The sequence below is a fragment of the Eptesicus fuscus genome, chromosome 16 (genome assembly GCF_027574615.1).
Source record: "Eptesicus fuscus isolate TK198812 chromosome 16, DD_ASM_mEF_20220401, whole genome shotgun sequence".
In the NCBI taxonomy this organism is placed as follows: Eukaryota; Metazoa; Chordata; class Mammalia; order Chiroptera; family Vespertilionidae; genus Eptesicus; species Eptesicus fuscus.
In genome coordinates this window covers 31,917,640-32,061,818 of record NC_072488.1, presented here as the reverse complement: position 1 = coordinate 32,061,818, position 144,179 = coordinate 31,917,640, and the positions used below count along the sequence as shown (strand labels likewise).

The following is a 144,179-nucleotide window of genomic DNA, read 5'->3' as shown; positions in this document are numbered from 1 at the left end:
GAAGCTTAATGATCCCACTTTGCTATTAATGCCTCTTGGTGTACTTACTATTGCTTTTAGGATTAAATTTAAATGCTTACTATATTCTACTGGAACTATATAAAAGCATTCATGCCTAAGGGTTATAGGCATAGCTTATGGAGCTAAATGGCCCAGATTAACATTTTACTTGTACCCTTTTCTAGCTGAATGAGTTGAGGAGTTACTTAAGTTATCTGAGTCTCAGATATTTCATCTGGAAATTAGGATAATAGTAGTAATATCTGCCTGTGGACTTGTTTTATGTTTTATTTTGGTTTGGATTTAATTTTGTTAAATATGTTTTTATTGATTTCAGAGAGGAAGGGAGAGGGAGAGAGAGAGATAGAAACATCAATGATGAGAGAGAATCATTGATCAGCTGCCTCCTGCAGACCCCTATTGGGGATGTGCCCTGACCTGGAATCAAACCCTGACCTCCTCGTTCATGGGTTAACACTTAACCACTGAGCCACACAAGCCAGGTTGGCCTTATTTAATTAAGTGAATCTATCTATCTATCTATCTATCTATCTATCTATCTATCTATCTAATCAATCTACAGATGAGAGAGAGAGATATGCATCCGCAATAATATTGCAAGAAAACTTGTTAGAACAGTACTTGGCACACATTAAGCATTCTATAAGTTTTAGTTCTATACTTTTAGTTGTTTACTAGAGTCCTAGTGCAAAAAATTCATGCGGGGGCGGGGGGTGTCCCTCAGCCCAGCCTGCACCCTCTCTAATCTGGGACCCCTTGAGGAATGTCTGACCACCGGGATTGGGCCTAAATGGGCAGTTAGACATCCCTGGCTCCTAACTACTCACCTGCCTGCCTGCCTGATCACCCCTAATTTCCCCCCTTTTGGGCCTGGTCACCCCCAACTGCCCCCCCTGCTGGTCTTGTCACCCCCAACAGCCCCCCACCCCCGCCGGCCTGGTCGCCCCTTACTGCTCCCCCCCCTGCCAGCCTGCTTGCTCCTCACTACCCCCCTCTGCCGGCCTGGTCGCCCCACACTGCCCCCCCTTGCTGGCCTGGTCACCCCTAACTCCTGACTGCCCGCCCCCCCCCCGCCACTCCCCTCCCCCGCCAGCCTGGTCGCCCCATGCAGCCTGCTGCTCAGTCGTTTGGTCATCCCTCACTAACCCCCTGCTGACCTGGTCGCCCCACACAGCCTGTTCAGTCGTCTGGTTGTTTCAGTTGCGACGGTCACTTAGGCTTTTATATATATAGACTAGCGTTCCTGTTGCAGGAAAAATCCTGCAATAGGATTTCCTGCTGCACTCTACCCCACCTCCGCTCCTCCCTTGTTGCCCGCCCCGCCTTCTCCGCCAGCCCACCTGCTTTTCCCTTCGCCCCCAGCCCCGCCTCCGCTCCGCCCTTGTCACCTGCCCTGCCTTCTCCGCCAGCCCGCCTGCTTTTCCCTTCGCCCCCGGCCCTGACTTCGCTCCTCCCTCCCCCCCCCCAACCCCGGCTTGCTTGCTTCTTCGAAGCTTTACTCCTTCTGCAGCTCTTGGCTTCTTTTGAGGCTGTCTTGATATGCAAATTAGCTGCCATCTTTGTTGGGGGTAATTTGCATACTCGTCCTGATTGGTTGGTGGGCATGGCTTGGCTGGTGGGCGTGGCGTGGGTGTAGCGAAGGTGCGGTCAATTTGCATATTTGGCTATTATTAGATAGGATATTATGTGTTATTAGTTTCTTTTTGCCTTTCTAATATTTTCTTTTTCTTTCTTTCTGTTTTTCTTCCTTTCTTTTTTGTTAACAGCACTGTGTAGTTTTAACCATTAAAGTACAGTAGCATCTGGTAAGATTGAGACAGAATTGGGATTTAAAAGTGAACTGATATTCAGCATCTAACAATTTAAAAGAAGCCACTACATACCCTTTCCAAAAACATGTTTTCACAGAGCCAGTACAGTGCTAACCATTGACCCAGCACACCAAGTGTACTGATGTAGAAAAGATACAAGAAAACTAGCTACATTAGAAAGACCTCAACACTTTAGGAAAAGAGTAAAACATTTTCAGTTTCTCCTTTTTGTCCCCTAAAACAACATCATACAGTCTGGATTTACCTATGGTGCTACATCAGCTTCTAGAATATTTGTCAGGAGGGCAAAAATAAAATGACACTGGCCAGTACAGTCTTTGGATATTTAGGAAGGGGAGGGAGAGAAAGTTAATTCTCAAAACAAATTAGTCAGTTTCAGTCTCATCAGCAGGATCTTTGGATTCTTTGTTCTTCCCCAGTGTTTCAATGCACTTCTCCATTCTCTTTGTTGGCTTCCATTCTATGGGTCAGTTTCTCTTCCGCCATTTTCCTGAAGTTCTCTTCTATTGCTTTCTGAAGCACTGCTTTCTCATGCTCTCGTTTCTCAGCAAGCTGCTTCAAGACCACAGCTTCATGGGACTTGTGTCTTTCTTCTGCAGGTTGTAATTTCTTCTGAATTTCCTCCAGGGAAAGATCCTTCTTCCTTGGTGGGGGAAGGGGAAAATCTGGGATGGATTATGTTGCTCGAGGGCTGAGAATCAGCTCAAAAGCATGGGCTGAAGCACATTTCTTTCACCTGGATAGCAGAAGAAGCCGTGGTGAACAGAAGATAAGAGCCTGGCAATATATTCTACACAATCCACTGGCAAGGGAAGCCCTGCCCAGCCCCAGCTGCCTGGCCGCACTGAGCACCAGCAGATCCCAGACCCCACAAAAGCGCCAAACAGCAGCACGTGACCTCTCTCCAGGGCTCTGCATGGGCTTGCTGATCTTTCCTCCTGCCATTCTTATCCCTTGCTATGCCCCAGTGACACAGCTTCTTTTTGCTCCTCAAATATACCATGGTTTTCCCTGTTTCCTTTGTCTGAGACACAGTCTCCCTCCTAGAGGCAGTTAACATCTCACCTTCCGTTTCATCTTCTATGATTCTTCCTCATGGAGCTTCCATGTTCTTTTCCTTCATAGAGTTTTTCAAAGTTATTATTATTCAACTACTTGTATGATTATCTTATTTCTGTCTGTCTTACTGGCTGGAGTGAAAACTCTCTTATGACTGGCACTGTAGTATCCCCCTGCTAAATGGATGAATGATTGCATGAAAGCCATCATATGGATATGTTTTGAATGAATGAATGAAATAAAAGAGACATTTGTAAAGACGTTTACTTTAAGGGAAAAAAGCAGAGGCGACAAGAAAGGTGGGATAAGCTTTTACATTAGCAAGCTTTGCCCATGGCATCATTTTAGTGACCTGCGAACATTCCTTGGACCCCCAAAGGTCATTCTTGCCTTGATCCTCCTAGGCTCTCATTCTACTCCCCTAGTCCTGGACTTCTCTGACCCAGCTCTTCCCATCTGCTTAATCCTTTACTTAATCATTTAGCACCAACTCTGATTTCTGCATCCTAGAATTATTTTTATCCTATTTCTCTGGTAAACCCTTCTGGACAGCATTTTTGCTCTAATACAGTCTAGCTGTTTACACCTTTGGCAATCTTGCACTTGGCTTCTGTTTGCACTTCCCATGTCTACATCTAATCTCTCTCTCTAGGGAAATCAGTGTTCCTGATGTACCAATACATATCCTGATAGCAAAAGGGACATGAGGATAATATCAGAGTTAGCGATCACAACCCAGCTACCAGGTCTAAGATAGGTGACATAATTATAAGCCCAGAGGGCCAGCTTTTATTGACATTGGGACAGAAATTGAATCTGAACATGGACTTCCAGTGGGACATATGAGGTAGACTGAGAAATTGTGGAGGGGCTCATGTAGGTCAGGCCATGCCCCAGCAAATGATACAAAAGCAAATGAAACAGAACCTTTTTCTCCCTTACAAGTTGGTCTATAGCTGATATATCAACTTCAAGCTGTATATTGAATTAGGAAAGCCATCTCTCTCGTTGTCTGAAGCATATCTCAAATTTGACAGAAAATATAACACATGCATACAATTGTGTTAAGGGATTATTCCTGAAATTTTCAATTTCTGGTTATTTCTCATACTCAAGTTGTCTGGAGAGTTTTGGGGCTCTATTCTCATAAACTAGCCTGCCAGGCTTTGTACAAATGATTTTACTTTTGGTTTTTAATATTAGAATTCTTGCCTAAGCCTTAGTAGCATGAAGTTCCTAATGTGAAATAAACCTGTTCAAAGCCCTTTCCCAGACACTTTGACTCTATTGTTATCAGTAGAGTGCCCTCTACCTGTTAGCAGTAGAAATGGAGTTCTCGGGGTACTGCTGGGAAAAGAATTTCCTAATCCCTCCCCGCCCCCCCCCCCGCCCCAAAAACACACACACACACACACACACAGGAAGAGGATATATTGTGGAAAGCTTTATTGATGACATAAAATTAAGGGGGTTCTCTTTCAAGGTCCCATCTCCCTCTGTCTCTCCATGGAAAATGTCTAATCTTGTCTTCAACAGGGTAAGAATTAAAGCCACTGCTCAGAGTTTCTGCTCCATATTAAAGTCCAGTCCAGTTGTGGGTCATGGAACAGGAAAGTGCAAGGCAGGAGGAGTGAAGCAAGAGAACAGGAGCAAGCAAGAGAGAGAGAATTCTTTGGGGATTATAACTGAGAGCTTAACCAATTAACACTTCAGGATTTCATAGGGTTGCTTTGGATCCATCCTTGCCAATGATCTTTGTTCCCCAGGCTGGACTGACAGGCAAGTACCTTCCCTAAGTCACCCTGACTTCACTGCATAAGTGCCCATCTCCCTATTTGTTGAACCCCTTCCCCCAGTCATTAGCAAAGAATGGACCTGTGGTTCCCTGGGGCGTGTGAAGGTGCAGCTGCCCAGATGACCATGTTTATAATGTCTGGCCTCCCCTTTTCTCTCTTCCCATTATTCATATTAATCACTAGCTAATTATGATGATAACACCATCACCTTGGCAAGTGACTTCATTTTTTCTGATTCTTGTTTTCTTTAAAAATAATAATAAAGTTAATTACCTTAAACTATCATTGTGATGATTTATGAAATTAATGAAATAACATACTTAAAATTCCTGATTCACAACCTTCAGTACTAATTATAGTGGTATAGTAAATGGTGTTAGGTATCTTCAAGTAAATATATATTTGAGATTTGAGCCCAGTCTAGACATATCATCTTGAGAGGATATAAGAATGGATTATAGAACTTTCAATATAATGAGAGATGTAAGACATACATAAAAACAATAGTAATATTAACAATAGTAGTTATACCTCAGAGTAGTATTGGACCTTCAAAAACTTAGGGACTACTTTTCCACCTAGGGTGGTTGAAAAAGATAGGATTTTGAACATAATTAAGGTAGAAAACAGCAAGTTATGGTAGGAAACAGCAAAACTACAAAAATAAAAAAATGCAAAATTAAACAACAGGTTAAATAGACATTGAGTAGAATAGTTGGTGTAGACTACCAATTTATCCAAAGAGGAAAATGAGAGTTATGGCTAGAAATCTTGGTTAAGGCCAGATTATGGAGGGTTTTGGAGGCCAGTTTAAGATATTTGGTTTTTATATACAAGTAATGGGTGTCAGTGATGGTTTTTGAGTAGTGAAGAGGCATGTTCAGAAGTAGTTTTAAAAGATTAGACTTCTTATTAAAAAGAATAGTTGGAGAAGGAAATCACAATGAGGGGTGTTGTTAGAAAGCCAAGAGGCATAAGTATCTGCATCATAATGGAAATAGCAGGAATAGTGACAGTAAAATTGCTTATTTTATTTTTTATCTGTATAACTCAAGATAGCAAAGCATTTGAGAAAGTTTACACTCTCTCCCAAAGAGCCCAAGTGTCAAATAATTAGGCTGAGAGCAAGAACCTCCATATCTACACTAGTAAAAGAGAAAGATGCAAATTGACTGTACCTTCGCAACACCCACCAGTCAATCAGGAGTGAGTATGCAAATTAACCCAACAAAGATGGCAGGTTAATTTGCATATGTAGATGCCAAGCAGCCGGGGGCGGGGCAGGACACTTGCATCATCGCCATGGTGACGATGCAGGCATTCTGCACCGCCACAGCAGCTCATTCTTGCATGAATCTTCGTGCATTGGGCCTCTTGTCAGTAATAAAGGAGGAGAGAGCTACTGCCACAAAATAACTCCTGTTTTGAATGACTTTATCTTCTAAGAGTGTTGTGCTGTTTACCTGTTATATTTTCAGAGACAACATCTTAGATATTTGTACTTATTGAGAATGAGGTAAATATTTCAACATATTTAGGTGTTTTCCTTTTCTTTCAACAAAAGAGCATAGGGACTTGACAACACATTACTAAAATCTTTTTTGCTAGTTGTGATACTGTCCCCAAGAATAACAAAAATTAACTTTTAAGTTGAGCACTGAAATTTAGGAAGAGAAAATAGCAGTATATGTTTGGGGTGTGTCTCTCTTAATGACTCAAAATACTTTGCAAAGATAATCTCAAATGTCCTTACAAGAAGGCAGATGGTAACTACCATCATTCTGTTTAGTGGATGTAGATGATCAGGTGTAGAGAAATGAAAGCCAAATCTTAGCTATTGCAAATTGTGCTGCTATTAACATAGGGGTGCATATATCCTTTCTGATTGGTGTTTCTAGTTTCTTGGGATATATTCCTAGAAGTGGGATTACTGGGTCAAATGGGAGTTCCATTTTAGTTTTTTGAGGAAATTGCATACTGTTTTCCACAGTGGCTGCACCAGTCTGCATTCCCACCAGCAGTGCACGAGGGTTCCTTTCTCTCCACATCCTCACCAGCACTTGTCCTTTGTTGATTTGTTGATGATAGCCATTCTGACAGGTGTGAGATGGTACCTCATTGTCATTTTGATTTGCATCTCTCAGATGATTAGTGACTTTGAGTATTTTTTCATATGTCCCTTGGCCTTCTATATGCCCACTTTTGAGACGTGTCTATGTGTGTGTATGTGTGTGTTTTCATTTTGTCAAGAACATCAGTGATGTCAGAACTATCACAATCTCAACTTTATGGATAATAAAACTAAGAATCAAAGAGGAGGCAGTCATATTACAATTATAAAATCAAATTGTCAAATAGAAATAATAATCCTATATAATAAAAGCCCAGTGACCAAACAGCAGAATGACCAGAATGACTGGTTCACCAGTTGCTATGATGCACACTGACCACCAGGGGAGCAGATGCTCAATGCAGGAGTTGCCCCCTGGTGATCAGTGTGCTCCCACAGTGGGAGCGCCACTCGGCTGACTGGGATAAGCAGTGCTCTCACAGCGGGAGCAGCTGCTCAGAGGGCAGGTCCACAGTTGCTGGGCTGACCGGAATGAGCAGTGCTCCCATAGTGGGTCAAATCCCCACAGGTCGCACCCCCCACCAGTGAATGAATCTCATGCACTGGGCCTGTAGTTTACATATAAAACAACTCAGTTAAAATAAGAATTTAATATGAATATTTAAGATATGGATTCCAAAACAAGTCTTTAAAATACATTTATGTTTCTATTCTATATTTGTTTCTTTATAGCCCAATCTCTAACTATTTCTTCATTTTTATATCCTGGCTACTTTCAATAAAATGCACAAAGTAAATATCCAACCAATTAATTACAAGATGGCATGCATTAAAATGCAGAGTGCAGATGTTGTAATGTTTTCTTTTCCTTTTTAGGGGGGAGGAAAAAATGGGGAGAAGGGAGCCGGCCCTCTGCCCCCCTGGGAAAGGGGCCACGTCTGCCACCACCCACCCCCACTTCCCCGTCCCAATCTGGGGCCCGGAGGCCATGGCGGGGTCGTGAGAGGAGGTGAAGGAGAGAGAGGCCGGGAGCGAGACAAACCCTTGTGTCCTGTGTGGAGGGCTGACTTTCAATAGATCACAGCGTACGTACGAAACCCTGACCCAGAAACAGGTCATCTATGAATGGTTTAGCACCAGGTTCCCCACGAATGTGCATTGCATGAAGGGCGTGGGGTCAGCCCTCTTTCCGGCTGCACCCTGTTTCACAGGACGAAGGGTTCTTCAGACCAAACAGATGTTGTGATTTTTATTTGCGTTTAAGTTCTCATCAGTTTTCTAGACTTGTAACACATGCTTCTTGAAGTAATCCAGCCACCAATTTGTTTTTAACAAACACAAAGCAATGACAATTCAACTGTTTAATTATGTAAATTGATTACAACATGACAACTATGTAAACTGTAATTTGATTTTAGGTCCTATGTGGTTCTGGTATGTGGGGAGATTCCAGACAGGGGACATCAAGGAGGCTAGAATAAAGCCACTTTAATTTCTCATTGGTTAAAACTTATTCTTCATTGAATGATGCTGGGAGAAAATGGAATCTCTCTCTGGAATTTTAAAAAGAGGTATAAAAAGTGAGGTTTGTTGGGCTATCTCTATATATTAAAGGAAAAATAAGGTATCTTTTCCACAAATATTTTAAATGAAAGGACCTAATAATGATATCTGACAATTCTGTAATTATATATTAATTATGTTCATTGTGAATCTGCACCAGATCAATGAGTTGACATTAAGCTATCTCTATCTCTGAGCCTTGTAATCCTCACATAATTAGATTTATAAGGATATTCTTCTAGGCAAAATTTTCAAAGTGAGGTGTGCATCATGCATCATACAATGAAAAAGAAATAGCAAGAGATGGAATTATGACTCCTTTGACTGATAACTAGCTATAGAGCCTTAGACCTTTACCTTCACATTTTGATTCTCACTTTTATCATTTGTGATACCAGGAGTTGAAATAAATTACTTTACATTATTGTAGCTCCTATGATGTTTAAACATGACTGCTATAGCTCAGAGAAATATATTTATTTTCATAAACTCATCCGATATTTGAAAAACACCTCTGCTTTTCCACTTCTGCAGTTTTGAGGCATATCTTATTGCTATTAAAGCTTCAGAATCTCAAATATTCCCAGTTGAGCATTTGATCTTTAAAAATACTATCGCTTCCTTCAAAGCATTCGATCAGCTAAAGAAACATACAATTGAGTAACAATGCACATACCCAGAGAGACGTTGGAACTAGCTGTTGTTTAAAATACATTTGATTAGAATTTCAAACCTCAGAGCTCACGAAGGAGACAACCTTAAAATGGGCTTGGAATTAAGAAGTTCTTTAGAACTCTGAGCACACATGATGACCCCAGCAGTGTGGCATAATGAATAGTCTTGATCTTGTTCAGGAGACTTAGGACCTAGTTCCTAGAAAGGGCTTAGTTTCCTCATCTGCAAAATAAATAAAATTTATTGGTCACCTACTATATGGTCACCATTGTACAAGGAGCATCACATGTCATTTCCTTTAACTCTTCAAAGCAGCATTAAAGGTCATGTTATTAGCCCCACTATGCAAATGAGGAAACTAAGGCATGGAGATGTTTGAATCTTCAACTTCAGAGGCAGAACAGGATTTAGAACCAGTTCTATCTGAAACCAAAGTTCATGCTTTTCACCAACACAGTATCCTAAGAAATAGTAAGAAATACCATGTATGAGAACAGATTGTGCATCACAACGTGTTATGCAACTATAAAGTTTAATGACATTAGCCCGTCCGATGTCTAGGCAGGACTGGGTGCTCACTGCAGTGAGTTCTCTATCCCCAGTAGGTGATTAGTTTGCAAGGAAGCCTGCATCTGACTTCCTATTTCTTTTGTATTGTACATCTCACAGAGTGAGAACTAAATTAGTGTTAATAACTAATTATGCTATGCTGTTCCCACTCTTTCACATTTAACCTCAGCATCTATTCTATATAATTAAAATCATCCAGTGTAAGTCCTATATAGAGTACAATCCTTGTAAAGTATAAAAATTTGGAAAAACATTAGGGTGTCTTTGCTAAAATAGCAATACTTTATCTACATCTCATTATTATTTTAAATTATCTTCTTTATATTGGAACTAAAATTTCCTATTATAGAGGTTTAATGTCATATGAAGCCAAGGGACTATTTAAAAAGAGGAAAATTAAGACATTGAGCTACTTTCCTGGTTTATTATACATTAAGGAGATATTCTATAGATCAAGGATTGTTAATTATTGTCATCCACATTAGACTTACTATGGTCTCTCTCTTCTAAAATATATTATTTTACTTAAATTTATAATACATTTTAGTTTTCAGAGATAGAGATAGCTTAAAGTCAACAATTCCAAGAAATCTCCAAAAACATACTCCAGTAACATGTTATATTTAAGAGATTTTTTTTTACTATCTCTTTAGGTGGAATTACTAAACAGGATATAAGAGATGAACATTGTAAAATTATTAGATTTTATGTATGGGGCCAAAGAGCTACTTTGTAAGATTTTTATAAGAGGTAAAAGAGAGGCACCATATTCAGAGAAAGAATGGGGATCTATGGATAGGGAAAAGAACTGAGTGTGAAGAAGGAAGGAATTCTGGTGCAGATATTAAAGATCTGAGATCTTATTTTCACAATTCTTCATTTCATAGCACTTATCAATATTAATATAACTTGGCTCTCTGGTTTGAAAAACTCTATAGATGTCATCTCACACATACATTGGAATGAATCAGGTAAACAGCAAAAACCTGATGATGATGATGATGATAATAATAATAATCTTACCTAATAATAGACAAACATATAAATTGACCATACCTCTGCACCCACAGCCAATCAGAGTGAGTATGCAAATTAGAAGGTAAAAAATGGCGGCCGCTCAGCTGCTCCAGGCCCTGAGTGGCCAGGCGGGGCAGAATGTGGGAAGGCGGGGGCAAAAGGAGCACCACAGCTAGACAAGACTGAAGACTCCGGAGTCTGCAGTGAAGACGGAGAAGGCAGACTCTGGCCAGAGCGAAGGCCTGGGTCCTGGGTGCTGGAGGAAAACTGGTGCTGGAAGCCAAGGGAAGGAAGGCCTATTGCACGAATCTCTTCATGCAACAGGCATCTAGTAATAATAATAATAATAATAATAATAATAATAATAATAAACCTGGAGGGAACACTGATGTAATGTTTCATTAATATTGCAGCCCATTGTTTTCAGAACATTCAACCTAGACGTCATTCCTTTTCCCCAAAAATGTGAAAGTGGGATCTGTAGCCTGGAAAGCCTGAATAGCACAGAACGATGATTACTTTCTAGGGCAGCTATAGCCTGTTTTGCTGAATGTGTACTGGAGGAGAGAAAATTCCTTCACTTCTAGCTTCTCACATACCTTTAAAACCAGAAAGTAAGGCAAAATTATAGATAGAACCTTAGAAATATAGGTGAGAAACGGCAGAAAGAAACTGAATATAATCTGCAATTGCTCTTCCAACCTAACATCTAACAGGGTGAAACTCAGAAAAGTTTCTTGAGATGATATCAAACGAGTACATTCTACAGTGAGACAAACAGAACCACAATGGAATCATGGGACCTGATTAGTAAAGAGTGATTGAAAATATTATGTAAACAAGTATGTTTACTATTTAATAAAGTTCTTATCTATCTATCCATACACACACTCATAAGTTGAATATTTAGCAAACTATGTATTAGTCATACCATGATATACGTTTAGTCATCAAGTAATTCATTTGTAGGTGTGATGATTCTAAATTAAAAGAATTCTTCCAAGGCTGCTGTCTGTACAAGCCCATATTTGTTGATTGCAACATGAATTACAGCCTCAATCAGTTTTAAAGATTCCAGAAAGGATTTGCAATACTATTTTTTCAGATCAAAAACAAATATTTGGGGTCTAAAAATATTATTTAAACTTGATATAAAGGATGAGAGTCACATGCCTTACGAATGGGTCAATATGTGTATAGCATTTCAAGTTAATAATTAAAGATTCACAAATCTTTCTTCTGAACAAGTAAACAAAATCCTAACCAAAACCAAAGTAGTAAACATTTCTACAAAGTTTTTATAATTTGATTTTGCTCATGTTACTATCTTAAGACATCAAAGCCAAAGCACAACTAGAAATTTTGAAATGCACTGCTACAAGAATCTTTATAAGGCCTGACGGCATAAGTCAAATGCTAAAAAAGAAATATTGGGCAAAGAATTTGCTATTGTTCTTCATGATTCTCTTCCTTGCCCACAATATACCCCCTCTCAATTTAATTACTTGGCAATCAGATGCAAGGGAAAGAGACCATACATTTATTTTTAAAATAAAGCACCTAATAAGCAAATAGTTATCTTTCTGAGGGACAGCTTGGCTTCTTCTGCTCTATGGTGAGAACTGATTCATTTGGGGATATATTCAACTTAAGGTAATGTAGAAATTTCAGATAATGATAATCAATAGGCAATAAAAAGATGCTTCTTTATTATACTAGTACTTCTTTTTAACTCTTTGTTGAGTTCTCCCTAAGTTCCTCTATTCCACTCTCAAGTTTCCTAAAGGTCCTTATGATCATTTCTTTGAATTGTTGACCAGGCAAATTACTTATCTTCATTTTCTTAGGGGCTTTTTGTTTGCTTTGTTTTTGGAGACTTTAATTGCTCATTTGAGATTCTTCAGCCTTTTTATTTTATTTGACATTCTTTGTTTGTTTATATGAATTAGATAAAATAGCTATCACTCCTAGTCTTTATAAAGTTTATTATGTTGAAGTGGCCTCGTGTAGGGATGTATGTTGTGTGGCCTCAACAGGCCAGTAGGAGCCAAGTCGATGCCTAAGACATCCACATCTGGGGCACTGGTTCACTGAGCTGGAGGGGCTCTAGGTCAAGAGATCAGGTGTGTGGAAGTAATGCCCTATTGATTCTGTTTGCTGCCTTTGTTCCTGGCAGAAATAAGCTCTAACTGTTGGGAATGTGCTGCAGTGACCTTGCCCCTGGATAGAGCCCCTGCCCACCCCCTGGAGGTGGAGGGGGACATAAACAGTGGGCTCCTCTGCAGTCCCTGGAGACTTAGCACAGCTCCCCAGTCTTCTCTCTCCTGCTTGTTGTACAGAAAGTGGTCTTGTGAGGTAGTGACTTCTGTGTAAGCTTTCTGTTCCTGGTAGTTTGGGAAAGCTGGTTGGGGCATGGAAGGCACTTAGGATGCCTGGGGTACTGGCCTGCCTGCCAGGTGCCTGTGATGATTCCTTGTTGTTCCTGAGAGGTCCCTTTGTTCAAAGTCTAAAGGTTCCAGGAAATGTAGGCAAATGCAGCTGGGATCTGGCAGGTAGGCCAAAGCTCCTGAACAGAGCTCCTGCAGGCCCTAAAGAAGATGGAGGGGACATAAACAATGGTGCTCACAGGCTCCTCTGGCCCACAGAGTTCCCGAATCTCCCTGCGGGCTCCTGCAGCTTCCCAAAGCTGTTCATCCAGCCCTCAGTTTTCTCATAAGAGTAATTGCTCTCTATATGTGAATATTTGAGTTTGTTCATGGGTAGCGGGCAAGTTCAGAGTCCTCTTATGACAATGCCATCTTAGGCTTTCCACTTACTCTACATCTTCATTTTGTTTGCATATTGTTTTCTGATGGATATTATTTTTCTTTTGCCTGAGGAAGTTCTTTTAACATTTCTTGCAGGACAGGTCTCCTGTCAGTAAATTCCTTCAGTTTGTGTTTGAAAGATAATTTCACTGGAAATATAATTCTAGGTTGGTGGGGCTTTTTATTTTTCTTTCAACACTCTTTTGTGCTTGCATATTTGCTGATGAGATCACCACTGTAATTGTTATCTCTGTTCTGCTATAAATTTGGTTCCCCCTTTGCTTCTTTCACAATTTGTTTGTCTCTTTTTTTTCCTGCAATTTTAATATAATACGCCCAGGTGACATTGTTTTTTATCCTGCTTTGAATTTTTTGAGCTTCTTGATCTCTAGTTTGGTGTCTGTCTTTAATTTTGGAAAACTCTCAGTCATTATTACTTCAAATATATTTCTGTTCACTTCTTTATTTATTCTCCTCCTGGCATTATAATTATGTATATGTTATACTTTTGATATCTCAGAATTTGTGAATACTTCATTCTGTTTTATTAAAATTATTTTTTCTCTGCACTTTAATCTGGGAAGTTTCTATTGACCAATCTCCAAGGTCACTGATTCTTTCCTTGTTTCTGTCAAACCTACTGGTGTTTCTATCAAAGGCATCTTCATATTTGTTATAGTAATTTTATGTCTAGCATTTTCTTTTGATTCTTTCTTAGAGTTTCCTTCTCTCTGCTTACATTACCCATCTGTTCTTGTATTTTGCTCATTTTTTCTATTCAATTCTTCAACACTTTATTAATAGTTATTCTAAATTCTCTTGATAATTCCCACATCAAAGTCACATCTGGATCTAGTTCTGATGATTGCTTTGTTTATTTAGACTTTTCTTTTCTTGCCTTTTGGCATGTCTTGTAATTGTTTTCCTTAGAACCTGAACATGTTTTTTTTCAGATAATAGAAGCTAGTGTAAATGGGCCTTTTGTGTGAGGTTTTATGTTAATCTGGGTAGGAGTTGGGCTATATAGCAGGTTCTAGAATAATGTCTTTGCATTCAAGGTCATTTCACTATATGTTGATAAGATGCCTTATGAATTTAGCTCTTGTTTATTTCAGTTAGCCTATGGTAAATTGGTTTTTTTATTTATCCTTTTACTTAAAGTCATAGAATGTATTAATATTAAATGAAAACTTATGGTATTTAATGAATGCAGTAGCTGCAGGTACTAGAGGCTTTAACTTATCTTATGCCCATGTTTTTATCTCTTCTTGACGGGTATTCCCCAAGTACTCATCTTCATCCCCAAGTAAACTCTTTCAGATGTAATCCACTGTTATTATACTGGATCTCTGATGATGGGTGTTTGGAAGAAAAAAATGTTCTATAATCTTCTTGTTACATCTCAGCGTTTTAGTGGGCTCAAGGGGCTCTGATCTTCACAAGTGTTTCTCAAGAAGTATAGTTTTCCTTTTCCCCTACTTCCTACTGCTTTCATTCGCAGCAACATTCTATTGGTTTGAATAGGAATAAAGTTATTTCCTTGAAGCCCTGACCCCTTTTGACTAATTTTTCCCCTTAGTTGAGACAAGAGGCTAGAGGGAGCTGAATCAGGAGGAATTCCCTCCTTCTATCTGAAATAAGGCTCTGGTCAAACCTTTTCACTTAGAGAGTAGGCTTTTGTTAGAGAGGAGGTTCTAGGCTCATTTCCTTCTCCCCTACCCTCCCAGAGCCACAAGAAAAACATATTTATTTTTTTTTTGGATTTTCACTGTGGGAATTTAGTAGGATTTATGGAGATAAAGCCCACGAAAGTTTGAGGCTCCTTTAAATTGCAGCACCAAGATTGTCACTCTAAAGCCGGTCCACACTCAGTCTCCAACAACAGTTCATCAAAATTACTATGTAAGTGTTGCTACCAAGTTATGGCTCCAGGGACTTCTCCTGGTAAGCAAATCTCAATCCTGACGCTTTCGATGCTCTTATTTCTCCACATTTAGGGGTGGCACTTTTTCCTGAGACCTTGGATCTCTGATGGGTCCAAGAAATGTCATTGATTTTCAGTTTTCTAGCTCTTTCTATTGTAATGTGAGTGATATGTTCCAAGCTCTTTACATGTTGGAGCTGAAACTTGATGTCCTGTCATGCCATTTCTACTGTGTCTCTAGATATATTTTTGACTCATCTTAGAATTCAGTTCCTAAATTATTCTTTAGAACTCACCTCAAATATCACCACCTCAATGAAATCTCCTCTATTTTCCTGCCCACCCTGCCCCCTTAAAGGGTTAGTTGTGCTTTCCTGTGGCTCCCCTAATATCCCAAATATTATAACATATTTACTATACTATTTACTTATTTTGTACTAATGTATATGTTTGCATATTTCATGGTGACCTATGTATTTAACTCATCTCTGTATCCCAAATGGTTAGGACACACTCTCAATAAATATTTGTTTAATAGATAATTTCATCATTATGGATTATAAGGCTTAAATCTATAAATCTCTCCATGGTTACAAAACCAGCCTCCCCATGACTTTTGATCTAATTAACCATAACCCAATATGGCTTAATGAAACTTCATTCACCTGGATTTTTATTCCTTTCAATTGAAAGGAATTTTTATTCCTTTTAACTATGTATATAGCTGTTTTTAGGTTATGCAAAATATTTGACATGAAGACAACTAAATTTATGTTCCTATTCTTTCTCCCACCTTAGGTGATAGTAAAAAAAAAAAAGATTATAAAATTAAAGGTTTGATCATAACACAAGTAGCTTTTCAAAAAGCTGTGCTGATATTTTTTAAATCTGGCATTTAATTATAATATAACTAGTGGCCCATTGCAGGAATATTCCTGCAAGAATAGGGCTTCCTGCAGCCTGAGCAAAGCTCCCACCCATCTCTGATGCCTCGCTCCTTCCCATCTCTGCTGCCTCGCTCACTCCCTTCTCCCCTGCCCCGCCTGCTTCCCTCTTTTCTCTGCCACCCCGCTTGCTTCTCTGCAGCTTTGCTCCCTTCTGCAGTGCTTGGCTTCCTTCTCCACTGTCTTCAGTCTTCGCTCTGAGCCTGGATATGCAAGTTAACCAATCTTAGTTGGGTTAATTTGTGTATCGCTCTTGATTGGCTGGTGGGTGTGGCTTGTGGGTGTAGCAGAGTGATGGTTAATTTGCATATTACTCTTTTATTAGATAGGATTTACAATGCAAGCTGCTATACATCATATGGTTTTATTTTGTATATTATACTTAAAATACTTTGTTTCACTTAAAACAAAGTATATCCATCTCTCTCTTTGTAGTGGGGCTTCTTTGTGGTTAGGACTGTGTTTTATCTCACCTTTCTCCTCTAAAGCACCAAGCAGAATAACAGGTGGATATTAGGCACTTGGTGAGTCCCTTTCATAAGTTGACATTAATCAACTAGCCTAATGTTCAAAATAAACCGTTTTCTCTTTTTTTAACAGAATCATAAAATTATTACTGTAAATGCCATCTTACATTTGAAACTCTATTAGATGTCTTTATGCTAAGTAAGGTGTCTCCTCTGACCTGCTAATGACTCTTAATAGAATGTCAGTTTCTGAGCCTGTCTGTTGGGACCATCATCTGGGAACATGAAAGCATGACAGGCTTTATTGTAAAACACTGTGGGTGTATTCCCACATACAAGTGCTTTTCTACATTCAGTTTCTCAATTGTTTCACAAATAAAAGCAGTGTTTTTCGTGAATCTGCCAGTAGTTTACAATTTGAATTATTTATGGATGATTTAGGTCCTGGGATAATTTCCTGCTTGAATATTTCATGTAATTGACTATAAATATGGAAGCAGAGAGAATTGTTGGGTTGATTTTTCTCATTCTGAAACAAATCTGTGCTTTCAGATTATATAACTTCCCCTAGGAATATCATGGAAATGAATGTGTTGAATTGCTACATCCAGCAACTGGAAGCTGCAGTTGGATAATGTCTTAAATGTTTTATTATTTTTTTATATTTTAATATCTGCTTCTGTTTATCTCAATTCCAGTCTCTATCACTCAGAAATGTCTGTCATTCATGTGTTTCCAGCAAGTTAGCAAGATTGATCTTGTAGGAAAGATTCATCAGAGTAGAGAGAACTTCATTTGAGCAACATTTATGATTGATTGGTATTTCAGAAACAAGATGACCTCAATATACAAGTAACTGTTAAAATTTTTCTAGCAAGGGAAAATCAAAATAATATAATGATAAAATAAAATAACATGAAGAGGAGGGAAAAGCTTATTTGAACATAGAAAACCAAAAGACTATTTTGAAAACTTCTAGCAATATTTCTAGTAGTATTTATTTCAACTGAATTCAGGTGGACTTCCAATTGCAATCCTAATTGTTTCTTAGTCATGGCTCAATCCAAGCCCACAACCTTTTTCACTTTTTGGAACCAGAACAGATGGCTCACCCTCCCTTTCCTTTCCCTTTCCCTTTTCTTTCTTTCTTTCTTTCTTTCTTTCTTTCTTTCTTTCTTTCTTTCTATCATTTTTTTGGATTGATTTAAATATTTATTTAAAGAACTAGTATTCTGAAGACGTATTTTATTGATAGGAAAAATACAAAGCGTGCATGTTTAAAGCTCATTTTGCATTCACATTATAATAAATAGATTTCTTAAAATAACATGATTGGTTTTATAGTGCTACTAGTGAGATGTATTCTGCATAAATGTGGTTTTACATTCAAACCTGAGCATATTACCCTAACATCAAAAAAAAAAAAGATAATAAAAAGTACAACTGTTAATGGCTTAAATTTTAATAGACCACATCTGATTTATTAAAGAGTAAGTTCTATTATTTACCTTTTCAAAGGAAGTGCTTGAGCAGGGTAGGAAAATAAATCAACATGTGTGTGAGTGTGCATGTGTCTGTGTATATATATAGTTTTTAACCTGGGTTCCAGGGACCTTCATGGGCCCCATAAATAGGTCAGTATTTTAATATAAGTGGCTTATGTTTTAATACCATTTTTGCATGTATTTAAAAACATTATCCTGGATGCAGTCCACAGCCTTCTCTAGACTGCAAAAAGAGAAAAAGAAGAAAAAAAAGGTTATTAGCACAAATTGGTGGCAAAATTAAAAATTCCTTTTTTACTGTCATGGAAGCAAATAACGGCTTATTTTCTAAATAGAATTAACTAATTCATTCTCTAACTTTACCCTGTAGATGCAGCATAATTATTATTGTTGATATTATTATTATTATTATTATTATTATTATTATTAAATGTGAGTATAGTCGGTAGACAATGTCATGTTAGTTTAGGTATTCAATATTGTAATTTGACATTTGTATACTTACAGTGTGATCACCACACTAAGTCTAGTAATCTTCTGGCATCACAATATTCTTGACTATATTCTTCTTCACCTTTTTCACCCAACCCCCACCCAATGGCAACTACCAGTTTGATCTTTGTTTCTTTTAGTCTATTTTTATTTTGTTTTGTTTGTTCATTTGTTTTTATGTATATTCACATATAAGTGAAACCATATGGTATTTATCTATCTCTGCCTTATTTCACTTAGCATAATACCCTGTATTATATTGTCACAAATGGCAATATTTCATTCTTTTTTATTGCTGAGTAATATATATATATTACTATTCTTCTATTGATGAATACTTAGGTTGCTTCCATATTGTGGCTGTTGTCAATAATGCTGCAAAGAACATAGGGATGCATATATCTTTTCAAATTAGTGTTTTTGTTTTCTCCAGATAAATACCCCAAAGTGGAATTGCTAGGTCATATGGTAGACCTATTTTTAGGTTTTTGGGAAATGTGCATATTGTTTTCCATAGTGGCTGCACCAATCTGCATTCCCATCAACAGTGCCCCAGAGCCCTTTCTCCACATCCGCACCCGTACTTGTTGGTTTTTTATTTATTGATTGATGATAGCCAATCTGACAGGTGTGCGGTGATATTTCATAGTGGTTTTTACTTGCATTTCCCTGTTGATGTGATGTTGAGCATTTTTTTCATTTCTATTGGCCATCTGAATGGAATACATTTAACATGAATTTAGGAAACAGATACAAAGCTGTTTTAGTGCAATGTGTCTCCTACTTTTCCTTAATTCCCACTCATTTGTTTTAGGTTAATTCATTTGCAGTCTCTGTTTGCAGGCACATCTGTTCTTGTAGGGTTAATTTGTTACTTAATTTTATTCTTTAATAATATAGCAGTTTGTCTGATTAGATACTGTCCTCTAGAAAATTATTTTTCAATCGTGTGCCATGATCTATTTCTAGGCTATGAAATCAATTTAATGGATCATGACTACCATTAATTTTTAGTCTAGACTAGATTAGACTAGACTAGGATAGAATAGGACATGTCAATTCTATCATATGAATTAAAGATTATTTGTAAAAAATTTTGTGTGAGAGAGAGGGAGGTCAGAAAAGAGCTATATGTATGTGTACTGCATTAAAATATAAAAATATTTGGAAATGTCTGATAAATTAGGATAGAGCTAAGGGAGAGTCAAGAAAATTTAGAAGCAAATAAATAACTTAGGATACGGGAAGACAGGGAGAATAGCAGCTAAGAATTGGCAAAAATAGTATCAAGTATTAATAACGATAAGTATTGCTATTATATCTGATGTTTCTTGAATGTTTACTATGTACCAGCCATTGTTAAAAGAAATGTACATGCTTCAACTCATTTAATGTTCCCAATGATACTTTAATTTATGTATATAGTATTACTATTATCATTTTACTATTGAGAGAACTAAGGTACAGATATACTTAGTAAGTTGGCCAACATTGTTAAGCTTGGTGAGTGGCAAATGTAGGCTCTCCAACCATAAAGTTTATGCCCTTAAACACTACAGTAAATTGATCCCCATGTTAAATGGGATTGAACCATAAAGAAAAACAAGAATTGCCTACATCAAATTTATTTTTAGAGAGAAATATATACAACACTATTCTCTAAAATAATTTTCACGCTGTGGACAGACATACAAGCTCAGAGCATTCAGTACTACAGTTACTATTGTAAGTGAGGTTTTTTGCAGAAGGCTTTAAAACTGTCTGCAGGTTAATGAGCTTGATACAACACAATTGCAGGCTTGTGAAATAACTGTGCTGGCTGACTAGAGAGTTGCAAATGTAGCTCCTCTAAAGTTGACATGTTGTACAACTCAGATTTCCCAATGTGTTGACTTTTAAAATGACAATGAGATTTAAGAACATTTATTCAAATTCTTTTAACTTTCTTCACAAAGGCACCAAGCTCTTTAGAAATAAAAACAAAACTAAAATCACTTTTTCAAACTTCAGGCAGCTGAAGAAGGCTGCTGCTGCTGTTACAGCAACCTGAAGTAAAGAGGAAATGGATCAGTGATCCTTCCCTTAACATATACACACGCTGGAAAAACTATGCTTGCACCAACTGTTATACATAGACTAGAGGCCCAGTGCACAAATTCGTGCATGGGTGGTGTCTGGTGGGCCTGCCCCAGTGGGGGCCCATTGGGCGGGGCCAGCCATGGGGTTTAATGTTGGAAGCTACAGCTTTCCCCTATCTGGATCTACTTAGACTTTATTGATGACCAAAAGAAATCCCACAACAGAACTGTTTTGCATTTCATGTGCCATGATATGAAGTTGTTTATGTGTTGTTTGCAAATGTATATCAAGATGGATGATGGACCTTTAATGATTTTTGCATTCTTCCCAGGGCTCTGCCCTCAGTTTCCCAATATGATCTTCATGTCTGTTTGTTTAAAAGTTTTTCTGTTTTTGAATTTGCTTTTCCTTTGCTGTTGCTCCTGACAGCCTGTGGGTCTTCTTCGCTGCCCCTTTTAAAGAGAGATTGAAGGCTTACCTAATCTGTAAGGCCCCACAATTTCACAAAACCCCACCCAGCCTCTCTACATTCCTCAGCAAAGGGCCACCATCCTGTTAATGCTTAGGTCGCCTTTTTGGCTAACTTGGAAGGTCTCCTGGGGCTGCGGGTCATGGAGGGAGAATTCCACACCTGGGCTGCAGAATTAGCAGAGCCCTCTGGAGACTCTGGTTGGGAACAGACTGATAATTATTTTGTGTGTGTGTATGTGTGTGCTTTTACTAAATGTACATGCACCAGGGAGCCAGACAGTGATTTAGGGGTGTTGGGGGCCAATTGGGGGTGGGACTGGCTGGGACAAGGGGCTGCGAGCAGTTTGCTGGCCTGCCACGCCCCCAATCAGGGTGGGGGGCCCTGCTTGGGATGGGAACGGCCAGGGCGAGGGGCCCTAGTCATTCTGATCATTTTGGTCATTCTGGTCATTCAGGTCGTTCCACTATTCAGTTGCTGGTCTTTTATTATATAGGATTCCTTGGAGATCACTAATAAGCAGTCAAAGCAAGCCAAGGTGAAGTGGCCAGAAGGTTTCAGAGCTGCTGACTTCAGCCTCATGGGAGCTGATTTTGTCCATCTCTCTGACATATGCTTTCTGTATATCAGAAAGTATTGTTGATCACATCAAAGTCTTCATGAATCTAGTGATTTTTTTTTCTTCATCAAATGTTCTAGTCTTTTTAGATCTTTGTCAGTGGTGTCACAGCTGAGTGAACAATTCCTAGTTTTTGAATTTCCCTGGAGGGCTAAACTGTCAACATCTATGTTCATCATGGAACCTTAAACTTGGGAAAATAATCTGATTTTATATGTAAAATGAAGTCCCTAGATCTTTTAGTTTTCTGAATTTGTCCCTTTGTGAATTTAGTCAGTGTAATGTTGCTACAATGATCATAAATCCACCAATAAAATTTTTCTTTTGTTTTTTCCCCCTTCCCTTTCTCTCTCATTCCTTCCTATTCTTCCTTCTTTTATTTTCTCTCTCTCTCTCTCTCTCTCTCTCTCTCTCCCTCTCTTCTCTCTCTCTCTCCCTCCTTCTCCCTTCCTCCCTTCCTTCTTCCCTCCCTCCCTCTCATATACTGCCTTCACACACTCATTCTTCCTTTTTTCCAGTCTTTCAAAATGTATTGAAATACTGCTATGTGCCAGACACCATGAGTATAACAGATGCAGATGTCCTTGCCTGTGTGGGATTCAAATTGACCTCTTGCTAGTCATTCTTAATCATGAAATAAGCAGCTCCCTTCATCCATTGCATTTTATGACATCACTTCTGCCCACCCTCTTTCTCCTGACCTTTCCACGTGCTTGGCTAATTTATGCTAGAGTGTTGCGTGTACCTGGTTGGGTTTATCCTGTTTTATATGCCCAGAAATGAGAATTAGCTAGATTATAACTTTGATTTTGCTTCAGAAGAATGAAAATTCATCTAAGCTTAATGGAAGATACAATGAAGAAGGAAGGAAGGATCTTGGAATTCAGTCCAGCAGGATGATACTGGGGAGGCAAAATTTCTAGTCTTTAACCTGCTGCGGTCCTTCATTACTGCCCGATTGCTTGAGGTCCTATGTGTCCTAGCAGGAATATAAGCTAGGATAAGCCATTCATATTTACTGGTTAGTACACTTTCCTTATGGAGACAAGGCTACATGAATTTGAAAATGATAATCTGACAGTAGCTTTAAAAGCATTACTGAATCAAGACAAGGAGAATGTGAATTTCTGCTTCACCCATTTCTCTACAGATAAAGCTGCTGTTAAGATGCAAGGTCACATTCCTGAATATTTGTCTAAATGATCACTCTAATGTTGATTTTTTTCTCTGCCATCATTTTTTTTAGTTTTTAAGGCGTATTTTTTAAAATTAAAATTCTCTGTATCAGTCAGGGCCCAGCCATGATATTAAAACCACTCTATGTTTTTAATAGAAGGAAATTTAAAACAGTTCATTGATTATATGAGTGATCATAGAAAGGAGAACCCTATGGAGGCATCACCAGGATTAGCACTAGAAGGAAGTAGCCACCATTGTAGGGGTAAGAGGATTCTGTTTCCAGAATCTGGAAGGGAGGGCCATCCTGTGAGAGCCAGAGGCTCCGCTGGAATGAGGTTTGACTGAAGGGAGATGAGTCACAGAAGAGTGGGACTGTGTTGAGGAACCATGAAAGTGATATAGTCATTGCTGAAAGATACACAGGAGGCAAAAAGAAAGCAGAAAAATACATTGACTTCTCCTTTATTCTCATCTCTGATTTTCCTCCAGTGCTTTGCAATGGTTGTAACTACTTGGGAGCCAGACAGCAGGGATGAAAATGAGGACAAATAAGCATTGGCCAAAAAGTCTTCTTTCTTTAGAAATGTTCAAACATTAAATTTCATTAGCAGGCAATTTGCATAATTAAATCTATTTAGGATTCTTTCAAGTTTGATCAGACTGATATATCTCTCATATTTTAGGGCCTCTATCAAATAAATTTTAAAGGCAATATACATAAGGTTTGGGGATGTACAATACTGTTTTCTTCCCTATGAATGCATCCTACCCAGACCTGGAAGAAATACTTTCTTTGTTGTTGTTGTTGTGTTTGTTTGTTTGTTTGTTTGTTTGAGTCTGCGCATATGTTTAGAACCAAGAAAAGATCTTGCTTTTGGAATTAACATTCTGTTATCCATTCACGCTAATGGATTCTGATTCCTTTATTCAAGTTCTAAGAAGGGATCAGAGGAATATTAGTGGGACGGCTGTTTATCAACTACTATCTATCCAGCCACTTCTGGTCAACCTCCCTGGCAGAGAGAAGTGGTCTAGCTATGCCCATGATAGCCTTAATCCTCACGGATTAGGGGTGGAAATTAAAGTTAATTTTTAAACAGGCCTACTGAATTCAAAGGAGCTGCCTATTCCTCAATATTTGAGAGAAATAAAAAAGGGCCCACTGTCCTAACAGTGGGCACTGTCCTACTGCTGATGACATGAATTGACATGCTTACACATTTCTTTCTTTGACAATCTTTTCTTCACTGATAGAGTGAAAAGACGTATATAGCATTATAATCATGCTTTTCTAATATTTTTTAGTGAGAAGGCAAAAGGATAGCATGTTTATATGGTATTTTCAAGAAAAAAATGTCAGTGTGCTTCTTTTGACACTTTATCATTGTAGTTGTGGAAAAGAAAATAGAATATTTAAAATTAGAACTGTTCATAATATCCTGGATGTATATAATAACTTTGCTTATGAGAGAAGGGTGAAAAGACTTTGAAGATTGTATACTTGCCCAGCTGGTGTGGCTCAGTGGTTGAGTGTCGACCCAGGAACCAAGAGATTACAGGTTTGATTCCAAGTCAGGGCACATGTCCAGGTTGCATGCTCAATCCCCAGTAGGATCATGCAGGAGGCAGCCAATTGATGATATTCCTCTCTCTCATCGATGTATCTATCTGTCTATCCCTCTCCCTAAAAAAATATCAATAAAAAGAAAAAGATTGCATACTTGAGCTTGTGGGTAGGGGGAAGGAAAGGAACATGGAATATTAGAACAAGACAAAAGTGTGGGCCACAAATCAGCTCCAATTTATTTTAGGCCCTCTATAAGATAGAGAGCTTTCACCGAAAATGTAAATGTCCTAGGTCACTAAGCACAAGGTTTTGTTCAGCTCTCATTGTGCATGATAAAGTAAAAACTTTAAGTAGCAAGACTTTCTCTATGAAGGAAGCAGCATGAGACTGTTTAGTGCAACCTCTTAGCTCATACCAGACATCACTTTGAATAGCATCACCTCAAACAAAGGGAGAGTCAAGAAAGAGCAATATCTGGGGAATCAAGGGAAAGCAGGGCCGCTGCCACTTTCAGCAAGCTCTAGTTGAACGTGTTTCTCCACTCAGCGTGTTAACTATGATCCCTAACCTTCATTTACAGGCTTTTATTCTGTCTTCTGTGAGACTTCCCTAAGTCTTTCCCCCACCCCATCCCAGGCTAAAATTCTCAATTCCTTTACCAACTCTTTTTTTTTTTTTTAATATTTTATTGATTTTTTACAGAGAGGAAGAGAGAGGGACAGAGAGCTAGAAACATCGATGATATCGATCAGCTGCCTCCTGCACACCCCCCACTGGGGATGTGTCCGCAACCCATGTACATGCCCTTGACCGGAATCGAACCCGGGACCTTTCAGTCTGCAGGCCGATGCTCTATCCACTGAGCCAAACCGGTTTTGGCCTTTTACCAACTCTTCATCATGTTTGGTTTTCAGACCTTCCATCATCAATGAGCTAGAAGAGTGATGGAGAGAGTGAAAAGAAGCAATCTTAAAGAGAACATGGCATTGTGTTCTTTCTGACAATAAAGCACTCCCAGTGGAAATATATGTCTGTATTATTAGAGACTACTCCTTTTTCTATTTCAGTAAATTAGGACTAGATTAGCATAGTGGCTACCCAGGAGAGACAGGGTCATGCATTTCCAATCTTTGTCTCTACCCTGGATAAGTAATTTATTTCTCAGTGAACACAGCTATTAGGGGAAATTGCCTCACAATTAGTGTGTAGTGGGAATTAGGAAAATCAGTTCAATTCAGAATAATGATAAAGATGTATTTGGAACATACAAGTTCTTTTTATAATTATTTGTGCCTTTATAATTGAATAATCAATAGCTAGATAAGATTAAAAAGTATAAATTGCACTTGTATTTGTTATAATTGAAGGTAACTAAATAATATGATTGATTCTCATTAAGCTTTGAGACAAGTAGAATATAGGTAAACTAAATAAGGGTGTAAATTGTGTTCTCTGGCTACTAGTAGTAAAATTTATAGAAACCACAAGAATATAAATGCAATATGCCAATAATTGTTTTTTGAATAGATTTTTCATTATATCTAAAACTTTAAAAAGAATAATACCTTTCATGTCCAATGTACTTTATAGCTTACAAATCATACCCTTGGATATTTTTACTTGATCCTGAGAACAATTCTGCCAGGAAGGCACATATTATTTTCCCGAACAGAGACTCTGAAGAGGTTGAATGAATTTCACAGCTATTTATCAAACTGGCAAGTAACAAATGAGAACTTGACACTGTGATTTCTTATTTCTGTGTGATGTTTGCACACCACACCACGCTACCTAAGTCATTATATTAGTCGGGATAGACTACATTTCAGTGGCTCAGAACAAACGATATCTATCTGTCTGTCTATCTGTCTCACACTATCCATCCAGGGCTGGCTGGAGCTCTGCTCTGTTTTCCTCAGTTCGGAAAATCATCCCAACAGAGAAGCCCTGGTCTGGCACATGGTCAGCATGACAGAGGGAAAGAGAACATGACAAAGCCTCTAGAGATTTTGAAAGCTTCTGCCTTGAATGACGTAGTACATGTATCTCCATACCATTGGTCAAAGTAAATCACACAAAGGCGGAGCTAGGAAAGAGAAAGCTGGAATATTTATAAAAATCCTAATTATTATTACAGTTGTTAAAAGTCAAAATTGCAAAAGTAATAAAAAATTAGGAAAAAACATGTTTTTTGTTGTTAAAACAACAACAACAACAGTAAGTTTGCCTTTTACTCAAAGCTTACATATGAAATATTTTCTTCTTGTACTTTTTAATGAATTTCTTGGCAACACAGTACAGGAGTTTTCAAAGTGAAAGCTGTTATAACTGGGCCTTTGAGATGCTCCATGATCCAAAGTTAAATAAGTTTTGAAATTCTACATACCATCAATTTCTTGGAGAAGCACTGTAACAGCATTGAAAGCCCAAGAAATCCTAATAAAGTCCAAACTCACTTGAAATCCTGATAAAGTCCAAACTGACTTCTTATGCCTGTGCGTGACCTGACATCCACACGGGCTCCTTGGAAAATGCTGCCCTGAATCCCTCTTTAATGTCCTCCTTCTCCTCAGTCCCCACATTCAATCCACCAGAAAGTTTCCTCAGACTTCTATTTTCCTGAGTTTTAGACCCCAAAGATTGCTAAAAGCCTATTGTAAAAATCATACTAAGTATGTGCCATAGCAAGTGACATGTAGAAAGTAACCTTTCCAAACCTCAGATTCCTGATTTTTAAGATGGGTTTAATAGTTGCTATGAGGATAAAAAATAATACATAACATATGCCAAGTACCTGACCCAATGGGCAGTTAATTTTGATTTTCCTTATAGCTCTTCCTTTCTCGTTTCATTTACATGTTAGGAAAATAAGAGAATGGAAGAGATTTGCCATTGGCTTTTCTTATTGAACTAAAATGTTTTATTCGGTTGTTTCTTAAAAACAGCCAGCAAAACAGTGATAGAATAAACTGCCACATGCTTTGACTGTGCTAATTTCTTGTGCAGAACATTAGAGACAGAGAGCACTGAGCCAACAGAATATGGAAGTCATGATTTCAGACATTAGCATGTGTCAAAGAGAGTGAAAGCTAAAGGACCTTTGTCAGCATGGCTGGCTGCCACTTTCCATAATGAAGGCATATTTCCAAAATGTACCCTGAGCCATTCCCCAGAGCAGGAAATCAGAAACATCCCATTTTAACACCGTATTTAGATTTGCTCAACTCTAGTCTATCTTTCTTGGTAACAAGAAGAGAGAACTATTTGTCAGGATAAGGATTGCTTGTTAAAACTCATTTTTTTAGTGGATTTACCTTTGGGGCAGATATAATGAAGAAGAGGCTGTTTATGGGAAAGGTGAGCAAGATAACAATCATAAGAGATAAAGGCAGCCACCACAATGGATGTAATGGAGCAAAGTCAAAGTAATAAAAATAAATATAAGATAATGAAAATGTTAGAAAGTGAAGCTTTTCTACTATACCACTTTTCAGGAGAGCCAGGCCACATAATTATTTTATTCTGGATCCCAAACCTGATTTTTCCTTTTATTTTTTTGGAGGGGGAAGGTGGGTCTCTGGCAAGTTATTTTTCATTCTATGCCTTAGTTTTCACATGTATAAAAGAAAAAAATAAATATTGTAGCATACTTTTTAGTAGATCAAGTGATAAACTTAAAACCATCTAGCAAACAGTGATTAATACAACACTTGATAATTCCCTTTGTTTTTTATCTGTCTTTCATTATCGTTCTGGAAATGATGCACATATGACAATATAGTTTCTGTCCTTGAGGAACTGACTAAAATGGATGCCAGCCAAAAGTATGGAAAACCTTTCAAATAGATTAGACCAGAGATACCTAGTATAAGAAGACAGAGGTTGTAACACACATGTGGGGAGTAGTCACCAAAGTTTATCACAGTTTCTGGCACTTATTGCTTTTCAGTGAATATTGAATGGATGATGAGCCTGAAAGAGATATAGATCAAATGCTAAGTCATTTCTAATGAGGGAACAATGATTTCTCTACATAAGGTTGGGCACCTAGGACATTGATTCAGAGACTGAGATCTATGTGCAGAAATATTATTAGAGAATGGTCTTGGGATTGACATGCTCAGGGGAAGGGAATGAAGCAGGATTGGGCAGAGAGAGAAATTGGGGAATCCACTGGGAGCTCAGAAGCTAGAATAGGTTTCCAGGGCACCCTCCATTGACCAGACATGCAGGCTATTCTTGGGAAGTGCATATAACATCTAGCTGAGGGAAATTCCTGGATAGGGCTGACTACTAAGGGCTCTCAGTAGTGCCCAGTATTCAGCAATAAAGAACATGGCCTTTAGTACTGAAGGGCGGGTCTATGGGTGTAGTACAGTGTCTACTTCTACAGTCCCCCCCTTGTTCTGATTAGAGCTCCTCCTTCCTGTGTATCTTGGAACAATTACTCCAGGATATTGGTGCACCTCTTTTCCTCTGGAAATTTATAATAGGAACATCAGGGAGATGAATACAGACTCTGTTACTGAAGCTTTTTTTTTAAGATCACAAATAATATTCATCATGTCTTTCTTCTTTACCCATTCAATCTTCTCCTCACCATCAACTGGAGACTCTGCTGTGCTCAATAATGGCATGCCTGCTGATGTGACCCAGAATCTCACTTCTGAGGCATCTGAGCTTCTGGTCACCAAGTTCTCCTCAGTCTGTGGCTGTTACATTTGTCTATTTAACATCAAAACTGGACGAATAAGTATCTAGAGAGTGCTAAGTGGATTGCCCGAGTGTCCAATAACATCCTTCCCTTCCCCCATTACATAAAACAATCTTTTCTTCTTCTTTTTTTAATTAATTTTTTTTTGTTGTTAATCCTCATCCAAGGATATTTTTTACATTGATTTTAGAGTGGAAGGGAAAGGGAGAAATAGAGGGAGAGAAACATTGATTCCAACCTAGTCAGGGATCAAACCTGCAACTGAGGTACGTGCCCTTGACTGGAATTGAACCCACAACCCTCAGTCTGTGGGCCAAAGCTCCAACCACTGAGCCAAACCGACTAGAGCATAGCCTTCTCTTTTTCTAATGATCAGCTCTGCCAGAATAGTGAGTTTTCTTGCCTGCAGGTCCTTGGACATAATATGGATCCTGAGATGCCCAGGTAGCAGCCATATTTTAAAATGTAACATTTGCTCCAAGCCAGCAGTAAACAGATTTGTAGGAAGGGAAGCAAAATTTTCCCCAGTGGCCTACCTTATTTTCCCTGGACCCACATATTCTACCTACTGAGGACATGGCATCATTCGATGGCAACTCTTTATAGTGTATAATGAACCCTGGAGAATGGCACCCCATTTCAACAGTTTGATCTTTGAGTTGGAGTCTCAGCTATGCCATCAACAGGCCCTTCTATTGCTATGTCAGGTTAGCAGCCTATGGTTGCTGAGATTTGTGATAGGGCCAGTGGATCTTACAGAGATGTGCCTCCTTCCTACCTCCTCTGCTGTAAAGTGGGTTCTTTGGTCTGACAGAGTATTATGTGGGATTCCGTCAGTGAGTCAGATACTTTGTAAGCCCTTTGCTGGTGGTGCAGGCAGAAGACCTGCTGGTAGCAACAGCAACATCCTATGTGGCATATGTGTCTGCTCCAGCCAAATGAATCACTGTCTCTTCCAGGATGGACGAAGTTTAGTGTGATTAACTTGCTCTCAAGTGGTCTGGTGCTATTAACCCAACAGACAAAAGAAATTGAGGGAGGGTGGTTTAGTGGGGGCGGGGGAGGTGAGGTGGCAGACAGAATGGTCAGGTTTCAGCACAATCAGAATGAGAGGATTTTAGGGACCAAAAAGATCCTGAAGATTACCTAATTCAATCCTTTCCTTTTATATACACTGGATCTAAAGCTCAAAATAAAAACCAAAGTCCAGGACTCTTGATTATCATCCCAATCTCCATTTTTAGCTCTTATCTTTTTTTTTTTTCTTTTTTTTTAAATATATTTTTATTGATTTTTTACAGAGAGGAAGGAAGAGGGATAGAGAGCTAGAAACATCGATGAGAGAGAAACATCGATCAGCTGCCTCCTGCACACCACCCCACTGGGGATGTGCCCGCAACCAAGGTACATGCCCTTGACCGGAATCGAACCTGGGACCCTTGAGTCCGCAGGCCGACGCTCTATCCACTGAGCCAAACCGGTTTCGGCTTTAGCTCTTATCTTAATGCCTCTGGTGCCTGTTTTGTGCGTGTGTGTATGTGTTTTGGGGATTTTTTGGTCTAACCTTGGTAGAGAGAGATGTGCTGAGTTCATTCTTGGCAGGTTGCTGGTGAAATTCATGCTACAACCAATTTAAGGTTTAGATATTTTTCCTGCATGCACATTACCATGAGACCACAAGAAACTGTGAGATATGATCTGCAATCATAAATCAAGCTAGAAATATTGGACAAAGATAGTTTGTGTAGTGAAAATGAAAGTATTGGTGGTGTTATGTACTGACAAAACAAAAACAAACAACAACAAAAAAAAACCACGTTTTTCCCTCCTCGTTCCCTGCTGAAGCTGAAGGCTGCTTGCCACATAATAAAAAGTGACCCTTTGAAGCCAGCGGTACTAGCCTTCCCAAACTTGATAAGAATATCCATTTGCTTTATCACCAGACTGGACTTAAAGGAAAGTAAAATTCAGACATAAAGAGATCAGCCAAATGATTCCCGGGCTCTTCCTGTTTCTGCCTTACCTGCCAGGATTTTTGGCATGGCATCAAAGAGCCCTGCATACCCCAGCCCAGATGCTTGTCTAGAGAATGGATGTTTTAAAGAGGTTGCCTTCTGTTCTAATTAGCTGAGTGATAAATGAAGACTATCTGGCAGTGCCATCCTCATGCTCACATTAAAATTACAGTGAATATATGAGCATGCAAGGACAGGTATAGGTAATGTACATTTGTATTTCTTTGTCCACCAAGATTCCATTCCTGCTGCTTCTGGCATTAGAACTGCAATTCCCTTTGGGGAAATTATGTCTTTCGAATTATGTGTAGTCTGGGTATTGCTCCCTATTGATATGTTCTGTGCAGTAGGTTGATGCATCACTTGGGCTCAGCCAAAGAAACTCTCTCCCAAATTGTAAATGAATGGAGTTGATTCATACAAGAGGCTCTTTCATTCTAGCACAGTGTTGTCCAATAGATATTTCTGCCATCAGGGAAGTATTACACATCTTACCTTATAATAGAGAAACATGCAAATTGACCGCACCTCCGCTATGCCCATGATTGGGCCTCCGAGAGGCTGGGGGCGGGACTCCGGGTGGCCTATCTGGCCATTGAGAAAACCAAGATGGCGGTGCCAAATCCTCTTAGTTGCGGGGATCCCGGGGAGCGATGGAAACCCTAGAGGGGCGTGGCCGGGCCAGCCAGCCGCTCCCGGGGGTCCCGGGGACTAAGGCCACCCGGGGGCCGGGGGCGGATCGCGACCCAGGGGGCGTGGCCGGGCCCAGGCAGGCGCCTCCCGGGGGTCCTGGGCTGGATCGCGACCGGGGGGGGCGTGGCCGGGCCCAGCCAGGCGCCTCCTGGGGGTCCCGGGCTGGATCGCGACCCGGGGGAGCGTGGCTGGGCCCAGCCAGGAGCCTCCCGGGGGTCCCGGGGCCCATCGCGACCCGGGGGGGCGTGGCCGGGCCCAGCCAGGCGCCTCCTGGGGGTCCCGGGCTGGATCGCGACCCGGGGGAGCGTGGCTGGGCCCAGCCAGGCACCTCCCTGGGGTCCCTGGGCAATCGCCACCCTGGCCTAAATGGCTGGTGCTGAGAGGGATCAATGGGGCCAGTGGAAGGAGCAGGTGGTAGTTGACCACCGAGGCCATCTGCAGCAGCCGGATGCAGAGCTGGGGTCCACGTTCTCCAGGTTGGCCTCCGTGGGGCCCGAGTCGCACCCATAGTAGCCGAGTGGGCATGCTGGCATAGTAGCCCCAGCATGAGGCCAGCTTCCCAAGCCAGGCTGCGGAGGGAGGGAGGGCCTCTGGGCTGGGAGCACTCCCCCACCCCAGCGGACAGGGCACAGCGAGTGAGCAGCAGAGAGCTACTAGCGGTGGTGGGTGTGGTGGCCTGGCTTCCAAGAGGCTGGCTTCAGCTGCTGTGGCCTGCGCTGAGGTGGCTGGTGGTGGGGACAACTGCGGGAGCGCATCCGAGGCTGGGGCACTGGGAGACGTGGGACTGCAGCCCAGAAAGCGAGGCTCCGGAGGACCTGGTCACCGACCCCGGCATTGAAGCCGCCTCCTACAAGATGTATCCTAGCCTAGGTGTGTGGGAAGCAGGTTCAGGAACCTCTCCCTTTGCGGCGCCAGAGCCCAGGCCTGCCAGCACCCCAGAGGAGACCCCCGCCAGGATCGGGGGCTTGACCAGTCTCTAAACCAGGGTGGCCATTAGCCCAGGCCTGCCAGCACCCCAGAGGAGACCCCCACCAGGATCGGGGGCGTGACCGGCCTCCAAACCGCCAGTGACCCTAACCCAGGCCTGCCAGCGCCCCAGAGGAGATCCCCACCAGGATCGGGGGCGTGACCAGCCTCTCAACCGTCCGCAGCCCTAGCCCAGGCCTGCCAGCACCCCAGAGGAGACCCCTGCCAGGATTGGGGTCATGGCCAGCCTTCAAACTGTGGCAGCCCCTAGCCCAAGGAGGCCTCCTGGCCGAGGACGCCTGAGTCTGTTCTTGACCTAGGGCTGGGCTCTCCCCGCAAGGGACTCAGAAGCTGCCAGAGTCTAACTGCCAGTCTCTGGGAGTGCATCCACTGTCCACCAAAAAGTAGGGCCATCAAACCATTCAGTCTCAGTGCAGGCACAGGTCCGTGGCTGACAGGGTGGAGGCCAGACCAAAACAAAAGAGCAGAAACACCCTGCCCACCTGGGCGGGTACTGCTGTAGTCCACGTGGCCTGGGCAGTGTAGAAAGCGCTACCTTCCCCCAGGTCCTGTGCTGGCACTGCCGCCTCGCCCTGAGTCCTGACAGCAAAGTGTGTGGGGCATTCTGCAGGAGTTGTGCCGTTCTGGGTGCTTTTGCCCAAAGACACACTTTGGGATGAATTCAGAGCCACATCTCATTTCCCATGAGACTGGAAGAACCATGTAAAAGGATTTTGACAAAAGCTTTCCACATCTCTGTTTATTCTTTTGAATCCATAAAACGACCTTAAAAAAAGCATCCGGGCCACCTAAGAAAGAATGCACTTTCTGGCCAGAGCACGCAGGATTCTTTTGCCCAACAGGTTAAAGGGAGCAGAGCTGGCACAGTGGGAATGGCCCTGGTGCCCTATGAGGAGACCGGGGGAATGGGGTTGCCGAAATTCCATAAGCCTCTTGCCACCTTCTCCTTTGCAAACCACACCATCCAGATCCACCAGGACTGGAGGCAACTGGGAATCACAGCCGTGATTTGGGACATGGTGAGCAAATCTTGAGGGGCCTCTGAAAACATCTGCAATTGATTATAAGACTGGTCTTTATTTAAAAAGAAATAAAAGAACAGCTTTGTTGAGATATAACCCGTATACTGTACATGTCACCTAAAGTGTACAATGAACTGGTTTTTTAAAGTAAATTCAGAGTGGTACAACCATCACCATGCTCAATTTTTAAATATCTTCATGACCCATCCCCTCCAAAAAAAACTTCTACCCACTGGAATCACTTTCCTGATCATCTTCCCCAAGATAGATTGCACTTTAAAGGTGGGTAAAGGAAATTTGAGGGAAGTTAAAACACTGCACAAAGGATATTGTAAGATGACAAAGCCCAAAGTGAAGATCATGTGTTTTCTTTAAAAAATATATATTTTTAAAATTTCAGAAAGGGAGAGGGAGAGAGAGATAGAAACATCAATGATAAGAATCACTGATCAGCCAAAACCGGTTTGGCTCAGTGGATGGAGCGTCGGTCTGCGGACTGGAAGGTCCCAGGTTCGATTCCGGTTAAGGGCATGTACATTGGTTGCTGGCACATATCCCAGTGGGGGGTGTGCAGGAAGCAGCTGGTCGATGTTTCTCTCTCATCGATGTTTCTAGCTCTCTATCCCTCTCCCTTCCTCTCTGTGAAAAATCAATAAAATATATTAAAAAAAAAAAAAAAAGAATCACTGATCAGCTGCCGCCCACAGGCCCCCTACTGGGGATTGAGCCCGAAACCCAGGCATGTGTGCCCCTGATCAGAATCAAACCTGGACTCTTCAGTCCACAGGCCGATGCTCTCTCCATTAAGCCAAACTGACCAGGGCCATGTGTTTTCTTCAAGTTCTGCGTGGTTGTAATGGTCCCCAAATCTATACTAATAAAAGGGTAATATGCTAATTAGAGTGGTTGTCTTCCGAACATCTTTCCAGACAAAGCCGCAGTGGCTACAAAGGCCAAGGTTCAGGCAGCCATAACCAGCTGCAGTGGCAGCAGCATTGGGGTTATGGGGGTGGTGCCTCCAGAGGGAGGCCAGACTGGGGGCCAAGGCACAGGCAGTTTGGGGTGATCAGGCTGATAGGGGAGGGCAAGGTAGGGGCAATCAGGCTGGCAGGAGATCAAGGTAGGGGCGAGCAGGCAGGCAGGCAGTGGGGTTAGGGACAATCAGGCAGGCAGGCAGGTGAGTGGTTAGGAGCCAGCAGTTCCGGATTGTGAGAGGGATGTCCGACTGCTGGAAGTTGGACATCCCCTGAGGGGTCCCAGATTGAAGAGGGTGCAGATTGGGCTGAGGGGCACTCCCCCCCCCACCCCCCCCAGTGCACGAATTTCATGCACCGGGCCTCTAATCTAATAGAATAGCCACTAGCCATGTGAGACCACTGAGCACTTGAAGTGTGGCTAGAAGAACTGAATAAGTGAATTTTTAGTTGCATTTACTTTTAATTACCTAAAATATAAATAGCTACATTTGCATAGTAGCTCCTATAAAAGACACCTAGAGGAGAGACATAAAGAGATGAGGGGAAGGCATTTGAAGATAGAAATTGGAGTTACACTGCCACAAGTCAAGGAATGCCTGGAGTAAGCAGAAGCTGGAAGAGGCAAGAATGGATTCTCCCCTACAAACTTCATAGGGAGCAGGGCCCTACCAGCACTTTACTTTCAGATTTCTGGCCTCCGGAATTGTGAGATAATATATTGAGGTTGTTTTAAGCCATCATATTTGTGGTAATTTATTGAGACTTTCCTGGGGGGGGTGGGGGGAGAAGAGAGAGAGAGAGAGAGAGAGAGAGAGAGAGAGAGAGAGAGAGAGAGAGTAAGATGTTCTAGTCCAGCTTTCCTATCGTATCAGAATCCTACCTTAATTAAACCCAGCCTTCTGGATTGTCACTTGGATGTCCATCATGGATTTCAGGGATGCTAAACCTTCTTCATTCTACCTCCAACTGCTAAGTAGGGTTCTCCTGCAATATAGAGGGGACATATCCATCTTATTTTGAGTACTGTCCTTTCAACTGTAAATTCCATGAGGGAAGGGATATTTGTCTAGTTTGTTCCCCACTATAATGACAACATCTAGAACAGTGCTCAGCACGCATTAAGTTTGAAATAAATATGTAGTTCAATTAATCAATTGATTAATTAGGATTCTTGTTGCTGGGTCCTTCCCCTGGACTTTGCCCAACTTTTCTCCTGCCACGTCCACTTTCAGTATGAGTGCTAATCTTGGTAAAGTTCAAGTTCACTGTTTTCTATGGGTGAATCATATTACCACTTACCCAGGAAGAGCACAACCATGGAATTGACTTGGTTACCCCCATCTCAATCCCAAATGGTTTCTAGAGTTTGCCACCACTTTATCAATTCAGAAATTTCTGAAAGGAGTAAGAATAAAATGTATCACTGGATGGTACTGAAATAATCACATCTTTGTGGAAACTTTGGGCTTTTCTCCTGCTATATTTAAACAGATTGCTTTGATCAAAATATTGTTGGACTATTGCCAAATTTATTTTTTTAGACATGCTACAACCTCAAGCATAATCTCAGATTTAAGTTACATCATGGTTTATCCTTCATGCCACACAATTTGTACATTTAATTCCCAGCACTATATTCTAGGAAGAAGTCTTCAGATTCTCATTAGATTTTATTGACTCCTTTCAACATTTGCTTTCAGAAAGTTTGATTGTCTTTTTTCTCAGCTCATAAGGCATTTAAGTAGCTAGTTGCAATGACTCATAGGGGTACACACTGACAAACCATAGCCTAATACAGAGAGAAAAGGCAGCTATAAAATAGATACAGACAAGCAATGTTCAACAGTCTGGAGCCATTTAATGCAGGGGCTAATCATTCTATATCCCTCAACAATCTGCAGTACTGTAATGAGTGCTTATTAAAATGATTTAATCATAAATAAAGACCTAGGTTATGCTCCATATATTGTATTTAAGAGACTAGAAAACATTTTTAAGAATGTCACAAACTCATCAATTTAAAAAATAGTATTTGAAAGGACAAGTCATACTTATGTGGATAATTCTCTTGAGTGTTCCTGCTGAGAAAGCCTGGGACTCTCCAAGAGTTCCAGGAACAATAGGCTTGCCAGGTGTGAACCTTGAGGTTCTCAAGACAAAGAAGTCAGGTTATTGCCCTGGCCAGTGTGGCTCATTGGCATCGTCCGTGTGCCAAAAGGTTGCTGGTTGATTCCTGGTCAGGGCACATACCCGGATTATGGGCTCAACCCCCAGCAGTGGGGTGTGCAGAAGGCAGCCAATCATGTATTGCTCTCACATTGATGCTTCTCTTTCTCCCTCTCCCTTCCCCTCTCTCTAAAAAAATAAAAAAAATTAGGTTATCATATCAAACTGGAATATATATTATGATTTGAGACATAAGTAGGAATTCACTGGTTGATGAGTCTCTCTCTCTCTTTCTCTCTCTCTTTATCTCTCTCTCTCTCTCTCTCTCTTTCTCTCTCTCTCTCTCACACACACACACACACACACACACACACACACACACACACACACACACACACACACACACACACGTGGAAATATCATTCAGGACCACATCTCTGGGGTGTGGAAGCCTTGAAGCAAAAGCAATCTTGTGTATATCTCCCTTTATCCTAACACAAAGACAGTCAGGCTAAGGTCTAAGGTTGCATCATGAAATCATTTGTTCTTGGTTTCAGCCACTGGGGCTTACATTGTACCTACAGGAACTATGCTGCCTCCTTTTCTCTCTCAAGGTCATTCCTCTCCTTTATTGACTCCAGGTGTTATTTACATTCTTTCAATCTTAACCCCCAGTAAAATAAAGGAAACTCTGAAAGAAAGCATCAATCTGAGTTTACCTGAAACATAAGGCAACATTATTATATTTACCTCTAATCACAGATTTGTCCCATTAAAGGAACTTCAGACAATAAATGAAGAAGTTGAACTTTTGAAAGAGTTGGGAGAGTTAAGTGTTAAGAAATTTCATATTACCCAACTGGCTGACAAGCAGCAAACAGCAGCTTGGGGGTAAAGACTGAGTCCTCTAGACTTTAACTGGATAAGTTGGAACATTGACTATTACCATTACTGTTATTACTGTACCTGTAATGCTGGTGAGGGTGGAGCGCTTATGTATCTGTGGTGTTGGGAAAATTGTGGATGCAGATCTGACAAGGCCATTTCTGCATTTGATGGTTTGGGGCTCATACTCCTTAAGAAGTTACATTTCTCTTCAACTATGAGAAAAATACATAAATATTAAATATCTTGAGAATTTTTATTCTCTTCAGTGTGTTCATAGTTTTAAAAGTCTTTGCTTATACAGCCATCTGTTACCATTCAGACTAGAATGTACCTGAGGTTTGCTTTCTTGTCATGACGCAGTGCTGTCCCCTGTGAGGCTGGTTTTCACTTCCGCCTGATCGTTTGTTCACCTCTCAGTTTTCACCTCAGAGGCATAACAGGGAAAACTGTTTGCTTCCCATAGAGTAGTTAAAAAATAGTTGTGATGTAGTCATTTATTTTTTGTTGTTTCAATTCCACCTATACGTGAAATTATTTATCTTACTCTGACTTATTTCACTTAGCATAATACCCTTGAGGTCCTGCCATAATAACAAAAAAACTTAAAAATATAATTTTTCCTGAATCATCAGAATAATTAAACCAGTGCATGGTTACCCAGTTTCTCTAAATATTATTTTCTTTTAATGGAACTAACTTACATGAATGAAGGAATATATTAAGTCAACTATTTATTCAATAAATATGTATCGATTGCCTAATACGTGCCAAATGCCCTGGTAGCAAGAGGAATACAAAAGGGAACAAAACAGACAGCAATCTCTGCCCTTATGGATCTTCTATTATAGTGAAGGCAAATACCCAATAAATAAACAAATATTTTATATACAAATTATTAAATATTTACTGAATATTTGCACATCCCCATATTTGCAAAGTGCTGTGATACTTAAAAGTTGATATATCAATGGTCATTTTCCTTAAAATTTGAGGTCTCTCTTAACTCAAAAGAGCTAAGTGTGAAAGAATTAGAAAATCAATAGAATTTATGACATTTATAACAAATATAAAAAGGATAAAGGGAATAGCATGTAGAAATACTATGCCCCTGAGAGGGGTAAAGCAACTGGCCTGTGTTTCATGATTGGTAATTAGTACCGGAGCTAGAAACAAGGTGTTGGGCCCCTACACAGTATTTCGGCAAGGTGACCAGAGGGAAGTGTGTGCCCAGAGGGCCGGCAGCCGCAAAGGCACAGAGCGGAAAGATAACAGGACATAAAAAGAGGTCTCAAGATCTCAGGTTTTTCATGTTTTGGATTTGAAGCAGATAAAACCAAGATCATTCTTAAAGACTCTTCTAACATCAAAATGTATTATTTCTTTTCAAAGAAATATCCTTCCCGTTACATACTCTTCAAGTTGGATGAAGCAGATTTTTCCACTCAATCAAAGCTTATTTTTGGAAGGCAATTTTCTATTTCTGCAACTCTGATCTCTCTTTGAAACTTCTGCTTCTCTTACTTTTGGGAGAAAAATGTCACCTGAAGTTTTTTTTTTTCCTTCAACATATAATGTCTAAAGCAAATTATTTTCCTTCTTAAATAAGTTTTTTAGGGTATATTTATAGACATCATTATTCTCCCAGATGCGAAGGCTGAACACTTTGAAGCCTTCCTTGCTGCTTTTATTTTTTATTCTCTCTTTTCTAGGAGTAGCAAGTCAATAGTATCTTATGCATCTGCAGTTTCATTCTACTGTTCCCAGACTAAGACAGAATCTCATTACTTCATGTTTGGATGACTTTAATAATCTCATAGTTAAGTTTCTACATCCCTTCCAGTTCATCGTAGAATCTTAGCAGAACCTCTCTCTCTCTCTCTCTCTCTCTCTCTCTCTCTCTCTCTCCATATATATAAAATTATTGTCAACCAAAAGTGATACAGGATAAGGAAAGGCTACCAAGGTATCAATGGCATTTTTGTTGTGTTTTATATTTGCCATAAGAGCAAGGATTTGTCTATCTTGTTCACTACTCTGTCTGCGGACCTGGAACAATGCTCTCCCAGACAGACTAAGATGGCTGTCCTGTCCCATAGCATTTTGATCCACTCTCCTTGATTGTGGACAAGACCTGTGACTTATGGCAAAGGTGATGAGTGTCATTTCCATGATGGAAGATTGTAACATCCATCTTGCTAGCAGACTCTGACAATGGACTCTTCCCATTGCTGGCTGGGATAAAGCATGCTGCCATATGGATAGACCCACACGGCAAGGAAATAAGGGCAGTCTTTATCTGGCAGCCACCAAGTTGCGAAGGCCTTTATCTGGCAGCTCATAAAGATCTGACTCCTGTTGATAATTACATGAGCTTCCCCAGTCAAGTCTCAGATGAGACCCCAGCCCTGGTCAATGCCTTGATTGTAGCCTAGTAAGAAATAATGAAGCAGAGAACCCAGAAAAACTATGTTGGAACACCTGACCTAAAGAAACTGTGAGATAATAAATGTGTGTGGTTTAAGGCTGTTGAATTCATGTTAATTTGCTATACATCGATAAATAATGCAAATGCCTTATAGCCATTCAATAATTAATAAATATATATATTAGTTGAATAAAATGAGTGAAATAACCTCTTTGTATCCTTATTCATTAATATTCTATATATACATTCAATAAACATTTCCTAAAAGTATTTCTTAACAGTTAAGAAAACTAAATTAATTTTGAAACTTGAACCTTCAGTCTCAAGGCATTTTCTCCAGTGTTGGGTAATAATGATGTGGTGAATGAGGTAGGTTCAGTTATTGCTTTTGAGTCTTGGTTGTTGTTTGATGGCTAAAATCTCTGCTGTCTTTGAACATGTTTAGTTAAAAGTGTAATCTACACTTTGGTACACTAGTTAATTAAACCTATGTCTATAGACAAAAGTTGAACTCTCCTTTTATTTCCTCAAAGAGACTTTGAAGTTCCAAAGTCATTTTTCCCATAATTCTTGAGGAGGATGCTTAATTAAATTTGTATTGTTTTCATATATCCTCATCACCAACAGTACATTGCACCATAGTGCTGGACATGCAGAAAGAAAATCAAATTATAAATGGAAATGTTGCAAATATACATTAAAAATTAAATTCTATAGAAGCTACTTTACTTGCAAAAGATTAATGTCAGAAGATATACCTTAATATTTCATATCTCCTATAAAATATTTAAGAAACACAGTTCTCTTCTCTTGGGAAGAAGAAAAAGTTTCAACATCCACCAAATATAGTGATATATGGGGAGTACATATTTTTATCATAAGCATTAAAGGTAAATATCAGGAGACAATATGTTTATTATCAGATTGAAAGTAGTAGTTATTGTATAGTGCTAAAAAAGTTTCCAAATGCTGATGTTTAAGTGAAAGAAATTAGAACTTGATGTATTAAATTTTTGCACAAGGCCAAATTTATTAAAGGATTGAACTATATTCTTCAATTATGTCCACCTCAAATTTTAGATGCTAAATTATCTATCCCATATGAGAAGGTAAATTAAAGAGCTTTTAAAAATGTTTTTACATAGCAAAAAGACAAAGATGGAAGTTCTAGGTCTGTCCAAAACAAAAATCTAGAAATTTTAGGACCTCAGCTCCATTAGTTCACTGGGTATATCCTAGGAATGTCTGTCTTGTCCTACATTTCTGGGATCTCTGTGATTGATGGGTGTGGTCTTTGGCAAGTTTATTAGCATGTAAAGTTCTGTATGCTTCTGCGGTCCACATTGCCCAGACTGATCATCATGAAGTTTCTAGTTTTTTTGTTCCCTAAACTGTTTCTACCAGGAGCCTTTCAATTCTTACCAGGTTTAATGACTTACTTCCTGGCCAGGGTATCTCAGTTCCTGGCCAGGATAAAATTCATAATTGTTTTCTTTAGTTTATTTTTTAACTCACATTTGTTTACTCAACCTTTTGCTCGTTTTCAGCTTGTATATAGTTCAGTGTATAATTTCAGGTGAAACATGACACTTCTTTAGAAAACCTACCCATCTAAACCCAATAAAAACATGTAGTTACTAGGTGTTTGTGTGCGTTGGGTGGGGGGAGGGAGCTTTATGTTACTATTACCTTTTATATAAAAAGATAAGGACATATACAATATTACTTTGAATTGCTTTTTTAGTGCTGGAGATTAGTTGAAAAATAACTATGAAGTTTTAGAACCAGAAAGGGCCTTAGAAATGACTCAATCCAATCTCTTTGTTTCTTAGCTGGGAAGGTTTTCAGTGGCCCAAATTCATTTAGTAAAAGATTCAGAATACCATAAACACCTGTTAGAACCTAAACCTCCTATACCCAGTCTCTACCTTTTTTCTGTATTCTAATATTCTTGGATCATTGCCATTTTAACTCCTCTTGACTTCATCTGTCCCTAGTCCATGGCCCCTCGTTTTATCCCACATTCTGTGGTAACTCACCTTGCATGATGGCACCTTGTCCCATGCCTGCCCTCTGCATCTCTTGCCTCTGCCCTTGAGGCTCCCTAGTTTACACAGAGGTGTGAACTGCCACAGGATATGCTTGGCACCTATGCATATGCAACCCTGAAATTGAACTTTTGACTGATGGAAATTGGGAGATAGTGAATGTATTCTTAATCCTTCTCCTCCTGGACAGACTTAAAATGCTATAGTAAATATGCCCCCTCAGAAGGCAGACCTATTAGACCAAGTAAGCAAGTCCTGCTGGATTTTAAGAAGTGACCAGCTCAGTAATACTTTGTTCTATTTACTCTCCTTCCTTCAATACCTCATTCTTTATTTCCTTCCTGTCTGCCTCCTTGGGATTTCTCTCACCAATAAAGAACTAACATAGAAATTTTTGCCTTAAGCTATACTTCTAGAAAAACTAAGCTAATATACTACCACATGTCTCAGACATACAGGGTGAGGCAAAAGTAGGTTTACAGCTGTGAGTACACAAAGCACAGTTTAATTTTGTATTATTATGTATTTATTATTGTATTATTTTTCATAGGAACAATTGTAAACCTACTTTTTCCCCATGCTGTATATATCTACTTCTTATGTTTGTGCTGATTTTTTTTTTCTTATCTGAGTGGGGAACTCCTGATCATTCTTCAAGTCCTAGTTCACTGTGTTCTGTAAAGTTTGATCCACTCAAGCAGAATTAATCATTTGGGTCTATCATTGCATTTACGTAATGTTTCACAATGCTATGTGTTACTGATTAAACATGAACTACTTAAGACCCATGTCCTATGCTTCTTTGGATTCCCTACACCATGAATGGACTCAATATTGTTTTATGGAATGAATGAGTTAATTAAAATTTACTATTAAGACCATGTCCTAATTTAGTGGTTTGTGTGAATGCAGAAAAATATCTGAGCTGAAGATTTATACTGCATAAATACTTTTTATGTAATTATATGTACCTGTTATGTATTTATATATCATAGTGAATATCCAAAAAATTGATTTACCTATACATTTTACCTGTTTAGCTATCTGTCTCCTACCTCCCTTTCTTTCTATTGTCTGTATATAATATCCTTTTGAAGATGAGAAAGAGAACAGATGAGTGCCATTGATAAAGAGATAGAACATGAGGTTGCTTGTTCAAAGTCAAAACACTGTAATCTTCAGAGAGGTGGTTTTTATTGCTTTAGTTAGGAAGTGAGCCTGCACTTCTCTTTTGTTTGGGTCCAGTGTGTTTTGGTTCTGACAGAGATTTTGTTGTTATAATGGTCTCACTGCAGTACTTAAACTAGAAATAGCAAGTCTGAGAAATGACATCATTTTCCCCAGAAACTGAGATGACAATAAAGAATTTTCATTTGTAGCTGGAATACTTGGAGTTTCAAGTTAATACTGGATTCCTGACCACATATTAATTTATTCTCAGATTCTTCTCTAACATACCCCTCTGTTCCAACCTCCATAACTACCTCGTGTAATTGTTACTGTTTTGATTGGTAGGTGTCACCTCTCATTTCTGTGCCACAAGCTACTTGCTAGTCCAAAGCCAGTCATTGCATAACTCCCATAGAATGAGAGACATGTCCACCCATATCCACTTTATTAATTAAAATCACCCAGGGCTTCATCAGTTACGAGCATATTATGCTTCTCATCACTCAGCTTTCTTTCAAATTTATCCCTCAGGCTTTTGCCTCCATAATCACACACACACACAAAAAAAGGCATCAAATCCTGAGTGCTTCACAAGTACAAGAACTTTGGTTTCTGCGTTCTAAAAAACAATAACCACTTATTATATTACTATAAATGCTCAGAAAATGTGCAATGATAATTTTGCATCCACTTGAAAATAAACTATCAGCATGTAATTATTCCCTACCGAGTTTATTTCTGATGTGAATGTCTTATTTATGGGTAAGAATAAATGGTAGAAAATCATTCCTTGGTTGTTCCATTTACCTCTTTATGATTTATTCAAATTAACTAATTTAGTGCTTTTTTCCAGTTCTGTACATTGAGATAATGCATCCTGGGAAATACCTACATTCTGTTTGTCCAAAACATTTATTTAGAATGAATTAAAGCTCTTGAAGACTTTATTATATTTGTTCTGTATTATGCCTTTAAGAGATTTCCCAGCTTCTGTCAAGGTGCCTAATATTTCCTGTTCTGAGTTTGATGTAAAATGCCATAAAACAACTCTAGAAGAGTGTAGGCAGTCTCCATACTGCCAAACATAAGTGATTAAATTATAGCTATTTATTTTAAGCTTATAAGTCCATGTGTCATTCAATTTTCTGTTCAATAATGGTACTTTAAGCAACTGATATATGAATAGATGGAGACAGAAAATTAATGAATATGATTATGTTCTTAATTAAAATAATTAAAAAGGAGCCACATAAGTTTAGGAAAACCAACCTTAAAGTTGTATAGTAAGTCCTGTAGATTTTTATCTGTATTTCCTATACTCTAAAATGCTAAAACCATACACACATGATGGCAGTGAACAAGACTTGTTTGTTAAAGTAATCTACCTGCCAAACATGACCTGTCCTGTTTTTTACTTTTTTTTTTTTTTTTAAGCATCAGGGGCACAGGCTTCTGTGGACTTCTCAGACAGGTTAGGTCCCAGCTAGGAAGTACCTGGGAAAGCAATGAAAAAACTCTGGAATTGGTTGGCTCGATGACTCTCAGGCTCAAATCTAGTACCAGTGGTACAACAGGACAATGAGGACATGGGCACTCAGCTGTTTAAATTCAATGGCAAAAGAGGAAGAGGAGTACACATACTTAAGGACAGCATGTTACTTCTGATCTTAGGTTGAGTATTGAACATGTCCCCCATTTCACAGATAAGGTGAAACCAATTTAAAAATGTCAGGATTTAACCAACCAGTGAAGCTCAGTGGTTGAGCATGGACCTATGGACCAGGAGGTCATGCCCTGGTGGTGGGATCGATCCGTGGTGGGGTCATGCAGGAGGCAGCTGATCAGTGATTATCTCTCATCATTGATGTTTCTATTGCTCTCTCTCTCTCTCTCTCCCTTCCTCCCTCAAGTCAATTAGGCTCAATCTCCAGCCCTGGTTGGGTATGTGTAGGAAGCAACAAATCAATGTGTCTCTCTCACATCAATGTTTCTCTCTTTCTGTCTCCCTCCCTCATACTATCTCTAAAAATCAATGGAAAAATATTCTTGTGTGAGGATTAAAAAAATAAATAAAAAACAAAACAAGCAAACCAAAAAAAAAAAATGTCAGGATTTAGTGTTCTCATTTATGGACATTTCCTTATCCTTTTCTCTGGTATACTCTCCTACACGCCGTATTCTACCCTATATTCCTGGTTAATTCTTTCCTCAGGGAATAGGGGCTGGAGGTCTTCTGCATCATAATCTGTTAAGCAGCATCCCTGATTTTTACTCATTTTATATTCCAGGAGCACAAGCCTCCTCCACCTCAGTTATGACAACCAAAAATGTCTCTGCACGTTACCAAATATCCCTTGAGGGGCAAAATTGCCTGTTGGTGGGAATCACTGTGATAAAAGAAAAAGTATAGAAACTGCCTCAAATATGGTGATGCTAGCTGTTCTCAAACCTCAGTGACTCAATGCAATAAACAATTATTATTATTATTTTTGCTCACTGTAGTTAGTTAAAAAAGCCTTCCTAATGTAATTATGATCTAAGGAACAAAGCCCCCTACATTTTACCAATCAACCTTCCTTGGGAATGGAAAAGGAGACCAAGGGAAAACCTGACTGTCCAGTTCTTACTGCTTTGGGTAAGAATTAATATGCACATTGTACCCCTTTCCATTCCACTGAGAAAAGTAGTCATTGGCATTGCCTAGATCCGTGGTCGGCAAACTGCGGCTCGCGAGCCACATGCGGCTCTTTGGCCCCTTGAGTGTGACTCTTCCACAAAATACCACAGCCTGGGCGAGTCTGTTTTGAAGAAGTGCATTAGAAGAAGTTTAAGTTTAAAAAATTTGGCTCTCAAAAGAAATTTCAATCGTTGTACTGTTGATATTTGGCTCTGTTGACTAATGAGTTTGCTGACCACTGGCCTAGATGAACATAAACTGGGAAATCTAGTCCCTAGATAGGCATCCATATAAAGGCAATGATTCTATCTTTTAAAAAAGGAATAAAACATAAGTATTTGGGGGCAAAGTGGGGAATAGTTTTTTTCTTCTCCATGTACCCCCTGTGTTTGGGCTGCTGACAGACTTGGGAGAGAAACTAAACTGAGGTGCCACTGAGCAGAAGATATTTTAAGGCATTAACCCTGAAAAGAAGGGGGGAGGAATCTCAGAAACCTACAGATATTATAGTTTCATAATTAGATTAATTATAAACATTATTTTGAGACACTTAAATTCTATGTTGCATATTTCTTTAAACTGAATTTATACGATAGTGTGGGTTTAGAAGAACAGAAGTCTAGATTTTTATTTTGACCGTCCTCACTGGCTAAACATTGAACTTCCCAGCATGCTTGTTCTGCATGTGTCAAATAGGCATGAAACCACGTCTCTTAACTTTCTTACAGGGGATTGAAATGAGATGGAGTTTATAACTATATTTGAAAAAAATTATTCTATCAAACTTCAAAATATCATATTTAGATCTCACTACTTATTATGGGTCACTGTGTGGGGCTGGTGATTAAGTCAGATATTGGTCCACTGTCAGGTAGCTATAGGGATTCTGAATTACCTGAAGAAAAGAAGGCTGAGAGTATGTATGGTAATCTTGTGAGCCCAGTGAACAGTTGGACATATTTGTGGAGATCCTAGTCAGTCTATATAAAAGGAACCACCTCTCTTATGTAAGGACTATAAAGGCCTCTGTGACAATAGTTGAAATATACAGAAGATAAACTTTTGTAAGCCAGAACATTCTCAGTAACCAACAGTTAGATTTTAATGTTTAATATTGGATACCTCAGTAATATCTTCATTACAAGGCTCTCAAGGGAGCTATCCATGGTTCTGATGATCTATTCCTGACTTTTCTGCATCCCAAGGCCAGTATTCCTATTCTTTTTAAAATATATTTTTTATTGATTTCAGAGAGGAAGGGAGAAGGAGAGAGAGATAGAAACATCAATGATGAGAGGGAATAATTGATCAGCTGCCTCCTGCATGTCCCCTACTGGGAATCGAACCTGAAACCCGGACTTGACTGGAATTGAATCTGGGACCCTTCAGTCTGCAGGTCTACAATCTATCCACTGAGCCAAACCATCTAGGGCCAGTATTCCTATTCTTGACCCAATATTTTCCTTGAACATTGTCCTCCTGATTGTAACTAACCTTAACGTTACTGTCCTTTAGACCAAAACTAATCTGGAAAAGCATTCTTACACCTTGAACAATTTCCAGTTTAATTTCCATTAAGCTTCATGAGTTAAGGAGTTAACTTGCTGCCTAAATTAATCAATATGTAGCCTAATATTCATATTCCCAAGATATGCCCCAGATCTACATTCTAGTTTCAAGCTGGACTAATTACACAATGAAAAATAAACATATTATGCATATAGTCAATGACTGGAGAAAATACCTTCATAAAGAATACCTTCATAAAGAATCAATAACTAAACTATAGTGCAAGGTCAAACTAATTTTTATGATTTTTGACATTTTAAAATATTTGAGAAGAATATGAATTTGGAACACAGAGAAATCTTTAGTGTAGTTAGATATATAGTGAGAAAAATAATTTAGTTGTAAATTAATACTTCTGCTGATAGTTCAATTTTCTTATCTCCACCAAACATCCCAGCAGACTCATATATATAGCAGGTGATTAAATCATATGGGCCGCTTTGATACTCATTATATTATCTCACATGATTTTATGTCATGTAAATGCCCTCCTCTGGTAATAAGGGAAAAAAAAAGATGAGAGTTCTGTTTTCTGCATCGTGGTTCAATCATTTTCTTCAATGACCCTTAAGAATCTGAGTATATTATTTATGCCAAGCACACAAAACACATCACCTGAACTAGGAAGAACTGTATTTTGTGGGTTTGATTCCTATTAAAGAGTGAGTTTTAAGAGCTGAGAGAATAAACCAGCTTGAGGCATATTGATCAGGGAGAATTGCAGCATTGGAGCTGACTGGAAAGTCCATTTTTTGCTACTGGAATCAGAATCAAATACAGCAGCAAGAAAACTAGAGATATTTTTTAAACTATAAAAAAAAAAAAAACATGTTTCAGGAGCAAATGGCCTAACTCTCATAAAAGTTAGGTTTAATCAGGTACTTTTAAGGAAAGGAAATATGGATAAACTGTCAGATGTATGATTTACCTGACACATGTATTATTTACATTGCATCTGGCTGAACTTTTCCCAGCCAATGATATAAAAATGTGTAGGCCCCTTGAGTGTGGTTCTTATCTGTATTTTATGGGCCACAAACAAGTCCCAGCTTGGAAGGCAGAGCCCTCCTAGCATAATTAAGCTTGACCTTCTGGTCCTCCCTAGTTTCTTCCTAGGTAGCTAATAGGCTGTGGGAGGTGCAGCAAGTGCTGCCAAAACAAGGTGAAACTCACAAGAACATTGTAAACATGTTGACCACTACCCTTGTTTGCTTTGTGTGCTCTGACTATAAAATAAAGCTTCGGCTTACAGGCTGGGTCACTGTTTCCTCATCCAGGCACAGTGATCCGACCTAGCCCCAGCTGTATTCTCTTGTCTGTCATCTTTAATCCTTCACCAACCCTCCTCAGGCTCACCAAACCTGGCCGTGCTGGCACGGCACAAAAATGCACTAGGTTTCTATATGTTTTCGTTAATATAAAATAAATATAGATATTTTAATCTGTTTCATTTTACTAATACTGTAGTATCGCTGCTAAACATTGCAACATTTAGAAACATGTGTATAGTTCCCCTTGCTAGATTTTCCACGGCACTTAAACAGAAAACCAATAAATATAGCAGACTTTCTATATGTAGCTAGGACCCATGATATTTGAATATGGGAGGGGAAGAAGACTACAAAAAACATATTAATTGGCAATTATTGCTTTTATTTTTATCTTTTCTATCCTGGGTGCTGTATGACTAGCATAAATAAATGTATTTAAAATTTGGCCTTATTTATTGATTTGAATATCAGATACAAGTTAAAGGGGAAAAATAACTCCCAGGCACTAGGATGACTAGTCTAGCTTGACAGTAGCCCTAAATTGTTGATTATATGCTTTGAGTTTTGCACACTACTTTCATTTTATTTATACACACACTTGGCTGTTCTATTGTTTATCCAGTATACAGTTAGGTTGAAAGCCCAAGGAAAAAAAATATTTTTGAAGAATGACATTGTTGCCCGGCTGGCATAACTCAGTTGTTAAGTGTCGACCTATAAACCAGTAGGTCACGGTTCAATACTGATTAGGACATATGCCCGGGTTGTGGGCTTGATCCCCAGTGTGGGTCATGTAGGAGGCAGCCAATCAATGATTCTCTCTCGTCATTGATGTTCCCCCCCACCACCTCTCTCTCTCTCTCTCTCTCTCTGAGATCAATAAAAAATATATATATTTTTTAAAAGAATGACATTGTTCACTTCTTAAAATAAGGTAATATGTGTCCATTGTCTTCCCTGCATGTCTCTGTTTTTTCTTAAATGTCCTTTAGGACAGCGCTTTCCAGACTATAATGTGCAAGTGAATCATGTATGCATCTTGTTAAAATGCAGAATTTAAAAGTAGGTCTGGGGATGGAGGCTGAGATGCTGCATTTCTAAAAGCACCCAGGTAGCGCTGATGCAGCTGGTCTGCAGACCATACTTCCAGTAGTGAGGCATTAGTCTATTGTGTAATAGCTATCATGTGAGCAGCTATTATAGTCAGCTATTTGACCTTACTTTTTCAGAACTCTTATCTTTACAATAGGAATGGGGAAGTGTAATGATTAAGATGGTGGGCTCTGGTGTCAGGTGACCTGAGTTTGACTTCTGGCTTTCACCTTTACTTAGCTGCGACTAAATTGTAAAGCCTTCCCGAGCCTTAGTTTCCCATTACATAAAAAGTTGATAATGTCTGGGCCTCCAATGTGGAATTCTTGTGTGGATTACATGAGATAACATAAAGTATGACAGCAAGCACTATCATTTATATCTGCATTTATATACAAGTGAAGGGGCTTTCAGAAATTACGTAGTATAGCTCTTGATTTTTAAAGCTTGGGATGTAGAAACATATTAGATCAACTAAATTTCTTTGGATCACTCAGCAAGTGTATATCCAGCAGGGTCTGAGAAAAAACTTGGAAGGATAAAGACAATTGAAACAAAATTTATTATTTATGCAGATGCATTAATTAAGAAATGAATACATATGATTCCATTCATGTGTGGAATCTAATAAATAAAATGAACTATCAAGCAAAATAGAGACAGACTCATAGACAGAGAGCAGGCTGACAACTGTTGAGGGGGGTGTTGGGGAGATGGGTGGAGTTATGTGGACGGATTGAGAAAAAAGAGAGAAAAAACTCGACTCATGGATATGGACAACAGAGTGGTGATTGCTGAGGGGAGCTTCTACCTATAAACTCCATTTACCTATTGAGGATGTCATCACTTCCACCTTCCCCATGTGCTTGGTGCAGTTGGAGCTTAAAGCTCCATTCTACCCCGTCATTTGTCCCTCTGTGGGTCACTCAGGAATATGAGGAACAACTGTTACTTTTATTTATAATGGAATAGTAAAGAATACCTAGAGAGAAAAATTTGCATTTGGAATAGAAATATCTTTTAGTGCAATAGTGCATTATCTTTCTTTGTCTATTCCTTAAAAAAATGCTGTCATTTTGAATTAACACTTTTATTCAAAGCAAAGAACTGAAAAATGACTTGACCTCCTTGATTAAGCTCTTTTCTTAAGTTAGACAGTTTTGATTTTTAAATATTTGGTCTAAAACATGTCAAGTAGATAATATACCAGGGTTTTGTGAGTTCATTTAAAAACCTTCACGAAAGGTTGTACAAGAGTCTTATTTGTTTAAAAATATTTCTCTAAGCACATCAGCCTTCTGCTTGGGCCCACGCTAACATTTTGAAAGATGCCTTAACCAAGCCTCAAACCACATAATCAATTAGGAAAATGTATTTTTTACAAGTAAAAATAGGCTTCCTTATTGATCAAAATGGAGAGTTCTCTGAGAAATATTTAGCAAAGCTACAAAGTAATAGCTCTGGCCAGTGTTTCTCAATGCTTAGAACATTGGCCTATGCACCCAAGTGTCACAGGTTCATTCCCAGTCAATGGCAAGTACATGGGTTGCAGGTTCGATCCCTGGCCTTAGTTGGGGCACATGTGGGAGGCAATCAATGGATGTGTCTTTCTTACATTGATCGCTCTCTCTCTCTCTCTCTCTCTCTCTCTCTCTCTCTCTCTTTCTCTTTCTCTTTCCTTCCGCCCTCCCTTCCTCCCTTCCACTCTCTCTAAAAATCAATGGAAAAAATATCCTCAGGTGAAGATTAACAACAACAACATATACACAAAGTAATATAAAGCCCTTTTCAAATGTATTAATTAAAATGAGATTTGCAATAAACATGAAATCTGTCTTCTTGCTTGGTACAGATATAGACCTTTTGATTTGTGTCACAGGGACAATGTGGGATGTGAGTGTACTAAGCAATCTCTCAGAGTACGTGCCTGAAATTTAAGAAACTCAGAAATAAAGGATCTCTACCGACAAATCACTTTTATTTGACACCTGAGCAGTGAACATAGAGATCTGACAGATTTGAAGTTAGCATGTGAATGTGAAAAATATCATTTTTGTAAGTGCATAGGGAAACATTGTTTTGTGACACGGTGATGATCTATTGAAGAAAGTAGCCACTGTACCGGAAAGACTTTCTTTCATGTATATATTCGCTGGGGGCAGAGCTTGACAGCTGTTTCATTTAGGAAAAAGCACACCATTAAAGCTGAAATTCTTAAACTTCAGCTGCAGCTGGCTTTTAGAGTCAAGCGTGGGCCCAGTTTGAGCTCATATTAGTACAAAGACCCCACAGCTCTCCTTGCCAGCCTGCTTCACAGAAGCCATAGAAGGTGTATAATCTGGCTTTATTCTGGAGCTGGCTTTGATCAGAGATAATTTATGTCACATAGAAAATAGTTTGATAAGCTTCCCATGTTCCATGATTGTACAGCCATGATAGCTCATCGCCGTGGCATGGACTGGGCCCTCAAGACCTGCTCAATTAGTGTTTTTTCGTACAAGGCACTCCATCCCCTGGAAAGCAGGAACATGTACTGCTCAAAGTATATCCTGAGACAAAGCCTGAGAAAACACACCTCACCACAAATGCTAATCCTAAGATGTCATTACCTCGTTCTTCAGGGGGCAATGTGTCAAAGATGTTTCCCCACACAGGCTTTGGTGTCCTTCGTAGCAAAGGGATGATGTCTTCCCTGTCCGGGCTCTGGTACCCTCCTGGTTGGGAACCGATGTGAAAAGTCCCATTGCTACCCTTGAGCAAGGGTGCCTGTGAGCACGGTCGACTTTACATTCTCCTGGCTTGTAGCTGTTAAAGTAAGGCCAGTTTTCCTGCTCTTCTTCTCACCGTTGGACTCCAACTTAAGATTCACAGAACAAACTGTAGGAGGCAACAGCAATCAGGTCTTGCATTTCTGTAGTGGCCTTTGCCTGAGGCACCCATTTTTGTCAATGTCTACCTTTCACCTCCTCTGAATATCCAGGAGGGAAAAAATACCGTTGATCCTAAATGAGTTCATCAAAATTCAAAAGGAGTTGTCAGGAAAAGTAATTTGTCTAAAAAAAAAAAAAAAAAAAGCAGGGGTGGGGGAAGTGGACTGGAGTAAGAGTTTATTTGCAAAATAAAAAAGTGCCCTGGCTTTCACTTTCCAGGGAAATGTGTGAAGTGCCGTTTTCTCTGACGGGCACACCAAACCTTAAACAAAAAGTGGAGAATTGAAACTATTTTCCAAATATTATAGGTAGTGGTATCAAATGGAGTTTCATATCACATACAAACTATTTTGTATGTGCGTATACATATGATTCTTATTCATTCCTTTGTTGTACTCCCTTTATGTATCAGGCTCAGAGGGATATATTCTTTAGCAAGCAACCAGAGCCACTCTGATTCCAGAAAAAAAAAAATACATTTCTGCTAAAAAATGAGAGACAAGAGTGCTGTTCTGAGAACCTGCAGCTCTCAGGGCAGACATTGGGAGACACTGGTGGCTCCACTTTCCCCTCAAACCTGCAAGTCTCCTGTCTGCCATGCCAGAGAGCAAGAGCAGAGCAAGGGGCAGGCAAAATGCAAATACCTAGACAGGTAAAGGGAGCATTCAGGGTCACAGTGGGGTAGCTATGCAATGGACACCAGTCCAGTGCTTCTCAGTGTTGCTCGAGGCCTGCCGGGCAGAATCACTGCTCCTCCCTCCTAAGTCAGCCTCGGTGGGGCTGTGGGCCCAGGGTCCAAGCACATCACGTGATTTTTGCATACACATGGAGGTTTGCCAATGACTGGCTCTAATCTAATATTTCTTCTAGTGATATTGACTTAACATCACTCTCAGCAGCATCACAACAGCTGGGTTTTATTGAGAATGTACTCTGTGGGATCCTGTGCTTTGCATGCTTTATCTTCTCTAACCTTCACACCAATTCCATGAATTAGGACCATATAAGGTAGTGTAAGTATAAGGACACCGGGCTAGAGAACTGAGGACCTTTCTCAAGGTCACAACAGTCAGGAAGCCATAGAGTCAGAATCCAGTCCCTCCAACTATGCAGCTCTCCCTCTTGATTGAGTACTTTGTAGATAAAAATCTTCACAAAGAATATTGCTTTCTGTGGAGACTCTAAAATAGTGCCAATGAATAGGAAATGTTTTAGAGGGAAAATGCAATTAACTCAAATACTTGACAGATAGTCTAAGTAGCTTAATCTCATCTAGTCTGTTGTATTAACAGAAATTCTGGAGTCAGTCACAAGTTAGAAGAAAGGTGCGAATGAAATGAGCATAAAGAAACTTGAAATCTGCATAGACCAATGTCTAGTAAAAAATAGTGAAGTGTCTTGTGGGTGATTAAGTAAAATAACTTTAGTTTGAAATTTTAAATTCTTCTCATTTCCTAATGATTCTTTCATTCTCATTCTTCTTAGGTTTCACCCCTTTTTCTGAAAGTATCTGGAATATTGCTACATCACAAGGTTAGTATTTTAAAAATATTTACATTAGATTATACACTAATCTTACTTCCCTGAGACAATCAGTGTACAGGAGATATAGCACAACATAGTTCAAAGGAGTCATGGATGAATATTAACATAGTTTTGATCTAGTTCTTTCTATAGAGCTGCCCTCTGTTTAAGGAACTTATGCTCTTTTATAATATACTAGAGGCCCAGTGCACAAAATTCATGCACTCAGTGGGGGTGGGGGGGTCCTTCAGCCCGGCCTACACCCTCTTGCAGTCTGGGAGCTCTCAGGGGATGTCCAACTGATGGTTTAGGCCTTCTCCCTGGGGAGTGGACCTAAGCCAGCAGTCAGACATCCTTAGCGCTGCCGCGGTGGGAGAGACTCCCACCACCACCGCGGCATTTGCCAGCTGTGAGCCCAGCTTCTGGCTGAGCGGCGCTCCCCCTGTGGGAGCCCACTGACCACTAGGGGGCAGTTCCTGCATTGAGCGTCTTCCCCCTGGTGGTCAATGCACATTATAGCAACTGGTTGTTCAGTCGACCGGTCATAATGGTCACTTAGGCTTTTATATACACAGATCTGACATCATGCATACAGGGTCATTACAGAACTTTGCTATAAGTCTTCCATGTTGTTCCACAGCTTCAGTAGCCAAAGCCTAAGTCTTGTTGAGTGCCAGGGAAAGTGATTGCAAAATTTAGTTGGCAGTTGTAGATGTTCCAGTTCTTTGAAAAAGTGCATTCTGTTGGCATGGGTCACACAGGATACTCCTTGAAAAGAAGGGTTTCATGATCACAAACATTTGGGAAATGTTACATAAGATACTCTGCCCCATGCAAATTTATAACACACACACACTTTAGCATACTAAAAGCTTTGGAAAATCCTTTGTTCAATTAACTTTAGGTTTGCCAAATCCAAGATTTCACAAACTTATTTTATATTGAGCTCTTTCTGAGCATATCTCTTACTATCACTTAGAATTAATATCCAAGAAATACCTGAAGGGAGATACTATGTTGGTATTTTGATATAACTGAGAAGTTTTTTTGTTGGGATTATAGTACTACCTCCCCCTCTCTCTTTCCTGTGTTGGCTTTTATTTGAGAGGCCATCCTGGTAGCTTTCAGATCTATCATCATATCTCGATGGAGAAGAGGCTCTTTACACCTATCATGTCAACAATAAGACTATATTTTAGGTGAAGATTTTATTCAGGGGATGTATGAATGAAGCATTTATAAATATTAAGGGGGATCATGGAGATTATCATGAGAAGATGCTAAGAGACTTTCAATGTGTGCTTTGATAATAATTGCTGTATTAAAAATTGATCTGTATTGAGATGAGCTGCAGTCATAAGCCCAAAATTAAGTATGATATAGATGTTAGCACCGTGGATGTGAAAGTCAGAAAGACGTAGCTTCAAATCATAGATCTCCATAGTCTTGTATGCCTCGGAACAACACACCTAACTTCATTTATAAAATGTGGATGAGAATGCCTAAATTATAGGGATGTATGGAGGATGTGGATGTCTCCTTTATATAATATCTCAATAGACAGAATTACAGAAGTAAAAACATAAAAAGTAAAATGGAACCGGCTGATATTTTACTACACACAAGCATATTTTTCTTTTGTGTGTGTATAAAACATGTTTTATTATATTAGAAATATAAATTGTTTTTGCATGATACTAAACACCCAGATGAAAAACTAAAACAAAATTAACCAATCATCGCTGATTAGATAAACATCCAGATGTTTGGCATTGAATAGATGAGACATCTGGCTCATGAATAGAATTTTTTACTTTTCATATGCAAGTCTGGATGATGCTACTTGGTGTATATTTCTACAGTTTTTTCCCCCGAAGTAATAGGCATATGAGTCATTTTAAAGAAAGATGTAGACTAGGGAATACATTTCAATTTTAGGTGAATTTTAATCTTGCCATGAATTATTATTCTCCAGTTTCACACTGTATTCAATTTATTCAATAATAATTTTCAATCTTTTATATAGCAAACATGCATTAGGCGATATGGATTTTAAAACAAACACACAACCTCTAGCTGGAGATAGGACACATTTGAAGGAAGAAGCAAATGTTTGAAATAATAAAAAATTAGCATCGACATTGAAGGAGCATAGGGATGCCAGAGGCACACAAGTGGGCCCCCTCCACCTCTCCCAGCTAGAGAAAGTAAAGAGGAAAAAAAATCTGGGAAGACTTCCAAGAGGAAGATGATATTGGAATAGAGGAATAAAAACAAATAGCTTTGTTCCAGGTGAATGAGGAGGTGAAGGTCATGGGTTTACCCCTGGAGCTTAGGATCTACAAGTAGGGTATTTTATAGATGAGACAGTGAGGATAGATTCTAAATGGCTTTCTTTTATAGTCAATGCGGTGACAAGGTGATGCAGAATGTGAGGGCAGTAGTGTGAAGGGTGGACTGTTGAATAATTAAATGATATATGGCTTTTTGCTTATAGTGTCAATTATTTTGTGATAGAAATATTTCTGGCTGGAATCCCAAACATTGGACTCATCCCTAACTGTCAACTCTGTTATACCTGACCTTGGGATTTCTGTACTAATATTGCTGTTATGTGGAACTAGAAGGTGATCCCCATCATCAGAATTCAGAGCCCAAGCCTCAGTGTCATTTCAATTGCTCTTTGGAGCAAAGGATATTTGAGTTTTGCCAAGAGCTTGGCAAGAGCCATTAACACACATTTTTTAATTAGAAGCAAAGCTAAACATTTTTTAAAAGAATATCTCAATTATAGTTGACATACAATTTTTTTCAGGTGTACAACATAGTGATTAGATGACATTTATATAACTTTTAGAGTGATCACCTCAATAAGTCTGGTGCCTATCTGACACCACACATAGTTATTACAAAACTATTAACTATTATCTCTATGTTGTACTTTATATACAGCCAATAATAGGCCAGGGCTTTGCAACCTTCCACAGCAAGATCTGAGCTATAATCTCAAATATGATTTCACCTCTTTAGTGACAGAATCTGATAGTCAAAATATCTTGGCTATTTTCCTGATAGGCAAGATATTCTGAATCCACTTTACACTAGCAATATATCTTATTAATCTCAAAAATCAACCTTACTCTATTTTATAGCTTAACCAACATGAAAAATTAAAATGAAAGTGTTTTGTTTATTGAAGGCTAATGGTAAATTTTAATATCTGGTAAGGCTTGTTAACTCTCATAACCCTTACGTTTTTCTTTCCATTGCTTTTCTTATAATTTCTATTACACTTAAAATTCATACTAAATGCTTTAGCATATACTTCTAAAAAGAGAAAATTTTTCATGTGTGCACAGTCATAATACCAACATTCCAGCTCTGCTGCCAGGCCCGCTGGGCAGACAGCGCGTCACCTGAACGTCTCCAAGGAGGGGCCTGGCCCCGCGCGCCCACGGGAATGTGTCGATGGGGAGCCGGGAAGGGGCTGGGGGAGCCCTCGGTGCCCCCGAGTGAGGAGGCGCTGGGAGACCTGCCAGCAGCCCCGCTGGTGATGCCGGCAGCGCTGGTGTTATGTCTGAGACAATTTCTACCTATTATCTAACATCTAGTTCATATTGAAATGTCCTGGGTTGTATCCCTAATGATACTAAGAGATTTCATACTTGATAGAAAGAAGACAAAAATAAATAAGGATATAGAAAACTTGAGCAACACTATGAACTTTACCAAATAGATATTTTTAGAACCCTCCACTCAATAATAGCAAGACACACATTCTTTTCAAATGCACAGAGAACTTTTACCAAGATAGACCATATCATGGGCATAATGCATGTCTCAAAAAGTATTCAGATCATTCAAGTCCATTATATAGCAAACATGGAGTTATATTATACTAGAGGCCCAGTGCATGAAAATTTGTGCACTTTGGGGGGGTCCCTCAGCCCAGCCTGTGCCCTCTTGCAGTCTGGGATCCCTCGGGGGATGTCCACCTGCTGGCTTAGGATCACTTTGGGGGATCAGGACTAAACTGGCAGTCAGACATCCCTCTGGCAGCCTGGGAGCCCTTGGGGGATGTCCGACTGATGGCTTAGGCCCACTCCCCTAGGAATGGGCCTAAGCCATCAGTCGGACATCCTTAGCACTGCCACAGAGGTGGGAGAGGCTACCGCCACCGCCACTATGCTCACAGCCGTCAGCCTGGCTTGTGGCTGAGCAGAGCTCCCCCTGTGGGAGTGCACTGACCACCAGGGGGCAGCTCCTGTGTTGAGTGTATGCCCCCTGGTGGTCAGTGTGCATCATAGTGACTGGTCATTCCCTGTTGTTCCACCAATTTGGGTCAATTTGCATATTGACCTTTTATTATATAGAATAAGAGAAAGAGATCTGGAAAAATCCCAAACAAAATAAAACAACACACTGTAAATAACACTTGTATCAAGGAACACATCAAAAGGAAAAATAGAAAGTATTGGGGACTGAATAAAATGGAAAACAAGACATACAAAATTCTTGGGATGCAACTAAGGTAGTGCTAGAGGAAATATACAGCTTTAAACACTTACATTAGTAAAAACCAATGATGAGTCTCAGATTAATTACCTAAGCTTCCTTCTTAAGACATTAGGAAAAATAGAGCAAAGTTAACCCAAAGTAAGCAGGAGAAAAGAAATGACAAAGATAAAAACAGAAATTTAAAACATAGAAAACTGAAAAACAAGGGAGAAAAAGCACGGACACTGAAAGCCTGTTCTTTGAGCAGATCAATAAACTTGATCAAGCCTTCAGCCATATTGATCAGGAAAAAGGAGAGATGTTACCAATACCAAGACGAGAAAGGGAGCAATGTCATAGATCCTACAGACCTGCAAAGGATAAAAAGGAAAATTTATAAGCAATATTTCACCAAACAATTTGAAAACTTAGATGAAATAGAAAAATTTCTTTAAAAATGCAAACTACCAAGTCTCAAGAAGAAACAACCTGAATTGAATTTGTAGTTAAAAAACATTTTCATTCAGAAAACTTCCAGCCAAATAACTTCACTGATAAATTCTATTAAACATTACAAAGAATAGGTAATACCAGTGATACCAACACCTAGAACATTTGGCACACAGTAATTATGTAATAAATGTTAATTGAATTAATAAATACATTTTTAATCTCTCTCTGTACAAACATCTACTTATATGTACAAACTTAGGTATGTGTGCTTCATCAAGTTGTTATTTAGGGGCTGATATTTGGTTAGAAATTTCTACAGATTCAAAAAGGATATTCCTTAGATTCAATACTGAAACATACACCTACCTTTTCAATTTCAAAGAAAGGAAAGATTACACACTGGGGATTGTACTTTGCTCTCTCTATATCATTAAATTTGCCTATATTCATCACTATACTATATATATATATATATATATATATATATATATATAGAGAGAGAGAGAGAGAGAGAGAGAGAGAGAGAGAGAGAGTGTGTGTGTGCATAAAACATCACTGTTTTATTCATTACAATAAGCGATATGACTTTGCAATATTCTTAACAAGTTGCAGAATCACATCTGACCCAAGTAGGAACACTGACCCAATAGCATGGCACATTTAACAAAACCAATTCTATCACGCTGGTATATTTTTGGACTCCAACAAAGGAGACATAATGATACACATATAAATAATTTGGGAGATTTTATTATTTTGCTTTTTACCCATCATGCTCTGCTTCAAAGTTTATCTATGTAATAGCAACTGACTTGGTGTGATAGTTCCTGAAAGTTTCTCTTCTTTTCTGTTACCTTTTCAAAGCAACTCTTGCTAAGGTCATTTAAACAGATGTCAATTTTAATAAACCACGAATGTGTTCCCAGAGTACAACTGAAGACATTAATTATAAATGTTCACTAAATTTTACAGTGAAGTAGCACTAATCAACCTCAATATAATAATATAAAGATTATTGTAAAAATATCCTATATAATAAAAAGCTAATATGTAAATAGACTGAACGGTGGAACAACTGGAACAACTGAACAGCCGGTCACTATGACATGCTCTGGCCACCAAGGAGCGTGTGTGGAACATGGCAGGTGTTGGCCGTGGTGGGATGGTGGATCAGGTGAGCCGGGGTGCCAGACCAAGGCGGAGCGCCAGTCGCTGTCATTGGGGCAACCCTCTGGTGGTTACTGAAAATTCTTTGCTCCCCCACGCCACGGTCCCGCCCAGTGCTCGCACCTGCTGCTGGCACCGGAGCCACCGCTTGCACCTGCTGCCAGTGCCCAGCACCAGTTCCGATCACTTGGTGCCATCAGAGGGTGCGAGTGGCGGCTCCCAGCCCTGATCACCCCTGAGGTCTTCTCCACCTCCCCCTGCTCCTGAGGGGCAATTGTGTCAGCAGCCGCCACTCGCATCCACTGCTGGTGCCGGCCCCAATCACTCCACACCATCAGTGGGTTTGAGCAGGGCTGGCGCCATCAGGGTGTGGGAGCAGTGGCAGCAGGAGCGGGGTTAGGGTTAGGGTTAGTGTCAGACAGGGGACCAGGGGCTGCAGCAGGAGGGGCCAGGTGGGGGCGTGGAGGATGGGCTAAGACCTGCTCCTGTGCCTACCGCAGCCTCGCGGCCCACAGTTCCTTTCAAGGTGCATGAATTCATGCACTCGGGGGGCGGGGCAGGGGGGATCCCCCAGCCTGGCCAGTGCCCCATCACAGTGCAGGAGCCCTGTGATCCATCACCCCAAAGAGGTAGGCCCCGCCCACCTATCCGGGGCTCCTCGATGGATTGCCCCAAAGATGTAGGCCAGAGCCGGGGAAGACCTGCAGACCCTGGGCCGGACCGTGGCGGAGGCCTTCCTCTGAGCACACCTGTCTAACCCCCACTGCGGCCCCGCCCCCACCCCTGTCCCCGATGCTGCAAGGCCTTGCCCACCCGCGCCTGCTGTGCGTGCCGCCTGCTGAGCAGTCATGACATTATGGCATCCCGGACAATTTACATATTCCTCTATTATTATATAGGATAATATATATAATAATAAAAAGTTTATTGGAAAAATTAGGTGCTTTTCTTTTTTTTAATCTTTATTGTTCAGATTATTACAGATGTTCCTCTTTTTTCCCCCCTTAGCTCCCTTCTACCCGGTTCCCACCCCACTCCAGGCCTCTCCCCCCTCTCGCTGACCTCACCCATAGGTGTAAACTCTTTGTCCAATCTCTTCCCACACCCCACACATCCCCTTCCCCCAGAGAATTGTCAGTCTGCTCCCTTTCCATGCCCCTGATTCGATTACATTCACCAGTTTGTTCTGTTCATCAGGTTTTATATTCATTTGATTTTTAGCTTCACTTGTTGATATGTATTTGTTGTAACTTTGTTGTTCATAATTTTTTTTAATCTTTACCTTTTTCTTCTTCCTCCTCTTCTTAGAGAATATAACCTTTAAAATATGAAATAAGGATTGGAATATTAGCACTGAATTTTTTTTTATTTGTGCTAGAGGATGAGATTGGAGTTGTAGTATTTAGATTATATGATATCATGTTATTATATAAAATTGAAGACATTGCTGATTCATATTTCATCAGCTTATAAGGAAGACTACAACAACATAACAACCTCCGTTATTTAAACTTCCCTGTATCCACACCCTTTGCCATGTGATGTTGTTATTCCTCTAAAATCAGAGACAGCACCAATTTTCCACCCCTTATAATGGGGCAAGCTTTGTACATTGATTTTGGCCCATAATTGTAATCCTAGCATCAAGACAAATTGTGTATTTTCAATTGCTCATTATTGACCTCTTCTGTGGCCATGATAATGGCCATGATTGTGAAAGACATGAAGGACAGTTCCCTGTCGCCCCTGTTGCCTCAGACAAAGCCATTGTCACTATGCCAATAGATAGTCGATCCCCACACAAGTGAAAGAGCCAAGCTCAAGTCAGCAGAGCTCTCTAGCTCCTGAGTGAGCCCGCCTGAGACAAGCTGGGCCTTGCACAGATGAGTAAACTTTGAGATAAAGAAAAGTTGTGTTGTATGCCACTGAGATTTTTATGATTGTTTGCCACACCGCTATAATTTTTAAACTTTCATTTTGAAACAAGTATAAATTTTAAATTTACATAAGAATTGTAAAGATTGTACAGAGTTACCCCTCAGTAAGCTTCTCCTAATGTTAACATCTCAAGTGACCATGTTGCATTTACCCAAACTAAAAATGTAACCTAGGCATAAGGCTTGATTCATATTGTACCAATTTTTCCACTGATGTTCTTTTTCTGTTCCATGTCAATCCAAGATATGTGATTGCATTCAGTCCTCATTTATTATTATTTAGCAGGTGACCTCTTGGATGTAGTTAATTGTACAGGGGATAAACATCTGCCTGTTCCCTCTTTGTAGTTAAAGTTAAGGCAGTGCTTCTCAAACTTTATGTGCATATGAATTACCTGAGGATCTTGTTAAAATGCAGATTCACATTCAGTAATTTTAGGGTAAGACCAGAGATTCTGCTTTTCTAACAAGCTCTCCAGTGATATTAATGCTATTGTTGATCCATGGACCATACATGGGATTGCAAGGACCTAAAACACTGTGATTAGGTAATCTGAGTGCTAACTTGGTAAGGAGTTAGTACCAGATTTAGCTTTCCAGCAGCCCAGTCTTGTGACTGTTGATTTGAGGAAATAGGAACTGGGAACTTGAAGAGCACTATGCTAAGAAAGAAGACACAGCCCATGTAAAGTCTCTAAGATCACACAGCTTGTGAGAGAAAAAGAGATGAAGAGTCCTAGATGATAACGAACATGCCAGGAATCCAGCTATTAGAAATGAGTCATTAAATCCCACTAACACTCTTACAGCTTTATATTTTCATTATAACCCCTCTTTTATTTATATTATCATTAATTGGGTTCTTTTTCTTCCTTCTAAACATCCTTATTTAGACCCATCCTATATAATAAAAGCCTAATATGCAAATCGACCAAACTGCAGAATGACAGGTCGCTATGATGCGCACTGACTACCAGTGGGCAGATACTCAACACAGGAGCTGCTCCCAGCCCACAGACCCCAGGCCAGCCAAGGCAGGTGCCAGCAGGGGGGGCCCCCAATCGCCCCACTGGTTGCCCCACAGATTGGCTCTGATCGCCGGCCAGGCCTAAGGACCCTACCCGTGCGTGAATTTCATGCACTGGGCCTCTAGTATAAGAATAATACACCCCAACTGTGACAAGAAAAAGAGGAAAGAAAAGATAAAATAAAATACCTCTGGGAATATATGGACCTAGAATTATAAATGGGTCTTTCTTTAAAACTTATTGTAATTTCTATTCATATAATTCCTTTCTCCAGAAGTTCAAAATACTTCAGACAAAAAAGAGATTCCTTCAAAATCAAATGGTATTTTATCATCTAAAATTTTATAAAATCATTACAATTTATAACACCAGTCTAGTGTGTTTTTTGTTAGCTCAGTATTCCTATTAAGATGACATGTGGCTGTGTAGTAGAACGGAAATCACAGCCACAGTTTGCCTCTAAGATAGAAGCATAGACCAGATAGTCCCTCAGAATTTTATCTCTTGTTACTATGATAAAAAAAAATAAATGGACAGACATTGTGACATGATAAGTAGGCTTTGATCATGTATTTTCTAAGTGAGAGCCATAAAACATGTGATCTAAGGTACCTGATATCTTTTCTAGGCTCTGCAATAATATTAGTGAGCCGAGAGATCACTATTTGGTCCCCTCCTACCTGGAAACTCCCTATCATTTATTATCTGTACCATTTGTTAAATTCCTTCCTTCCTTCCTTCCTTCCTTCCTTCCTTCCTTCCTTCCTTCCTTCCTTCCTTCCTTCCTTCCTTCCTTCCTTTCTCTTCCTCTCTCCCACCCTTCTTTCCTCCTTCCCCCCTCTCTCTCCCTTCCTCCTTCCTCCCTTTCTCTCTTTCAATAAGCATTTATTAAGAGCATATATACTTCTACAAAGTAAGTGAAGAATCAACACCACAAGCCCATTAAAAATTTGAAAAATATCACTTTCTCTCTAAGCAATTTGGACTATTTATGATTTCCTCTCTCCTAGGGTGATAAACAAAGTGAATGTGCTTATGGACTCTTCCAAACTAAGTAACCTCTTTCTGATTCTCTTTGAAGTAAGTTAATATTGCCAATTAGCTTATAGGTAGATTCTGGCATTTCTTGCTACTCTTATAGGAAATAGTCAATATTATTTATATCATATCATATGTAGTATAATATATGATTCATACAGATATACATTTATATCAAGTGTTTTTTATCTTTATTGTTGAAAGTATCATATATGTTCCTTTTTTTTCCCACCATTGACCCCTGCTGGCCCACCCCCACCACCCCCCAGGCCTTCACCACACTATTGTCTGTGTCTGTGGGTCATGCATATATGCATACAAATTCTTTGGTTAATCTTTTCCCACTCAGCCACCTCCACCTTCCCTCTGATATATAGTGTTTTTAATTATGTGTTTACTTTATAATTTAATCTGAGTTTGCAGGACTCTTATTTTCACATTTATTTACCCAAGCATTTGGGATTTGGACCTACAATCAGCATTGTTTTCTACCCTATTTCTTATTTTCTATTCTTATTTTCTATTCCACAGTACAAATCTGGCCTGAGGGCTCAGGTGACAATCTCACGTGAGCTCTAAATGTCCAGTTGGTCAATGATAGGTCTATTTTTATTTGTGTTTTTTTTTATTTATTATATTTCTCATTATGATTTGTAGAATACAGCTTTGAGCTCTTTTTCCCAATGTTACCCTGTATAAGCCTGGGGAATTTGAATAATACATTTATACATATTCATATTCCTCCAGGTACATTTCCTAAGTATACCTAGAATGAGTTGCATTTCTTATGAAGACTTGATCATGATTCAGTGTTGAACTCACTGTTAATATTGTGTCTGAGTATGCAAATGTTAAGTTGATGTGCCACATAAACTCATCTTTCAGCCACAGGGTCACAGTGACATAAATAAGTGTTAACAGCTGCATTGTTAGAAATCAGGGCTCCAACATGGAAAGATGATAATAGAAGCTGTTTGAAATGAGGTCATGAGATATCAATTTAAAATGCAGGCTGTCAGGTAGGTGACACTGCTTCTGCTTTCGGTCAGAGAGAAGATATTGATAATCTCCTCTATTTTCCATGTATGTTTTTCAAATCTGAGAGTTTGCATCAAAGTCTCCTAAGGCATTTTCCCCTGATTTAATAATCTCATTTCTCAGCCCTTTGAAAAATGACAACTTTCATTGTGATTGTTTATTCCAAAGCATATTTTATCAGACTGGATCATGTTTTTGAATAAATAAGGCATTTTATTTATTTATTCCATAAAGCACCCATTATTTTTTTCTTCAGTAGCATAAGGTCCTAGTTGAAGACTCCTTAAGATTTCCTTGAGAAATTGCTGGGGCCACGAAGCCAATTACTTTCTGAGAGCAGCCTGTTCATTGTTAGCTATTACGAAGTCAGCAAGCATGCTACTATCTCTTTAAAACAATGGGGCTCCTATATTTCTACATTTTGATACTCAGACTTTTTCTTCTTTTTAATTTCAGCTCTTTTGGAGCAATAACTGACAAACAGAATTGCATGATATTTAAAGTGTACACTGTGATGATTTGATATATGAATACATTGTGAAAGTATTCCCCCATCTAGTTAATTAACACATCCATCACCTCACCTAATTATCTTTCTTTTTTTTTTTTTTTTTTAGGACATTTAAGTTCTATCCTCTTAGCAAATTTCAATTATACAATACAACATTATCAACTATAGTCACCATGTTATACATTAGATCCTCAGACCTTATTCATCAAATAGCTGAAAGTTTGCACCCTTTTACCAACCTCTTCCTATTTTCCCCACCCCCAGCCCCTGGTATCACTTTTCTACTCTCTGTTTCTACGAGTTTGATTGTGTGTGTTTTTTATGATTCCACATGTGAGTGATACTGATACTCAAGCATGTTTTCAATCCTCAATGAATACTTTGATTGCCTACCTTTCCTGGCCAGTTGAAAGCGTATTTATTGGCAAGTCAGATTTAATCCAGTTATAAACAAATGTGGTTAGATGCATAATTCCACATCGTAACCTACATTTTAAAAAAAAAACACAAACACCATTATTGAGTGTCTATGGAAGGTCTGGTCTGGTCAGAAGAATTTGTTAGTAGTAAGCAAGTCACTCACTTCTCTGAATAAAGAAGCCTTCTTAAACATGGCCCAATGTAGTCTAGCTGGCTAATTCCTAAAGGGTCAAAGACCCAACCACGTGGTGAAAATAGTTGTATGAAGGGGAGCAGCTTTGTTTTGGTGACCAACAGCTTACTATGCCAGCTCTTTTTCCCTACTTGTCGGCTTCCTATTTTTTGTGCTCAGAAACCTTCCCTTTTGGTTGAAACCAGTATATCAATTTTGTGTTCAGAAAAATAAAGCATTGGAGAGGTTGTATGGAGCAGTGGTTAAGAATGTGGAGTTTGAAGAGAGACAGTTTGGGATTAAATCCTGACTCTATTACTTAGCAGCTAGGTAAATTCATTAACCTCTCTGTCTTAGTTTACTCTTCAGTTCCATAAACTGGCCAGCTCATTAGGTTTTGTAATGATTAAACAAATGAATCCATTTGAGGGCCTATCATATAATAAGTATTTGGTGAATGATAGCCATTATCATTATACTAGAGGCCGAGTGCACGAAATTCGTGCACGGGGTTGTGTATCCCTCAGCCCAGCCTGCACCCTCTCCAATCTGGGACATCCCTCTCACAATCCAAGACTGCTGGCTCCCAACCACTTGCCTGCCTGCCTGCCTGATTCCCCTAACCGCTTCTGCCTGCCAGCCTGATCAACCCCTACCGCTCCTCTGCCTGACTGATCAATGCCTTACTGCTCCCCTGCCAGCCAGATTGCCCCTAACTGTCCTCCCCTGCTGGCCCGGTCACCCCTAACTTCCCTCCCTTGCCAGCCTGGTCACCTCTAACTGCCCTCCCCTGCTGGCCTGGTCACCCCTAACTGTCTTCTCCTGCAGGCCTGGTGGCTCCCAACTGCCCTCCCCTGCAGGTCTGGTTGCCCCTAACTGTCCTCCCCTGCAGGGCCAGTCACCCCCAACTGCCCTCCCCTGTAGGCCTGGTCACTCCCAACAGCCCTCCCCTGCAGGCCTGGTTGCCCCTAACTGCCCTCCCTTGCCAACCTGGTCACCCTTAACTGCTCTCCCCTGCAGGCCTGGTCACTCCAAACTGCCCTCTCCTGCAGGCCTGGTCCCCCCCAAATGCCCTCCCCTGCAGGCCTGGTCCCCCCCAACTGCCCTCCCCTCAGGCCTGGTCCCCCCCAATTGTCCTCCCCTGCAGGCCTGGTTCCCCCCAACTGCCCTTCTCTGTTGGTCTGTTCACCCCTAACTGCCTTCCCCTGCAGGCCTGATTGCCCCCAACTGCCCTCCCTTGCAGGCCTGGTCCCTCCCAACTGCCCTCCCCTGCGAGCCTGATCAACCACAACTGCCCTCCCCTGCTGACCATCTTGTGGTGGCCATCTTTGACCACATGGGAGTGGCCATCTTGTGTGTTTGAGTGATGGTCAATTTGCATATTACCTCTTTATTAGATAGGATTTATCTTTTATAGATTACTATAATATTAACTTTTGTTAAATTTATGAGGGACATGTGGACATTAAATCTTATCTGTAATGAGGTCATGTGATATTTATTCAAGCATTAGGAAGTCAGATAGAGTATTTTAGAAAATTGTCAGGTTCCTGCTCTTTGACATATCTTTAATGAGGTGACATAACTATACATCTCATTTAATTCTCATAGGACCCAGAGGAATCACTAAAGTGATTTTTACATATATTCAAAGCAGACATTAACTCTATTAATTTTAGGCCATGGTCACTGGGGAAGACCATCAATATAAGGATTTGAATTGGTTAGCATTTATATTCCTCTAGGTTATTTTCACTGTAATTATTATCTATAGATTTTTAGAGCTACTCCCCTTAACCCTTCACTTTGTAAGTGACTTCCTGTTATTCTGGACTCAGGAGTGTTTAAGTCCCACATTTAAATGGTGAACCATTTATTTTTGACAAGTGCCATATGTCTAGAATTCTGTACCTGTTGAAGAGAGGCCTTGTAGGACCTGACAGGTGGCATGTCTGTATATGGGCTGTTCTGTCATGATCATTCATAATGATTCTCAAAGGGAGTATGAGTAATTTACCTATCAAAGGTCCTTCTTATTAGGGAAGAAGCTCACCAATATTAAATTTTGGATCAGGCAGTGTTTTCAGGGGCCATATCTCCATTTTAAATACAAACAACTTAAATATCTGTTTTGGTTGACAGTGTCACCTTTCATATTTGAAGATGATATTGCTGACTCAGGTTCATATCTCATTCAATTTAATTATATCACTGAGTCAATTATTAAGGTCCATATATTATTATGACTCATGTACTCTCCACCATGCCTCAATTCAGTGTCACATTATCCCACTTTGCCTCAAATATGACTCTCCTCTCAGATATTAATTTATAAAACACGAATTGTAAGAAAATATTTATATATATTTACATTTATATTCCTCTTGGTTACCTAAATATATATAGCATATATAATATAACATAGATATGTATATAATACTTACATATAAATATAATATAACATACATATACAAATATAATCCTATATAATAAAAGGCTAATATGCAAATTGACCGAACAGTGGAACAACTGATGGCTATGATGCGCACTGACCACCAGGGGGCAGATGCTCAATGCAGGAGCTGCGCCCTAGTGGTCAGTGCACTCCCACAGGGGGAGCACGGCTCAGCCAGAGGCAGGGAATGAGCCTAAGCAGTCAGTCAGACATCCCCCAAGGGCTCTCAAACTGCGAGAGGGTGCGGGCCGGGCTAATGGACCCTGTGCCCCGCCCCATGCCCAAGTGCACAAATTTTGTTCACTGGGCCTCTAGTCTATAATAATAAAAGCATAATATGCCAATTAGACCAGACATCCTTCCAGACAACCTTCTGGCTGAAAGCAGGGCTGCGAGGGAAACCCTGGTCCCAGGTGCCTGCTGGCAGCCGGAGGGAAGCCCAGGTGCCAGGTGCCAGATGCCAGGTGCCAGAGGGAAGCCAGTGCTGGCAGCCGGGGGAAGGAAGGCCTACTCTTGCATGAAAATCAAGTAAGAGGGAGACATATTGTTGTGGGGAAGTACTTGCCTGTGGCCCTGCATTGTCATAGAGTACCATGTATCTAGTCAAGTGAGGTTAGCTCCATAGACCAGCTTAGTTTAAGGGTCTAGCTCAGTATTTTCCAGAGTGTATTCTGGAAAACACAACTAGTTTTGTTGCTGTTGTTTTAACTGCCAGACTTCTCAGAATGTTTATTTTTACTAATATATATATTTGTGAGTCTACAGGGGAAAGACATAATTTTCATCATTGCCCAAATCTGTTTAATCACAGAATATCTTTTTTCACAAAAACACAAAATAACTTAGGAACTAAGGCTTTATACAATGCACTCCTCAAGAAAACTCCTATTAAATTATGAGGGAGGAAGATAGAACATCAGTGAGGCCTAAATATTATATTTCATTGATTATGAAAATGAGAATAAGCATCACTTCACCCACTGTAATTGCTTTGGTAAAATAATGGTAACTAGCAACACAGCTGTTTTTTAGTGTTTGAGTTTTGTTCACTTTTACCATGATGTTATGGAACCAAGGCCAGTTACTACCATGACTTGCTTTACTTCTGAATTGCTACTATTTCTAATTTGATCTTCCAATCCGTTTTCCTTCTTTTGTCCAACTTCTCACTTTGCTCCTGATCTGGCAAGATGGGGAAGGTTAGCTCTTATAGACACATCCCTGTATCAGCCATGCATTCTGGCTACTCCTGCTTACTCCCTTCCACAATGTCCCCAACCCCAATACACATCAAATTTCAGCACTTAGCTCTTTGGCTGTTTATCTCCAGTTCTATCACTTTAATCCACTCACCTTACTCCCAGCTCCTTCAGATCAAATGACCAAATATAGTAGTAAGTTATGTTTCTTTACAATGTAGAGAGATCTTTTATTGTTAGTGTTTAAAAATTCACCTTTAACTCTTTTTTTTTGTTTTCATGTAAACTTTGAGTTTCCCAGTTTTATTTAACTGCAGAGAATTAAATGTAGAGAAATAGTAGAAAAAGGCCTTTAAATAACTGTCTATGTTTTCTTGTTTAGCATATCTAAAGTCTGTCCTTCCCTAATAAAGTTCCAAAATGATAGATTAAGTTGAGGGACAGGAACACAGGGGTATTGTGAGGTAGGGGCAGTGAGAGTAAAATGAGAGGTGTGCCACAGGTGGCTCCTACTGGCTCATCAGAGCCGGTGGGTAGATTGCCATGGGTTGTGAAAACTAGTTGTTAAATAGTCTTATTAAAAATTGAATAATATAAATTAATGATTAAATAAATTATATTAAAAGCAAAGGTAATAAGTACTTAAAACTCACCACTTTCTAATTATTTTACTACATATTACTATTATCATATGCTTGAGGTTACTTATGACTGTTTTCTTGGTAGAAATATAGAATAATGCATTATTGTGCATATCCTCCCATTATCATGGTCAGTTTAGTGGCTTGAAATTAGCCATGTGGGAGTATTCATACCACAAAGACAAAAAATGTTACACATCAAGGCTCAATTTGTTGTTTTATTGATCATCTGAACCAGAAATTGGCAAACTTTTTCTGCACCTGTGTATCAAACTATTTACCAGTGTGGAGTCCTCCCAGATTTAGTCCAGGAACCCAAGTTTGCTGATATCTAGTCTAAAGTTATGGAAATAATGCTGAAATGTTTATAATGCATTTCAAAATTAAAAGTATGCTATACCTGCATCTATTGCTTTGTGAGTAGTACATACAATATTTCAGCATTCGAAAACTATTATCCCATTTGGCAAAATAAATTTAAAAAAAGCCACTCACATCACTGATGAGCAAGTGTCAGTGTCGTTCTTATACACATGCTTTGTTTCACTTTCATGTCACTCCTTAAAATGAAAATATCATCCAACATTTTGAGTCAGAACTACACTTGTTTGTCAATTACAATAACAGATTGGCTATGGACACCTGAATTTGGCAAAAATTGACCAGAACATTCTATGAGAAGCATCTGGTTATATGGAACTTTGTGTAATATTATTTTTATTATTTGTAAATTGGGCCCTAAACATTCTTTATCTTGATAAAGGATTTTATGTATCGAAAGGTATATATGCATATTTTTTCCTGAAAAGTTTTTGTTAAACATTTATCAGTTTACCATTGAGGGAAAAAGAAATCACGTGTGGGAGCAATGGGCAGTCGCCATGGAAAAGGAATAAGGTAGGCCAACCTCTAGAGCCCTCAAAAGGAAAAGGAAGAGGGTGCTTAGGAGAACATGGGTTTTTTTAAACAAGGACTCTGGATCCCCCTCTAGATTAAATAAAATATTCTGGATTTTAAATGATTTAAGCAAATTCTTATACACAGCATGCATTAGAGATTGCACTTTTTCCTTTGTGATGATTGTCTTCAATGCTGACTTCTTTTTCAGAACTCTACTTATTAGGACATCCATTTCTCTTCACAGCCTCAATTAAAATGCTGCATGGCCATTTATCAGCATTGCATTATTCAGCAGCTCTGGGATTTCTGCATGTTGATGACCCATGGTGCATAGTACCTGGATGCACAAATTTAATCCTAGGCCAACTTCCTTGTCTCTGACCAATTTTGCATAATGGTGTTCAGGATTGTGTGAGCTCAGGCAGTGCCAATATATCTTATCATTTAAAACCTGAATATAGAGAATTATTCTTATTGCTCCAAAAATATTATCTATCCTCAAATCAAATACCAATGATTTTTCATTTTTATTGGATTGATGTTTTGATTATTCATACTCCATCTTTTTATTTTCCTAATCTCACTCAAAGTTCCCCTCTCTTATAGATGATTCAGAATTGACTATGTTACGATTCAGCTAGCCATCACAATTGCTGGGAGCTTTCCCAGTACCTGGTTATCCACTATCACCTTGAAAAACAGAGCCTATCTATTTGCCCCTCTTTCCCTCCTGCATACTAGCACCTCCAGTTTCAGAAGGAACCATTTGATATTCTCTGTGCACAATTTTTCACCTAGAGTGCTGTTGCTCGGAGGTGGCAATGGCAGCATCTAGCTCCCTAGAGACTTGGTAAGAGCAGTTTAAAGAGTGTGAATGGTGTTTGCTTCAGGTAAATAAAATGAAGGGCACTTTCCGTAGTGATGTTTATAATGAAAATTAAAATGTTCTGTACTAACTAGCTAGTTCAGTAAAAAACAGTACATACAAATGAAACACTGAGCAATAAAATAAATTTAAATAAAACGTAAGAAAAAGGCAAAGATATATTTAGTGAAACATAATGGAGTAAATTATATAGACACACTGATATTATTTATTTATATATGAATAAAAATATTAAAAACACATTGAGTAATAATTTTTGCGTGGTAGGACTATGGGGGATTTTAATTTTTTCTTCAGTCTTTTCTATAGTTTTCAAATTTCTATAATGGTCATGTTTATTTTTGTAGTCAGAATTTAAAATGTCATTACTACAATAAAAAGAAATTGCCAAAACCAAATAACAGCCTGCTTCCTGACATACCCCTCATTCGCTGAAAAGAAGAGGAAGTCTGATTAAACTGATCAAATCTCTTTATGTGCTTTTATGGAACCATGGATTCTTTAAAGTACAGAAAGGCATTTGTTCTGAGTCTTAAGGAAACAGAAATAAAGAGGAAGGAGGCAAAGATCATAAAATGTTGACAAGGCAAATGCCATTGCATTGATTGAGCCGTAACTGCATTTCAGTAGTAAAATAGCAGAGAAAATGCGGGAACTTTTGTGATCAACATGAGCCATACTCATACAGTCTAACATTATGGTTAAAAACTTGAAAAGAAAAGGGCCCAGTCCATCACCAACGATAACCAAATCTGTCCAGTAGCTTCAGGAAAAGAACTGGCATCCAGAGTCGGGACTATGAGCCATGGTATTTTCTTTCTCTTGGACTTCCTGTTTCTTTTCCTATTTCTCCCCCATGAGTCCCGCTCTAGCCTCCACTTATTTGTGCTCAATCTGACAAATCGGTTTTATGCTGTGTCTACATCACCAAGTATAACCCCCCCTCATTGTTCACATTCTTCAACATAGTAAAAGCATAATTAAGCCATAAGAAAAGGAAATGTCTCTCTTACAGAGGAGATATCATCTCATAGCACAATCTGTGCTCACCATGATATTAGAAAACCTCTTCAGAATAGAGATGAGGGTGGAGAGGGATGAGGGGATAAAAGGAAGAGAGCTCCATTTTGCCTACTGATAGAAATGGGAAGGACACAGTGGGCCACACAGGAATGGACATCTCACTGTTTGGCAATTGAGAAAAGTGGAGATCTGAACCGTGGTAGGAGGATTACTTCATGAAAAGGGAGGTGTGCGTGGGTGACATTTGCTCTCCTTTGCTTCTGATCCCAGACTCCTCTAACCTTGACTTAACTCCTTATGGGGACCTGAAAAACATTCCTCCTGAGAAAATTTTTTTTCTAGTATTTGCTCATTCTTCTTTAAAAAAATATTTTGCCCTGCCCTGGCCAGGAGGTTCTGTTGGTTGGAGTGTTTTCCTGTGCACCAAAAGGTTGTGGTTCAATTCCCAGTCAGGGTTACTAGTATACATAGGTTGCAGGTTCAATCCCTGGTCAGGGTGCATATGATTGATGTTTCTCTCTCACATCAATGTTCCTCACTCTTTCTTTCCCTTCCTATCTCTCCAAAGTCAATAAAACCATATCCTTGATGAGGATTACATTTTCTTAAAAATGTATCTTGTCCTCTCTTGGTGAGCAAGATATGCATTTATTTCTCAAAGACCGTCTCTATAAGAAGCATTTGATATTATTAACAATTCATTGTTGGACTCCTGTATTTAGAAAGTTATTATTTTTTAATATATTTTATTGATTTTTTACAGAGAGGAAGAGAGAGGGATAGAGAGTCAGAAACATCGATGAGAGAGAAACATCGATCAGCTGCCTCCTGCACCCCCCACACTGGGGATGTGCCCGCAACCAAGGTACATGCCCTTGACCAGGAATCGAACCTGGGACTCTTGAGTCCACAGGCCGACGCTCTATCCACTGAGCCAAACCGGTTTCGGCGAAAGTTATTATTTTTATTGATTTTATTGCTGCACATGGATTGATTCTAATAATTAGAATGCCTTCTGGTTAATGCAAAGGCTAATGATGAGTAAATCTAATGGTGTTTTAGCAAATGGTCCTGTACACCTATTACATCTCTAAGTTTAAAGGTGAGTGATGTGATAGTAAATAGTAAAGGTGGACTGTCTGTCCTCTTCATCCACATCCCATTATTATATTTCAAAGGCCATATAAAAATAAAGACAATCTCTGAGAGAACATATAAGGAGACCATTCTCTCTGGTCTTAGATGCTGCTAATCTAAACCTAAAACTTTGCTTGCCTACAGTCCAGCAAAAAATAGTAATCTCATTTCCAGCCCAGATCACAATGAGTGTTGGGAAGTTGAACATTTCTCTCTTGCAACTCCCATCAGGATTTTGGGCCATCTTCTGCTTTAAAGGATGACGTGAACTCTGAGATTAGCATTGACCTTTACATAGTTTCATGAAGCACATGAACCATGGGCCAGGATGGTAAATTTTATACTTAAGGGGTCATAGAAATTTGAATGATGATTTATTTCAACAGAGATGGATAATAAAAAGCTATTCTCTTTTTGGTTAGTCACACTTCTTCCATTATTACCAACTTCCAGACTGAAATAATTTGTGATTTTCATCCAGTGTGCTGATTTTTATGTCATATATTATGCAACAGCATTTTTTAGGCTTAGCTATTGGTTTTTATTCTCATCCTCTATTCTTTTTTTTTTTTTTTGTCTAAAATCCAGCTTTTCTCTTTAAATTTTGTTTTTTAGCCTTCCTCTCTCTCTGAATTTTTGTTTTTGTTTTGTTATGCAGGGTTGACCACTTAGCTGTTTGTCTTTTTCCACAAAATGTCTAAGTAAATATTCTTAGACCTAGGCATCCTTATGTATATTTTTATTTTGTTCTCATACTTGTATACTAGTTTTAAATTGTTTTCTCAGACCCTTGAAAATAAGATTCCATAGTTATCTGGAGATTAGTGTCACTGATAAAAATTATCATGTCAATTTGTTCCTCATATACAGGGAGATAAGTTTTTATTTTTTTAGGGCAGCTGTTGACTTTTTCTCTTCTATTTAGATTTTTGAAACTTCACCAACATATGCCTTAGTGCAGGTTTGTTTTGCACTAATGCTATATACAAATTTCAGACTTAGGTTTTTCTTCATACATAAGATTTGACTTTATTGTTTATTATTCTCTCCATTCCATTTCCTCTGTATATTCATGCTGAAACTCATAATTGAAACCTCTGAACCAAACCTCTCTTTGTCTCAGTTTTTCGCTAATATTTATCCTCTTACAGGGACTTCCTCTATTTATCATGGGGAAGGATGTGGTGCGGGTTTCAGTGAGTCCTTGGGATTGATTTGTCATATACATATATATTGATTGATTTCAGTGAGGAAGGGAGACGGAGAGAGAGATAGAAACATCAATGATGAGAGAGAATCATTGATCAGCTGCCTCCTGAACACCCCACACTGGGAATCAAGCTCACAACCCAAGCATTTGCCCTGACTTGGAACCAAACCGTGACCTCCTTGTTCATGGGTCGATGCTCAACCACTGAGCAACACTGGCTGGGCTGATTTTTCTTCTTAGTGTGAGAGCTCTTGGTCCCTCCACAAGCTGTAAGCCACCTGGGATGACTGTGGTGCCTGGGTCTTCTCCCATGTCTGAACTGATATTTCACAGAACAGCCTTGGTTAGCAGGCCAAAGTCCTTTATGACTTTCTGTCTTGTAGAGACTGCTCTCCTCTCTCAGCTCTCCCCACCCCCAAAAACCCCATCATCTTAAGAGCTACAGGCTTTCAAGCCGCAATTCTCAGGGCATCCGTCGGGGGGCAGCAGACACTGCTCCCATCCACTGGGCTTGAAACTCGGCAGTTCTGAATGCAGTTCATCTTGTTATCATGCTTGCCTCATGCATTTGTGGACTCAGAGCTTGGAATTTCTCAAATGCTTCATTGAACGTCTGATGTTTAGGCCTATTTTTTCTCTCTGCTTGATTCCAGGGCCCATGCTCTAAACCAGGCACTGGCAAACTAAGGTCTGTGGGTTAAATTTGACCAGCTGCCTGTCTTTGTTTTTGCTTTTTTAACTGCCCATGAACTAAGAATAGATTTTAAATTTTTTAATTGATTACCTTTTAAATCATTATGTGAGTACCTACATAATATCCTCAATTTTGATTCTTGGCCCCACAAAGCCCAAAACATTTACTATCTAGCCCTTAAAAAAAAAAAAAAATGTGCCAACTCCACTGAGTCCAACCACCAGGCTGTAATTCACACACTTCTGCATTTTATTATAAGTTGCAATTAGTTGGGCATAGCTCTCTGTTAGCAGTTGAGACATGTAGTGGGAAATGCTGCATTAGGATACACCACTGAGTCTAGAGAACAAACACAGGCAATTTGTAACTTTTATTGCTTCTCCTTCCCATTTGTTCCTCCCTCATAAATAAGGTCTTAATAGGCTGTGTGGGTTTGTTTTTTTTTAACTACATGAATTGATGAAATGTCTCCTTCTCTCTTCACCTCTTTCTAAGTGTGCTCAGTTTTCCTAAGGAAACAGTGAAAGAATTGCACAGAGACAGAGGAAATCTGAAAACAAATCAAGAATTCTGCGTCAGGGTCTCAGCAATTCTCCTGGGGGCAGAGGCCCTGGACAGCAGGACATATCCAGCCCAGAGTGTAGAGCAGGCCTTCTCCCTGGGCATTACTTTACAGATAGGTATCGTATACCAACGCCCACATCACGGGCATAGGAGTGTTTGCTAAGCATGCAGTTAGGGCAGAGGAACTGGTTTATAAAGAATATTTTCAACTGTAATGTGTCATAGATCATACTTTCATGGAAAGCTAATAGCTATTTGATATTGGCAAGTCTGATTAAATAAGTTTGAAAAATTCTTGTTTAAACAAAATTCACTATTTTTTTTTTACTCAGAAATCTTCCTAGAGCTCATAATATGCTAATGTCTATCATCCATCCCCAAGTGGAGTATGCAGCACACCGTGTTTTCTAAAGTTAACTAGATGATGAACTTTTGTTTTTGTTTTTGTTTTTTTGTTTTGGTTTTTTGTGTGCATTTGGTTAAATGACTTGTGCTCCAGGGAACACAGTTTGGGAAACATTGGGGAACATAATCTATTGCGCTTTTCCACTAGAAACTTCTTCTGCCCAGTGGATCATAGTAGTTGATTAGAGTCAGCACATCATTTCTCCTGGATATTGTAGAACAGTATTTAAAAATCCCCATCTGCCATTCCTCTTTTCTATTTTTGATTCCATGCAAATGACCAGCCTTCTGTGTGTATTTAACATTCTGTCATTCTTGTCCATTCCAATATACTTTTATAATCACAAAATATTCAAGTTGACAAATCATTGCTCATTGCTTTTCTTCTCAGTTTAAATGTCTCATGAACACTCAGGAATTACCTTAATCGAGTCAGCCTGGTCTCACTAAATCACAATGTAATACAGTGTCAGCCCTTACCACGCTGATGAGTTTCTGCTAACTTAGATCTGAGAGGCATTCAATAAACTGGTTAGGTTGGGAGGTTTATACCACCTTGCAGGTAGGTGTAGAACCTTTTGGCAACTGACCACATTGTTCATCTACAACATTAAGTGTCACCCAGTATCAAATGACAGCTCTTATTTTTGAAGTTCTATTTTACATTCGGCCCAGGATTCTACTCATTGTCTGAAATGAATTTTGATGGGTTTGTGTTTTTTTTTTAAACAGCCTCCCGATACAGAGAGTTACTGAATTCTCTAAATAAAGACTAGTCTCATCTGTCCCGACGACCTTTAGCCACCTTGCCCCCTCCTCTGTGTGGAAGAAATCGGCATTCCCAGTTTACGGCAGGGCTTCAAAAACGATAGCAATTTCCTCGTGCACATCAATTTCTCCGTGCGGATGGGCAGCCTGTCTCTATAATCAGATCTGTCAGCTCTTTGCAAAAGAACTGGAAAGTGGTCTTACTCATGTGGAAATAGAATAGTGACTTGTCACTCCCCCTCGGCGGCACAGGCCCCGGCTGTCAGTGTGGTGTCCTGTGTCCCTGCGTCGCAGAGCTGCAGGGGGCTGGGTCCCTGCCTGAAGAGAAGCTGTGGCATTGGGCCACTTTGCCCACTCTTACAGAATTCATGTTCTACCAAGGGCTGTCCCTCTCCTGACCGACTTTCAGAAAATGCGGTTGCCAAGCCCTGGTTGTTTTAGTGTGTCAATAACTAGTGCAATTCTGGCATCAGAATTCACACAATGAAAACCAATTAATGAAGGCAATCCAAGATTGGTAATCTATCCATTAGGATTTTTCTTTTACCTTGAAAAAAAATGTGGTACCCTGTTTTACTGAATTGTATCCTAAGACTCTATCATTCTACTTAGAGATTGTACCAAATGACAAAACTAAGATATTTTTTTTTTTACAAGAAATTCAAAATGTATCCCAGGCAGTCATTCTCTCAAACATTAGATGCCAGATAATTGATTTTTAAGATTTTTACTTTTCAGCTTCATTACACTTTATATCTCAGTATATTTTTGTACCTTCTCACGTTTTGTAGAGACAAGATATCAGATTTCTAGCTTTTAGTAGAACTCTTCAGTATATCAATTCCTGTTAACACAGCTGTTAAATATTGAGATCATGCTGCATGTTAAATGGAATGGATTTTCAAAGTAAATTAAATCCCTGAATGAATGTGGGTGTATCTTTCCACATGAAGGAAGAAATGTTAAGAGAGTTGCACATATAAGCAGATCTTGTGGAAATAAACTGAATTGTCTATGGAGCAGTTGCAGTGCAATGTGGTAATCCTATCTTTCTCAAGTGCCTTAAAAAGTAAAATATATTTAGTTCAAGTTCAAACATGAAAGACAAAAATCTAGATTTTGAAAATATAATGGTTTTGTCTGACAGTCAGTTGTCTTTGCTTTAAAAGCGCATCTATGTTGGTCTAGACTCTAGAGTCAAATGCAGCCAGAGTCCTCATTCATTCTTCCAAACAGGAGAGAACAATTAGGTTGAAGTAAGTAATGTCTAAAAAATCAATTATTACACTTTAATTAACTGACTGTGGTTATCATTTATGGATTGACAGGATTCACATACAACTTTTACAATATGAATATAATATCCTTCTATTAAACCCATATTGTCTATTGCACTCCTAAAGAAAAGGTAGGTTTTAAACTCTTTATCTCCTAATTCTCCCCTGTTTACCCAATTTTCTTTTCTTTGAAGAGAAAACAGAATGTAAGAAAAAAACCTTAAGAAATGTGAAAGAATAGAATACCTCCCCAAATTTTCAATTTCAGTTTGGCAAGAAGTCTAATGATTATATATTAAATAGATTATGGAATATATGAAAAACACATACATAATTCATATTCTCATCAAATCATATTGCACCAAAAAAAGTTTATGAAGCATTTTCACATATTTCATAATACTATGAAAATATTTTGTTATGTGTGCTTGGGGCAGTATTTGATAATTCAGGGGAGTGAGACAGTGGAATAGAAGGCACAGGGAGCGTTATCTGGTATTTGAGATATAAAACTTACTAGGATAAAGATACTTGGAAAGCCTTCAATCCTTTCACAGGGAGAAACCTATAGGGAATATTATTTTGTGTGATTCCAAACACAAATGAATATAATTAAAGTTGAGGCAAGTTGAGGACTTGAGATGGAATGATCAGAGCCAGGGGAGGTAAGACCATTAAGGAGATAAATTTGCTGATAAAAAGAAAAATAGGAAGGTGGGTACATTGACTATTCCAGTGAGAGGAATGGCCTAGAGGAGGTGTTGACAAATTATTACTTGTGGGCTAAATCTGGCAAGTGGACAATATTTGTATGACCACAGTGAGGGATAGTTTTTACTTTTTAAAGCATTGTTCTAAAAATACAAAAAGGATATAAGATAGAGAACATATGGCCCAGAGTCTAAAATATATTATTTGTCCTTTTACAGAACAAGTGAGTTGACCCTTGGTCTAGAGTAACCGTCTTCAAACTTTCTGTGTCAATGAAAATGTTTCGTGTACTTATTTTATAAAATATATTTTTTATTTATTTCTGAGAGGAAGGAAGAGGGGGAGAGAGAGATAGAAACATCAATGATGAGAGAGAATCACCGATCAGCTGCCTCCTGCATGCCCCACACTGGGGATCAAGCCCACAAGCAGGGCACATGCCCTGACCTGGAATGAAACTGTGACCTCCTAGTTCATAGGTCGATGCTCATCCACTGAGCCATGCCAGCTGGGCAATTCTTGAGCACTTAAAATGTGGTTCATGTGACTGAGGAACTGAATTCTTAATTTTATTTAATTTAAAGTTAAATCACTACAAGTGGCTGGTGGCTACCATTTTGGACAGCACAGCTCTAGCCAACTGTGAAGGTATGGGCCATCCTACCTAATAATAGACAAATATGCAAATTGTCCATACCTCAAATTGACCACCCACAAGCCACGCCCACAAGCCACGCCTACCATCCAATCAGAGCGAGTATGCAAATTAACCCAAACCAAGATGGCTACAGCCACAGAGAGCAAGGTTTCCTAGGTAACAGAGGAAGCCAAGCTTTCCACCTGCCCTTGCCAGCCCTAAGCCTCCACTCAAGCTACAAAGTTTCAATTATAGAAGGTAAACAAATTCAAACAAATGGCGGCAGAATGGAGCTTGAGAGAGCAGGCCAGGGTTGCTGCCGGCAACAGGGGAAGCAAAGCTTTCCACACACCCTGGCCAGGCCCACCCGCTTAAGGCAACAAAGTTTCAATTATAACCCCAACAGAAATGGCTGCCGGCCTCAAAGGGAGCCCCAGGCTTGGCTCCGCTCCAGGCTACAAAGTTTCAATTGTAGAAGGAAAATAAATTCCAGATACCAGGGCCTCTGCTTGGGTTGCCAGGGGGCATGGCCAGCCTGCAAACCACCACAGGCCCCTTGCTCAGGCCACCCCATGCCCCAAGGGAACCCCCACCTGATCCGGGACACCCTTCAGGGCAAACCAGCTGGCCCCCACCCCTGTACCAGGCCTCTATCCTATCTAATAAAAGAGTAATGTGCAGATTGATCATCACTGCAACACACAATATAGCTGCCCCCGTGTGGTCAAAGATCCTGCCCCCATGTGGACACAAGATGGTCACCACAAGATGGCCAGCAGGAGAGAGCAGTTGGGAGGCACCCGGCCTGCAAGGGAGGGCAGTTGAGAGGGACCAGGCCTGCAAAGGAGGGAAGTTGGAGGTGATCAACCCTGGAGGAGAGGGTAGTTAGGGGTGACCAGGCCAGCAGAGGAGGGAAGTTGGGGGCAAACAGGCTGGCAGCAGAGTGGTTAGGGGGTGATCAGGCTGGCAGGCAGAAGCGGTTAGGGGCAATCAGGAAGGCAGGCAGGCAAGCAGTTGGGAGCTAGCAGTCCTGGATTGTGAGAGGGATGTCCGACTGCCCGTTTAGGCCCGATCCCGGTGGGACATCCCTTGAGGGGTCCCATATTGGCGAGGGTACAGGCTGAGCTGAGGGACAACCCCCCTCTGTGCACGAATTTCATTCACCAGGCCTCTAGTTTTACATAAAAGCAAAAGTTCCGGACTAATTCTTATTCCGTGCTCTAGTTTAGCTGTTCTATATGATGTTAGCTCTGAAGCAAGCTGGAAGTAACAGGATACCAAACTGAGAGTGAGGGGTATTATTTGGAAGCTTAAAAAGTCTTGGCTGGAGGAAGTGTCAGGAAGACAATTTCTGGAGAGTTTCTGTACCAGGAGTACAGTCTAAGTTATAACTGTGGTGGCCGGAATCCTTTTGTTTCCAAAACATATGCTAAGAGTCCAGAATTAAAGATATGATCTGGAGGAATGGAAAACAGGTCAGTGTTTAGACTATAGCATAGAGACAACTGCAGTGTCAGACAAAGGGTGAATCACAAGGAGGAATCTGGTGGTAATAGAAGAAGGCCACAAACATGATTCAAATGTTCGAAAATAGGACTGGCGGAAGAAGGGTGGACAAATAGACCTTCCAAGGCAGCAGTTCCCTAGAAAAGAGGGAACTGCTCCTTCTTTCTGGAGCACCAGCGTTCTGACGGGAGGAGATGTTTTGCAATGGATAAATGTTGGTACCCAAGAAACTCTGGCAAAGGATGCCCACATGGATTTTAGAAGTGGGTAGGAGCAGGGAGTACCTTGACCCTCTGTCTCATTCCTTCATGGAGCAAGGGTAGAGTGGCCAGATAAAATGCAATATACTGCCCTAGCCGGTTTGGCTCAGTGGATAGAGCGTTGGCCTGTGGACTGAAGGGTCCCAGGTTCGATTCTGGTCAAGGGCACATGCCTGAGTTGTGGGCTCGATCCCCAGCAGGGGGCGTGCAGGAGGCAGCTGATCAATGATTCTCGCTCATCACTGATGTTTCTATCTCTCTCTATCTCTCTCCCTTCCTCTCTAAAATCAATAAAAATATATTTTAAAAAATAAAAATAAAATAAAATGCAGTATACTCAGTTGAATTTGAACTTTACCTAAATAACAAATACCGTTAAAATGTAAGTATAGCTAATATATTATGTGGGGCATACTTATATTGAAGTAAAATTTGCTGCTTATCCCAAATTCAAATTTAACTAGGCATCCCATATTTTTATTTGCTAACTCTAGCAATGCTAGGTAAGGGCTATGGACACTGGCTGCTGACCTTCTTAATGGTTCCATGAAGGAGTGGGAGAGTTTATCAGAGGCTCCCTCCAAATGTCTAGAATCCGGCTGCGGTTGACACTTACTAGACATATGCTTTTAGCCACATTACTTAAACTCCCTTAGCCTTCTGTTCCTGTTAGTGTAGAGCAAAGAAATCCACCCAGTGAGAGTTATGTCTGTCCTTCCATGAATAACCAAATGTTCGAAGTACATGGGGCATTACTTATCTTCTATCTAATGCTCTCCTTTTTACAGAGGAGGAAGCAGACCTTAAAAGATAAGGTGACTTTTCCAAGAACCCAGATTTCTACCTGTGATGACATGACTGTTCCTAGAATCTGGGTATCTTGCCTCTCTGTTCAATGCTTTTATTCTCTATACTCTACTATCCTCTTTTATCTTCAAACAACACAGGAAATAATGTATATTAATGTGCTTTGTAAATTTTAATATGTGAAATATACTGTAAATGTGTAGTATGTTGTTCCTAGACTAATATCAGAGCTTAGAAATCACCTCCCTAATTATGCTAATTCGCAGTCCTCCTTCTGGCAAAATGTTTATGTATCAGCACATCAGGAGTCCAAAGTATTAATCTTCTTGGATTATTTTTTGAAAAGCACAACCATTAAATTAAGAACGAAGTTATCAAAACAAGTTACCAATTCTAGATCTTTTAAAATCGGGCCCCATGGGAAACCAGCCCAAACTAGTTGACAGAGGTAAATATCCTTAGGTGCATACAAAGCAGCTTTTTGCGTTCCGTTGTTGACAACTCAGGCTAGACGTACAACGTGTATATTGCTGTCTACCTTGCAGGAGACAGCTTGTTATTGCAAGGCATGTCACATCCCCACCAACGTTTATAGCTGCTCTGCCATGGCGGCAGTGACAGGCTGGCAAGATTGCTGCTCTTTTGTACCATCACAGTGGACTGTACCCTCTCTTTCCTATAATTGACTCATTTTGGCTCAATTAAGAATTTGAGAAATTTTAATCTTATATCCAGATGTATTACTACTGGGTGGTACAACTGGTTCATTATCCTTTGAATATGTTTGAGATTTCTTCTTCATTGGGGGTTGGTTTTATTTTTATATTGCTAAATGTTGTATTACACATGCAAATGAAATCTTGCCTGAGGAATTTAGAATGGAAATATTTTAAGATATGTAAAGCTTTTAATCCAACAAATTATTCTGGAAATAAAAGGATCTTCCCTCCTGCGTGCTTATTATTTGCTAAAAACTATAAATGCCTCACATAAATGCCATGAATATATTCACAGACTTAACAAAGTCCAAAAGATTCTTAATTTCTTATAAAATTTCTCTTAAGTTCAATTTCCTTGTGTTCTCTTGCATATAACAAAACATTTTATATTTTCACAGAAGTCTAGAATCTATTTCCATTTGTATTGCATTTTGACTGATAAGGGTTTATTTTTCCAAACCTAAGTATCTTGTTAAAAAGAGGTTCCTATAATTCTGAGCTGTACTGATGACATTTTGGATATACCCCTTGCTTCCTACTGGTGGCAGGGCAAAGTCTTTAAGCAGAACTGCCTTGTCTATTATTTTTTATTAATCTACTAGAGGCCTGGTGCACAAAATACATGCACTGGAGGGGGGGTCCCCTCAGCCCAGCCTGCACCCTCTCCAATCCGGGAACCCTCGGGGGATGTGGCCTTAACTGGCAGTCGGACATCCCTCACACAATCCAGGACCACTGGCTCCTAACTGCTCACCTGCCTGCCTTCCTGGTTGCCCCTTACTGCCCCCACCTGCTGGCCTGGTCGCCTCTAACTGCCCCCCCCCCCCACGGCCTGGTCAGTCCTCACTGGCCCCCTCTGCTGGCCTGGTCACTCATCACTGCCCCCCTCCTGCTGACCTGGTCACCCCCAACTGCCCCCCCTGCGGGCCTGGTTGCCCCATGCAGCCTGTTCAGTCATCCGTTCAGTTGCAATGGTCGCTTAGGCTTTTACACATATAGATTACAGTAAGTTTTCCTGTGGAGTGTGTTTTGTTCCATTCAGGGTCTATACCTGTAAAATCAATTAAGTACCCCTTCTCATGTCTCTGAATAAGGTAAGGGGTACGTGTCTTTATGACTGATTATTCCAAGTAATGATAAGCATTCATCCCAAACTTTTTTCAGAAGCAAATGAACTAAAAGTAGCTTATAATCAGAAAGCACTTGACAGAAACTCCTGGAGAATTCCTTGCTTTCATGGAGTACTGATTTTTACCTTATTTTCCACAAACTGCCACAGAAGGACTCTTTGAAAGCTGATATGACCGTGTTTGGTGTTTTATTCAAAGCTAGCTCTGTCCTCAGGAGGGACTGGGGTTCCATGGACAGAAAAGGAATCACTTCTAGTGCCAAGGTTGCAAGCTCTGCAGTAGATGATTGCAGTATTACAGACACTGTGCCTTTCTTTTGTAGATAAAGAAGCTAAGAATTAGTGTTATTTCATGTAAAGCTCTTAAGAGGAGTGGAAAATGCTGTTATATAATGATGACTAATGCAATGCAAAAGGAATTATTTTGGCATAATGATGATGTTTTTTCCTTGCAGTTTTGAAACAGTTTCCTAGCTATTAAATTACTATGTCAGCAAAGTTGTATTTGATTTGACTTTCAAAATAACTTAAAATAGTTCATTATTTTTGCTCCACTTTCAAAAGAAATCTGCAATTTCTGTGTCTTCAATAAAAGTGATTTCACCCACTGTTAATTATTTGCAATGTACCACAATCTACCCAGTCACCCAAGAGAATCCTGAAGTCAGACTCATCTCCTCCAACTTTCTCACTATCAAATTACTACCCAAATCCGCGGATCTCCTCTGGGATTTCCCTTGCATCCGTCCCCTTCCCTTTATCAACACTGCAGCCACACTCTGCAGGCCTCAGTCTTCTCTGGGCTGGGGAGCACAACAGACCCCACACTATCTTCTGGTCTTGGATCTTCCCACACTCCTATTTATTCTCTTCAGTTTCCTAGCTATTAAATTACTATGTCAGCAAAGTTGTATTTGATTTGACTTGCAACCATGGCATTGTTCCAAATGAAAATGTGAGCACTTCACTCCTCCCCATACAAACTTCCCTGTTGCCCTGTAGCCTTCAGTCTTAAACCTTCAGTCTTAATCCTCGGAATGCCATGCCAGGCTCCACAGCTTCTTCAGTAGCTCCCCTTTCCAGCTGCATCTTTCACTCTTTATTCCCTCATACTTTCAGACTGAGAATTTTTGAACAATTTATAGTTTCAAGATTCTCTCCTGTTTCTGTGCTTTATCTCAAGCTGTTTCCTCTTCCTAAAACATTTTCCCCCAGCTACTTGGTCTCATACCCCTTGACCTTGATAACTTCTTTTCATTTTTCAAAGCCCTCCCAAGCAAGAGATAAATCACTCCCCCGGGAAGAGATGAAAACTGCCCCCTTTTCTGTCTTGAGGCCTTTTACTTGGTGCTCTGGAGTCAGGTCACCTGGGATCAAATCCTAACATCATCTTTTAGTAGCTATATTACCTATTTTACCTTAGGTAAGTTATTTTCTTTCCCTGTGCCTTAGCCAAGTCCTCGTATTTAAAGTAAGAATGCTTTCATCATTGAGTATTATTAGGATACAATAAAAAATAAGATAGAGGAGTGATTATTCTACAGTAATGGCTCCATAAATATAACCACAATAATTATTATTAATTACTAACTTGTATATTCAGTTATTATCACATTTTATGCTAAATTACAATTATTTCTTTACACTCCAGGATCTGACACACTAACATTTAATGAGGACTTTGAGGGCAAACACAGCATTTTATTCATCTATCCTCAGAAGTTGCTATAAAACCAGGAACATAGTAGACAGTAGGTGTGAAGTCCTTTAAAAGAACAGAATGCTATGTACTAGTAAGTCTGTGGCAATATTATTCCACCATGAGAAAGAAAGCACAAGGGGAATTCAAAGTTAGAGATGACTCGAGGAGAGTTAACATCAGTATTGGTTTAGATTTTAAGATGGACCTTGTTTAGGCTAATATCAAACTATGATTCAACTTGGGACTTAAGTGCCCCTAATGTTAGAAAACAGTGTTCTGATGGGTAATAGTAAAAAAAAATAAAATCCATAATTTACATTTTCTATTGACTAACACACAAAGTTCATCAACTTTCACAAGGATATCCAACTGGTGAATATGGAGGCCCCTCTGCACCCCTAAGTGCCTGACCCCCTACATTCCTTTTGCCAGGGCCACACTCCAGCTGTCATTGGTACATTGGACCCATTGTCCCATCAGTCTGCATATATGAATCCATGGGATCATTTTCCAAAGGCCCATACACCCTTTACATCCCCGTCCTCCCATCAGAATATTCATACCTCCCAGAAGCACCAGGGCCTGGTAACGACCTCAGCCCCCAGTTTCTCTCTCTCCGGCCTTAAATTCAGGCTGTGTCTGAAGTGGGCTTGGTTGGTGGTAGGCACCACATCCAGAATTCCAAATGACCGAGTTCAAAATGACCTTTCTCAGGTGATTTGCTAGTTGAGCATAGTCTAGTTTCCTAAATCCACTTAAACTGAGAATTGAGAATAGACTGTACATTTCTTCAGACTGTACATTTTTACCTAAGCACATAAAAACCAGAAGAGTACAGCTGCTGCTTCAGATGCACTTTTGCAAACTTTCTGTATTTCCATGGAAAAACAAAACTATTTAAATGATGATTTAGCTAAAATTCTGTTTGACAAAACAGGAGGAAGAGACGTGGGATTAGGGATTAAATTTAAACTAAGACATTCACAAGTAGCAACTATGAGATGAGACTACAATAGTCTTGTTTGGCACTCTGAGCTGTTGTATACCTCAATTCGCATGTGTCAATGGGCTTTTCAAGACTGAAGATCGTCAGAGACTATGAGAGTAAGAATAAAGTCACACTCTACTTAAGATGAAGCTCCTTATCAATGCATTAAGGGAGGCAGGGAGAATGGCTATATGCAGCAGCTCTAAAAATAGTTCTTGAATCATTCACAAAACAGATTGAATTTGGTGGGATTATTTGATTTTTGTGAAAATCAAAGGCAATGACTTTTAAATAGTAAAGATAACATTGATAACGATAGCAATAAAAATAAGAAGAAAAACATCCTGACAGTGTTTTAATAACATATGCATTTTTTAACTCCAAGAAAATCTAATGATGTACCTGTAATTTTATATTAAATTGAAAAGAAAAAGAAAAACCTGAAAATCTGCTATTGGCCTCAGGCACATTCCTGCATTTCAAGCTGTTTTGGATTTTGCCCCAAGGAGAGAGATTATATAATTTAGGATGCGGAAGGTTGTCCAGTGCATTTGCTGTGACAGGATTGCACAGATGAGCACCAAACTGGCCAGTAGGAAATTTTGCAGACAGAGCGAACCTTGTTTTACAATCAATTGCTACAATTTTCTGGCTCGGCAATGCTATGAAGTTCCAATATTAATGTGAGGCAAATGATATGAGTAGATTAAAAAGAGAGAGAGAGAGAGACTCTTGTTGACAGTAAGTAAAGACAACATATGATATTGGGGGCTCACATACCACATGGCTGATTAATCTTCAAGCTCATTTCATGTCAAAAAACAGAGCCAAGTGGGAACAGTCCCTTCCAAATGCAGACAGTCACACAGAAGCCAACAATCCAATGCAATATTATCTCATTAAGCAAAGCTGTTTCCTCTGATCAATGTTCTGGAATAAAATAAAATGATGTTCAATTTTTTAAAAAAATATAAGCTGGTGAAATTCAAGAAAGCTGTTGGCATACATTCAGCCTACACCATACCATTGCTTTCTCAGCATGAGCTGTTTTCAGGAAAGATAGCAATGACACTAATTAATACTCATTACTCATTATGCTTTATTCTTTGAAATTTTTTGGCCTTACCAATATGTACTGTTCAAGTTAAATACTTGCTTGAGGACTAGAGAAATTTTTCAGCTCAGCCCTAACACATGCTATTTTCCTATCAGTGTAAGAAGGAAAAGGAAGGAAAAAATGGGATGTATTTTTAAGCCTCAGGGCATAAACTTCTTAAAGATTTAGTGTTTTGCTGTGGGATTTATTTCAACATTATTTTCTGTATTGTATAGTTATTACAAATAGGCAACACTGAAGTTATTATTATTGCTACTACTCTTATTATTGGTACTACCTGTGGTATTGTTCTATTGCTGTATTGGTTCTATTCATAGTATTTTTAATATATGGTACTCTCTGTGTTTAAAAACCATCAATGACTCTTCATTGCCCACTGTGTTAAGAATAAGGTTTTCAATTTAGGGAATTGAATTTTCACAAATAATTCAGTCCAGTCCTCCCTCACCAGCCTCTCCTTATATTATTCCTTTGTCAGATTCCCACTAACGACACCAATCAAACTATATTCTAGGTGTCTCAGTTTATGTGCCATTCTTTACTTATGCTTGGCCCTTCCATTTTTAGTTTCTTTGACCTGCCAAACTCCTTATGTATAAATAATTTCTTCCACTTTACAATCCATATAGAATTTTATACTTTTGTTAATAGTATGCTTTCATAAAAGATAGCTTCTATATACTTGTGTCTGCTTAGTGTCCAACACAACTTGTCATATTATACTTGAAATATTTGGCAAATCAAAGCATCTAATGGGTTAAAAATATTTTAGACCCTTTATAAGGAGTATTTATATCAATTAGTGCATTTTCTTGGTTTTAATATGTTTGTATAATGTAAATATTTACATATGGTTATAGCAGCCATATTTTTCTGGTATATACCTAAGAGCATTCTCCTGGAACCTGCATATTTAAAGTCTCTCTAAATTTTGTAACTGATATTCTGATTTACTTTAATATTTTATCATGGTTTTCAGCATACACCTAATAAGGACTGCTGAATCAAAATTGATCACCTGACAGCCATAGTGGGGGCTTGGTATTGGGTGGGAAATTTTGTCCCAGCAACTGCTAGTCAGTTATACAAGTGGCAGTTCCAACCTCTACCAGACTATAAACATGGCTTTTTCTCCATAACTGGTCTAGGTTGAAACTATGACAACTTTCATAGACAGAAATTTAATGGTAAACACTTGTAATTTTGTTGTCTTAGCATTTAGTGTTAGTTTCTTTTTCCCTCAGGTCTTTCCCTCAGATCTTCCTTGTGTTCTGTGAGATCCTCCTTAACTTAAACACTGTTCAACACCTAACTCTTAATTTTGCCTTCTACGTTAAGTGAATTCAATACGCTCTATTCCTTACACAATCAGTACAATTCTGTTTAAATAGAATTAGTCACTGTACCTTTGTTTACATAATGCAGAGTCCCTTTTGAAGTAAACTTTTGTGGCCCTACTGGTTTAGCCCAGTGGATAGAGCGTCAGCCCACGGACTGAAGGGTCCTAGGTTCAATTCTGGTCAAGGGCATGTACCTTGGTTGCAGGATCCTAGCCCAGGTTGAGGCACATGCGGGAGGCAGCCAATCAATGTGTCTCTCTCACATCGATGTTTCTCTCTCTCTCTCTGTCTGCCCCTCTCCCACTCACTCTCTAAAAATCATTGGAAAATATCCTCAAGTGAGGGTTAACAATAACAACAACAAAGTAAACCCCTTGTGTATCTAAGGGTGTATGACACTGAATTGCAAATACTGTATGTATGTTACAAATATTCATACACATAATATCCTGGCAGAAAAGTCTGATTCACATACCAGATTCTGTTGCGAGACTTCAATGGATGAAGAGAGTTAAGGGGCAGGAGTTTATAAATATTGATTCCTCCAGAGAGACACATAACAGTAATACACCTTGATTGATGGTATAGAAATAGGTATAACAGAAATTGTACTCTTTTCTTGTTATTCTTTTTTTCTCTCCAAACACTCAGAGAAATAAATAACCGTTATATTGAAAACTAGCAAACACAGCCTGTGTGCCTGAGGTAACATTGCCATTTTATGATTGAACTTGGGCTATTTCTCATGTAAATATTCCTAAAATGGAGCTCTATATGGAGTAACACCGCCAAGATGGCTGAGCAGCATTTAGTACATTTCCTCTCCGAGACACAGAAAGGACTTCTATTTGGAACCATTTATTTCCACATGACTGGTTTACGTATTTGAGCATTAGGACCTTATTGCTCTCTGAGAAAGAAATTACTCTGAATATAACTAAGATGAATCATTATGAGATGGTTTCAATGGAATAAGCAATGGAATAGCCTTTATTATTAGTATTTATTCAGAAAGTCATTTGGAGTTTATAGCCAACTTCTGCCATAACCTCCAAAAAAAAAAAAAAAAAAGGAAAAAAGAGGAATTATGGGATAGAGTACTTCCCTACAGAAAGACTGTCTATTCTTTTGGGAATTCTAACCCTCAAAATGAGTTCTCTCCAGTACAGTCCAACAGCTTCTAGGATATCTCTAACTAACAATTTTCTGATGGCTGTTTACATTTATCAACAATTGCTATGAGAACCCAAGATTGAGAAAAGCTTAAAACTAGAGATATAATAAATCTTGTGATTGCTAGATTAATCCATAACATGAGGGGTTATGTCTTCATGACTTTTCTTCTCAAACTCATGCATGTTTTAGGAGAAAAATTAATAAAACAAAAATCATGGGAGTTGGAAAAGTTCTTCATAATAGGAATCAATTCTGTTATGATTATGGAGGTAAAAAGGTGTAGGGGGTACTGAATTAACATACATGGAACCAGTTGTTATGTCCAAGCACATCCCAGTAAGTTAAGGGTTATATTAAGCAAAGTTTGGTCACTTTCTCTCAAGTAGTCTTTATTGGTGTTGAAAAGAGAGAAAGGATTGATACTAGGAGCAAACCAGCCCCTTGGCAGACCTCACAGTACGGCATTTGAGCACAGAAGAGAATCTTGTTCTCAGCTTTTCTGCCGCAGAATTATTTCTTCTTCCAGGACACACAGTTTGGCCATTTTTAGAGAAACTGATAGAGGCTAACCAAAGTTAGAGGGAACTAGCATGTAAAACTAGCCCAATCTAAGGATTCACAAAAGGCAGCAGTATTACTTTTCATAGAATTAATATTTCTGTTTGCTCTCTAATACGGTATCTATACATATTGAGGTATTTGGGAGGCAAACTCAATAGTCAGATATTGGTTGTGGAGAATATCATTAGAGGTCGTTTGTCTTAAGAGCTATTTCATTCATTTGATGAAAACAGTCATGACAACAAAATCTGATAAAAATGATTCCCATCTATATATATAAAAGGCTAAGTGACCAACCATATGTACGTCCGACCATACAGTACATATGATGCACACTGGCAATTTAAAAATAAACGTTGACTCGCTCATGTGTGATGCGTATAAAGCTCTCGCCGGTGCCAATCTAGACAGAGTAGGAATATTCCTACCTAAACCCATTTTGGGACATGGTCAGTTATATGTTGCTTTCTCTCAAGTTCGAAGAGCATGTGACATTAAAGTTAAAGTTGGAAATACTTCATCACAAGGGAAATTAGTGGAGTGTTCTGAAAGTGTTTTTACTCTTAATGCGGCATACAGGGAGATATTAGAATAAGTTTAATCAGTTTATCAGTCATTGTTTTTATCAATGTTTTTATATCATGTTTTTGTTGTTTTTTATATCATGTCTTTGTTATTGTTATATCATGTTGGTATTATTTATTTATTAATCAATTTATATATTATTTCATATACATTTTACTAATTTTCTTTCATCTCTGACACTTCTATTATAGAGAAAGGGTGACTAGTGATATTAAAATATTTCTTCTAATTAATTTCCTTTCAGTGTGCACGAATCTGTGCACCAGGCCACTAGTTCTTTTATAATTAACATCTCAAAGGACAGGCCTTTGAGTGTCTCTTGCTCCTCAATCAGTGTTGGATAAACAGTTGGATAAAAATCTTATTTTTTGCTCACAGGTTTCTAGGATTCTTGCATATATCCAAACTTTATTAATATTAATAGGATTGTTCAGCCTCCTTTCTTTTTTCCTTTTCTTCAAAATCTATATCCTATATAATAAAAGCCTAATATGCTAAGTGTCCAGTCATCCAGTCATCCATTCAACCAATCAAATTGTAATATGCTAATGATATGCTAAGGCCGCTCAACCATTCGCTATGACGTGCACTGACCACCAGGGAGCAGACATTCCAACCGGTAGGTTAGCTTGCTGCTGGGGTCTGGCTGATAGCGACTTAGTGAGATGGGCCGGACACACCCTGGAGCCCTCCCGCAGTCCCTCCCCAGCTGGCCAACCTCCTGTGTCCCTCCCCAGTCCTGATCATGCACCAGTAGGGTCCCTTGGCCTGGCCTGCACCCTCTCGCAATCTGGGACCCCTCAGGGGATGTCAGAGAGCCGGTTTTGGCCTGATCCCACACAACACAGGAACTGCCCCCTGGTGGTCAGTGGGCTCCCACAGCGGGAGCGCCGCTCAGCCAGAAGCCAGGCTTACAGCAGGTGAGTGCAGTGGTGGTGGTGGGAGCTTCTGGGAGAGGGCACAGGCCAGGCTAAGGGACCTCCCCCCTCAAGTGCACGAATTTCGTGCACTGGGCCTCTAGTTTAATTATAATTTTATGAAGAAAAAATTTAAGCATAAATAAAAATGTAGAAAATATAACAGATACCCATAATATATCAATCTTCCAACTGAAGAAATATAATATTTTGTGATATTTGACATAAAATGTGGATTTTGAGTAGATTTCTTCTGTCAAATTAAGGAAGTTTTTTACTATCTCTTGTTTGCTAACAATTTTTATCCTGAATGAACCAATCATTTTTCCATTTATGTATTCAAGAGGTTTGGCACTATGTATTCAAGAGGTTTTTTTGTTTTTGTTTTTACTATGATAAATTTGATTGGCTCCTAATTAGAAGGTTTACAGCTGATTTCAGTGTGTTTAAATGTATATCTTTTGCACAATTCTGATTCTGGATTACATATTCATTGTAGAGTAGGTTGGAAATCTTCCTTTTGTTTTGTAGTCTTCGTATTATATAAACTTCATCTGCTTCTTAGAAGTTGAGGTTTGGGAAATGTTTTCTTAAAGTTTTGTGGCCTCAGCCTTTTGGGAAGGTTATGTGTGCATATGTATGTGTGTGCACAACAGGTTGGATAGGTGGTTGTGGATGAACTATGAACTAGGGATGTGGAATTTTAGTAACTTATTAAATTTCATTATTGACTCATCTTTATTACTTAAAATTCTTCTAAAGTCAATTTAACAAATGCTTATGTATTTTAATTGTTTATTTATTTCATCTAAGTTGTCAAATTTATTGATATGAATCATTCACATCATTTTTGTATTTATTTATTTATTTATTTATTTATTTAGAGAGTGGAAGGAGTGAAAGCGAGGGAGACAGAGAGAGAAACATCAGTGTAAGAGAAATACATCTATTGGTTGCCTCCTGCATGGGGGCAACCCAACCAGGGCTGGGGATTCAGTATGCAACCGAGGTATGTGCCCTTCACTGGATTCGAACCCAGGACCCTTCAGTCCTCAGGCCTTGGCTCTATCCACTGAGCCAAAGTGGCTAGGGCTCATTTTTGTTTTTAATCTTTACTTTGTAGATACCTAAGTTCAAGTTTTTAAACCATACATTGATTATTTGTACCTTTTCTCATTTTACTAGAAATATCTATATTTTATAAGTATTAACAAAACTTTTGGTTTTATTAATTTTTTTAGTGTTTTTCTATGTTTTCAATTATTTCTTTTTTATGTAAAAATTTAGTATTTCATTTTCTCTAGGTTTATTGTTATTTTTCTAACTCTCTGAGTTGAATGTCTAACTTATTTTTAATATTTTTATTATATAATGGGCACATTTAAGATTGTACCTTACTTCTGATTAAGACTTTACCCATTTTTTATATTATACATTTGATTTTCTTAGGTCTTTAATTTCTAAGTATGTTACGATTTGTGTTGTAATTTCCTCATTTATATTTGTATTAGGAGTTTATTTTTATCTGTGTCTAAAAATTTTCTGAACATTTTAAGAATTGCCGATTTCTAATGTAATTTGATAATGCAAAGTTAAAAAACAGTGTGACATTTATTCTTCAACATTTGCTATTTGAATGATCTTGAAAACTGTGGACCAGAAGACAGATTTGAAGCTATATAAACAGTTAGGTACAAAGACAATTCTGCATTCTGAAGGTTAACATAATTTAGTTTCTGGTCCAATCCAGAATGAAACATTGAACGTTTCTCTTCTCTTTACAAAAAATAACATTTTTTTCCAGTAGTTTTTATTTACTATCAGGGTGGAGAAGTATAGTTGTGATGTAGATAAGTACTGTATAGAGTGGAAGAGAGTGAGCTTTAAGCACCAGGCGGTCTTGATTCAAATCCAACTTTGATAATAGGGCATTGGGCAAGTAACTTGAAATCTCAATATTTGCTCTTTAGTTTATCAATATGGAGCTTGCACAGTTTTAGTCATCATCTACTCTTGTGGAAATACATGCAGTGATTCATATATTGGTAGAACAACTGTGTGGAAAGATCATTTTACTAGGTGAGAAGGTGGGCCTTGTTCACGGCTTTGTGAACTTTCCCTGTGTGATAGTATGGTGACATCAGAATTTGAAATGGCTACTTTCCTAGACCAGGTACATACTTTCTAATAAAAGTTGCTAGGAGAAGACTTCAAAAGGCAATTTTATCTCTACTTTGATATTTAATAAAAAATGTACAGACTTCAACTTTTCTCTCTTTTTCTCTAATAAGGTGGTAAGAAATTAGTTTGGTGTGTTTTTTATTTTTTTTTATTTTGGTTCCCTAAAATACTGAAATCTGCAGTCCTTTAAGTGTCCCTTTGGGCAGCCATGAAATTAGCTATGTTTTTCTCACATACCAGCATGAGGCAGTATGGTTATGGTCCATTAAGCTTTGGTTTCATCAGCAGCCATTGCTATTTTGGGGATATGTCTCTCCCCAACCCCAGATGGGGCACAGGACTGTGAGTTCTGAGTCTCTGAGATGCTGGTGGTACTATGGAAACCTGGGAGGCTGACAGACATACCAGTTCTTGTAGGGCCTCTGCAGTGCACTCAGGTTCCTGTGAGACAGCCCATGCCATGATGGCCCTAGGCCTAGGAGCCCACAGCTGTGGCTAATTAGCTGGTGTGTTCTCTGAGACAATCCCAGAGACACGGAGGTGGGTGGAAGTGCGCATATTCAAAATGTGGGCACTTAAATGTTTCTCAGTGACCTCCCATGAAGGGTACAAGGGCAAAGTAAGGGAGCATTTTCTTCCCTTTTTCATGGGTATCCCCACCCTGGGCCTAAAGAGGGGAACAGATCTTAGTCTTTTCCTTGGTTTCAGAAAAAGAAATTTTCATGAGTTTGCCATATTTTTGTAGTTGCTTTAAATAGTTGTTTTTGAAGTTCTGTGGGGATTTGCCTATCTTGGCAGATTCCACATCAGAAAGCATATGTCACTCAAAAATAGTGAGACCAGAAATGCTTGAACTTTTTTCTAAGTGACTTATTTTAATGCATTGCATTTATAAATATAATACTAAGGTTTTTATAGTCTCAAGAATGCACTATTTTTTGTGGAATATGGAGAGCAGAAATCAAGCAGTTTTTCTGAGATGAAGATTTATCTATAGCTTTTTTTCTATAGCTTTTAAAGTAATTTTTTTATCCTCAAGGAAATGTATTAAGAACAGCAGGATTGTGGGACCCCAGGAGAGATCGTGTGTGAGCAAATACATCTTCATTAGTTGTTTACATGTTTATAACAAGCCTTGCTCTCAGCAGTGGGCAGAGAATTCCTGCTCAACCAAATGTTGCATTTGCACAATCATTCTTAGCTTCCAAGTGATCAAAAGGACATTGCATATTTATTTCAAATTTGTAATTTGGCTTACTGTGACTAGAGACATCCCCAACTATGAATTTTTTAATTCATGGATTATTTTTAAAATTTTTCCCAATCCTTTTAGGAAAAACAACAACTTGTGAAATGGAGAAAATATTGAGCTCTGAAAGATAGGATGGGGAAAGTAGAAGGGAAAAAGAAATGAGTGATTGTTCTCTGTAGTTGATGCATTTATCTTAGAAGAAATAATCCTGAAGGGGGAAAATGTGGCTTCCCTTAAGCCCATGAAAGGTGTCCAGATTTTATCTAATATTAAAACTCATCCCATGTGCCAGATGGCTGTCAGGATTCTGAGATAATATTAACTTTCATTTCATGGCAGTGCTCTGCCACGACTGGTTTACATTTAACAGAGTCTAGTTCTTCATCTCACCTTCGGAGCCACTGAATCCAAGGTTTATTGATCTGGTGTCAATCAAACATGCTTTATTACCTGAGCCCTTGCCTCACCTGTCTACTGTCCCTGAGAGAGGGCACTGTTAACCCTGAAGGCCAGGTGTAACTGGGCCAGTGTGGGTGGGGCCTTAGTGCTCATTGAGAGAGTTCTAGGTCGTGGAGCTTCGAGGTCCTGGTGCTCACCTGCAATGCCAGTAAGTGTGCCAGAGAGAGATCCTGTAAAGCGGCACAGGCATCGGGAGGGGATGGAAGTAGTGATTCCAATGCTGGGGAAGATGACAGAACTGCTTTTTTTTTTTTTCCAGTGATATTGCAATATTGGCATTTTATTTAAAAAGTGAACACAATTTATTTAACAAATTATCAAATTTCATTACTTAATGCTTCCCAAATGGTAACTTTAAATAAAATGTATGTAATTCAAGTTATAAGAAATGAGAGTCAAACAAACATGTCATTTAAATATAAATTACTAGACACTAAGTGGCATCTCTGGGCTCTGCTGATTATTTGGACTCCATGCCTCTCCATCCTGGCATGAATGAGATCACGCGGAGTGTGGTCAGTCCAGTTTGCCTCAAATATCTTCCAGTCGTTGAGTTCCCCCAGTGGACTTGTCACTACTATTGCATCTGGGTAACTTGTCTACTCTGGCCAAAGAGTCTGGTTTTAGCAGACTTGATTGTTTTGCTTGCTGTCTCCAAAGAAGTGAAGGTGAGGCATTTGCCTGTGCAGTGGACTCCTCCAGCCAGAGGAGTCCCTCCCAGGACTTTTGTGGGAGGCAGGATAACAGGTGACCAAGAGGAGCAGGAATGGCTTGCATTGATGGTGTCAGGAAGAGGGGCTGGGCAGGAAGCGGGAGAAGAGGTTTATTAGAGACAGAGATAAAAATAACCAAAAGTTGCTGACCAATGTCTCAAACGTTTGCATGACCACAATAAAAGTACCCATGTTTCAGTTTTTAAAAATAGCAACGTAAGAGGTTGTGGTTTTCAGTCATGGCTGCACATTAGGAAGCTTTCAAAATACTGAGGCGTGGGTGGCCCCTCTCCTCAGGGATACTGATTCAATTGTTTTGAGTTGTGTGGCTCTCTCGTCAAACATTTCAAAACCTTCCCAGGAGAGTCCATCATGCAGCCAGTGTTACGAACAGCCGTTATAAGTGACTATCAGGATTTTGAAAATCAGTATTACAATCATGAAATGGAAAGTGCAGCTCTTACCTTTATTTTAACCAAAGAAAAATAGGCTCATTTTTAAGGAGCATCTTCCAGGTGCCAGGCATGGTGCTGAGTGATTATATTACCTTTTCTCATTTTCATAGTAATACTCTAAAGTGAGGATGTGAATCCTAAGAGGTGAAGAAAGAGAAGCTTAGGAAGGAGAAATAATGTGCCCAAGATGACACTGTCTGGAGGTAAAGCTAGCAGCTAGGACTCAACCCCAGGTTTATGTGATTTGTCTTTTTTCTTACCTTTTTTATTTGTTTGTTTAATTGATTTCAGAGGGGAAGGGAGAGGGAGGGAGATAGAAACATCAATGATGAGAAAGAATCATTGATCGGCTGCCTCCTACATGGCACATACTAGGGATCGAGTCTGCAACCCAGGCATGTGCCCTGACCGGGAATCAAACCATGACCTCCTGGTTCATAGGTCAATGCTCAACGACTAAGCCATGCTGCCCGGGCTTTTCTTAACTTTTCTTTAAGATACAATTGTAAAGTGTAATTTATTGTGGATTGCTTGAAGACCTACATTCTTTGATGCCTTATATTTAGGGATAAGAAAAAAAATCTGTATGCTCTGATATAATCTGTAAGATTGCTCAAAATCAGGGGTCAGCAAATTATAACCTACTCTCTGTTTTTGCATGGCCTGTGAGGTAAGAATGGTCTTTACATTTTTATATGGTTGAAAAAAAAATAAAGAGGGATATCTCATGATCCATGAAAATGATATGAAATTCAATGTTTGCTGACCACAAACTAAGTTTTATTGAAAGATAGACATACTCATTTATGTATGGCCTCTGGCTGCTTTCACATGACAGCAGCAAGACTGAATAATGGTGGGACTAAAACTATTTGGGAAACATAACCTAAAATATCTACTATTTAGCTGTTTACACACAAAAATATTTTAACTTCTGCTCTATAGTAAAACCTGATAGAAAATCTTAATGTACAAAACTGACATATAGTGTAGAGAATGCTTATTCACCTTTAAAATTTTATAACAACATAAAACAATTTGCAAGGTTCTTTGAAGGCATGAGCTACCCAATGCATTTAAGCATTGGTTTAAAAGTCATTAGGTGACCCTGAGGGTTGGTGCTTAGATAAATGTAAAGTGAAAACACTATGAACCATTATTCCCAAAAGATGAGTCATAGAAAAAGGTAAAACTTTTGCAAATGATTTCACTAGAAATTCATGATTAAATATAATGACTCCATTCATTTTTAGCTTTACTTGTAAGTTAAGTAAAAAACTGAATTGTTTTTTTCCTGCTTTTGTTCTACATTTTTGGTTCCCAAATTTTTAAAAAATATTGGAAATTCATCAATGTTTTGAGAAATCTACCAATTCAGTAATGCATTATCTTTGTTGTAGCAGCTATACCAGAATTCAACATGTGTTCCTTGGATCACATGCATCTGAATCATCATGGATGCTTATTTTAAATACAGATTCCAGGGTCCCAGACCAGACCTATGGATTTAAAACCTCTGAGGGCAGGATTCTGCCTTTCAACAAGCTCCCAAGGTGAATCTCATGCACGCTGTAGAGTAATAATCCCATGCCATATCATGCAGGAAAATATTCGTGGTCCCTACTATGAACAAAGATTTAGAAGAACGGGCAAGCAAGGTGTAGAGGTTCCTGCACAGAAATAGAACAATATCATGTCTATATTCCCAGGGTATGTGATTGAAAGCAAATATGGAAACCATGTTGTTATGGGAAGCAGATTCATCCAAGTAGACTGAGGAATAATAGAAATGAGGAATCTCTAAAAGAATGGAAGTGGGGATGGATTGCTGGTAGGTTTTTTTTTTGTGTGTGTGTGTGTTGGTGGTGGTGGGTTTTTTTGTTGTTGTTGTTGTTGTTGTTTGTTTTGCTTCATCAGAATATGATGGATTCCTTCCTGACATCCTGTCTTCATCCTAGAAATGGCCAAGTGTGACAGGAAGTTTTCATGTTCTCCTTCAGATCCACTCTCCATCACCTTCCATTTAGTCTGTCTCTGTCTGAGGAGGCTGCACTATATGGAATGCATCAAGAGACTATGGGACCAACGCAGGCTAGCTGGGTCCTTGAACTCAAAGTCATTGCTCTGCTCAAGGTGGCCTTTTCTACACAATACTCACTACCAACTTCTGTCACATGCTTATGACTCATCCCTTTGGTCTGAGGCTAGTAAGAGTTCCATGGTTGCAAACCCCAGGTTAACTGCAAAATCCTTTATGTTCCCCTACAATCTGCCCATGTTTATATATTCTAAACTCTCTTTGAATTATTCTAATTTAACTATGACCTCTATATCTTGTTTGGACTCAACAGAAACTGCAGGCAAATGTGTATAGGTAGGATCCAAAGGAGAGGTACATCATCTCCTCGGTGAGCAAAAGTTGAGTTTATCAGAGCAACAACCCTTGCACATTCTGTTACCCCTGCCTAAGACACCTGTAAATTGACTACTCCTGGTCATTTTAGAAGTCTTACCTTTAATGTCAACTTCTAGATATGCCTTAAATGGCTTCCCAAAATTAAATTAGTTCCCCCTTTTTTAACTTCTTATAATATAGATGACTTTTCTTTAATTGAACTCATGCATGTTATAACAATTTATCTTTTAATATCTGTGTGTATCTCTCACACTGTGTGTGATCCCTAGAAGAGCTTTGACTATTTTGTGTTTAACACCTGCCCTTTGCAAGTGTTCATTCAATTTTTATTGAGTATGTGAATGAGTAAAATATAGTTATCCTAGGAAATTTCACGATTACCCTTTTCCCCTGGGAATACCTATGACATATATGAACCTGTTATTTTCTCTGTGTCCACACACTCACAGCCTTTCATGTGACCAGTTATGCCAATGCCCATAGGGATCTGTAAGTCTTGGGTGAATGGTTCTACTTGTCTTCCAGAAGCTGGTCTATTATTTGAAACATGTGATACAAGAAAGGAGACAGGAACCTATTATTATCAAACAAATTGTCAATAATTGAAAAGTAATAATAAATCATACAACATAAGAACAATTACATGGTGTATATAGGACTGGTGCTGGATTAAACTCAGTGGATGGGCATTTAAATTTTCCTAGCAAATGGGAAAAAAGAATCACTGGATTCCCCCATTCCCCTTTCCTTCTCTCCAAAGAATTTCTAACCAGAAACATTAGCAGGCATCTTATCTATAGTTAAAGGCTTCTCCCTAGAGAATTAGAGGGCCAGAAATCTTTTGGTGGTAAATTTAACAAAACTGCAAGTTTTCATTTGCTGGTGGAATTGTCTTTCTGGAAACTTAGTAGTGTTTCCTAAATGATTACCCTGGACTAAATGAAGAGGAAAAAAAATTAAGCAATCCAAATATTTAGAGATAGAGCAACTAATGAGAAAGTCTCTTGATAATGCTCTAAATCTTCATAATGTAAATTTGAAGAGGGACAGAAATGTGAATAAAGGTGCCCCTACAAATCCATAAGGGATATCAGTCTTTCTTCCATTTCCATTCTCCATTTCCTTCATTCTCAGTCCTTACCCCATTTCAGTTATCCCCTTCATGGAACCAAATGTCTGGCCCCAAGGACTCATCTCTTTCTCTTCTTGAAGGACTGCAGTTGGTGCAGTATTTCCTGCCAGCTGCCCCTTCACACTGAGGAATGCAGATAGCACCCTTCTCCAAGTCATCACAAGTCTAGAGACAATGTTTCTGCATCACACCAAATGAAACTGTGAAGAGTAGGAAATCAATCAGAACCTTCCTACATTTTTTTCAGTATGGGCTGGCTTTCCTCCTTTGTGAGTGATTTCAGGAATCAAAAAACTATTCAGGTTCTCTCTACCAATTTGCTAATACTTGAAATTCTTTTGTTAAAGACTTAAATTTAGTATTACAGGCTCTGTTCAAAAACAATTTCCCTGTGTGAGGTAATGCATAGCACATAGTTATCATTTAGATTTCAATGTGGCTAAGACTGTCAGGTGTATTTTGAAAGTACATATTTATAGATATCTACTGGGAGCAAAAAAGCATGAGGACCCTGTAATAAAATCTTGCTCTGAATGTAAGTATCATATACTTTTGCCTAGATACATCCCTTACTTTAGTCTCAATTTCAACTAACATTATTACATTTTGTCAAATATTAAAGGCCTTGCAAATAAGAAAATATGAAATGAATTTTTTCTGACTATGGTTAAGTTATAGAAGCATTTACCTCATTATTAACAGCCTATAATGTATGTTTATATTAAATAACTAATATAAAAAATGCATAATGTTTATACCTCTCTCCATCTTATATAATAAAAGGGTAATATGCAAATCAACCGAACAGAGGAACAACCAGTTGCTATGGTGCGCACTGACCACCACGGGGCAGATGCTCAATGCAGGAGCTGCCCCCTGGTGGTCAGTGCGCTCCCACAGAGGGAGCACTGCTCAGCCAGAAGCCCTGAGCTGGGCTCGCCTCTCCTGCCTCTGCAGCAGTACTAAGGATGTCCGACTGATGGCTTAGGCCCACTCCCCCGAGGGCTCCCGGACTGTGAGAGGGTGCAGACCAGGATGAGGGACCCCCCCTCCCAAGTGCATGAATTTTCGTGCACTGAGCCTCTATGTATGTGTAAATATATATTTCATGAGTTAAAACAGTACCTGAGTACCCTTAACATGAGTTAAAACAGTAAATGGATTCAGCATTATCCAAGGCAGTAGGATTTAGAGACAAGTTCTTACTTAGTAGTGTTCTTACTAGTAGTGTTAGTAGAACCCAATAGTATGTGTTACTTGATACCATTACCCTTCAGGAAATGCAAACTTGGAGCATGTATTAAGCACTTAAAAATTTGTGCTTCCATCTAGTGGTAACTGACAAAAATAATGTTTTTCAGTTGTTTGATTTCGTAGGCACTGGGAGAAGATAAATAGAAAAGTTCTTGGTCAGGCAGCATCCATGACCAATTCAATTATATTTTAATAAGGAATGGAAAGTACAAAGAAAAGTTAGATATGTGGTAGGCAAAGGGACACCAAGGAACTTAGCCCATGTACAGTAGAGTAGGCAAAAATTATTCAGGTTGGGACAGCTAAGGCTTCAAGCAGTATTTATATAGGGGAAATCTCATAGGACTAATGGATGGATGATTTATTTGAACATACTAAACAATACGTAGGGTCAGGGAATGACCCCCATTTACTCTTTTTGCTAAGAGTATCAGCTAATGCCCATCCTTCATCATGGCTTCCCAGAGTCAATTTTCTTGATGACAAAGAATGTTTCTGTGAGAAGTCATTTTGGGATATGAAAGAATTCCTTAATTTTTAAAGTGTCATTTGAAATCCTAGTGATTAGGAATCTCAATAAAACTTAATCTTAAAAATATATGAAGTAAAGGATACTATCTACTTCCAGACTCAGAAACTTTCAGGGAGAAATGCTTAGTGGAGAGGGTAACTTTTTAAAAAGCATCTAAGTTCCCTGTCTCCCATTTTCCCAGGCCCTTCTTACATAAATTCTTTCCAGGATAAGGTAGAACAAGTTCCTAAAAGAGATAACCTAGGATTCTTTTTCAATATTAAAAATATAAACCTGGTTCCATTTTATCTTTTTTTAATGTGATAAAAGAAAAGAATTGCTTAAATTTCTCAAATATCAAATTTATCAAAAAGTGAGCTTTTACCAACTATGGATAGGAAAAACGAGTATGCTCATAACTATGACTGACCATAACATTTATAAATTTACATAATTTAAATAAAGTGTATCCTGTTATTTTTTAGTTACCTCAGTGCTGGAAGAATCTAATAGAGATCTTATGCAAGCTGTTCCTTAGGCTTTTCCTGAAAAACCCATCTCTCAAAGAACTTCTCACAGATTCCATATACAACCAGGACAATTTCTATTTTTTTTATCTTTAAATTTCTGTCTTAAACCATCAGTATTTTGATTCTTGACTTGAGTTTGCTTATTTAGTATCACACAATATAATAGTGATAATGACAGCAGTCCAATTTTCCTTTGAAAAATACTTCGCTCATGTATTCTTTCTTTCCCTAATTCTGATTTAAGTAAAAGCATTCTTTCTGGATTCAAATGGTTTTGGCTCTAGCACATAGTTTTTGCTGCCTATGCATTTATTTAACAAATGCTTATTTGTTATGTATCATGTCTGAAGTTAGGTGCTAAAGATGCAGTTACAATTTTGGATTAGGTAGGAAGGACTTTGTCGGAGTTGTGTCTTCAAAAATATTTATGCTGCCTGGTGGCTCAGTTGATTGGAATGTCATCCTGTACACCAGAAGGTTGGGGGTTCTATTACTAGTCAGGACACATACCTAGGTTGTAGGTTCCATCCATGATCTGGGCACATATGGGACACAAATGATCTGTGTTTTTCTCTCTCTCTCCCTCAAGAAAAACATATTCTGAGGTGGAATACACACACACACACACACACACACACACACACACACACACGTGCCAATTCTTAAAATTCAGGAGGAATTTCTGCAAGGAGCTAGCTCTCTTCCCTTTTGTAGTTGTAACTTATCCTCCCTGCAGCATTCTGCCTGCTAGAGAAGCAGCATTTCCTGCCAGCTCTTACCTAACCAATTCGGTCATTTTGAGAGTACATCACACTGTCATAAAACACACCCCTAGGCCTGAGGGGTAGCCAAGTGGAGCTGTTCATGGAGATTATAGAGGGAATTTAGGCACTTAGTCTGGGGTGTCCACATGGCATCTGTGAGGCCACTGAGAGGCTGGATAGAGCCTGGTTAGGAAATAAAAGATCATGAACGAAGGCTACCAGCCAGGGGTGATCAATAGCTCTCTGTGCTATCAAGCTGAGGATCACATGAGGAAGGATTTTATTTGGCAGTCTAGTAGCTCTATTTACAACTTTAAAATATTCAGATAGATGTTATGTTGACTCCATTTATTCTCTTGCCCCCAGCCCTGCAAACGTTTAGGATGGGCCTGTTGATGCCCTCCCCTGCTCTGCTGGGCACTGCTGCCTCTCAACAGCCCCCTGGCCCTGCTGCTTTTCCTTGGCTGCTCTTGCTGCTTCTCTGAACCAGGGTGTTTACCTCGGTTCTTCTTAGGAAGGGCTGCAACCCTCCTGGTATGAAGGCCCTTTGGGATGCACACTTGGCTCCAGGTCTGCCTTTAGTGTTCTCACTTCTCAGAGGGGAGCCCAGGCAACTGTGTGTGTTCTTACGTTTGGAAGAGACATGGAATGAAATACCTTTCTGTTTGAATATGCAGACTTCATGGGACTCAGGTTCCAGTGCAGCAAAGACAGAAGACAAATTCCCACAACAGATAGTATCACACTGTGAGGAGATCAAAGTTAAGTAATTTGCCTAAAGACATATAGAAATAAGTGGCAGAGCTACACTTGAATCTATGTTTCTGACATCAAATTAGGGCTCTGTATGTGATCCCAGGCTGGCACTGGGTTTTATTTTACCAGCACTTAATTACTTCCTTTTGAATTATTCTCTAATTGTTTTACTCATGTTTATTTGACTTGTCTCTTAGGACTGTAAACATCTGAGGGCAAAGTCAAACATTTCCAGGGTATTATTTCACCCAGAGTACAGAGAATCATGCTGAGAAAATAGCAGATGCTCAGGATAAATTGTTGGATAGCATAAGCCTGGTCTTTGGGATAATAATCTGCTCTATCAAACATCAAAAGGCTTCAGAGTCAGAAAAACCTAATTCAATTCCCTGCAACACTACTTAGTATTTGTGGGGTCTTGGACAAATTGTTTAATCTAAGAACTTGTTTGTTCAAGCATAGTAAAAAAAAATGTACCTAATGGAATGATTAGGATAATTCAAGGATATAACTTAGGTAAAGTGTAGAAAGAATATAATAGGGTCTTAATAGATATACTAGCTAGCATCATCATTACTTTCTAATCAAATTTCAGAAATCATCTGACATATTACATTTTGCCATTTCACTAAAGAGTCCATTTGCCTGATAACCAGGGACAAGAACTCACTTTATATATGGTATATGTGTTAGCAAGCAGCTGGCCCACTAACTCCATGAATATTTGAGTGATGTTTACAACTCCAATGGATCTATTTCTTTATTCACGTCAGTGACAAAAATTTAGTAGAAACCAGGGATATGTTGCATAGAATCCAATGGATCAGGAAGAGCTCAAGCATCTTCATTTCTGGACGTAGTGGGCATGGGCTCAGGTGGGCTGAGCTGGCACGAACAGGAGGTCTATAGCCAAACTTCAGTTTTACAAGGAATACCTTCAGCAATAACCAGGGGCATTATGTATAGCACAGGGCCACCCACCTTTTGTCCTTTAGTAAATACCTTCTCAGGATTTAAAATATAAAACCATGCTTCTCTCTCATCTAAGAACTAGTCCTTGTTTCCTATTTTTTGAGGAAGAAGTTACAAAAACTTTTTTTTTATTATAAATGAGATCCATAGGGGTCCATTTTACCATCTCATCATATCTCTTAAAATTAACACTAGTATAATACCTCAAAGTCTTTAAAAAGCAGCACTGTTTAAAGATAAATTTTCCTGCATTTCTACTGTGTAATATGTATTAGATTTGTTTGAAAGTTCCTTGAGGACAGAATCCCTGTGTTTTTCCCATTATATATAGCTCATTGCTTAAATACATGCTGTGAAAACCGTGGCAGGCAAATGATCCCCGGACCCCTCCCCATCATGCTTGCTTATTTTCCACCAAACATAGAATTTTTTACATTTGATACATGCCACAGATAGGCCACCTGCCAGTTGAAGAAACCTAATGAAAGAATTGACTGCAGTTCAGCATCTATCTGTCAGCTCCAGGTATATTGTGCAAAATAAAAGGCTTAGGTAGTCAGCAGACAGAGAAAGTAGAAACATCTTTGTTTGTTGGCAGAAATAAAATGTGTCTTGTCATAGGTGTTGCTACCACATATTAATCGCCCCAGCTGGGGAACATGGTGCTCTGTGCTATAAATATTGTTACGATTGCCCTGCACTGGCTTGAGAGCTCAGTATAGAGAAGGACTTTTATAAAGAATGCTCAATTGTTCTCCACCCTCCTTTTGGATGTTTTGCAATCTACGCATCGCCAACTAATTACGTCCCTATTCCGTCCCCAAAAGTCTAAAAAAAACCTTCCAGATATTTCAGAAATACAGTTGAATCCCTTCTCTCTTTTTCCCTGAACACCTAATCCTTTTATCTTTTCCACTATATATAGTGTTTGACAGCAGTCACAGCTTCCCCCGGCTAGCTGCCTGTCTGGTGGAGTGAAAGGTTGTCTGGCATCGGCTGCTGGTAGGCAAACATCCAGGCCATTTCAGCTGCAGGGACAGAATTTTGTGCTGTGATGCTATTTTCATTTCAAGGGACACTTTCCAGTAATCAAGTTGACAGTCTTTCTCAAAGTTACATGCAGACCACAAGAAAATTGTTCTGTTCTGAAGACGGAGCAAATATTGGTGCTCACAATGGCAAAATGCCAGTTGTCTTATAGCACATAGTATATCGTTTCACAATTGTTTGCCAATCCTTGCTAATCACAAGACCAGACTTAAGTCAAAATAGGTTTCCATCATATAATTATAAGAATTAGTTATTTAAGCAGAGTACATTATGAACTGTATCTGCAATAATATATGTATATTTTCATCCAACAAACATTTATTTAGCATCCAAAATACAGTAAGATACTGTTCTAGGTACTTTTGCATATGATGATAAGCAAGTGAGGCCGACAGACAAGGTTCTCATAATAGGATCTCCAATTAAATTTTTTTTAAAAAGGAACACATCAATTATAAAGCTTATTCAGATCATTAAAATAGGACAGGAGACTGGTGTTTACTATAGATTGGTAGTCTGCAATAGTCCAAAGTGTAAATCTTTAAAAGTTACCAGCAGATTGCAGAAGGTGTAAGAGGTGGTTCCAAGTCATGTATAGCTAATGCAAAGGCTTTCATGTGGGAATGTTTTCCATTTTGAGGAACAGTTTGGTAAATACCTTTGTATATATTTTTTTAATATTAAATGACAAGAGAGGCAAAGCTGACTGAGGATATATGAAAAGAGAATGGGGGACCTCAAAGCAACTGGGTGGAAGCAATTCTTTAGGTACATTTCACAAAAAATAACTTTAAGAACTACTAATAACTAGGACCAGCATCACCCAGTCTTATTTGAGATGAGGATTTTGTTGGTCCTCTATCTGAAAAGCTTATCCCAGTACCTTACTTTAGATAAAAGCCCATGTGCCTTGGAAAGCAGTAATTATCCCTCTTTGGTATCTGTTTTTAGTGTGTGGCAGTTGAAGAAACTAATATATATTGAGTGTTCAGATATTATAGATGATATCAGTGGGTAAACAAGTGTGAAAAATCTGACCCTTTATCCCAATTTGGAAATCTAGATCAGTTGGAAAGATATGTAGAATGTCTTGTCTTAATCTGTACCATTTTGTCATTCTGAAGAACTTGGAGAGAGAAATGTTTAAGGAAGAAAGAGGCATATGATTGAGAATATTACTTAAAATTTCTCTAGAGCTTTATTTTACAATATTTGGAAATGAACATGCCATGAAGGAGACTGATGAATTGTAGTAACTAGGCTAACTAATTTGACTTCCTTTTGTGGTCTCATACTAGTAAATATGCTTATTCCTGGAGGACTAAATAATATTTTGTAATGAACAGTAGAACATGCTTCAGATTATTCCCTCAGGGAAGCATACATTTAAAAATAGGTCATATTAGCCCTGGCTGGTGTGGCTCAGTTGGTTGGGTGTTGTCCCATGCACCCAAAAGGTCATTGGTTTGATCCCCAGTTAGGACTGGGTGCAGGCTCCATCCCCAGTGAGGGGGCCTATAGGAGGCAGCTAGTTGATGTCTCTCTCTCTCTCTCTCTCTCTCTCTCTCTCTCTCTCTCTCTCTCTTTCTGTCTTTCTCTCTCCCTTCCCCTCTCTCTAAAATCATTTTTTTAAAAAAAAAACATTAAAAATAGGTCATATTTACTGAATTTGTTTGACTTTATTTATAAAGGGGAGATTTTATTTCAGGCAATTTTGGGGGTTTCAATATTTTTCCTGGACCTAACCTATCACATTCCCCCTAAATTTTTCTGCAAATCATGACTATTATATTTGGGAAGGTTCCTTTAAGAAATGGTCTGAGAAATGCAATTAGTCTTTTTTAGTTAGGGAAGTAGCTCAGGGGATTTTCTGTAATCAAGGTTTGATAAGACAACTGAAGAAAAGTTTTTACATTTAAATGACAAGTGACAGCTTAAGAAAGACAGCTTAGATCCCTATGCCTATCTTCAGAAGCTTAAAGCACAAAAAGATAAAATAATTCTGACTGAAGGCCATATTAAGGAATCTGGCTAAGGTGGGAACCAGATTATAGAGTCTGATCACAGGCTTTATGCAGAAAATGAATTTCATAGATAAAATGTGAATTGTACAAAGCAGTCTATCCAACAGGGGAAGAACCTCACAGTGCTTAGAGATTTCATTTGGAATAAATTGAAAATATTGGGATATTTCAACTTACTAGTAAGTGGCAGGTGAATGGCAATGAGGTAAAAATATTTGGTATCAGGCATTTGTTTGTTTGTTTTTTTGTTGTTGTGAATCCTCACCCTAGGATATTTTTTCTATTGATTTTTAGAGAGAAGTGGCGGGGAGGAAGACAGAGAAAAACATTGATGTGAGAGAGACACATAGTTGGTTGCCTCCCACACGTATCCTGACCCAGGGGCTGGGGATAGAATCTGCATTAAGGTCTGTGCCCTTGACCAGGAATTGAACTGAGACCCTTTGGTCAGTGGGCGGTTGTACTAACCACTGAGTGAAATTGGCCAGGGTGATATCAGGTAGTTTTATTGAAATATAATTATATTGAAATTTTTTCAAGAACTTTAGCAAAACAATAGGAATTTAAATTAATTGTATTCTTTGCAAAACACAGTATTTCAGTTCTGGATTGGCAAGGCACTAGACATTTGTGAACATTTTCAGCCTCTGCTGAATTTTGATTAAAAAGAGAAGAATAGGCATTTTGATACTTTTTATGTTTTTTTCTTTGGCCTTCTGACCTTTCCAAAATAGAACTGTCAATTGAATTGTCTTTTCTAGTTGAAGGGCCTGTACCTGAAGAAATATGACAAAATGAGCAAAACAAGGTCCCTGCCCTTAAGATGTTCAATCTACAGGTAGACCTGGTGTCAACCAAGCAGACCTGAGGAATACAATACCTGAAATGAAGGAGTCAACAGCAAATTACCTAATACAGAAAAACAGATCAGTGACCTGGAAGACAGACTAGTGGAAATGATCAGAACAGCAGAAAGAAAAAAAGATTGTTATAAAGTGAGGGTAGTTTAAGGGACCTCTGGGATAACATCAAGCATTTAAACAGTCACATTATGGGGATCCCAGAGATGAAGAAATAAATCAGACACTTTATTTCAAAAAATAATGGCTCAAAACTTTCCTAACCTGGGAATGGAAATAGACATAAAGGTCCAGAAAGCACAGAGTGTTCCAAACAAGATGAACCCAAAGAGACCCACACCAAGACATATTGTAATTAAAATGGCAAAAGTTAAAGAAACAATCTTTAAGGAAGAGGAAAAAATGAATTATATACAAAGGAAACCTCATAAGTCTATCAGCTGATTTCTAAGGAGAAACTTTATAGGTCAAAAGAGAATAGTGGGGTATTTTTTAAGTGCTGAAAGAAAGGAACCTAGAACCTAGAATAATTTACCTAGCAAGGTTATCATTCAGAATTGAAGGAGAGATAGAGAATTTCCCTTACAAGTAAATACTAAAAGCTTCCATCATCATTAAACCAGCTTTACAAGAAATATTGAAGGGTCTTCTTTAAGCAGAAACAGACTGGCCATAACCATAAATAAGAAAATATGAGAAAGGGAAAAAATATCACCAATATAGCCAAATATAAAGACAGTGAATCAGACATAAAAACCTATTATGGAAGTCGAAAGAAAAAGTATTAAACTCCATTCAAACTGCAATAAGTAGTTAGGAGATACATACAACATGATCTAAAACATGACATTAATAACATAAAGCATGGAGGGGAGTATGAAATGTAATCTTTATAATATATTTAAACTTAAATGCCTATCAGCCTAAAATAGACTGCTATAGGTATGGAATGATGTACATAAACCTTACAGTAACCACAAACCAAAAACCAACAAAAGATATACAAAGAAATAGAAAGGCACCCAAGCAAAACACAAAGAAAACTATCAAATCACAAGGGAAGAGCTCAAAAGAAGAAAAAAGAAATAGAGGAGAATTATTTTTTTAAAAGTTTTTAAATGGTAATAAGTACATACTTATCAACAATTACTTTATTTTTAATATGTTTTTATTGATTTTTTTTAGAGAGAGAGAGTGAGTGAGAAATAGAAACATTATTTGGCTTGCCTCTGCATGCCCCCTACTTGGGATCAAGCCTGCAACCAGGGCATGTGCCTTGACTGGTAATTGAACCAGTGACCTCTTCAACAATTACTTTAAATGTAAATGAATTATTTGGAGGAAACTCCATACTGTTTTCCACAGTGGCTGCACCAGTCTGTGTTCCCACCAGCAGTGTACTAGGGTTCCCAGCTTTCTTCAATACACAATCAGGATAGAAATTTGCTTTCAGTCTTTGGTTGGAGAGTATAATCTAATTTTCTACCATCTAACTCCTAACAACAGCCTGACTGAGAAAAGTTCCATCTAGGAAAAATAAAATCTACTCTCTGCTTTTGGTAATTTAAAACTGTCATTAAACCCTTCTGGCGTGGCTCAGTTGGTTGGTTGCCTTTTGTCCCATGCACCAGGAGGTCACCAGATCCATTCCCAGGTCAGGGCACATGCCCTAGTTGCAGGCTCAATCCCCATTGGGAAGCAGCGTGCAGGAGGCAGCTGATCAATTTTTTTTTTTTTTCTCTCTCTCTCTCCCTCTCCCTTCCTTTCTCTGAAATTAATAAAAACATTTTTTAAATTGGAAATATTTTTAACAACTGTCATTAAAACTGTCATAAATTACATATCAAGAACTTTCCCTATAAGCTTGCCTCATAGAATCACCTTCATTTGGTTGCATTATATATTTAACCAGGTACCATTTCATGAAATGACCGAGTTTCCTGTAAATCCCAGCATAATGTCCATTGGCCAAACAGGATTTCTTCTATGCAATCCCAAATGAAAAATTAAGTCTAGAAGTTATAATTGGAAAATCTTTGTCTCATGTAATTAAATGGTGAGTTTCCCACCACACTTCTCACCATGAGTGTAAACTTACCATGTTTGGCCTTTTATCTGGCTCTCAGGAAGTCCAGAGGCAGGTTCCCAAGTTCAGTCATGTAAACATCATTAACCACCATGGATGGTACCTTTGAATTCCTGTGTTTTTTTTTTTTTTTTTTCAGTTCTTATTTTCCTTACCTGGTTTATTAATCTCCATTTTGTATACTTAATGCATAGTTTTAAAAGAATTATAATATAAATTCAGGGCCAAAACCGGTTTGGCTCAGTGGATAGAGCGTCGGCCTGCAGGCTCAAGGGTCCCAGGTTCAATTCCGGTCAAGGGCATGTACCTTGGTTGCGGGCACATCCCCAGTAGGGGGTGTGCAAGAGGCAGCTGATCGATGTTTCTCTCTCTCATCGATGTTTCTAACTCTCTATCCCTCTCTCTTCCTCTCTGTAAAAACTCAATAAAATATATTTTAAAATATATATATAAATTTAGGAATTTTTAAAACTTAATATTCAGGCTGCCTTTATCAAGTGACTATCAAGCCACAGGAACAGAACTAAGGAAATTCCAAATCAACTACAATAAAAGCAAAACAAAACAAAAATGCAGTGCAGCCATGAATTAAGGGCTTTTATTTCCTTTTTACATTTGCTTATGTTACCAAACCTTTCATGTAAAGTTTGGAATAAATCATCTATTTTCAATACAGTTAATTTCCATTTACAGTCAAACAGAGATTTACTTAATAAGTTAAAAATTACCTAAATTATCTTTTCCTTTGGTGGGTAAAGTCAAACATAGTTCTTGTTTTTTCCTCAGATGGTATAACTATTCTTAAAATCTTAGCATGAGGCTTTTATACAGAGACATCTTTGCAGATAAATATACATTCACTTTTTCCTCACGGGGATGCTCTTCAGCTCACAGCAGGGACCCTGATTTCTTTTATCTTGAGCAAAGTTTCTTTAGCTCCCAAAGGGAAGATGGTGCAAGTTGGAGCCAAGGTACTATGATTAATGAACACATCTTTTTCCATGTTACAACTCAAAACTGGCATTTCTATCAGATAAACTGTATTCAACTCACGAGGAAGAATTGGGCTTAAAAAAAAAGATTTTTATAAAGCAAAGAAGTCAAATTGGTTCAGTTGGTGGTTAAAATTCTAGGCAGGCCAGCAAAGAGAACAAAGAGACTCTGATTTTTGTGTGTGCTCTTCCCTTCCATATTCTTTGTCTTAAAATTATTCAGGAAATTTACTTGCAACAATTTGGTGTCACTAAGGGACTGAGAGCAGGCACTAAGAATCAGTCAGTTCCTTTCCCTTCCAATGAAGAGCTCCCTATGTGTGGATCATTGTACAAGTGTTCTCTCCTGTATTTGCTGCGCTAATGTCATGAACCGCTTGCTAACGTCTCACTTAATAGACATGAGCAGCAGCTGTGGTAAACTTAGGCGCACACCATGTGTTGTGTCTTTCTGATATTGTTCAAAGAATCGTATTCTGAACATCATTCAATTCATCACAGCAGAAGGACAGACTATAAGGGGGAAAAGAGTAGGAGATGACTTTGGTACCCAGTGTGATTGGTACCTACTCGGTTCCTGTCTTGATTACTAGTATGTCTTCTCTTTTAAGAAAAACAATCAGAGTAGAAAATAAAGAGAAAGAGTGCCCAGAAGGTTGAGAACTGACAAGCATATTCCTAAGGACTTCTGTATTTCAGTAATAAGGCTTGCTTATCTATCTTGGGTTAATTCACTAAGTCTACTTAAAAGCAACAAAACTTACCACTTCGACTCCTTTCATCTTTCCTTAAATGTCATAAAGGAGGCCTCCCCGTATCATCCTATATAAGATTACAGCCTCACCCCCAGTCTTGTTTCCTCTTTCTGTGCTCCATTTTTCCCATAGTAATCACCTTTTTACACACTACCATATCATTTGCTTTTTATTTATTAGGTTGAATGTAGAATATAAGCTCATGAGGTCAGTGGCCTTTTTTGGTCCGTCAATGTGCCCCAAGTGCCAAAATAGTGCCTGGAATGCAGTAGGTTTCCAAAGATATTTTTTGATGAATAAATTGATTATTGTAGTTTTAAAATAGATTTTTAAAAATCTCTACTGCAAAATAACAATTCAAATTATTTAATGTAGCAGATGAAGAAGCAAAGTATGTCTAAAAAATTTTATTGGGATTGGATTTAGATTAAACTTTCCTAGTTACCAAAAGCATAGAAACTAAACTGATAACAGCAAAAACAAAATCCCATAAAACTAATAAACAACAAGGGGTGATAAAATTCTCCCCTTGTGCTGCCATGGTGTGTTTTATCACAACTGTTGATTTACATTGTAAACTCTTCCACTGAAAATGATTTTCATGGAAACATGTCCAGTTTCTAGTTTATTATATGAACTCATTAAAAACAACATCAGAAATACCCTCAAGACCACAGAAATCCAGAAAAAAATTAAACAAAACTTTATAGCATGCATATAATTTATATATAACTATAAATAAGAAAGTACATATGAAGCTATTCATTATTTTCACTTTAATATTAAGAACTAATGCTTTAAAAAAATACTACAGTCTTATTTTTTTTGCAACCAGCATTTGAAATTAAATACTCATAGCATAATAGCATACTGACACTTTATAGGCAAGTGTTAACTTATTATGTCAGTTCTGATTTCCTACAGAAAGACTGCAATCGCAAGTGAAAGAGCAATGGCATCCAGTGGGGATCTTCTTTAATTACTATTTCTTTCACAATCTAAAGGGACTCTTGTCTCGTGAAGCAACCAACATTTTATTTTGACAGTTGTTTGAATTATAATAAACAATAGGAGGCTCTTACACATTACATTTATGGTTTTGGAGAAGCAATCTGTTGAGAAATACAGTTTGTATAGCTTCAGTAGAATTCAGTGGGGCCACTACAAAAGAGAAAATAAAAGGATTTAATAGAAGATAGAAAAGTCACTTCATATTTAAAGTAATGCTTTTGCTCTTTGATCCAACTAGAGACGCCATCTCTTTACATTCCAGTCTTCTCACCTGGGATGAACCTCTGTTTTCACTGCTAAGGTAAGCCTTCTTGACTTTTCAGTCATCCTTTAATGTTTCCTAAACAATAAGATAATTCATTCACCAATCAATTAATTAATTAAAATAATAATATGGGAGGGTGTTTGTTTTGTGTGTACACATGTGTGAGTTTTGGAACAAATATTATTGTGAAGGCTCCTCTCTCTCTCTCCACATGAAATTTTTCTTGGAAGTACCTGGCAGGTCACATGCATTACTCTATGATGACAGGCTGCACTGCCACTTCTCAAGCCTGTCACCCAATTAGAACTAAGTGAGGTAGGATTTGGCACTCCCTTTCGTATGTATGGGGCTTTCTCTGTTACACAAAAGCAGCCTGCATTGAATTCTAATTCCTCATAAGAGTTTAATCTTTCCCCTTCTCACCCCCCACTCTTCCACTGCCATAGGATTAGAGTACATGGCAGCTGGGGCAGCAGGCAAAAGTGAGCAGGCGACACCACACTATGCGTAAGACTTGGCTGATGTGTCAAGCTTGCTGTGACTGGTTCATTCTTGCCTTAGCAATGATGTTCTTAATCTAAGTCCAGGGGCCCTGACTGCGTCTGGATGGACTACAGTGGATACATGAGCCTTGTGAATTTGTACAAACATTCTGTGGGAATGTGAATTTAACTAGAGGCTTTTCAAAATGCCCCAAAGGTCACTAACCATGGCAGATTAGCTTTCTGTCACCTCATAAAAGTATATGTCTAGTTTGCCCACCCCATCAGTTTTACAGGCCTGAATAACTGAATTCTATAATTTTTGGTTCAAACTGAAATTACTCTCCACTTCTACCCCACTCCTAACCCCCTATCAGTACAAAGTACTTGGTAGGTAGGTAGCTACAGCAGGAGATAATATGTGATGATATTTAGGAGTACTCTTTTGGAGATAAGCAAAGCTAGACTTAAGTACCAACTGTACCACTTTCTACCTAAGTAGTGTTGGCCAAGGTACATAGCCTATCTAAGCCTAAGTTATAAAATGGATATAAGAAGTATACCTATCTCATAGGGTGATTGTGAAGAATCTGAAAAATGTATGGAAAAGTACATGCTTGGATCTCATGGTAAAGGGCACACTTCAGAGTAAAAATAAAAACTTAAAAATATATTGATGGACTCATTGACCGTTTCACCCCTTCTGTCTCTCCCCTGCCTCTTCCATATCCTCAGTAATACTCAAAAGACAGAGAAGAAATAACAGCCAAAGACTGGATCCAGATAGAAAATGCTCCCCTGCACCTACAAAGCTTTCCGGTCCTCCCACATGAAGCAGAAAGAGGGACTCTGGGGACTGAGCGCTAGATATTTAGAAACACATTTATGCTTTAACTGCCTTTTACAAACTCAGGTTCCCTAGATTGGGCCCCTCTTTATTTCAGCCATTTGTATTATAAAATGTTATTCATAATGGATTGTGCCCACATTTAGGGCAAAAATAGAGTTCAATTTAGCTTGTTTTGCAGCATTTTCTTATATTAAGATTTAAATAACAGTCACTGGGTTCCCATACTGTGGGAGGTACATATAAGCATTAAATATTATTAAGTGTTAATAAGTATTCAACTATTTCTAGAATGAAAGTAAATGAGATCATTTTCGTGATTAATAACCATTGCTTTTTTGTTTAATTTATCTTTGTTGTTGAAAGTATTACAGATGTCCCCCTTTTTTTCCCATTGACCCCCTCCATTCTCACACCCGCCCCTCTCTGGCCTCACCGCATTATTGCCTGTGTCCATGGGTTATGCATATATGCATATAAATTCCCCAGTTAATCTCTCCCCATCCAGCCTCCCCACCGCAGCCTTCCTTCCGAGATTCCTCAGTCTGTTCCATGCTTCTATGTCTCTGGATCTATTTTATCAGTTTATTTTGTTCATTAGATTCCACATATGAGTGAGATCATGTGATGCTTATCTTTCTCTGACCAATAGCCGTAATTTTTTGAAGGCAGGATCTTCTTTAAATGTCAGCATCATTGGGGAGCCCCGGTGTCTCTGTGTTTAAGAGAACTGGAAGGAGATATTTCCAGCTGGATGGTTCCGGCTTCCATAGTCAACTGTTGAATGGGCAGCTCTTCAGGCCAAGCACTCTAGGTCCTTGTGCTGTTGCCAGTGGCAGGTGTCTCAGCCTGGCCACAGAATTCCACTGCACCTTCAGTTCTGAGACACCTTGATTGCAGATAGTTGGCGGAGAGTTAAAAAACAAGTCTTATGATTAAGGAACGAACTTATTTTTCAACTGGAATGAAATGGGAAACTTTCTTCACCTGACTGGTCCCACCAGCATGTTACATGGAATCACATCCTGTAAGTCGGCTCCCTTGTTATCATCCATTTCTTTTTTAGTCTGTACCTTTATCTTCCCCAGATCCTCACAGCTGTCTCTATGGACAGACCCACATATGAGCTCAATTCTAGGTGGAGTTCCTCACTGAGGGAGGAAATACATCAGTCCTACCCCAGTTAGGCCCAGCCTTAACCACTTGAGTGACACAAATCTATAGCAATCAGATCCAGAGTTTCATAACATAGGGGCATGCCTCTGGACCTGTTACATAGGGCCACACTTTAGTTGAGATTTCCCATGTTTGATACCACATCTCCCTCTAGAACTGAGAGCTATAGCTGATGGTCAGCTTCTAGTTCAGTAGTTCCTCTGAAGTAGGTTTTCATTGTAATGTAATTTGGTACTATGTTGTAAAAAAATTCAAATTCAACTGTTGGGTTGAATTTAGACTAGATATAAATTAGATTTAACTTCAGGTTTTATTTATTCAGGGGATTGGAGAATAAGGATAGTTCAGTCTTCTATTTTAGTAAATGTGCCTTTTTTATATGGATTTGATTCTGTTAGAAGAGAGTCACTACAGATTTTGATTAGGTAATATGTAATGGTCCATGATAATACTACAATATTCAGTTTAGTTTAAATAGCTAGATGGGAACTTTTAATACAGATGGTTAGAGGCAGTTCTTCTCTGTCCTTCTTTGCTTTCGAGCCTCTACTAGCATCACAGATGCATGGCATCAAATGATTGGGACACTTCACATCATGCATCAGGCAGGCCTGGTACTATGAGGCTATAAAGACATCTATACCTTGAAAATTCAGTTTTAAAATAAAAAGAAATAGATGCCTTTCATATGAAATGGTTGCCTTTTTTCAAGGAGCAAGTACCTGGTGTTCTTCCTGAATGTTTGCTTTTTTGGTAAAATGTTGCAAGAAGAGGTAAGGACTTTCTGTGTGTATTCCACTTGTATTCCTATTGCTAGCAAAAATCAAAAGACTGACTCCCCAGAATCACAGCAAAAAGTATAAGCACGGTAAATGACCTCTGGAGTGTCAGAGTGTCATTCTTTGGGAAGCCGCAGATGGAGGGAATCACTACAGAGCAGGGCAGAAGCTGAGCCACAGTGTCTGCCATTTACTGCTTCAGATGGTCGGTCCTCTTGGCAGCAGATGAGGCATAAGTGAGCTGAGGGCCTCTAGGGACACAGAGTACACGAATTCCAATGCTCTGTTGGGTCCCACATGCAAAATCAAAAGGTGATGGAATCATAACCCTTTGTCTAGGCCTTCCAGCTTGGCTTATGATGCATCTTGAGAGCCTCTGGGATTTCCTAGTGCAATGTTATGGCTCTCAGCCTAAGCTAAGAATCAGAACTGAGAAGTACAAAGAACTTTTTGGTCACGAAGTTGCTGATTTTATTCGGGTTCTTCTTGGAACCCACCAGGAAAGGCTGGGTTCAAAGAAAAAAAAAAAAAGTCAGTGGTTCTTAAATGTTCATGTGCAGAAGAAACACCTGATTCGTTTTTCAAAACTGGCCTCACAGCCAGAAAATATGGTATCTCTGGTTCATGGCCCACAAATATGTAGTTTGAATAAGCACCCTGAGTAATTCTGACCTGACAATCTAGAACTAGTTTGGGAACCACTAAGAAAAGAAAATGCATAGGGTTTCAGTGGCCTCATTTCTCATGGTGCAGGTGACCATTCTGGGGGAAAAATATTGTTTTCAATACAGATAATGGAGGACATAGCTCTGAGACTATCCTCAGAAGATCATCAACCTGCAAACTGTTTTATGACTCTCGGAATAAGCACAAGGTGGTAATGTCATGGGACGAATGTTATCACAGCACATTGGGCATTTTCTGGTACTGAGCTGTCTTCCTGAGGAGCTCTCCATCACTGGACATGGAAAAGTGGCCCAAACTGAGTCAGGAGATTTAGTGTGAAATTGAGCAAGTCATTTTACTTTTCTGAGTTCTAGTTTCCTTGTATATAAAATTAGAAGGTTGGGCCCTGACTGGTTTGGCTTAGTGGATAGAGCGTCGGCCTGTGGACTGAAGGGTCCTGGGTTTGATTTCAGTCAAGGGCACAGGCCTGGGTTGTGGGCTCAATCCCTGATAGGGGGCATGCAGGAGGCAGCAGATCAATGATTCTCTCTCATCATCGATGCTTCTCTGAAATCAATAAAAAATATACTTTTTAAAAAAAAATAAAATAAAATTAGAAGGCTGGTGCAGATAATTTTAAGATTCTTTTAAATTTTGAGTTGAGTGTGTATGTGTGTGAGCATGTTTATCTTTCTTTAGTGAATTTTTCTGAGTGCCTAAAAGAGAGAGTGATGGCACTGATATCCTACATTATTACCATGCCATTGTTGTCATTGTCATCGTTTTCTTCCTTAAACAAGAAACTATATATAATTTTATGAGGTCAAAAAAATGACCTCATAGAAGGTAAAGCAGCAAAATAATTATTTGTTTTAGATTAAGCAAATCCTCATCAACTGTTTAATATTTTATTCCCCTCTTCCAATTTGATGACATTTATTTATTTATTTATTTATTTATTTATTTATTTTTTGGTTTGGATATGGTTACCATAATCCTATGTGTTCACTGTGGCAGAATCTAGTAGTAAACAGCATAATATAATTCCTGAACATGTGGACTCTGGTCTGGAGGTACCAATGAAACTCACGGAGAGCCTACCAAGGTCCTTTTTTGGAATTGGTATTATCATTGAAAAACAGATGCTTATGATGCCTGTCTATCACAAAGAAAGAGTATGCCTTAAAATGAAACAAACATGGAAGTAATAGAGAGAGAGAGGAAGGGAGAGACCTGGTGATCACTCTGGGCCTGGGCCTGGCCCTGGCCCACCCCTTGGTGTTCCCAACAATGTGAACCTGCCAGTTCCCTTTTTAGCCCAAGGCAGGTGAACAGAATACCTGTCACAGAGAGTTCCAGTACAATTCACTTCACAGTTTTGACAAGAATTGGCCCTCCACAGGGCAGTAACAATAGAATGTTTTCTTCAGAGTTATCTTGAACAGGCTGCCTCTCCTAACAGGAAAGTTCTTAGGTAACATAGTTCATCCGCAAACTATTTGCTTTGTAGTCATTTTTCTATAGTCTGTTCCTCACAGTTATCCTGCTCCTGGTGGATTGAAAGCTTTTCAGGGGCATTCCAGATTTAGACTCAGAACAGCTCAATTTGGGGCCTGGGAGGTGTTCCTATCCACTGTCATTCCTTTCAGCCAAGGTGGCACCCTCAGTTTAATGCGGCCTTGTCACCAGTGCTTGTATAAAAGGTGGAGGAGAGCAGACTCGGGACCAGAGCAGTCATATATCTAATGATCAGAAGCCCTCCCTGACCTGTCCGACTTCCTCTACACAGGAACCCAGTGCTGACATTGTTTGGATCCAGGACTAAAATAATACATCAGGGGCCTTTCTCTGGGAATAGAAAGAGATACACTATAGCCTGTTGTGGCTAGATAGAGCTAATTACATGTTTTTGAAGAAGAACACTGAAAACTGTTTTATGAGGAATTTAACCCAATCCCTCACAAGCAGCCTGGTGCTGGAGTGGGTGTGCACTGTTCCTGGGGATTGAATTAGAGAGGCATGGTTCAGAAAAGGCAGCCTTCTAAGCAGTCCAAGCCAGCAAGAGAGAGCCATAGAGTAAATGTCAGACTAAGAAGTGGTTCTTGCCGAAACCGGTTTGGCTCAGTGGATAGAGCGTCGACCTGCGGACTGAAGGGTCCCAGGTTCGATTCTGGTCAAGGCCATGTGCCTTGGTTGCGGGCACATCCCCAGTAGGGGTTGTGCAGGAGGCAGCTGATCGATGTTTCTCTCTCATCGATGTTTCTAGCTCTCTATCCCTCTCTCTTCCTCTCTGTAAAAAATCAATAAAATATGTATTTAAAAAAAAAAAAAGTGGTTCTTAGCCCAGGGGACATACGCAACGTCTGGAGATATTTTGGTTGTCACATGGGGGGGGGGGGGGGGGGGGGGTTTGCTACTGCCATTAGTGAGTAGAGGCCAGAGATGCAGCCTAGCATTTTACAGTGCACAGGACAGTCCCTACGATTACCTGGTCCTAAATAGTGCTGCAGTAGAGAAGCTGGGTTAAAGTCAACAGTGACACCTGGAAAAGTGGGGTGATCAAGGACAGACAGAAATGTTTTTTTCAGAGTCAGATGTAGGATTAAATGAGGAGCAAGTGAGAGTTTGTACTAGTACTTAGGGGAAGAACATGTTAGAAGGTGTACAGATTAGGAGCACAGAGGTCCTATGATGCATGAGGCTTCTGTGTTGGCTGTTCTTGTGTTGGAAGGTTGAGCTCACATAAATGTCTAGAGTAGCCATTCTTTCATTGTTTTCTTCACAGTTAACATGCTAAAGTAATTCATACTAAGGTAATTCAGTGAAGTAATTGCAGCAAGGGCCTCTTTATTTCTTCCTGTATCCTCAGCATCTAGCACAGAGTAAACTCAGTAAATGGCTATTAATTGACTGGAAATAAAAGGAATTATACTTCACTCTTTCTGCAAAAACATCCATTTTTACATATAAATATTAGAATATTTACATATAGGTATTGTCTTGCACACATACTTTGGAGGCATATAATCTGAGCTAACCAACTGCGCATTTATTAACTTTTGAATCTTTATACATTGTTTGCTTAGATTTAAAATTACTGCTTTATGCAGTTGTTTTTTAAGTAAGGTAGGGGGAAAACACTCTTATACTGTCCTTTATACTTATCTATGTAGTTACCTTTACCTTTGCTCTTTATTTTTCATGCTAATTCAAATTATAGTCTAGTGTTCTTTCTTTCAGCCTGAAGGAATCCCTTTAGTGTTTTTTGTAAATCAGGTTTTCTATTGATGAATTATCTCAGTTTTTGTTTATCTGGGGAATTCTTAATTTCTTACTAATTTGTGAAAATATACTTTTGCTAGATATAGAATTCTTGGTTGATAGCCTTTCTTTCTGCATTTTGAATATGTCACCCCACTGCCTTCTGGCATGCATGGTTTATGATAAGTCAGCTATTAATGAGTAGCTTCTCTCTTGCTACTTTCAAGATTCTTTCTTTGTCTTTGGTTTTTAAAGCTTGATTATTATGAGCATGCATGGAGTTTGTTGAGCTTCCTGAAAATATAAATTAATGTTTTTCATCAAGTTTGAAGTATTTTAGCCCATTGCTTCTTCAAATATTCTCTTTGCCCTTTTTTCTCTCCTCTTCTTATGAGACCCCTATTATGAGCTTGTTTGTAAACATGATGATCTCTGAGGATTTCTTTTTTCTTCATACTAATTTTCCTCCTGTTTTTCAGGCTGGATAATCTCAGTTAACCTATCTTTAAGTTCAATGGTTCTTTTTTTCTCATGGTTCTGTGGAAGCTGTTGCTACATACATAACAACTAAATACACCATCGTTAGCACAAACATTTACTGTTAGAGAATTTCCTCTCATATAGAAAGTCATCTATTAGAATGACAATGTATTTGCTTGTGAAAATGTTGTAGCACCATCTAAAAGTGGAATAATTGAGTTTCAGATTTCTAGCTTAACCTCATTCATTTTATAGACGTAAAGCAGAAAAACAGATTAATTTACTTTTCAACAGAATTAGTTGCATAGTAAGGCTCTGGGGTGTTAGGATCTGCTTAATTCAAAGGAAGTAAACAATTTTGTCACAATGGGATTAGTGGTGGTAGGAGTAATTCTAATTTCTTTCCCCTGATTATACTATCAGTGGCATCTAGATCTGTTCATAAAGAGAGAACTTTATAGGATTGTGTCAGGATATTTAGTTTAAGATGGGAAGGGGGGGCAGGAGAAGATTAACCAAAGAATTTATATACGTATACCGTATGCATAACCCATGGACACAGACAATAGTGCTGTAAAGGCCTGGGAGCGGGGGGAGCAGATGTGACATGGAAGGGGTCAATGGAGGTAAAAAGGGGATATCAATAATACTTTAAACAGTAAAGATAACTTTTTAAAAAGATGGAATAAAGAGAGATTTTTTTATTATAATTTAGTCTAATTTGGTGAGGAAAAGTTCTTAATTCCACAATCATAAGAGCTGGTGAATTTAGAAGGCATAATAAAGTAGAAACTTACCACTTTGCAACCCCTTGTGAACTAATAGATACAGCCACAGATCAGCAATGAATGCTAGTACATTCTAGAGGGTTGTGGTCTTAGGATCTAAATCATGGACATCTATGAAAATCAACTAATTTGTCTGATGAGATGTCTAGAGGTGATGAACACTTGGGGTGTAGGTCCAGTCGAATAAGAATAGATTTTGAGTTTGGATTTGCCATATAAAGAGAATGGTATCCAGAGATAAAAAGAATTTTGCTCAGAGTTACATAAGACTTGGTATTAAAATCAGACCTCCAGTTCAGTATTTATGACATCTTGTCACATAATTTTTACTTTAAGAAGATTTGATGAAACAGAATTCTAGTTCCTACAGAGAATTTGAATGGGCTTTTGGAGGTTGTTATAATAGAATTCTCAGAACTTGTTGCTATTTGGGGCTAAGTTTAAAGGAAAGAGAATTTCATCAATACCTTGAACAAAATATACTATTCTGTGACCAAAGGGAAGTGATTTTCATCTTCAAATGACTCTATGACTAGCTACTGGGGCATAAGCATCTCTTTAGGAAAAAATTTTGTCCTTAACTCATTGCTGGCCAAATGGTCATCAGGGCTCATTCTTTGTCATCCCTACTCTTATCTTGGCTACAGAGGATGCAGAGGTAAAGCTATCTTCTGCAGAATTTTTAGGAACTTTGTCCACCAAAGAGGGCTGGAGTTGGCTTGCCTCAAGGATAAGAATTCACAATTTAACACCCTCATCCCAGGTTTCATGGCCATCCCTGTTTCAGGCTGCTTGAAGACTGACTTGTGATTGGACCTGGGAGGGCAGGTGCTGTAGAAGAAAGGGAATGACCTGGAGTTGACTCTGCTGCTTTTTATCATTATTTTGCACCTCTGAATCTCTACAATGGGGAAATTAACATCTAAAATGTTGTGATGGTTAAACAAGATAATATATGTAAAAACCTAAAAATTTGTTTGGTATGTATGTGTAACAGAATAGCTTTTCCCTCTAGCCTCATAAAATATCAACTTGTGGAACTTGTTTAATTCTCTCCTCAATTTTTAAAAGCAAAGCAAGGAAGCAGTTTGTTTCCAACCTCCTCAGAATGGAAATACTTTCATTAGACTTTTCTTTGATAATGATATAACTCAGTATTGTCCTGATTATGTTGGCAGTGTTCTACTTGACATCAGGATGACTAGAGAACAAAGATAGGAAGAAGGGAAGAGAACACCGAGGAGTTTAAATCTGTGATACAATCAGGGATCTCAGTGAGAAATAAGAGAAGAATCAGGGCTCAGGCCCAAATACAGTTATTTACTGAGCACTTTCTATGGCCTAAACACTGGGTGGGCTTGGCACTGGAGCTATAGTCACAAACCAGTTATAGTTTGTAGTAGTTTAATTGCTAAATTGACCCCTCTTCCCACTTTTCTCTGTATCTACACCCTTTGCAATAGGACCTCCTCTTCCATAAGTGGAGAATATTTTTCCACCCCTTGAATCAAACTTGGCCTTGATATTTGCTTAGGCCAACAGAATGAAAAAAATAATGATGTACTAGTAGGTACCAAGCCTAGGCTGCAAGAGACCATGCACTCATTCCTTGTTCTTTTGAAATCCTGCCTGGGCACTCAGTGCTGGGGAATGAGAGAGCACATTGGGAGATAAAAGGGCCCCAGCTCATTGCTAGTGAACTTTCAGAGCAGAGCTCCTGACAGGGTCCAGCTGAGATCTGAATGGTTCAGATTCATGTGCTGAAGTTTTAAGCTACTAAGTTTTGATGTGGTTTTTTTAAGCAGCAAGAGCAAGCTGATTTAGAGTTCCTGACCTCAAGAAGCTTAGAATCTTATAGGTGCAAAAGCCAAATTCTGGTTTGCAGAAAAAGAAAACCTTCCCGGACACTCTCAGAAGACAGTGTAAAGCCATAGTACTTCCCTGATGTCATGGCTCAAGGGCCAGAATGTCAGGTGTGACCAAACCAAGGAGGCATGTGAAGGATGAGTAAAGACTTATTCTTCTTTTATATGGACAGGAGGCAGAGAAGAGCTCTAAAATAAGGAAATGGCAGAGCATGTCACACTATTAAATGTCCGTTAGTGTGTGCTTGGTAATATTTTTGCAACAAAATGGTCTCCATGAGCATCATTTCAGAACTGTGGCCCAGGTCTCTGAGCCCAGAGGTTTCATGGAGTGATCTCTGCTGTCTCTAGTATAAGTCAGACCTCAAGACCTGGAAACTTCCTTCCTGAGCTTTCTTTAAGAATTTTAAGTGCTGTAGCAAGTTTTTGTTTGAAAGAAGACAAAATATTTTACATTAATTTGTGAGGTGGTATATTTTGAGCCTCACGATAGCTCAACATAAATATCAAGTCTATTCCAAACATGGTCTGATTTCCTAATAGTATGCCAGATACTGTAACTCTCTCTAATTCATGAAATTGGGACAGGTAGACTTCCAGGGACTGCTGTGCAAAACCTTTATTTTTTTATTTATTTTTTTAATATATTTTATTGATTTTATACAGAGAGGAAGAGAGAGGGATAGAGAGTTAGAAACATCAATGAGAGAGAAACATCGATCAGCTGCCTCTTGCACACCCCACACTGGGGATGTGCCCACAACCAAGGTACATGCCCTTGCCCGGAATCGAACCTGGGACCTTTCAGTCCGCAGGCTGATGCTCTATCCATTGAGCCAAACCGGTTTTGGCTGTGCAAAACCTTTATAATGCCACAGTCCATTGTCATAAGTAAAGTTCAGATAATAAGCAAGTGGCTGATGGAGGCTTGAGAAGATTTTCTTTTATTGGGATTTTTATTTTGAATAGTTTTTGTTGTTGAAGGATTTGGCCAATATACCAATTTCAAGGCTTAAATTTCTATTTCACTGGAATGTGAAATTGCTCTCTACTATATCCAAAAATTACTGTTACTGCTACTATTACTACTATTACACACACACAACTGCTCTTTAACACAATTACATGCCTTGCACTGTACTGTATACATATGATTTCATTTGTCCTCATGATAAACTTTTGAGGTTGGTATAGTATTATTATCCTCATTTTGCAGATGAGGAAATTGATGTTTAGAACAATTTAGGAAGTTGCTTAGAATTACATAGCCAACAAGAGCATGAACCTATATGTGAAGTCAGGATTCCTGGGTCCAAGTCCAGTTTCCTTTTAATGATTCTGCTGTCTTCCCTGTAAAACAGAAACGGAGTATCTCTCTTACCATCCTCATAAGGCAGAATGAAGAGTCAAATGATATAAATGTTTTAAAATACCATTTGAATATAGTGCATTAAATGAGACTGACAAGAGACTTGAAAAAAGACCATTAAGGGAAGAACAGAGATGAAGAGAGAGAAAAGAAGGAGGTACCAATAATACAAAGACTATATTAATTGAGCATATTTTATCTGTCAAACACTCCTCTAAGCACTGAAAATGCAGTGAAGGCAAAGATAGACAAGATTCCTGCCTTCATGGAACATTTAAGTAGAAGATCCAGACTGTAAAAAATTTAACATATTTAACAACTATGACAAATTCTTTGAATATAGTGAGTATGGTGATGTGATAGACACCAACTGAAGGGGCCAACTTTAAAAGAGATGACTGCTTAGGCCAGAGGAGTTGAGCCTCATAAAATGTTTCCTTCATAATAAGAATAATGATGATGGCAGTTTTTAATAACTTATCACCATCTTCTTTTTAAAGTCCCTCTACTCGCCTTTTTTTGACTCCTCAGTTTCACACTTATTTGATTTTCCTCTCTCTCTTAGCCACCTTAACTGGTATCTCTTCCTCCACCCAACCTCTACACATTGGTGAACTTCAGGAACACGTCTATGTGGACTCTTTAATTTCATATTCAAATCTATTTTCCAAATTTCAGAAAATAAGTCTCAAACCTGGAGTCATCCTGACACTTCCCACTCCCTCACTTTTATATCCAATCCTTCAGTGTCCTGCCCATTCCAACTCCTCAGGTTGTCCTCACTCCTCCTGTGCTCTGAACTCACTAGATGACAGTGACACATCTCTTTCCTGGACACCTGCAGTTGTCCCCAAATGGCCCCCTGCTTCCTTTCTTGCCCTCCTTCATTCACTTAGCATCCCTTTAAAAGTATAAATCAGATCATGTTACTACTCTGTTTGAAGTCATTTAAATGCTTTCCTTCATACTAAGAACAAAGTGAACCTCCTCATGATGGTTTCAAAGATCCTATGTCATCCAGCTCCTGACTGTCCCTCTTATTTCATCTTCTATCACTTTTGCCCCTGCTCACCATACTTCAGCCAATTTCCTAGTTTCCTTTCAAGGAAAAGTTCCCACAGTCTTCTATTCCTGTGCCTGGGTCCTCCAGTGCTTAAAGAGTATGTCATCTCCTTAGAGAAGTCTGACTGGAATGTTCTAGCTAATGCAGACCATTTCCTCATTCTGAATTCCAGCACTATTTGCTTCTTTCATAGAATTGCTTATGACTTGTTCAATTACTAGTATACTGTCTTGCTTCCCTATTACCAGTAGTTATAAAATCCATGAGAGCAGATACCACAACTGTCTTGTTTACTAGTTTCTCCTTAACATTGGCCATAGTATCTGGTATAGAACTATGCCGATAACTGTATGTTGAATGAGTAAAAGAGTAGAATGCTTACTGTATGCCAGCCACCATCCCAAGCACTTGGTATTACCTTTTTCAGTCCTCAAATGTTTCATTGTGGTAGGTACCAATATGACTCTCAATTTGTAGATGAGGGAATAGAGGCGTTTAAGTGAGCTCCTTAATGACACGTAGTAACAGAGATGGAACCTCAACCCTGGTCTTCTTAATTCCAGAGCTCAGAATCCTTACCATTGTATTGCTTTCATAGCCAGTCAACTTTGAGCCACTTAATTTGCATTGGTTAATTCTTTCTTTGTTTTGCTTTTCTGTTTAGATTTCTGAAATCCTTCAAAGTTTTTCTCCTATATTCTTCAAGGTGACTTCCCCAAGCAGAATATATGCCTATACATGTGGGTGGATGGTTGCAGTAAAATGTCTTGAAAGTTATTGCAAATAATCAACTGGGAAGCTTACCCTTTTAATCTAACTTTCTTTTTGAAGACCTCTCTCAAAGATGTGTGTTACTGGGGAAGGTTGACCAAAACCACAGTACTATATATATTATTCACTGAGAGTCTAGTAGATTTCGGTCAGGGAACCATGACTCACATTATTTATAATCCTCACTCTGATTTAAATGAAGTAGGTATTTTCATTCTCATTTCACAGTTGGGAAATCAGACTCAGAGTGGCTAAGAAATGAGTTTAATGTTGCACAGATAGTAAGTACCAAAGCCAGGCTTTGCTTCTATTTTTTGTCAGAATTCAAAGTAAATACTCTTTGCAATATTGTTATATATTTTACCTTGCATCTCTCTATCTTGCCAAGTTTTCTAAAAATGTGTGTAAATGTTATAATATAGATATATAAATATCTTTTTCACCTCATTTTCCAGCTGAAATATTTTGAAGGCTATTTTGTCCACATGTTTTTATTTTCTGTTTCTTTACATCAGATTACAAGTATAAAAATCAATCAGTCAGATCAGGATTGCAAACTTTTCTGTAAAGAGCCAGATAGTAAATATTTCATGCTTTATGGACCATACGTCTCTGTCACAACTACTCAATTCTGCTGCTGTGGGCCAAAAGCTTCCACAGATAATTTGAAAACACATGATCTTTTCTGTGTCCCAATAAAACTTTATTGACACCAAAATTTGAATTTTTATAATTTGTTATATGTCATGCAATAATGTTCTTTATTTTCAACTCTTTAAAAATGTAAAAATTGCTCTTAGCTATCAAAAGCAGGCAGTGGGTCCAATTTGGCATGTGGCTCATAGATTTCAACCCCTGAGCTACATCAATATTATATAGGCTCCAGGGTAGTTTTGACTTTTTTAAATTTTTCTTAAAATTCTAAATGCTCTTGGATGTGTTTTTACAACCTTTAACTCACCAATTAAGTGGATACTGAATTAAAGCATGTGATTATATTAATTTGTTCTTCACTTGTAAAGGGGTACAAAACAATATAGAGGGAAATATTATAGTGATTAAAAGTCAATTATAGTATCATTGTCAATGCTATCTACTGCTTAGAAGAGTCACATCAATGAATTCACAACATTTATATAATGCCCTTTTCACAGAGTCCTCTTACCTTTTCAATAATACCTTTGAATAGAAAATAAATGTCAATGAAATTAAGTAGAATAAAAAGTAGAATGGCTATTAAAATTAAAAATGTCACAATGGTGCCTGGCTGGCATGGCTCAGTGGTTGAGCATCGACCTATGAACCAGGAAGTCATGGTTTGATTCCCAGTCAGGGCACTTGCCTGGGTTGTGGGCTCTATCCCTAGTGTGGGGCATGTATAAAGCAGCGGGTCCATGATTCTCTCTCATCATTGATGTTTCTATCTCTAGCTCCATTTCCCTTACCTCTCTGAAATTAACTTTTTTTTAAATTTCACAATGGAGACAATTGGACAATTGGATTTGGTGAAGTCAACTAGATCTTTAGCTTCTTTGCTAGCAAGACTTTGATTCTTGAGCTGCATTTCTTTTCTCTAGATGTTTGTATTTACAAAATGGTATACCTTTAGCTTTAAAGAGATAGAGATTTTAACTTCTGGTGAGAAAGTTTCTAGCTGAGCCTAAGCCAAGGTTCAGTCTGGCTGTGTCCAATGAAGTGGAGCAGTGCCCAGGCTATACTGAAGGAGCCGATTGGCTTGGCAGGAAGGTGGAAAGCAACCTGACTAGGAAGAGTGGCATGCCAGAGAAAATGGAAGGAAGGGAATGCAAACTGCTGCCTCTTCCAGTCCAGGAACTCCTGAAGTCTATGTCTGAGCCTTAACAAGAGAACATTTTCTTCTACAAGCATGCAAAATACAATACGGGTTAGCCCCTTGAGACATAAGATAAAGGCTACATGCTTTACCAGATGCAAGGTCTTTCAACTTGAAGAATACCAAGAGCTGGTGGGGTAGAGCAGTCGTCCCATGGAGGCCATGTGCAGCAGTAGCAGCTGCAGGCACAAGCTCTGCCCTCCAGTATCTCTGAGGGTAGCAGACATCCCCAGAGAGAGAAAAGGATGAAAAGAAAGACTTCAGAGTGAACCCATGTTGGGTCACCCAAATCTCCCAGAAGTTATTGGGTGAGACTACAGAGGCACGCCTGTTAAGTATGTGTAGGTGACAAGACAGATTCATTGAATAAAAATGACTGATGTGATATCAGTTAAGTCCATAGGCTGGAATGGGGTCAAAAGATAAACAAGGAAGCACAAATCAGGAGTAACTTTTGAGCTAGGTAGTAGAAAACTTTCAAATAAGAAAACAATGTTTTCCCAGAGGATTTGCATTTAGACAGACTGGCCATGATTAGTTTTGAACTTCGTAGAATTGCTTCATATTTGAATTTGGACAATAATAGTACTTACCTTACAGAATCTTTAGGGGAATTAAATTATATCATACTTATGAAGTGCTGAGCATAGTTCATGGACTTAAAGATGTTTCATCAAAGCTAATTCTCACTCTTATTATTACTATTATTACTATTAGCATCAGTGATAATATTTTTGCCTATATAGTCCAAACTGATGCAGGGGATAACTAGTGTCTGTCCAAACCTTATCCATGAGTTTGGAGACATTGTTTCTAGACAGTCAATTGAAAGAAAATAAAAACTTGGCCTAAGTGAGTGTCGGAATTCTTGTCTAGTAGGCAATCATATGCAATCAGACATTCTCAACCCCATGCTACATCTCTTCACCAGACACATTATTTTCAGATTACGACAACATTTACAAGTCTGAATTCTCTGAGTTAATATCTCTTACCTTCCAAGTGCCTCCAATTACTCTCTTTAATTATTATAGTTAGACACAGGCAGAGAAGAGGAGTTGAGCAAACCACATTTTCCAAAGGGAGAAATTGGTCAAGAAAATGTTAACTAGAATAGGATGTTCATAAAATAGGACAAATTTCTACGAGGCTAGTGAGCTCAGCAGGACATTCTGAAAGCTGGCAGATCAGCAACTTCCTCTTGGACACCATGAACATACCTGTTGCCTTTGGGCCAACAATCTCTACTTGTTGCTGGTATAGAATTTACATTTTCCTCTCTGTCCAATGATTTGTCTTTATTTCCAACCTTATTGAGACATCCAAGTTTATACCATTCTTGAATTTTATTTTTAATTGGTTTTTAAATTATTTTTAAAAATTTGATATGTTCATTATAGAAAACTTGAAAAAATGCACAAAAATCTTCCATAATCCCAAACCTCAACAGTAAAATGATCATGTCACATTATTAATCTGTTTTCCATATGAAAGATTATTATTATTATTATATATAATGTATCTTTCATAACAAAATGGTATCATGTGTACATATTTTTTCTCCTGCATGCTGCTTACTTTTCTTACTGACTTACATTATGGTACTTAATGAACCACAATATTTCCGCACCATTTAATATTCTTCTAGAGCATGATCATTTTCATGGCTACATTATATGAATGTACCATAATTTATTAACCAATCTCCTATTTTGACATTTAGGTTTTTTGAAAATTTTCACTATAATGACTAATGTTTGAATGAAGATTTTATAGATAAATATTTGCACATCCTTGATTATTTCCTTTCAATAAATTTCTGGAAGTGGATTTTTTGGAAGAAAGTGTATGTGTACATCTAATGTATTACTTCAAAAATGTTTTACGGGAAGATCAAATCAACATACATTTCCTCAAATATCACATAAGAGTATTTGCTGCCTTACGCCTTTATTAATACTGGTAACTATAATTTTTAATTATCAATTTGTTAGGCAGTAAATGTTATTTTAATGTTTATGCTATTTTTATTTTCACTTTGATGAGACAGGTTTTATTTTCCTCATCTGATTATCATTTTTATTTCTTCCTTTGTATATTGCTAACCTGGGTCCTCTGATCATTTTCTAATTGTATTAATTTTATTATAATCTGCATGAGCTTTTAAATTTAGTAGCTGCTGTTTGTCTGATATCTTACAATAAAATACACATTTTATTTCCTTAAATTCTCATTACATTTTAATTTTCCATATGGTTGTTGTTAGCTATATAAAATTTTTAAATGTATTTTAAAATATGCTTCATTTCTGATTTTCTTCTCTTAGACTTTTGTTAACTTGATAGAAATAAGCATCACTTATATTTTATCTGTGATTTTATTAGATACATTTTTTTCTACTATGTCACTCTTAAATCCGTAATTATTTTACAACAGAGGATTGCCTTTTATTTTTTTACTAGTGGCCCAGTGCACGAATTCATGCACCAGTGGGGTCTGGCCAGCCCGCCCCAAATGGGACCCATTATGGGCGGTGCTGGCTGGGTGAAGGGGCCAGCTGGTGGGGAGGGGCCGTGGGAGGGCTCCAGGGCATGTCTGGCCCGTCTCACTCTGTCCTGATCGGCCCGGACTCCAGCAGCAAGCTAACCTACCAGTCAGAGTATCTGTCCCCTGGTGGTCAGTGCACATCACAGCAAGCAGCTGAGCAGCCTTAGCAAATCATTAGCATATTATGCTTTGATTGGTTGAACGGACGACCAGAGGACAGGGCACTTAGCATATTAGGCTTTTATTATATAGGACCGTGGTTGGCAAACTGCGGCTCGCAAGCCACATGCAGCTCACGAGCCTCGGTTTGCCGCTCTGTTGACTAATGAGTTTGCCAACCACTGGGATAGGGGCTTAATCACAAGGAACAACAACAGCCTGTAATTATTGGAATCGAGAGTCTAGGTCAGTGGTCGGCAAGCTCATTAGTCAACAGAGCTGCAAACCTCGGCTCACGAGCTACATGTGGCTCGTGAGCCGCAGTTTGCCGACCACTGATATAGGATAAGTAGGTTGAGTTTGAGTCTGCTCCACCTGCTGAAGATACTGAATCTTTTGTTTCCATGTGCTATCTGTTAATTCTGTAGGGATGTGGCAGTATTGCACTATTTTCCATATTCTTGAATTGTCACAATTTTTCCTTATTTTTCAAAGCCTTCACACCAATGCCACACTTCCCACCTGCTCCCTGTCAGTGTCTGAGTGACGCGGGGACACTCGGGCAGGTGCTCTTCTGGGAGAGGTGGTTCTCTGGAGACTGCCTTGAGCAGTGGCCTCACCAACATTCCTTAGATCTGCCCTGTGGTGAAAGACACTACCAATCAGCCTTCTTCCTTGGAGTCAGACCTGCACCGATGTCTGAAAGTTCTCCTGAACGCTTCTGATTTTTCCCGTTTTTCTCTCCTCAGCATTTCCCCTAATAATTTTCTTAAACATTAAGTCCTGTCTTGCTATTTTTGTATTAACCTAAAAGTAAAAGGCCTTTCAAAGTGAGAGGCAACAAGTGAGATTAAAAGAAAAAAAAAAGAATAGCTATTTGGGAATCACTGATTCAGGCAGAAAGCCCAAATAGTGTTCTGATTAGGAGACAAATGCAACAGTTACTTATGAGAAAGAGAAAGAGAGCAATTACATCTGTAGAAGGAAGACATTTCTGTTGGTGCAGATAAGCTAACACAGTGACGCTAATTCAGTCCAATAGCATCAGTCCAGTAGTCATATCTGCTTACTTGTTACTTTTATAAATAATTCTTTGGAACCTGATGTTGCATTGGGCCCAATCCAAAGACTATTTTTCCCTGTTTTAACATTCCAAAGGTTTGAGGCATAAGATGTGCAAGGCAGTTCTTATGGGATGGCAGCTCCAACTCCATTTGAAGGTGGCTCCATTTGTTTTATTTTTATTTTATTTTATTTATTTATTTATTTTATTATTTTTTTTATTTTGTTTTATTTTATTTATTTTATTTTATTTATTTTTTTATTTTATTTATTTTACATTTGATTCTTGGAGGACACAGATTAACATGCCAGGTATGAGTGGAGCAACTCCTTAGGAGTAAACTCACTGTGATCCATTAAGCACCAGACAGACACAGGGCAGCTTTTAGGTGTGGGTGGAGAGGCCCCAGCTAGGAGCCCCAAGCTTTAGAGGACAGTGAAGAGCACGAACGCTGAAATATAGTGACTTTTTGTACCCTTGTCCCAGACCCCACAAATGTCACGGGCAGGCCTGCACAGGGATGTGATGGGTCTGACCCACCTTTTCAAACCCAATTGTACGCTCTCATCATAAAGGAATGTCAAAAAGCGTTCTTTTTTCAACAAATTATCTGTGTTGTTGAAAGTATTACAGATGTCCCCTCTTTCCCCTCCCATTGACCCCCTCCTCCCTGCTCCATCCCCCTCCCCAGGCCTTTACTGCACTATTGTCTGTGTCCATGGGTTAGGCACATAAGGTCTTTGGTTAATCTCTTCCCGCCTCTTCCTCACAACCCCCCACTTCCCTCTGAAATTCCTTGGCCTGTTGCATGCTTCCATGTCTCTGGATCTATTTTGTTTGTCAGTTTATTTTGTTTGCTAGAGTCCACATATAAATGAGCAAAAAAACATTCTTTTGGTAGCTATGTGTGGTTGGGCCCCAGATATTTTATTTGTGAGTTTCTTTTTAAAAAAAAAATGTAACTTGGGGGGTAGCCTTTGATTTCTGGGTGTCTGGGAAACCAAACTAACTTAATGAGGATAAGCAGTGTTTGTCAGGCTCCCTTAACTAGGCAGGGGATTGGTGGTTAACCTGATCACGGAGTAATCATTATTTTCCAGAGGACATTATTGGATAGATTCTGGCATTAAACAATTTCAGCATCTGTGGTGCTCAGCCAGCTTTCATTCCGGGTAGGAGAGATCACAGTTACTGAACCACTGAGTTCCTTCAAATCAAGGACGTACCACAGCAGCACAGAATCTTTGCACTAAAAGAGAGATCACCTTTCATTTGGGGAAACTGAGGCTCAGAGAGGTTAATCAATGTGAAATAAGTCGCACAGCGGCTTACTGAGGCTGAAGGCCATTATCCAATAGATAATGATTCACAGAGTGTTCCCCCATACTCTTGACTGAAGGCATCTTCTGTTAGAGGCAATGCAAACCAATGAGCAGTAGGTCAGGGGTGATGCGGTCCGGAACGTTATTTACAGCCTGGTGTCACTTTCCACGGATTACTTCAGCTCTGTCACCGGGGTTGCCATAAAACCATTTGCTGATTTATTCTGGGTCTCCTGGCCCCGTCTCATAAAGGCATTTTTGTAATTCTCACCAGAGACCATCCTCTGGGATGACAAATAACATCGATCATTAAAAATGACATCCATAATTTCGCAGCCAAGGAAGACGATCTCTTAAAGCTGTCAGTGAAACAAAAGGGATTTTAGGAGATGCTGATGCAATCTCTTTAAAATCTCTGGAAATTCTAAAGAGTAAGATGAACTGTCCGTTTTGGAATTGCAGGATTAATTGTGCTAAAACATACCCCCGCCCTCTACACACACACACACACACACACTCTCGCTGTCAGTGGAAGTGAGGTTTGAGGCTTCCAGGGTTCCCTGCAGCCCAGGAGGCAAAGGAGTTAATGGGCTTCATCCAGATCTGGAGGAATGGAGGGCAGGCAGGGGGACAGGGGAAAAGCTCACTGCCTGTTGTAAGAGGAGGCGGTGGGAGGCAAAGCCACACGGAAGTGAGGGAGACAGAGACCTTCAACAGCACCAGCTCTGCTTTGAGGCTAGTGGTCATTCACACAATGAAATGCAACCTGCATCTCAGACCCTCAGTTTCACAAAAGCTTTGTCAGTCACCTTAATGCATAATAGTGTCTCCCTGTCCTCATTAAGTTTTCCAGGACATCAAAATTGCTGAATAGTCAGCCATGTCAATTCTCCAGAGCTCTGTGAAAAATAAAGGGAGATGAAGAAATTAGACATCCATTTACCAAAAAAAAAAAAAAAAAAAATTGGTGGGAGAGGGAAGAAGAGAGGAGTGATTCTGATCCTCAAGTCCTTTCTCACCAGAGGCAGGGAGCTAATTAGTCTCCATAAGCAGAAGCTCAGAGCACCAAGACTAATGAACAGACTTGCTCTCTCTAAACGGAAAGCAGGAATTTTGCAAAAAAACTGCAACTGTAGAAGAAGGGCTGCAGCTGAGAGGGTGGGGTCACCTGTCCCCAGAGGGGTGAGGGTGCGTCTGAGGGAAACATCTCCACTCGGAGTCTGCACATCAGTGAACATTGCAGGTGGCTGCAGCAGCAATGTGGTCTATGGACTCCACCCACATCGTCCACACCAGTTTTGCTTCTCCATGTCAATTTCAAATACGCTGCTTGATTTTTCCCATTGGATGTTTTCTAGAGGAAACTTGAACTGCAGCAATTCTTGCACACGAGTCTGAGCAGCTGATGACCTACATAGTTAGTTGCTCTTGGTTCCTTGAAAGCTTTCCCTGTTTTGTTACCGGATTTCATGTTTTGTTTCTCTATTCTTGGTCTGCAGTGAATTGCGGCTTGATCCCCTGCAGTCCCTGGGATTCCCAGACTGGGGAGCAGGAGGTGTGCAGTCAGCATGTCAGACTCCGGGGTGGAAGGCAATGCAAGGGGGTGGAATAATTCTATGCCATTGTTTGCTGACTTGGCTTTTAGTGTAAATACGTCCTGTGTCCAAGATATCTCTTCCATAATTACCAAGCATGGTTCTATTTTCAGTGCAATAGCTGAGAAGTGTAATTGGATACCACAGAGGCCGGTTATTCTCTCTTTCTTTAAGGGTTTCCCCCCCCCCCCACTATCGTCTTATAATCTTCTGTTCCCACTCACTCGTACCAGGTACTCCTCATGCTGAATCAGAACAGATACTGGTTCTGAGATTCTTTCTGCTTACCGGGTATATTGCTTAAAAACTGAAAAGGTGGTGAAGCATGGCTGGCAGGAGGGCCTTAACATTCCCCCCAGCTTGACTACACGTAACAGGATTCTTCCTAACTACAGGCTGCTGACCTCTCTTTCCTTAGAGCATTTACTTTAAAAGCTTGCAATTGTCAATTATTTCTCTTCCCCTTTGGGTGGAGATCGTCTATTATGCAAGAATGTCTTTCTCAAGAACCTGGGAGCCCACCCTTGAAATGGCATCAAGAAAGGTAGCGCCCCATTTCACAGTCTCTGTGGGAGAACGGGACCTTCATTTTGATTAGTGACAAATGAAAACACTGATGCCCAATCATATTGACCTATCTCACATCCATTTCTAAAGAGTCCTATCATTAGGTAGGTATCAAACTGGAAAGGCTGTGCTTGATGAATTCAGATGGAATTGTTGAGAATTATTGTTCTCTATACTTGTATGCAACAGATGGCGGGGGAAATGCCCTAGTTTCTAGTGTATAAACATTTTGGCATTGGGACAGGCTAGTAGAAGTAAGAGGGCCTTCTTGGTGAAGCAGATTAAATGTCTACTCTACCTGTTTGTGAAAATACTTTCTGTGAGAGAGTCAGAGGGAGATTGCTATGTATGCTCAAGCTCCTTCTTCCTCTTCAATAGTCCTTTCTATGACCTGTGTGCCATTATGCTTCTTCTCTTCCCAATGAAAATTGAGGTGACATAGATATAGGATAATGAAAATAGAGGTGATCATTTTTATGGGATGGAAATGAGGGTATGTAGTTTTCTTTGAGTACCATTTATCTGTTAATCTAATTAATCATTTTCAATGTATAATTTTAAAAAGAAATACATTCTTTGGATTGTTTGACAAGGCTTTTGTCATCCGCTGTCATTTTATTTCCTTGGGAGTAGTCTTGCTGCTTCTGAGATAAACTATGCATGACTCAACTCACTCAGCACAATTAGCTGCTCATGTTTGCCTATTATGGAGAGCAAAGGTCAAAGAAATAGTAACATTAAAATACACTGAGTGGCCAGATTATTATGATCTCTGAACACATAATAATCTGGCCACTCAGTGTTTATATATATATATATATATATATATATATATATATATATATCCTACCTAATAAATGAGTAATATGCAAATTGACCCTAACTCCGCTACACCCACAAGCCATGCCCACCAGCCACGCCCACCAGCCAATCAGGAGCAAATATGCAAATAAACCCAACCAAGATGGTTACAGCCACAGAGAGCAGGAGGGAGGCTTGGGTTTCCCTGGTAACAAAGGAAGCCAAGCTTTCTGCCTGCCGTTGCTGGCCTAAGCCTCCACTCAAGGCTACAAAGTTTCAATTATAGAAGGTAAACAAATCCAAACAGAAATGGTGGCAGCCACTGAGCTGGAAATAGCAGGAAGCAAGGGTTGCCCCCAGCAATGGAGGAAGCAAAGCTTCTGCAGCCCTGGCTGTCTAGGCCTCTGCTCCAGGCTACAAAGTTTCAATTATAGAAGATACATCAATCCCAAGAGAAATGGCTGCCGGCCACGGAGCGAGCAGGAGGCTTGGCTCCGCTCCAGGCTACAAAGTTTCAATTGTAGAAGATACATAAATCCCAGATACCAGGGCCTCTGCTTGGGTCGCCAGGGGGCATGGCCAGCCTGCAAACCACCACAGGCCCTTCACCTAGGCTGCCCCACACCCCAAGGGAAACCCCCACCCTGATCTGGGATACCCTTCAGGGCAAACCAGCTGGCCCCCACCCATGCACCAGGCCTCTATCCTATCTAATAAAAGAGTAATATGCAGATTGACCATCACTCCAACACACAAGATGGCTGCCCCCATGTGGTCAAAGATCCTGCCCCCATGTGGACACAAGATGGCCGGCACAAGATGGCCAGCAGGGGAGGGCAGTTGGGAGGGACCAGGCCTGCAAGGGAGGGAAGTTGGGGGCAATCAAGCCTGCAGGGGAGGGCAGTTAGGGGTGACCAGGCCAGCAGAGGAGGGAAGTTGGGGGTGACTGGGCCTGCAGGGAAGGGCAGTTAGGGGCAAACACGCTGGTAGGGGAGCAGTTAGGCATCAATCAGGCTGGCAGGGGACTGGTTAGGGGGTGATCAGGCTGGCAGGCAGAAGCGGTTAGGAGCAATCAGGAAGGCAGGCAGGGTGATCAGGAAGGCAGGCAGGCGAGCAGTTGGGAGCCAGCAGTCTTGGATTGTGAGAAAGATGTCCGACTGTCTCAGGATCGGGCCTAAACAGGCAGTCAGACATCCCTCGAGGGGTCCCAGATTGGAGAGGGTGCATATACACACACATACACATACATACACACACACACACACACTAGAGGCCCGGTGCATGAATTCATGCATGGGAGGGGTCTGGCCAGCCTGGCCAAGGGGAGGGGACATGGGTGGTTGACTGGTCTGCCTGTTGGTCGAACTCCTGGTAGAGGGGACAATTTGCATATTAGCCTTTTATTATATAGGATATTCACTGAGTGGCCAGATTATTATGCACTCAGAGATCATAATAATCTGGCCACTCAGTGTATATACTGAATAATATATCATATATAATAACTTTTACCTAAGATATTTTCAAGAAATTGAGAACAAATCAAGTTGGAAGTCAAAAGTGATTGCAGAATCAAGACATAATTAGTACAGTTACTTTATATGATAGGGTTTGTCTGGATTTAGGGATAAGAGGGGAGATAAAAAAGATGCCTGACAATTATTAATTCAATTAACTTTTGGACATGCAATAAAGCTACACTCCATATTCTATCTCTGTAATATCAAGAAACGAAAATAAAAACAAACAGCAACAAAAATTGAAAAGAAACACACTAAGCCTAAACCACAGGAGAATTAATGATGGAAAAATAGAATCCTACAGTGACTTATTATCAATTTGCTCTTCACCAATCAATGTCTTTGAAGAAAATTAAAAATAAAATAAGTTTAGGAGAAAAGGTTTATATGTAGGTAAACATGTATCATCTGTAGATAACTATGTATGTCTCTGGTGATTTTCTAAGGTATGTGGCCAGATGGAATAACTTTTTTAGCCTGTGTTTTACATAGCTCCCTCTGTTGATATATATATATAGAGAGAGAGGGACATAGTAAATGACTAAGAAAGGCTATATATTCTAGTTCCAAGTTCTGAATTGAACTTGAATAAGCACAGTGCTTCCTCCTCTCCTCTCATACACACGTTTAACCACATGCACAATCACCACTCCATTATCCTGCCTGGAAAATTAGGGCAATGCTAGCCTTTCTCCTGGAAATTTTATCAGGGTTAAATAAATAATTGTGTGATTGCAGAAGAAGGGCTATGAAAGTGTGAAATTAGACTGTGAAGCAATAATTGGCCAGGAAGGCAAGAGGCAGAGTTAAGTGCTGAATGAAATATGACAACACAAAACGAAGACTGTTAGTTCATAAAATGCCCTTGAGATTCCTGGAGAACTCAAGGGTCTCTGGGTCAGGACCTGAGATTCCCTTCCCAGTGAAACAATCTGTATTTCAAGAAGCAGCACTAATATTTATAAAGAAAAATTGCTTTGTTCTTGAGATCAAATTTCAAGGGGGTGAAGATTAAGTTCTTTTTATGGGTGCAGACCTACCAGGAAAAACCAGCAACACCTACAACTACTTGACATATGGCAGAGAGAAAAAAGAAATCTAATGTAACCAAGGGTATCTTATGCTTAGAAGATGTCAAAGCTGAGACCCTCAAGAGTTTTTCAATGAGTGAGCAGCTTGCACACATATTAGCAGTATGGGAAAGCCATGCTCTGTGATGCAACTCTCTGGAGATGATGCTGTCCTTACCACATAACCCTGTCAAAGGTTGGCATGGCATCTCTCTACTGGCTCTGGAAATAGAAAGCATGTTTGCCCAAATTGCTTTGACTGATGTTCCCATAATTTTGAGATGCCCCCTAGACTATGGCACTAGGAATGGCACCATGCTATACCTGGCACTTCTCTTTGCTGTTTTCTTAAGGGAGAAAGTGCAGGGTGATCCATTTTCTTCTTGTCACACATGTGCCCTCCCAAGCCTGGAAGGGGAAGAATACAAGTTCCAGTTACTTTGGGAGGGGCAGAAGGAATGTCAAGGTTTTACTGAACTCAAGTAAATCCACTTACCAAGCTGCTCTGGTTTTGTCAGTTTTGAAAATGGTGATGAAATTTTGCTGCATATTTCATGCTTGATCTTAATCAATACAATTTTATACATTATTTTGCTCTTATGCATCAGAAAATAAGACAGGAAATCATTGAAAATTTTTCCATGGCTACTTCGTGTTGAAAAATCTATTATTTTTGCTTCTGTGGGCAAGAAGAGAGGAACTTGCAGGAAGAGTGTAATCTATAATAATAAAAGCATAATATGCAAATCGATCAAACTGCCAAATAGCGGGATGACCACGCTATGACACCCACTGGCACCAGGCCAGCCAAGGCAGGTGTGATGTAATTGGTCGGGGTGCCCCGCTATCGCCCCATGATTACCCTGCAGAAGGAGGCTCAGGCCACCAACTAGCAGCTTCGGTGGGTGGGCGGGGCCTCCCTCTGCGGGGGGGCAAATCATCGCAGAGCCCCGGCCAGGTGGACAAGGCCTACCTCTTTTGGGAGACTGACCGAGGGGCTCTAGGACTTTGAGAGGGTACAGGCCGGACTGAGGGACCCCCACCCCGAGAGCACGAATTTCGTGCAATGGTCCTCTAGTACTTCTAGAATTACTTCCCATGGTAAGTAAGCAACCAAGATTGTGTGTTTCCATACATAATTTTTTTGAGAAACAAAATTCCCTTTACTTTGACAAAGTGATGTTATAGCAAATAATGTGAATAACATAGACTATTTCTTTGTTAGCCATCCATGCTGCCACTGTTGGTACATCACATTTGCGGGCATAATGGTCTACCTCTAAACTTAGTTCAAGTGTT

The 144,179-nt window shown here is 39.2% G+C and overlaps 1 long non-coding RNA gene and 1 pseudogene across 1 annotated transcript; one reads left to right on the top strand and one right to left on the bottom strand.

Moving 5' to 3' along the window:
- Nucleotides 1-2,218: 2,218 nt before the first annotated feature.
- LOC114230248 (stathmin-like) lies at nucleotides 2,219-3,539 on the bottom strand (annotated as a pseudogene).
- A 51,271-nt stretch (nucleotides 3,540-54,810) lies between these two features.
- LOC129151892 (uncharacterized) lies at nucleotides 54,811-118,069 on the top strand. The gene is made up of 4 exons (XR_008558604.1): nucleotides 54,811-54,833; nucleotides 116,811-116,873; nucleotides 117,894-117,948; nucleotides 118,055-118,069. It is a non-coding gene; the product is annotated as an uncharacterized LOC129151892 (long non-coding RNA).
- The last annotated feature ends 26,110 nt before the right edge of the window (nucleotides 118,070-144,179 follow it).